The following is a 144,179-nucleotide window of genomic DNA, read 5'->3' as shown; positions in this document are numbered from 1 at the left end:
AACAGGTGTTAAATATATGTTCTGAGATTCTGTAACTTGTCTTTTGCGGCTGTATGACCCAGTGTGGTTTAATTAAATGTAGCTTTCTTTGGAGTCCGACAGGAATTTGTCCCAGAAACTTAGAACCTAACAATTGGCGTTGTCGGTAGGATTCACCACAATTTACAGTTGGACTAACGAGTCTGAATCAGTGGAACAGGAGACGGCACACAAAAACGAGGTAGGCAAAGTTCCTAGAACCATTCCACTCATTCTGACATCTTGGGGGGGGGGGGGGGGGGTGTAGGCAGAATATGAATTTTGGGAAATTGACTTCGAAAGCCTGGATTTATTCATTAGTCACACTGTCTTGACGTGGATGATTGTCATTTTTTTCGGTTTGTGGCCTAGATTACTATTTTCATTTGAGCGTCCCCTACTGGATCACTATGTCATTTGAAGTCTGAGGCTTAGATCAGGGGTTCCCAAACTTTTTCACTCGGGGCCCCGCTTCCAGCATTGGGGAACACCCCCTCCCCGCAAGCCACATCTATTTCTATTGAGACAAGCTCTGTTCATGATACACAACTGTTCACACCCTTCTTGTTGGTGGAGAGAATTTTGCATGTTTAAAGCTCATTTCCTGCAATTCTACACATTTTGTCATGAGGGGGTAAAGAGTGTTTTACAGTTTTAAAGCAAATTTTATTGCAATTCTATACATTTTGCCATGTCTAATGTGTATTCATGTGAATACATTACAACAATAACTATGGTCTAAAAAAAAACGAAGTAAAAAATGTTAGCTGACTAGATGATCTGGACATTTCTGACAAGTTATAAATAGCTCTGTAAGGTATGCCAGGAACTGATGAAGCACTACTCAATTTCAAAATTGCACCTTGTGCGTTCTACTATTACAGCTTTCAAGAGTACGTTTAAAACCGGACTGAGTCCCCCCTGCCGACCCCCCCCCGGCCTAGATTACTATTTATATGTTTTCCCTAGTGGATGATTGGCATTTTTGCAGTTTGTGGCCGAGATGACAATTTAAAAAATTTGCCCTACTGGATGATTGGCATTTTTGAGGTTTGTGGCCTAGATGAACATCTTTTTTTTTTGTTCCTTGCCCAGATGACTATATTAATGTTTGTCTTACTGTGTGTCATTGTCTGTTCGTTGTATGGATAAATTGTCATTTTTATACCAGTATGTTTGATTGTAAGAGAAGGAGTTAATGTTGAAAGAATCTTCTTGGGTACCATGAATTCATTGAACATGGACGGCTCCTGTTAGTAGCATCCAATCAAGGAGGAGGCGTTGTCAGTAAGTAGTAATGTGTATAGTGTTAGAAGGTTGCATTCAAGTTCTGGAGGAAGTCCACCTCCGTGTATAGCAGTATGAAGACGTTATTTGTACCCCATAAATAGTGGGTGAGAACATCTAAACACCGTAGATCTCGTCGGGAGAGGCAGAGAAATAATAACCATTGAAAATGGCATCTGTGGGTTCTGACACTTCTGTAAAAGGGGGAATAGAAGAGGAAACATTTTGTAACGCCATGGGTGTGCTGAAAGAGGCGCGCAAAGAATCTACCAATTCGGTATGGGGAAAATTGTGCAAATTGGAATCAATTGGTCAGCATTTCCCTGCTGACTGAACATTCCAATCAAACAGAGATGTGGTGGTATGGCACGGCACAATGACGTCAAGGACAAATCGCAAGCTCAATATACACGCGTTTTGATGGCGTTGTTTCATCATCAGCAAGGTAGAACCAATACATCTCATATTAAAGATATAGAGAGTCAGCTTGTGCAGGCGAGTAGTATGAGGCGACTAGAGAAACATTTTGAAATCAACAGAACCAGGACCTCGAAGGCTCTGGAAAATAATACAAATCAAATCCAAAATGGTAGTCCTGGAAACCATAGAGAGGTGAGCCCGGTTCGTACCAGCTGCCAAATATTGAGGAAATGCATTGCATAATGAAAGAAGTTATATAGGGTCAGGAATTCGTCAGCTTCATTAGAAAAGAGGGTTGAATTTTTGGTTTCCATGCGGGCGCTTATGATCCCGTTGTCTGCGCTCTCCTGCCTAGAGCAATTTTGGCACAACTCCTAGCAGCTCATCAAAAACCCTGCTTGGTCTTACAGCCGCGAGGCATGTGATCCAACAACCTCACATGTAGCGGGGAAAGGATTCTTAACCACTGCAGGGAAGGTTCTGTTCAGACTAGCTGTGAACAAAACCAGTAAATCTTTTCAGGGTCCAAAAGAGCCATAGGATGGAAAAAACATAGGGCACAAAAATGTGGCTCTGGCTGGCAATTTTGATGCTAGAGAAGGAATGTGACAGGTTTGAAACCCACTATTAAGTCCACCACGCTATGGCCAGCGGGGTGGATCAACACACCAGCTGGGAACAGATAGTGCAAGCTGCATTGAGAGCGGAATCAAATTCAGCTCACGGTGCAGCAGTGCGTGTTGTCGCTCCTACCCATATCCCAAGCACTGGTAAAGGATTTGAGAGTAGGGAGAATAAAAGCACACTGATGCCGCACACTTGGCCATTGGGTGAGAATGTACGGTGGTGCCTGGGCTCTCTGCGCCGACTCACTTTCTTTACTGACTAGAGTGAGCAGTAGCAAACTCATGAAAATGTCCAGAGCAGAGGGATATTTGGCCTCTGTGAGGTCGCTCAAAATGGCTACATTTACGACGAGAAAAATCATTACGTTCAATGGAGTCAAGAGCAATGTAACTACTACCCATGCAGTTTACAATAGGTCCAGTAACAATACCGGGCTTGATCGTTATTGTAGCTGGGTTAGAACCGATTTTGTGTTTGGATAATCTGTTGGCATGGCAAAACACTCCTCACATGCTCAATCTTGTGAGACTTTATTCATTCTTATTCTGAAATAGTTTAACTTCTGTCAGAATGGGGTAAATTAGCCTTCAACATTTTTGTTTTTGTGCGGTATCTGGCTCAAAAAAACACTACGTTTTAATTTGGTGAACATTGGTATCTGGCTGATGTATTTTATAATTTGGGTATAAAACCGATTCATCTCAAAATAATACTCAAGGAGTGTGAAGCAAATAGTGAATATCCAACAGAGATTGGTGATAGTACATACAGTAAAACTGGGGGGGGTAGATTAAAACAATACCTTCCAGTAAGGTGAAAGTAAATGGGGAGAGTGGCCTCCCTGTGAACAGAAGTTGTGTTTTGTGTAGTCAGTAATTAAAACCTTTTTGTTACTGATTAAGTATAGTGATTTAGTATAGTACCCATCTCTCCCTTTGAAGGCCGTTGACTTGGTAGAGCAGTTAGTTCAATTCTGCAGTTCTGAAAAGTATCAAATGTACCCGGATCTGGCCGTTAAGGGAGCTTCCAATTACACTGAACAAAAATATAAACGGAACATGAAAAGTGTTGATCCCATGTTTCATGAGCTGAAATAAAAGAGCTCAGAAATGTTCCATATGCACAAAAAGCTTATTTCTCTCAAATTCTGTGTACAAATTTGTTTACATCCCTGTTAGTGAGTATTTCTCATTTGCCAAGATAACCCATCCACCTGACAGGTGTGTCATGTCAAGAAGTTGATAAAAACAGAATGATCATTACACAGGTGTACCTTGTGCTGGGGACAATAGAAGGTCACTCTAAAATGTGCAGTTTTGTCACACTTGATGTCTCAAGTTTTGAGGGAGTGTGCAATTGGCATGCTGACTGCAGGAATGTCCAGAGCAGTTGCCAGAGTAGGTAAAGCTAATTTCTTTACTATAAGCCACCTCCAATGTAATTTCAGAGAATTTGGCAACCGACGTCACAACCGCAGACCACGTGCATGGCATTGTGTGGTCGAGCGGTTTGCTGATGTCAACGTTTTGAACAGAGTGCCCCATCGTGGTAGTGGGGTTATGGTATGGGCAGGCATAAGCTATGGACAACAAACACAACTGCATTTTATCGATGGCAATTTAAATGTAGAGATACCATGCCAAGATCCTGAGGCCCATTGTGGTGCCATGCATCCGCTGCCATGCACCTCATGCTGCATGACACAGGCCAAATTCAAAGGGTGTTGAGCGTTAGTAAATTTGTCAGTTATTCTGCGCTCTGGCACACTCAGACAAGAGTGCTCTGAAATCGGAGTAGATAGCCAGAGCAAATTTACCAGCTACGTCTATCAACAGTTGTTGTGGTCATTAACATTCTACTGAAATGGTTACTTGCATAGTGGAGTCTTTTGTTTAGACATGTAGCTAGCTAGCTAAACAATGAACCATAATATAAACTCATAATGTATGAATCTTCAGGTAGCTAACCAACAAGGTTCAATGTTAGCAAGCTAAAAGATACAAATATTACTACACAGATCAAACACGTAACGTTAGCTAGGGAGCAAGCCAGCTAATGTTAGCTAGCTAGCTAACAGTACACTGACTTAAAAAGAAAATGACTGACAAAATTAGAAACATGTCATATCTGAAAAATTTTGCTAGCTAAACTATCTTACCCTTATACATGGATGGACGCTTCTCCCCCTCTGTCACAGATGCCATGTTTGCTCTTAGTTTGAAGATGTATAAAACACCTGCCTCCGGATTACAACAGCCTTCTGTGTGATCTCTTTTCGACTGTCTGCATATTTGCAATCAAAACGGCAGAATGTTCTCCATCTCCTTAACTATCATACTCTAATTCCACAGATTTCAAAACTCGGTCCTCCAGAAAGTGGAGAGCAGCACTTCTGCAGTTCTACTACATGATATCTTTCAGAAAAGCTGCGTTAGAAAGGATCACCTACACATTATAGGAAATAACGGTAAATGTACTACTGGTGATACAGTGGGGCAAAAAAGTATTTAGTCAGCCACCAATTGTGCAAGTTCTCCCACTTAAAAAGATGAGAGGCCTGTAATTTTCATCATTGGTACACCTCAACTATGACAGACAAAATGAGGGAAAATAAATCCAGAAAATCACATTGTAGGATTTTTTATGAATTTATTTGCAAATTATGGTGGAAAATAAGTATTTGGTCAATAACAAAAGTTTATCTAAATACTTTGTTATATACCCTTTGTTGGCAATGACAGAGGTCAAACGTTTTCTGTAAGTCTTCACAAGGTTTTCACACACTGTTGCTGGTATTTTGGCCTATTCCTCCATGCAGATCTCCTCTAGAGCAGTGATGATTTGGAGTTGTTGCTGGGCAACACGGACTTTCAACTCCCTCCAAAGATTTTCTGTGGGGTTGAGATCTGGAGACTGGCTAGGCCACTCCAGGACCTTGAATGCTTCTTACGAAGCCACTCCTTCGTTGCCCGGGCGGTGTGTTTGGGATCATTGTCATGCTGAAAAACCCAGCCACGTTTCATCTTCAATGCCCTTGCTGATGGAAGGAGGTTTTCACTCAAAATCTCACGCTACATGGCCCCATTCATTCTTTCCTTTACACGGATCAGTCGTCCTGGTCCCTTTGCAGAAAAACAGCCCCAAAGCATGATGTTTCCACCCCCATTCTTCACAGTAGGTATGGTGTTCTTTGGATGCAACTCAGCATTCTTTGTCCTCCAAACACAACGAGTTGAGTTTTTACCAAAAAGTTATATTTTGGTTTCATCTGACCATATGACATTCTCCCAATCTTCTTCTGAATCATTCAAATGCTCTCTAGCAAACTTCAGATGGACCTGGACATGTACTGGCTTAAGCAGGGGGACACGTCTGGCACTGCAGGATTTGATTCCCTGGCGGCGTAGTGTGTTACTGATGGTAGGCTTTGTTACTTTGGTCCCAGCTCTCTGCAGGTCATTCACTAGGTCCCCCCCGTGTGGTTCTGGGATTTTTGCTCACCGTTCTTGTGATCCTTTTGACCCCACGGGGTGAGATCTTGCGTGGAGCCCCAGACCGAGGGAGATTATCAGTGGTCTTGTATGTCTTCCATTTCCTAATAATTGCTCCCACAGTTGATTTCTTCAAACCAAGCTGCTTACCTATTGCAGATTCAGTCTTCCCAGCCTGGTGCAGGTCTACAATTTTGTTTCTGGTGTCCTTTGACAGCTCTTTGGTCTTGGCCATAGTAGAGTTTGGAGTGTGACTGTTGGAGGTTGTGGACAGGTCTTTTATACTGATAACAAGTTCAAACAGGTGCCATTAATACAGGTAACAAGTGGAGGACAGAGGAGCCTCTTAAAGAAGGTCTGTGAGAGCCAGAAATCTTGCTTGTTTGTAGGTGACCAAATACTTATTTTCCACCATAATTTGCAAATAAATTCATTAAAAATCCTACAATGTGATTTTCTAGAAAATGATGTCATGGCTTTAGAAGCTTCTGATAGCTAATTGACATCATTTAAGTCAATTTGAGGTGTACCTGTGGATCTATTTCAAGGTCTACCTTCAAACTCAGTGCAGCTTTTCTTGACATCATGGGAAGATCAAAAGAACTCAGCCAAGACCTCAGGAAAAAAATTGTAGCTATCCACAAGTCTGGTTCATTCTTGGGAGCAATTTCCAAACGCCTGAAGGTACCACGTTCATCTGTACAAACAATAGTACTCAAGTATAAACGTCATGGTACCACGCAGCCACCATACCGCTCAGGAAGGAGACGCGTTCTGTCTCCTAGAGATGAACGTACATTGCTGCGAAAAGTGCAAATCAATCCCAGAACAACAGCAAAGGACCTTGTGAAGATGCTGGAGGAAACAGGTACAAAAGTATCTATAGCCACAGTAAAATGAGTCCTATATCGACATAACCTGAAAGGCCGCTCAGCAAGGAAGAAGACCTTGCTCCAAAACCGTCATAAAAAAGCCAGACTACGGTTTGCAACTGCACATGGGGACAAAGTTCGTACTTTTTGGAGAAATGTCCTCTGGTCTGATGAAACAAAAATAGAACTGTTTGGCCATAATGACAATCATTATGTTTGGAGGAAAAAGGGGGATGCTTGCAAGCTGAAGAACACCATACCAACCGTGAAGCACTGCTGCAGGAGGGACTTGCACGCTTCACATAATAGATGTCATCATGAGGGAGGAAAATGATGTGGATATATTGAAGCAACATCTCAAGACATCAGTCAGGAAGTTAAAGCTTGGTCACAAATTGTCTTCCAAATGGACAATGACCCCCAAGCATACATCCAAAGTTGTGGCAAAATGGCTTAAGAATAACAAAGTCAAGGTACAGTGCCTTGCGAAAGTATTCAGCCCCCTTAAACTTTGCGACCTTTTGCCACATTTCAGGATTCAAACATAAAGATATAAAACTATTTTTTTGTGAAGATTCAACAACAAGTGGGACACAATCATGAAGTGGAACGACATTTATTGGATATTTCAAACTTTTTTTACAAATCAAAAACTGAAAAATTGGGCGTGCAAAATTATTCAGCCCCTTTACTTTCAGTGCAGCAAACTCTCTCCAGAAGTTCAGTGAGGATCTCTGAATGATCCAATGTTGACCTAAATGACTAATGATGATAAATACAATCCACCTGTGTGTAATCAAGTCTCCGTATAAATGTACCTGCACTGTGATAGTCTCAGAGGTCCGTTAAAAGCGCAGAGAGCATCATGAAGAACAAGGAACACACCAGGCAGGTCCGAGATACTGTTGTGAAGAAGTTTAAAGCCGGATTTGGATACAAAAAGATTTCCCAAGCTTTAAACATCCCAAGGAGCACTGTGCAAGCGATAATATTGAAATGGAAGGAGTATCAGACCACTGCAAATCTACCAAGACCTGGCCGTCCCTCTAAACTTTCAGCTCATACAAGGAGAAGACTGATCAGAGATGCAGCCAAGAGGCCCATGATCACTCTGGATGAACTGCAGAGATCTACAGCTGAGTTGGGATACTCTGTCCATAGGACAACAATCAGTCGTATATTGCACAAATCTGGCCTTTATGGAAGAGCGGCAAGAAGAAAGCCATTTCTTAAAGATATCCATAAAAAGTGTTGTTTAAAGTTTGCCACAAGCCACCTGGGAGACACACCAAACATGTGGAAGAAGGAGCTCTAGTCAAAATTGAACTTTTTGGCAACAATGCAAAACGTTATGTTTGGCGTAAAAGCAACACAGCGCATCACCCTGAACACACCATCCCCACTGTCAAACATGGTGGTGGCAGCATCATGGTTTGGGCCTGCTTTTCTTCAGCAGGGACAGGGAAGATGGTTCAAATTGATGAGAAGATGGATGGAGACAAATACAGGACCATTCTGGAAGAAAACCTGATGGAGTCTGCAAAAGACCTGAGACTGGGACGGAGATTTGTCTTCCAACAAGACAATGATCCAAAACATAAAGCAAAATCTACAATGGAATGGTTCAAAAATAAACATATCCAGGTGTTAGAATGGCCAAGTCAAAGTCCAGACCTGAATCCAATCGAGAATCTGTGGAAAGAACTGAAAACTGCTGTTCACAAATGCTCTCCATCCAACCTCACTGAGCTCGAGCTGTTTTGCAAGGAGGAATGGGAAAAAATGTCAGTCTCTCGATGTGCAAAACCGATAGAGACATACCCCAAGCGACTTACAGCTGTAATCGCAGCAAAAGGTGGCGCTACAAAGTATTAACTTAAGGGGGCTGAATAATTTTGCACGCCCAATTTTTCAGTTTTTGATTTGTTAAAAAGGTTTGAAATAACCAATAAATGTCGTTCCACTTCATGATTGTGTCCCACTTGTTGTTGATTCTTCACAAAAAAATACAGTTTTATATCTTTATGTTTGAAGCCTGAAATGTGACAAAAGGTCGCAAAGTTCAAGGGGGCCGAATACTTTCGCAAGGCACTGTATTGGAGTGGCCATCACAAAGCCCTGATCTCAATCCTATAGAAAATTTGTGGGCAGAACTGAAAAAGCGTGTGCGAGCAAGGAGGCCTACAGACCTGACTCAGTTACACCAGCTCTGTCAGGAGGAATGGGCCAAAATTCAGCCAACTTATTGTGGGAAGCTACACTAAAAGTTTGACCCAAGATTAAATTATTTAAGGCAATACTACCAAATACTAATTGAGTGTAGGTAAACTTCTGACCCACTAAGAATGTGATGAAAGAAATAAAAGCTGAAAGAAATCATTATTTCTACTATTATTCTGACATTTCACATTCTTGGTGATCCTAACTGACCCAAGACAGGGAATTTTTACTCGGATTAAATGTCAGGAATTGTGGAAAACTGAGTTTAAATGTATTTGGCTAAGGTGTATGTAAACTTCCGACTACAACTCTATATACGTGTGTGTGTGTGTACGTACGTACATATATATATATATAGAGATTGTTTTCGTCAAGTAGTAGTGTGTGTGTGTGTATATATAGAGATGGTTTTCGTCAAGCAGTAGTGTGTGTGTGTACACACACACACACACACACACACACACACACACACACACACACACACACACACACACACACACACATACATACATACATACATACATACATACATACATACATACATACATACATACATACATACATACATACATTACTGCTTGACGAAAACAATCTCGGTTGACCAACAGTCGAATCACTAAACAATCGACTAATTGGGGTCGGCCCTAATCTATATAGTGCAAACTAATGAGGTGAACTCAGTGAAGTTCAATCTCTTGCGTCTCTGCATGACATGGCACTTCTTCTGCGCAGCAGGCCTGGAGGCGCATGGCCGCATACACGCGCAGCTTAGAGGGAACATTGGTAGTAAGTACACCATCATGCTTTTGGGTGTCTTTTCAGATTCCAGAATAATTCTTTAGTTGTGGACATTACATCACTTCACTCCCTCTTGGTCCTCATCTTTGTAAGTCACCTTGATTTTGCAACTGTGTTTTACTAGTTTCTTCATGACATTTGTTAGCGAACTCCATGACAGTAGCTAAAGCAAGGGGCTATAGCAGTCGACTACAAATGCATGCTGGGCATGCCTTGAACCTGTGAAGTGAGGGCTACCTACTGGAGCGCTATTTGAGCAAAATTGGAGAGGGCGAGAAGGCTAATGCTCCAGCCTTTGGGAATCTCGCTCTGCACTCCAGTCAAATTGGGCACGCTCTGCTCCTCACTCTGCTCCTCACTCTGCTCCTCACTCTGCTCCTCACTCTGCTCCTCACTCTGCTCCTCACTCTGCTCCTCACTCTGCTCCTCACTCTGCTCCTCACTCTGCTCCTCACTCTGCTCCTCACTCTGCTCCTCACTCTGCTCCTCACTCTGCTCCTCACTCTGCTCCTCACTCTGCTCCTCACTCTGCTCCTCACTCTGCTCCTCACTCTGTTCACATACTCGGATTAGAAGTACAGACAGTCCAGTTTCACTTTCTATATTCTCTGTGGATAACATCGACTAAAACTGGAATTCGTACCAGAAACGTAGAACCTAACACTTGTCATGACGTTGGCCTGTGGGTAAGGTTTATGACCCTCCCATAAATACCTTTCTCCCTTCCCTCTCTCTCTCACTCTACTGGAGTACTCTTGAATAGCCTTTGTTAAACAGAGAGAGTCTGGGAACATCAAACAAGTGGGGGGAAGGAACCATATTTCGGTAATAGAACCAGTTGAAAATATGCGTTGGTACTTAATGAATATGATGTCAGTTCAGTTGTCATCTGAGACATTATGACTGATGACAGGACGACAAACTGTATCTGGGAAAGTCTATATATTCTAGTTATCAGATTCACATGTAATTGTTTTACAATTTAAATGTTTAAATATGACACTATTTGTGAAAGGATTTAATGTAATTTTAGCTTCCAAATGAGAGAATTGTGTTTTCAAAAAGTTAGAGCTCTGCTCAATCAGTGACCCACCCCTGTAAAGAGACATGGGCTATAAAACTATGAAAACACACCCTTCTCCCTCCTCTATATAAAGCCTTGACGAAAATGTAACCTCTTGTTCCGGGTACATTAGGATGACGATCCGACGTCAGAATGGTTCAGATAATAACTACAGATGGAAGCCAACATCAACGTGAGCTTTGGTTGCGAATGGTATGAACTTTGAACTCTTATTCACTACAGAAGTGATACCTCCTAGCCGTTGAGTTAGCAGAGGCCGCTGTAAACGTGGGCTAGGAAAGGACGGACGACATATCCAGCCTAACACACAACGACGATACTACAACGTATCCAATTTACCGCAGGAAGATCTCTGTTGGCTAACACGGCCAGCATCTAGGACCAACCTACCGAAGCGCAGATCAGAGTAAATATTTATTGCATTTTCCTTTTCCAAATGGGCGGTAATTTAGAATGCATAAGATACTGTATTTACGATAGCATGGATTCCTCCCTTTGTTCCTCAGTCTTCCCGCTCTTTCACTCAAACCCAACCTCCTTTCCTTTGTGTAACCAGCCGTCATGTCGGCTCCGTCCACCAGGGACGTTTTCTGTATGACATAATTTGCATTCTGTGTATATGTAATTCTGTGTGATTAGTTAGGTATTTAGTAAATAAATAATTAAACCCAAGTTTGTATTGCTGATTCAACTTGTTAGCCAACTTTCAGATGAGACTGAAATAAGGTGATGATTAATATTGACTGCTATTGATGATAAATATTACTAGGTCTTTAAGAGTTTATTCAGAAGATAACAGCTCTATAAACACTCTTTCGTGGTGCCCCGATTTTCAAATTAATTACATTTACATGATTAGCTCAATCAGGTAATATTAATTACAGAGAAAGGATTTTATAGAATAGCATGTCATATCACTTAATCCGGCATAGCCAAAGACACGACACACTACAGACTTAAGGGGAAATCCGCAGTTGAAAAGATAACAAAGCACATCCCTCCTCTGTTCTGGTAAAAGAAATGTCACCACTTAAATTCATAGACAGTGTAATTGATGCAAGGACTGCCTATCCAAGGTAATCAGAATGATAGTTTCAAACATATTTTGAAGCTCTGCCGTGTTTATTTAATTTGAAATCTTTACAAACATTGGGTAAAACAAGCTAATATTTTGGGTTCTGATGTATGGAAGTTTAACTAAGCTCATGAGGCATCTCTAAGTTATATTCTTCAAGAATCAATGAGTGTATATCATTTATTTATAAGTCCAAAATTGGGATGCAGCAATTGCGTATTGCCCCTTTAAATGACAGCATATTCTCTCATAGTAAAGTGAAAAGGATAAGCGTAGATAAAGTCCAAAGGATAAGATCAAAAGGGCCCTCTGGTTCACAAATCTTCACATAAACATTGTTAAAACGTGAGATAGCACATACACACAAAAACACAAAAAACCCACCACTGTGCCTCTCACCCTGCCTCCCAATATCACTTCCCCTTTCTTCAGAACCCTACCACCCTTCCACCCAATGGGTGGATTAAGCAATGATTTACACATCACAAGCTCTATAAGCCTTGCTGATAGGTGCTTTGCTTATAGAGACCATTACCCCAAATATAGCCTGTGGTCTGGTCAGAGCCCATATTTATACAGCAACCCTGAGTAGAAGAGGCGATTAATTTAAAGCTGAACCTAGATTAGCACTCCTACTCTGAGACTCTTTATGAATTTACATCTTGCTCTCTTGAATTTCACTCTACCAGACTGAAAACAAACCAGGCAAAAATAATGCCAAAATCGAGACTAACCTGAGCAAAGAGGTAGGACATGACGGTGTCGTCTAAGACAGGGCTCTCCAGCCCCTTGTTGACCCCATAGCGGTGGGCACAGGAGGCTCGGTTGTTATACCAGCCAGGGAAGTAGTACCTAGAGGGAGAGGGAGGGGAAAGAAACAGGGTGGTGGCACAAGAAAACAGAGCAACTAGTGGTTAGAGCGATAAATAAAAGCAGCCAATGGATAGCCTACCATGCAAAGGATGACTAGCCTGTACAGGTGGCAGTAATAGCTTTCCTTATATTTCTTATGCAACAAATACGTACTTACCGTATCAGCAACAAATGAGAACAACAAAACAAGAAAACTGCCAGGACACGTCCTCTGGCTGTGGTTCAATGTGGAGAAGGACTTTCATTCCAAAATAGCAGTTTGACATGTAACAGTCACATGTCCTTCATACAGGTATTTTCTGCCTGTACGAACAATTAAAACCACTGCTACTGAACTGAACTAATATTTATACCGAATGTTTTAGGGTCCACACACAGATCGGCTACACATCCATAGACGTACATGTCTTTTTTATCCGCAATGCACTTTAATGACTCAAAGAAGAGTATTCAACTATGTGCTTTTTTTTGTTGAGCTCTCCTAGCTGTGCCGTTGAGAAACTATAGCGAGCACCCTTGTAGTTGTTCTGTTTGGAACACAACCCCGCGTCCCCGCCATCAAACAAGTACGGTTATTGTTCACGCAATCCCAAAAAACGGCCCATTATAAACAGCTATCTGGGTCAGGTGGGCATCATTTGAAATCTTGACAGGACTAGTTATAAAATAGGATCTTACGGTGCTAGACATTCACAGGGCGATTCAGAGAACCAGACGGTAATGTCACTGCACATAGAATGGAGTCATGCGTGCATTCAGGTGCGAGTTCCGTGGCAAATTTTCCTCACAATAGACATAGGCTCATTCTGTTCAGAACAACCCAGGGTATGACGCCATGTCATCTTGTAACTGCACGTCAAACAGTGATCGTAAACCTTATGTCATTAACAGTCTTCATGTGAAGTGCATATTTGGACTCAAGTTTTTGGCTTGCTTGTATGACATCAAAGTGGTGTTTACTATAATCCTCATCGTCTCATCCTTTTAAAATGCATAGTCTCTTCCTAATTTTAAAGCCTTCCCTTCCCTCAGAAGAACAAAAAATGCCCAATTAGCAGGAGGGTTCGCGGAAGCTTCTTGAAGTGTGCGGTGCTCAAGTTCAGAACGGCTGTCAGTCAAAACCCACACAGCGCTGTGAAAACGCTGAACCTGAGCTCTGACATCATTTATAGCGTGTTACTGTACAGCCACTGCGTCCCAATTTAGGCACTTATCAGTGCCCAAATCTGCCATTTTCAACCCGCACAGGGGTACGAGTATAACGGGCTACCGAAAATATTCCTCTTAACAGTACATGTTTTGCATGATTCATAAAGATTGCTTCCATCCTAGTATTTTTAAATCAGCCATCTTTCCTGAAGCAACATTCGAGCCTTGGGAGTTTTGAGAACCACTCGGTAGGAGAGTAGGGTTTATCTGAATACTACGGTCACTACATGCCTCGCCCAATGCCAGAGGCTGCTAGCTAGGACACCAGTACAGTGTCCTTCGCCCCCTACCTGACGAGTACTGCTTTCCCACAGTTATTTTCATGTTATGGCGAGGGTAGTGCAACGCGAGAGTTGGATTGGCTACACAAGCTAACTACTTCCCTTGCCTTAATGTTAAAATAACTGCGGGAAAGCAGTACTCGGCAGGCGGGGGCGAAGGACACTGTGTACCGGTGTCCCCTATCTAGCTATCAGCCTCGTTCGGTAGGTTTTTGGTGCATTACCGCCACCTATTGTGCTGCAGTCTGGGACAGAAACCGCGCTAGCAGCCACAATGGCAGTGGCCGCGGCATTTAGCGAGGCATAGTAAGCGCCATGTAGTAACATCAGTCCGCAGATGGACATTATTGCCGTAGGAAGTCAGCAACTTGATTCACATTGTTTGGAGGGCCAACTAGAGGACTGAGAAGGCACTACACCTCGCTCCAAGTTGAATTGGGACACCACTCCCACGCCATACCACTTGTGGGATAGCGCAAAACGGAGGGGAAGGAGGTGGGTTATTGGAATTGAGCCAAAGAGTAAGATGACATAGAAGATAAAAGATAAAAGAACATTGTATATAATTGTGCATACGACAGTACAATGATACTTTGATTAAACTTCATTACCACTCATTTTCACACTTTAATTCCTCCATTTTTTTTATAAATCTATTCCAACTAAATATTTCCTTTTCAACAGAGAAATAAATTGTGCTAGACCCCTGATCCCATGCCACTTCCTAGTTCCTACCTCACTCTGAAGAGGAGCATCTCATTGGCTGATTCGTCCAGTTTGAGGATGTGATTGGGTGGGAACCACATGCGGTCGCTCTCCCTCATCAGGCCAAATAGGCTGCAGTACATTGGTGACAGGCCTGGGACACAGGAGAGAACAGAAAAATGTAAAAAATTGACACTAAAGATATCCATAGGCGTCGATCCCTGGTCGAGTCACACGAAAACACTAAAAAGTGGGACCGGATGCCTCTGCTTGGCACATACAGCATTAAGGAGATGGATTGGGGCTAAGGCCCTGCGATAGACTAGTGTAGGGCTGGGCGATATGGCTAAAATATTATATCACAATATATGTCTCATTTTTGATGGTATGGCGGTATGTGTTTATTAATAATACAAGATCTAAATATGCTTGGAGTAGTGTATGACCCTATGGTTTTAATGGGGCTTTCTTCTGATTGAACCGTATAAAACAAATCACCAATTTCTGCATTTCCTTAACTCAATTGTTATCATTTCCACACGTTGCTACATTTGCCTTTGTATGCCTATTTTGTCAAACAGTAACTTTCCTTTATCAGAATAATTAATATCTTCTATGACCATGTATTTGCAATGTATTTGGGCCTCCAGAGTGGCGCAGCGGTCTAAGGCCCGGCATCTCAGTGCTAGAGGCGTCACTACAGACACTGGTTCGATTAAGGGCTGTAATCACCTTGATTGGGAGTCCCATAACACGGCGCACAATTGGCCCAGCATTGTCCTGGTTAGGGTTTGGCAGTCATTGTAAATAAGAATTTGTTCTTAACTGACTTGCATAGTTAAATAAAATATTAAATAAATCAAATAAAAAGAACATGCAAATGTATCTCATGGCAGTTCTTCATTTCACCACAAGGGGCAGTGTGCATATTTTGAAGGTCCTTTTGGCAAGCTTTACACCACTCCAGCTGACGCTTGGCTAATTTGAAGGGATGTCCATATACTTGTGTACACACACACACACAGGGTCCAGAGTTTGGACACACCTATTTATTCAAGGGTTTTACTTTATTTTTTACTATTTCCTACATTGTAGAATAATAGTAACATCAAAACTATGACATAACATATATGGAATCATGTAGTAACCAACAAAGTCTTAAATCAAAATATATTTTACATTTTTGAGATTCTTCAAAGTAGCCAACCTTTGTCTTGATGACAGCTTTGCACAATCTTGGCATTCTCTCAACCAGCTTCATGAGGTAGTCACCTGGAATGCATTTCAATTAACAGGTGTGCCTTGTTTAGTTAAATTGTGGAATTTCTTTCCTTCTCAATGCATTTGAGCCTATCAGTTGTGTCGTGAGGTAGGGGTGGTATACAGAAGATAGTTCTATTTGGTAAAAGACCAAGTCCATATTATGGCAAGAACAGCTCAAATAAGCAAAGACAACCCATCATTACTTTAAGTCATGAAGGTCAGTCAATCCTGAAAATTTCAAGAACTTTGAAAGTGCAGTCGCAAAAACCATCAAGCGCTATGATTAAACTGGCTCTCATGAGGACCGTCACGGGAAAGGAAGACCCAGAGATACCTCTGCTGCAGAGGATAAGTTCATTCGAGCTAACTGCACCTCAGAGTGCAACCCAAATAAATGCTTCAGAGTTCAAGTAACAGACACACCTCAACATCAACTGTTCAGAAGAGACTGTGTGAACCAGGCCTTCATGGTCGAATTGCTGCAAAGAAACCACTACTAAAGGACACCAATAAGAAGAAGAGACTTTCTTGGGCAAAAAAACACGAGCAATGGACATTAGACCAGTGGAAATCTGTCATCTGGTCTGATGAGTCCAAATTGGAGATTTTTGGTTCCAACCGCCGTGTTTTTGTGAGAAGCGGTGTGGGTGTACGGATGATCTCCGCATGTGTGGTTCCCTCAGTGGAGCATGGAGGAGGTGGTGTAATGGTGTGGGGGTGATTTGCTGGTGACACTGTCAGTAATATATTTAGGATTCAAGGCACACTTAACCAGCATGGCTACCACAGCATTCTGCAGCGATATGCCATGCCATCTGGTTTGGACTATCATTTGTTTTTCAACAGGACAATGACCCAAAAGACACCTCCAGGCTGTCTAAGGGCTTTTTGTCAAGGAGAGTGATGGACTGCTGCATCAGATGACTTGGCCTCCACAATCTCCCAACCTCAACCCAGTTGAGATGGTTTGGGCTGAGTTGGACCGCAAAGTGAAGGAAAAGCAGCCAACAAGTGCTCAGCATATGTGGGAACTCCTTCAAGAATGTTGGAAACTTATTCCTCATGAAGCTGGTTGAGAGAACACCAAGAGTGTGCAAAGCTGTCAAGCAAAAGGTGTCTACTTTGAATAATTTCTTGGTTACTAAAGGATACCATATGTGTTATTTAATAGTTTTGATGTCTACTATTATTCTACAATGTAGAAAATAGTAAAAATACAAACTTGAATGAGTAGGTGTTCTAAAACTTTTGACCAGGAGAGAGAGAGAGAGAGAGACAGAGAGAGAGAGAGAGAGAGAAAGAGAGAGAGAGAGAGAGAGAGAGAGAGTGTGAGAGAGAGAGTGTGAGTGTGAGTGAGTGTTAAAATACAGTTGAAGTCGGAAGTTTACATACACCTTAGCCAAATACATTTAAACTCAGTTTTTCACAATGCCTGACATTTAATCCAAGTAAAAAATTCCCTGTCTGAGGTCAGTTAGGACCACTTTATTTTAAGAATGTGAAATGTCAGAATAATAGAGAGAATGACTTATTTCAGCTTTTATTTCTTTCATCAGATTCCCAGTGGGTCAGAAGTTTACATACACTCAATTAGTATTTGGTAGCATTGCCTTTAAATTGTTTGTCTTGGGTCAAACATTTAGGGTAGCCTTCCACAAGTGTCCCACAATAAATTGGGTGAATTTAGGCCAATTCCTCCTGACAGCTGGAGTAACTGAGTCAGGTTTGTAGGCCTCTTTGCTCGCACAAGCTTTTTCAGTTCTGCCCACAAATTTTCTATGGGATTGAGGTCAGGGCTTTGATGACCACTCCAATACATTTGTTGTCCAAAAGCCATTTTGCCACAACTCTAGATGTATGCTTGGGGTCATTGTCCATTTGGAAGACCAAGCTTTAACTGATGTCTTGAGATGTTGCTTCAATATATCAACATAATTTTCCTACCTCATGATTCCATCTATTTTGTGAAGCGCACAAGTCCCTCCAGCAGCAAAGCACCCCCACAACATGATGCTGACACTCCCATGTTTCATGGTTGGAATGGTGTTCTTCGGTTAACAAGTCTCCCCCTTTTTCCTCCAAACACAACAAAGGTCATTATGGCCAAACAGATCTATTTTTGTTTCATTAGACCAGAGGACATTTCTCCAAAAAGTACGATCTTTGTCCCCATGTCCAGTTGCAAACTGTAGTCTAGAATTTTTATGGCAGTTTTGGAGCAGTGGCTGCTTCCTTGCTGAGCAGCCTTTCAGGTTATGTCGATATAGGAATCGTTTAACTGTGGATATAGATACTTTTGTACCGGTTTCCTCCAGCATCTTCACAAGGTCCTTTGCTATTTTTCTGGGATTGATTTGCACTTTTAGCACCTCCTTCCTGAGCGGTATGACGTCTGCGTGGTCCCATGGTGTTTATACTTGCATACTATTGTTTGTACATATGAACGTGGTACCTTCAGACGTTTGGAAATTGCTCCCAAGGAGCAATTTTGTTTTCTGAGGTCTTGCCTGAGTTCTTGATTTTCCCAAGCAAAGAGGCACTGAGTTTGAAGGTAGGCCTTGAAAAACATCCACAGGTACACCTCCAATTGACTCAAATTATGTCAATTAGCTATCAGAAGCTTCTAAAGCCATGACATAATTTTCTGGAATTTTCCATGCTATTTAAAGGCACAGTCAACTTAGTGTATGTAAACTTCTGACCCACTGGAATTGTGAAATAGTGAATTATAAGTGAAATAATCTGTCTGTAACAATTGCTTGAAAAATTACTTCTGTCATGCACAAAGTAGATGTAATAACAGACTTGCCAAAACTATAGTTTGTTCACAAGAAATTTGTGGAGTGGTTGAAAAACGAGTTTTAAATGACTCCAACCTAAGTGTATGTAATCTTCCGAACATCAAATTGTACATACATAGTTTTCTCTGCAGTGGTTTAAAAAGACATAAAAGACCCAAGACAAATAACCATATCATCATCCACATAGTGGAGTCATAACTTTACCCGGCTTAAAAAGGTTTTATTTTGGAAAAAAAATGGGGTCCGGTTATAGGAGCCCCATGAAAAGGTTGCCATAATTGGGAGCCATGGCGCTCCCCATTGGCATGCCTCAGGGAAGTACTGATTCAGAAAGAAGGTGAGAGATTCTAGCCCTCTATGGTGGGGAATACAAGTACAGTGCACTGGAAAAGTATTCAGGCCCATTGACTATTTCCACATTATGCTAAACTTTGAACATTTCGATATTAAATAAATGATAGAGAGGCCTTGAATAGGAAGAGTGGAAGAGACTGGGTTGTAAAGTCAGAAGTTAATGGTTCTCTGTGGGAAGACCGATAGCTTTGGAATGTGTTGGGGCGATAGGAGGAGAGCAACGGTTGAGATAGGGGAGACATATGGACATCTGTGGACTAGGGGAAGGAGGGGTTGAGGTCAGGAGGTGAGGTCAGTTCCCCTTATTAAGGGAGTAATCAGGGTTTAGTATCTGGTTACCTTCTTTCTGTTGAACCATAAGATATAAGGATTGGAGAGAGAAGGAGGAGTGTCCTAAAGTGGGATGTTGAGAAACATTTTGCCGTCTGAATTACAGCTGTACAGAACCTTTGGGAAGAATTAAACTTGGTTAAAGCTTCTCTAGTGTCCGTGAGTTATTTACTCTGAAAAATAAGAACCTACCAGAATAGATCACAGGTGTAACAGGACTATCAACCTGCATGGAGGTAAAGTCCATCTTGGTTATGTCATTGGTTATGTCATCGTTATCTAAACAAACACTGTAGTCTGCCTAATGCTGTTTGTTTTTGAATACCATCGTCATGGTATTGTCAGTTTCCAATTCAATCAAAGTCTATGCGATTCTGAATCAAATGTGATATTAGCCTCAGTCAGCTCTTTTAGGATCCTGAAATGGCATTACAACAGCTTGAAACTTGTACTTGTAAATAGATATTCCTGTATGTTTTTGCACACGCATGTATATATTTGGGTTTCAATGTGTCTATGAATGGCATCCTTGTGCAGGGGACAAAGCTAAGGGCGAGGGGCCAGTGGAAAATGCAAGAAGAGGCTTGAGTCAGAGTAAAGACTAGAGGTCGGCCGATTAATCGGAATGGCGGATTTAATTAGGGCCGATTTCAAGTTTTCATAACAATCAGTAAATCGGCATTTTTGGACACCAATCATGGCCGACTACATTGCACTCCACGAGGAGACTGCGTGTTATGTGAGTGCAGCACTGTTATGCGAGTGCAGCAATGAGCTAGCTAGCATTAAACGTATCTTAGAAAAAACAATCAATCTTAACATAATCCTAGTTAAACTAGTAATATCATCAACCATGTGTAGTTATCTAGCTTGTCCTGCGTTGCATATAATCGATGTGGTACCTGTTAATTTATCATTGAATCATAGCCCACTTCGCCAAATGGGTGATTTAACAAGCGCATTCGCAAAAAAAAAAAAACACTGTCGTTGCACCAATGTGTACTAACCATAAACATCAATGCCTTTCTTAAAATCAATACACAAGTATATATTTTTAAACCTGCATATTTAGTTAATGTTGCCTGCTAACATTCATTTCTTTTAACTAGGGAAATTGTGTCACTTGCGTTCTATGCAACAGAGTCAGGGTATATGCAGCAGTTTGGGCGGCCTGGCTCGTTGCGAATTGTGAAGACTATTTCTTCCTAACAAAGACAACCAACTTCGCCAAACGGGGGATGATTTAACAAAATCGCATAATCGTTGCACGAATGTACCTAACCATAAACATCAATGCCTTTCTTAAAATCAATACACAAGTATATATTTTTAAACCTGCATATTTAGTTAAAAGAAATTCAGGTTGGCAGGCAATATTAAACTAGGGAAATTGTGTCACTTCTCTTGCGCTCATTGCACGCAGTCAGGGTATATGCAACAGTTTGGGCCGCCTGGCTCATTGCAGAATAATTTGCCAGAATTGTACATAATTATGACGTAACATGGAAGGTTGTGCAATGTAACAGCAATATTTAGACTTTGGATGCCACCCGTTAGATAAAATACAGAACGGTTCCATATTTCACTGAAAGAATAAACGTTTTTATTGTTATTTTTAAGGCTCGTAATTTCTGTGTGTTATTATGTTATAATTAAGTCTGATTTGATAGAGCAATCTGACTGAGCGGTGGTAGAAAGCAGCAGGCTCATATGCATTCATTCAAACAGAACTTTCGCGCGTTTGCCAGCAGCTCTTCGCAATGCTTCAAGCATTGCGCTGTTTATGACTTCAAGCCTATCAACTCCCGAGATCAGGCTGGTGTAACTGATGTGAAATGGCTAGCTAGTTAGCGGGGTGCGTGCTAATAGAGTTTCAAACGTCACTCGCTCTGAGACTTGGAGTAGTTGTTCCCCTTGCTCTGCAAGGGCCGCAGCTTTTGTGGAGCGATGGGCAACGATGCTTCGAGGGTGGCTGTTGTCGATGTGTTCCTGGTTCGAGCCCAGGTAGGGGCAGGGAGAGGGATGGAAGCTATACTGTTACACTGGCAATAGTAAAGTGCCTATAAGAACATCCAATAGTCAATGGTATATGAAATGCAAATGGTAGAGAGAAATAGTCCTATAATTCCTATAATAACCTCAACCTAAAACTTCTTACCTGGGAATATGGAAGACTCATGTTAAAAGGAACCACCAGCTTTCATATGTTCTCATGTTCTGAGCAAGGAACTGAAATGTTAGCTTTTTTACATGGCAAATATTGCACTTTTACTTTCTTCTCCAACACTTTGTTTTTGCATTATATAAACCAAATTGTACATTTCATTATTTATTTGAGGCTAAATTGATTTGATTGATGTATTATATTAAGTTAAAATAAAAGTGTTCATTCAGTATTTTTGTAATTGTCATTATTACAAATAAATACATAAATAATCAAATCGGCCGATTAATCGGTAGCGGCTTTTTTTGGTCCTCCAATAATCCTTGAAAAATCATAAATCGGTCGACCTCTAGTAAAGACAGAATACAACAAGCCAGAGAATGGATGAAGTTCAGATGTCCTGGGCCAGGCCTCAGCAACACTATTTCTCTGCAGCTCAACCTACAACAACAACAAACTCTATAAGACAAGTGTGTTACACACATAAGGAAGAAGAGAAAGTAGATGACAGAAACAGGAAGTGAGAGTACAGTGCCGAGTGACAACAGGAAGAGAAACCTAGCAGAGCATATTGTGTGGTGGGGGTTAGTTGGGTGATTGTCATGAAAACAGTTAACCATGGTAGTAACAAATTGAAATAGTAAGACTGAAATTATAAAACCATGATGCATCTGCAACACTCAACTATCATTCGGTAGACTAAAATGCCTAGTGTAAGGTACAGTGTCTGATTTGAATTATGTAACTTCTCAACCAAATTCTCATTACTGAAATACGTTTGGATAAAATTGGGTAAATTTGATAGAATTGTACTTTAGATTATTTTTTATTTTTTTTATTAAACTAAATATGTTGCTGTAGTTTGTCCATAAATCATAAAAATGGTATACTAGTTGAAGTTCACAATTTTGGTTTTAGTCACCTTTGATGCATCATCTAGGAGTAGTAGCCCTTAGATTAACAAATACATTTAATTCCTTCAGAATGAGGTTCTTATTCTCAAACACCCCCTTTACACCAACCTTATTACCGAAATGACTAAAAATTGGGAAAAACTTAGAAAACCATTACCTTACCAACATGGAGGCATGAATGGGTTTTAGTGATGTGTTCAATTGTTTGCCGACTCACAATAGCTGTCTAAGATTACTTGCATATTGAGCTATAATTATTGGCTACTTTATTAACAAGAACCTTAATTTCAGTCATGGTAATAAGCTAATTCTAATGTATAGTCAATGGGTGTGCTGTGCTGGTACTATTCCGGGATTCTGGCCTTCTAGGCAGAGTTCCTCTGTCCAGTGTCTGTGTTCTTTTGCCCATCTTAATCTTCTCTTCTTATTGGCCAGTCTGATATATGGCTTTTTCTTTGCAACTCTGCCTAGAAGGCCAGCATCCCGGAGTCGCTTCTTCACAGTTGACTTTGAGACTGGTGTTTTGCGGGTACCATTTAATGAAGCTGCCAGTTGGGGGCTTGTGAGGTGTCTGTTTCTCAAACTATACACTAATGTACTTGTCCTCTTGCTCAGTTGTGCACCGGGGCCTCCCACTCTTTCTATTCTGGTTAGAGCCAGTTGGCTCTGTTCTGTGAAGGGAGTAGTACACCGCGTTGTACAAGATCTTCAGTTTCTTGTCAATTTCTCACATGGAATAGCCTACATTTCTCAGAACAAGAATAGACTACCGAGTTTCAGAAGAACTTTGTTTCTAGCCATTTTGAGCCTGTAATCGAACCCACAAATGCTGATGCTCCAGATACTCAACTAGTCTAAAGGCCAGTTTCATTGCTTCTTTAACCAGAACAACAGTTTTTAGCTGTGCAAACATAATTGCAAAGGGGTTTTCTAATGATCAATTAGCATTTTAAAATTATAAACTTGGATTAGCTAACACAACGTGCCATTGGAACACAGGAATGATGGTTGCTGATAATGGGGCTCTGTACGCCTATGTTGATATTCCATTTTTTTATATTTTTATAAAATTTTAAAAATAATAATAATCTGCCGTTTCCAGCTACAATAGTCATTTACAACATTAACAATGTTTTTTAAAATGTTATTAAAATTGTATTTTTACATTTTACCCCCTTTTTCTCCCCAATTTCGTGGTATCCAATTGTTAGTAGCTACTATCTTGTCTCATCGCTCAACTCCCGTACGGGTTCGGGAGAGACGAAGGTCGAAGGTCATACGTCCTCCGATACACAACCCAACCAAGCAGCACAGCTTCTTAACACAGCGTGCATCCCAACCCGGAAGCAAGCCGCACCAATGTGTCAAAGGAAACACCGTGCACCTGGCAACCTTAGTTAGCCGGCCTGCCACAGATGTCGCTGGTGCGCGATGAGACAAGGATATCCCTACCGGCCAAACCCTCCCTATCCCGGACGACGCTAGGCCTCCTGGATCTCGGCCGGTTGCGACAGAGCCTCTGGTGGCACAGCTGGCACAGCTTAACCACTACCCCACCCGGGAGACCCATTTGATGTGATTTTAAAATGGACAAAAATGTTTGCTTTTCTTTCAAAAACAAGGACATTTCTAAGTGACCCCAAACTTTTGAACGGTAGTGTATATTATCATCGAAAACGCATTATTATTTTTGCACTAGTTGGCTGTACCTGCAGCAAAATTCCAGTATGATCCTTCATAGCTTGTTCTCCATATTTCTAAATAGTGTCAATTTGCTCTCAGCACTTATTTCCATGACTTATCAAAATGAGTTATGTCTCTCTTGTCCCTCTGCAGCAGAGAAGATGGTGACCAATATGTTTGGAACATTGAATTGCAATAAAATGTCTGTCGAATCGCAATACATATCGTATCGGCATCAAAGTGATAATATCGTATCATGAGGTCTCTTGCACACACGGGAGACTACTCACTGCCCCATGGAGGTGTTAAACGTCAGAAGGAAAAGGGGGAGTGAGAGACAGAGAGCGCGAGAGTGAGAGCAATAGAGCGAGAAAGAGAGCTGCAGGGTGCTTATCAGTGTGAGACATTCTGAGTGTGTTTGAGAGAGATAGAGCAATAGAGAACACAAAAGCAACAAGTCGACAGCCTGCCGAGGTCGGTGTAAGTGTATGAACACCCGGGACTGAGGTATAATCTACAGTGCCTTCAGAAAGAATTCACACCCATTGACTTTTTCAGCGTACATTTTAAATTGCGATTTTTGGTCACTGGCCTACACACAAATTAATTAAAGATGAAAAGCTGAAATGTATTGAGTCAATAAGTACTCAACCCCTTTGTTTATGTGAGGCCTTATTTCAGGAGTAAAATGTGCATAAATCACATAATAAGCTGCATGGACTGTGTGCAATAGAGTTTAACGATTGTTTAATGACTACCTTATCTCTGTATCGCACACATACAATCTGTAAGGTCCTTCAGCAGTGAATTTCAAACACACGTTCAACCACAAAGACCAGGGAGGTTTTCCAATGCCTTGCAAAGAAGGGCACCTATTGGTAGATGGTGTAAAATAATAAATAAAGGCACACGCCCCCTTTTCCTTCTGACGTTAAACTACTCCATACTGCAGTGTAGACAGATATGGAGCAGTGAGTAGTTTCCCGTGTGTCATAGGCAGGGGTTTGATGGCTGTCAAGCTAGCCTCTCAAGCTCTGTCAGGTTGGATGGAGAGCGTTGCTGCACAGCTATTTTCAGGTCTCTCCAGAGATGTTTGATCGGGCTCAAGTCCGGGCTCTGGCTGGGCCACTCAAGGACATTCAGAGACTTGGCCTGTACCAAAGTCACTCCTGCATTGTCTTGGCTGTGTGTTTAGGGTCGTTGTCCTGTTAAAAGGTGAACCGTCACCCGGTCTGAGGTCCTGAGCGCTCTGGAGCAGGTTTTCATCAAGGATCTCTCTGTACTGTGCTCCGTTCATCTTTGCCTCGATCCTAACTTGCTTCCCCCTGCCGCTGAAAACATCCCCACAACATGATGCTGCCACCACCATGCTTCACCGTACGGATGGTGTCAGGTTTCCTCCAGACCTGATGCTTGGCATTCAGTCCAAATAATTCAATCTTGGTTTCATCAGACCAGAGAATGTCATTTCTCATGGTCTGAGAGTCTTTAGGTGCCTTTTGCCAAACTACAAGCGGGCTGTCATGTGCCTTTTGCAGAGGAGTGGCTTCTGTCTGGCCACTACCATAAAGGCCTGCAGAGATCGTTGTCCTTCTGGAAGGTTCTCCCATCTCCACAGAGGAACTCTAGAGCTCTGTCAGAGTGACCATCAGGTACCTGGCTCACCTCCATGACCAAGGCCTTTCTCCCCCAATTGCTCAGTTTGGCCGGGAGCCAGCGCAAGGAAGAGTCTTGGTGGTTACAAACTTCTTCCATTTAAGAATGATGGAGGCCACTGTGTTCCTTGGGGACCTTCAATGCTGCAGAAATGTTTTGGTACCCTTCACCAGTTCTGTGCTTCAACACAATCCTGTCTTGGAGCCCTACAGACAATTCCTTCAACCATGGCTTTGTTTTTGCTCTGACATGCACTGTCAACTGTGGGACCTTACATTGACAGGTGTGTGCCTTTCCAATCAATTGATTTTACCACAGGTGGAATCCAATCAAGTTGTAGAAACATCTCAAATATGCTCAATGTAAACAGGATGCACAATTGAGCCCAATTTCAAGTCTCATAGCAAAGGGTCTGAATACTTAAGTGAAAAGGTACTTAAGTAAAAAAAAGAAAATTAATATTTAATCCATTTTAAAATAAGGCTGTAACTTAACAAAACGTGGAAACAGTCAATGGGCCTGAAAACTTTCAGATTTTCAAGAATTTTGCTAAGATTTCTACAAACATGTTTTCACTATGTCATTGTGGGGTATTGTGTTTGAGGAAATCTAGTTAATCCATTTTGAATTCAGGCTGTAACAAAATGTGGAATAAATCAAGGGTTAGGAATACTTTCTGAAGGCACTGTACACGAGCGGTTCCCAACCTTGTCCCTACTGTTGGGTTCTAGCTTGAAATATACTTTATGTCACAATACTAGAACTTATTGATTACTTTACATAAGGAAGGTTGGGGTAAATGAAGCGCGGATAGGAACGTGGTGTATGGAAAGTTACTGAGTGAGAAAAGGGGAGTGCAGAAAGTTAACATTTTGCCAAACATGTTATTATTGAATATGAAGGCTCCGAAGGAGGGAGGAAAAGGACAACAGTCTGGTTTCATTTGGGCGGAGCGAGGGATTCTGCCCGAGGTCACATGAAAGTGAGAAGAAACAGTCCTATTTCACACACATATACTTCCACGCCCAAAGGTTCTAGCATTAGGCAAGGGCCATGACTACACAAGTGAGAGGAGCCAATTAAGATCCTGACTAGTAACAGAGATTTATTGGCTGTCTAGATGTGCAAGGATTTGACTCCGCTTATTAGGAGGGTATAAATATATGTGCAGCTGTATGAGCTCGTCTGTTTGAGTTTACACTGTTTGGTCAGAACCTAACACTACCACACATCATTCAAAAGGGACTTCAATATCTTGCCCATTCACCTTCTGAATGGTACACAATCCATGTCTCAATCGTCTTAAATAACCTTCTTGAACCCGTCTCCTCCCCTTCATCTACAGTGATTGAAGTGGATTTAACAAGTGACATCAATAAGGGATCATACTGTAGTTTTCACCTGGATTCACCTGGTCAGTTTGTCATGGGAACAACAGGGGTACTTTCTGTTTTGTATACTCAGTGTTTTATGTACACTATATACAGTTGAAGTCGGAAGTTTACATACACTTAGGTTGGAGTCTTTAAAACTCATTTTTCAACCACTCCACAAATTTCTTGTTAACAAACTATAGTTTTGGCAAGTCAGTTAGGACATCTACTTTGTGCATGACAAGTCATTTTTCCAACAATTGTTTAAAGACAGATTATTTCACTGTATTACAATTCCAGTGGGTCAGAAGTTTACATACACTAAGTTGCCTGTGCCTTTAAATAGCTTGGAACATTCCAGAACATGATGTCATGGCTTTAGAAGCTTTTGATAGGCTAATTGACATAATTTGTGTCAATGGGATGTATTTCAAGGCCTACCTTCAAACTCAGTGCGTCTTGCTTGACATCAGGGGAAAATCAAAAGAAATCAGCCAAGACCTCAAAAATAATTGTAGCCCTCCACAAGTCTGATTCATCCTTGGGAGCAATTTTCAAATACCTGAAGGTACCACGTTCATTTGTACAAACAATAGTACGCAAGTATAAACACCATGGGACCACACAGCCGTCATACCGCTCAGGAAGGAGACACGTTCTGTCTCCTAGAGATGAATGTACTTAGGTGCGAAAAGTGCAAATCACTCCCAGAACAACAGCAAAGGATCTTGTGAAGATGCTGGAGGAAACAGGTACAAAAAGCTCTATATTCACAGTAAAAACGAGTCCTATTTCGACATAATCTGAAAGGCTGCTCAGCATGGAAGAAGCCACTGCTCCAAAACCACCATAAGAAAGCCAGATTATGGTTTGCAACTGCACATGGGGACAAAGATTGTACTTTTTGGAGAAATGTCCTCTGGTCTGATGAAACAAAAATAGAACTGTTTGGCTATAATGACCATCGTAATGTTTGGGGGGAAACATGACATTTCACATTCTTAAAATAAAGTGGTGATCCTAACTGACCTAAGACAGGGAATTTTAACTATATATATATATATATATAACTATATAACTATATATATATATATATATATATATATATATACACACACACACACACACACAAGTATGTGGACACCCCTTAAAAATGTATGGATACTGCTATTTCAGCCACACCCATTGCTGACAGGTGTATACAATCATGCACACAGCCATGCAATCTCCACAGACAAATATTGGCAATAGAATGGCCTTACTGAAGAGCTCAGAGACTTTCAACGTGGCACAGTCATAGGATAACACCTTTCCAATAAGTCAGTTGGTCAAATTTATGCACTGCTAGAGCTACCCCGGTCAACTGTAAGTGCTGTTATTAGTAGCAAGTGGAAATGTCTAAGAGCAACAGCTGCGAAGTGGTAGACCACACAAGCTCACAGAATGGGAGCACCGAGGGTTGAAGCTCGCAAAAAATGGTCAGCCTCACACAAGCATAAGATCCCCATGCGCTATGCCAAGCACTGGCTGGAGTGGTGTAAAGGTCACCGCCATTGGACCCTGGAGCATTGGATACAAGTTCTCTGGAATTATGAATCCTGCTTCACCATCTGGCAGACCGGCGGACGACTGTGTTTGGCGGACACCAGGAGAGCACTACCTGCCCGAATGCATAGTGGCAACTGTAAAGTTAGGTGGAGGAGGAATAATGATTTGGGGCCATTTTTCATGGTTCGGCCTAGTCCCCTTAGTTCCAGTGAAGATACATTTTACCGCTACAGCATAGACAATTCTCTGCTTCCAACTTTGTGGCAACAGTTTGGGGAAGGCAACTTCAGCACAACAAAGGCCCCATGCACAAAGCGAGGTCAATACAGAAACACCCCCCAGCCTTTAACCACCTCTCCCACTATCCTAGTCCCAAACATGTGCCACTTGTGATAGACCTTCTATTTGCCTTATAAAATCCCCTGTTTGGCCCTGTCCAGGGGTATCATCGGATGGGGCCACAGTGTCTCCTGACCCTTCCTGTCTCAGCCTCCAGTATTTATGCTGCAGTAGTTTATGTGTCGGGGGGTCTAAGGTCAGTTTGTTATATCTGGAGTACTTCTCCTATCTTATTTGGTGTCCTGTGTGAATTTAAGTATGCTCTCTCTAATTCTCTCTTTCTCTCTCTCTGAGGACCTGAGCCCTAGGACCATGCCTCAGGACTACCTGGCATGATGACTCCTTGCTGTCCCCATTCCACCTGGCCGTGCTGCTGCTCCAGTTTCAACTGTTCTGCCTGCAGCTATGGAATCCTGACCTGTTCACCGGTGTTACCTGTCCCAGACCTGCTGTTTTCAACTCAATATCCTTTCCTTTCATGATGCAGTTTATTTTTTGTCTCCTAGGAATTCCTGCGTCACATGACTGGATGGTTGGTGGACAAGCACTCATACACACATGCTGAATTAGCTGTATTAATAAAGTTGACCTCTTCAATCTGAGTCTTGATGCAGTGTTGTCTTCTCCCCCCATCTATATAAAAGTCTATACTGTATATAGGCCTACTGCAGGAATTACAAGTAGGTGTCATGCAGGACACATTTGAGTTTGAATCCTGTATAATTAAAATTGTGCAGTATAGCTCCTGTAGGCTAGTCCTACAAGAAAGGTGATCATACTGCAGGTAGTATGAGTAGGATTTATGTTTGGAACAGTAAAATCCCTGCAAGACCGTTCCTGCAGGAGATGTCTAAATTAAATTCTGAGCTACTTCCTGGAGGAATTATAAGAATCCTGCAGGATTGGTCCTGCAAAACCATTCCTGCAGGAATCCTGCCGGTTGTCCCACAGGAAAATGATCACAGAATAATCTTCTGTAATTTAGTGATTCTTTTATTTTAAAAAGTCAAATAACAGCATTCCGCATTTCAGGATTGATGACAACAGCCACGCGAATACAACAGGTTTGTTAGCAAATCACTTTTGTGAAATTGACACATAATATTGTTAGAAAAACAAGGCCGCTCGTTGCCGCTATAGTAATTTAAAGAGATGCCACTTCGGGTTCTAAACGGTTAATGAGCAAACTTCAAAACGAGGCCAAATCAGGAAGTCCAGCCCCCCTTTAAAAATACACCAGTGGCACTTAACAACAACTGCTTAAAATAAGAGTAATTCTAAGACTGCCAAGAATAAAGTGTGATAGGAGGAGAGATACACTAGGTCTAAGTATACTGCTCTATATTTTACGAACAGACCACACTTCCCAACTCTCATGTATACAACATGTCACCGCCAGTCACGCACATTGCACACCACGACTGGAGCACAACACTGTTGCGTCAGCATTCGCCTAACCAAATAGCCGAATGGAATAATTCTTTCATTAATTCATCTGTGTTTACATAGCCTCTCTTCAGGCACAGATATGACCCCTGTCACAATACAGCGAATAAATCATACCAAGGAGGAGATTAAGGTTATAATGATTTAATCCCATGGTGGCTAGGCTGGGTCACACGAGCTGAATCCCAAATCAACCCTTAGCTTGCCCATTGTCAGAATCCTACGCGTCGACTACTGGATTCGACAGAGTCCTATACTAAATGGAGGTGTGGAATATCAGAATCAAAACACACAACCTCAGTGCTGTTAGTGTCATATACTTAAAGTACCTAACCTTAACCAACATAACGAATACATTATCATCGTCCTCATGGTTTAATGAAGTGGGTTCCCACACAAAGTTAAGACAGACGGTCTTCCTTTAGTGATGTTTACATCTTCTTTGTCTTGCAGCAGCAGCAGGGGAAAATTCACACGGACGTTTCAGACAACGCTTTGTTCTTGTGTCCGAATTGGGTTCACCCTGGGGGTTAGTTTAAATAAAGGCCAATATACAAAAACATGACATCCTACATTGAATAAATGTTCCGCCCGATGATGTAAAATGGCTCTGTATCGTCAAATGAGAACTTGGTAAACTGCCGTTAACAATGACTGTAGTTATAGTTAGACAAAGTAAACCGGAGTCAGACTCGGTGCTAGTGAAAAATAAGGCAGAGGAGAGATGTGTGTGGATAGATATCTTTTTTTTTTACACTTCCTCCTCACAGTGAGAAAGTCTGGTTCTGTCTGTGCTGCTGTCTGCGCTGAAAGATGAAATCATCAACTGTTAGGGGTATGGGCTTGCCCTACAGGGCCTACAGTACATCTCGTTTGCTCTTATTGCCCCTAAAACAAGCATTAAGGGACACTTCGGTATTTTGGAAATGAGGACCGTTATCTACTTCCCCAGAGTCAGATGAACTCGTGGATACCATTTTCATGTCTCTGCGTGTAGTTTGAAGGAAGTTGCCAACTGGCACTAGAGCAATTGCTAACTAGCGTTAGCATAATGACTGGAAGTCTTCCATAGAAAAGTTTGTGGTCATACGTACATCCTTAAAAACATAGGTGCTGGGCTAATCAAGAATAAGGCCCGCACACTCGAAGCTCCCAATTCATCCCTTCATTGACTACGATTCAATCCGAAACGGATCTTCGTCAGGTCAAACAAATAAACTGAGTGCTCGCTTCCCAAAATATACACATTTCACCTCGCATGACCATTACCCACATGACGGGGTTTGGAAACCATTCAATTCACGTTTGTGCATAAAAATCATCATTAAAATCACAGAAATACATATGGTCAGAAAGAATTATAGGTTTAAAAAAATTTAAACCTAGGCAACCGTAAAAAAAAAGTTTGTTGGAAACTTGTGGAATACCTGCCGACATGACCATTACGCGCACTAGGCGTGGTGGTCGTAGATATAATTCCAGTTACAGAATCTAATATATGTACAAAATGACCAAGTAGGAGACCTGGAAAGCGAGGACAAATGAACGTGACACATTCGTGTAAGAAATGGTCTGATGTCAAACTCCTGGTTCAGACCTTTATGGCGACACGGTACACAAACGGTGAATTCAATACATTTCCCTTGTCAATAATAGATCTCCCCCTCCTAGGAGTCGTAACACATTCTATATCAATGTGTCCCAGGAGAGCTGATGTTGTGACGAGCCGCCATGAAATGCGCAGCCACAGGATTTCTCTCAAATATCCTGATATTACTCTGGTGTTCTGCTATCCTTGTTTGTGGAACACGTAATGATGCCCTTAATCTTAACGGCCTTGCCAGTCATTGCGCTGACGCTAAGTTAGCATTGGCTCACAAAACTACCTCCAACTTCCTTCATACTGGACACAGAGACGAGTACATCTCCCTCTGGGGAAGTAGATCAAGAGCTTGTTTTAGGGGTAATAAAAGCGGACATCAGGTACTATAGGCCCTGTAGGGCAGGCGACTGACTGTCTGTGGGTCAGACACTAGACCCGTGTTTGGAGCCCATGTAGGTTCTGATGGCAGTCTATGATATTGGTATCTCTAGTTCGGAACACTAACTCCCAGCTTCCTCCATACTGGACACAGAGACATACAAATGGTATCCACGAGTTCATCAGACTCTGAGGAAGTAGATAAAAGGAAAGCCTTGGGGAAAATCCCAAAGTATCCCTGTAAGCTTTATCAAATAATCATCCTTGGGAACAGAAAAACATTGAGCCGACATTCGCTTTTTTCTATGCACTGTCTCACTCACCGCATGCCATGGCCGCATCGATGCACAGCTCCTCAGCCACATAGTTCCCTGAAGGATAGGTGAGGTCTGGGCTATTGGTCCCGCCCCTGCCCAGGTGGTACAGGTGTACCGTCAGACAGGGAGGGGCTACTACCTGTTTGGGCTCGGAGACATGAAGTGGGTCTAGGACACAGCCATTCTGATTGGACGAGGGACATACTGGACACTCCATGTCCATGTGTGGCTCAGCAGATACATCCACCTGAAGGGAGAGATTGGAGGAGGAGGAGAAAGAGAAGAGAAGGAGAGAGGAGACAGAGTGTAGGAGATAGAAAGAAGAGCGTGAGGAAAATTAGAGATGAGGGGAGAAGACAGAAAGAGCAGAGAGAAATAGGGGGGAAAGAGCAAAAGAAAGTAAGAAAGAAAGGGGAAGATTGAGGGGGGGCAGAGGGGAGTCAGTTAGCACAGTTGACTTTATCTGCTCTGCTTAGTTTACAGTTATGCTATAGCAGGGGGGCGGCAGGTAGCCTAGTGGTTAGAGCGTTGGACTAGTAACCCGAAAGCTTGCAAGATCGAATCCCCGAGCTGACAAGGTAAAAATCTGTCGTTCTGCCCCTGAACAAGGCAGTTAACCCACTGTTCCTAGGCCGTCATTGACAATAAGAATTTGATCTTAACTGACTTGCCTAGATAAAGAAAGTTAAAATAAATAGCTGTTTCTGAGAATAGAATAACTAACCAAGCTTACCATACACTTCCAAGTGTGAATGCCTGTCAGGTAGAGCTGGGCCATATGTCCAAAATATATAACATTATTTAAAAAATAATTAATTAATTAATTAATTACAGTAAGACACTTATGTTTTTGAATAATAAAAGTTCAAAATTGACTTAATGAGTAGGCGTGACCCTAGGGTGGCAACACATACATGCCAAGTGATTTCAATGTGCCAAATGTCCCCTCACAAAATTAGAGAGATGCAAACACAGGCGAAATCGTGAGCTCAGGAAATAATGCTGCTCGTTACCTCCCGCATCCCGTTGTGTCTACAAGAGACTAGACGCTGGCAGATGCATTCCATTGGGGGAAAGGAAATGGGTTAACCACGTACAGTGTGTTTATGTACCATATTTAATTAAGGGCGTTTTCACATTTGAAATTAATTTCCCTGTTTCGGTTTCCTGGAGCGTTTGAGAATTCTATAGAATAAAGTATTCAGACCCCTTACCTTTTTTCACATTTTGTTATGTTAGCCTTTTTCTAAAATGGATAAAATCATTTTGCCTCAATCTACACACAAGACCCTATAATGACAATACGAAGACAGGTTTAGTAATTTATTCTATATATTTTTTGAAGAAGAAGTATTTAGAACCTTTGCTATGAGACTCGAAATTGATGCTCAGGTGCATCCTGTTTCCATGGATCCTCCTTGAGATGTTCCTACAACTTGATTGAAGTCCACCTTTTGTCAATTTTTCTACCTTTACTAAAATATCAAAATATATGGATATGATTTGGAAAGGCACACACCTGTCTATATAAAAGGTCTTACAGTTAACAGTGCATGTCAGAGCAAAAACCAAGCCATGAGGTTGAAGGAAACTGAGTAAATCGGGAGAAGGACCTTAGTCAGGGAGTTGACCAAGAACCTAATGGTCACTCTGACAGAGTTCCTCTGTGGAGATGGGAGAACCTTCCAGAAGGACAACCATCTCTGCAGCACTCCACCAATCAGGCCTTTATGGTAGAGGGACCAGATGGAAGCCACTCCTCAGTAAAAAGGCACATGACAGCCCGCTTGGTGTTTGCCAAAAGTTACCTAAAGACTGAGAAAGAAGATTCACTGGTCCGATGAAACCAAGTTTTAAATCTTTGGCCTGAATGCCAAGCGTCACATCTGGAGGAATCCTGGCACCATCCCCTCCAACAGGACAATGACCCTAAGCACACAGCTAAGACAACGCAGGAGTGGCTTCAGGATAAGTCTCTTAATGTCCTTGAGTGGCCCAGCCAAAGCCTGGACTTGAACACGATTGAACAACTCTGGAGAGACCTGAAAATAGCTGTGCAGCAATGCTCCCCATCCAACCTGACAGAGCTTGAGAGGGTCTGCAGGAAAGAATGGGAGACACTCCCCAAAATACAAGTGAGCCAAGCTTGCAGCATCATACCCAAGAAGACTTGAGCCTGTAATAGCTGCCAAAAGTGCTTCAAAAGTACTGAGTAAAGGATCTGAATACTTATGGAAATGTGATTTCATTTTTTTCTACCTTTACTAAAATATCAAAAACCTGTTTTTGCATTGTCATTATGGGGTATTGTGTTTAAATTGATGAGGGGAAAAAAGCAATTGAATCAATTTTAGAATAAGGCTGTAACGTAAAACATGTGGAAAAAGTCAAGGGGTCTGAATACTTTCCGAATGCTCTGTATGACTTTTCATCGCTTAAGGTTGTCGGTAGCACAACGTTACTATAAATGGTGTTTTACGTATGAAAAGGGTAATGTGTTATTACGGTATATAACTACAATGCATTACCTACTGTATACTCCGCTTTATTCCCATGTCATAACGAGTAGACCTGTGACAATAGAGTATATGTTGTGAACAAGGAGGTAACAGACGAGTAAAATGTTGCAAATCTTTTTACGGCTGCAGTGACCATTGAGATATTTCACATGATGAAACAAAGTTACAAAAACATAATTTCAGACACTGATCACCTCAACAATTATGAGAACCATAATTTACTATAACCGTAATAACAGTTTATGGTAAGATTTATTGTTAAACAATGATAAAATAGCAATCCACGTGAGTGCGGCGATGAGGCAGAGTTAATGATCCACCAACTGTATCAGAGAAAAGATACAAGCCTACCGTTTGACATGATTAGACTGTCCCACTGATTCTGTTACTCATCCTACATGGAAATCCCGTAGTAATTTTCCAACCCTCAGCTTTGGGCCGACAACTGCTTCCTGGGGCTGTGACTGTAATGGATTTCTGGGTGACTTATGTCAGTCAAATGACCATCAGCTGTTATATGTCAACTAGACTTTTACTTTGCTGCTTTTTGGGTGAAGTTTGTCGACGGTCATTTTATTTTCATGACGGACTTCACACATAATAGGCGGTTATACAATTACTGTGCCAGCCCTACAGCTTCCCTATGAATCAGGGCTGAACCTGAGGACGGTGGCTGTAGATGTCACGGACTCTGCAAAGCAGTATCTACCTACCTACCGGCAGATAATTGTTTGCATTCTACAGTACTGGCATCAAGATGATAATGAGCAAATCTGATCAAATAATGTATGAAATCAATAAAGAATATAAAACAAGTGCACCATAATTAGGCTCCATTTTTAGTAGCTAAAACATTCCCTGACCTTGGTCAGCTATTTAGATCTCTCTCGTAATGTTTTCCTTATTGACATCTCCGCCTGAGGAAGTCTTACCCCGTAATCTATGGATTTCACAGCAACATTATCTCTGCGGCCAAATGGAAGGCCTCTAAAAGTGTTGGCTGAAAAATATGGCGCCATTGGCCACGCGCACTACCCCAAGCTAACTTTGCCACCGCTGCTGAACAAAAATCCTATGGGAAGCACTAGAATTGGTGACGTGAGAATAGTCTTGTAGCTGACTTCTGAAAAGCACTCGGGCACTGCCATTATGCTAGTACATCACATGTCATCAGTAATAATGATGGAAAGTAAGTGCAAACCAAAACGTAGGCTAAACAAGGTTCATATTAACCAGCAGTTAAAACAAGCTATCATTGCGTCACACAATGGACTGCTATTGTGCTTCAGTTCTTCAATGTGTCATTTGGGGAGTCCCTGCAGACCGATACCAGGAAAAAGGAAGTGAACATAAAAGTAGGTCGACACGTAACGTATAGCTTCGGCCTAACTGTGACTATTTACACAGATTGCTAGATGTGAAACACTTCCTCTATTAGAATTCAGCATACACAGCTCCTATCACGTAGGTAGTAGCCCAGGCAGAGCTGAAAAGACAAGAGAAGCAAAAGTAGCTGTGGTCAACTGATGTAGGCTACTAACTCTACATCACATGTGGTTGCTTGGCCTCACACATGAACATTTGTCATGGGCTAAATTCATTTCTACAGCTGTTTGAACTCCAACAGGTGGGAAAAGTTAAAGTCACAGGTGCATCCCAAATGACACCCCATTCCGTTTATTGTGCACTACTTTTTGACCAGAGCACTAAGGGGAATAGGGTCAGGGAGATCGACTTTGAAATTGGAAGTTTATCCATGTACTGAGGACCTCGGGAAATGCCTTCAAAACCGGCCACTAGGTGCAAAAGTGAGCGTTATTACCATCAAGAACGCTTGGGTTTGCTAGGGTGTTGTGGACAGGAATGGTGTCCATAATATATCTGTATTAATAGTGGAATGATAGTGTTTCACAGTATTGCTTGCCCACCAGTGTTGTGACTGGCTGTGACTCGCCTATTCATTTCTCCCGCCGGAGTGGTATCCGTAGTCAAAGCTATTTATTCTGACTGATATATTGTGGAAATTGCTCTGTTATTTCCTGGTTGCAAAAATTCTACACTGTTCGCTCAATTTAAGTTTGTGAGAAAACAAGCAATGAATAGTGTGTATACGATTAAATCTCTGCAAAATATTTTCAATAAAAAAAAAAAAAATCATGTTTAATCATGTTAAAGGGAAATGGGATGATTAGTTTTGCACTAGGCTGCATTCATATCTCCCTGTGAAACACTAGCATTTCATTATTACTGCAGATACAGTGGGGCAAAGAAGTATTTAGTCAGCCACCAATTGTGCAAGTTCTCCCACTTAAAAAGATGAGGCCTGTAATTTTCATCATAGGTACACTTCAACTATGACAGACAAAATGAGAAAATAAAATCCAGAAAATCACATTGTAGGATTTTTTATGAATTTATTTGCAAATTATGGTGGAAAATAAGTATTTGGTCACCTACAAACAAGCAAGATTTCTGGCTCTCACAGACCTGTAACTTCTTTAAGAGGCTCCTCTGTCCTCCACTTGTTACCTGTATTAATGGCACCTGTTTGAACTTGTTATCAGTATAAAAGACACCTGTCCACAACCTTAAACAGTCACACTCCAAACTCCACTATGGCTAAGACCAAAGAGCTGTCAAAGGACACCAGAAACAAAATTGTAGACCTGCACCAGGCTGGGAAGACTGAATCTGCAATAGGTAAGCAGCTTGGTTTGAAGAAATCAACTGTGGGAGCAATTATTAGGAAATGGAAGACATACAAGACCACTGATAATCTCCCTCGATCTGGGGCTCCACGCAAGATCTCAACCCCATGGGGTCAAAATGATCACAAGAACGGTGAGCAAAAATCCCAGAACCACACGGGGCAACCTAGTGAATGACCTGCAGAGAGCTGGGACCAAAGTAACAAAGCCTACCATCAGTAACACACTATGCCGCCAGTGACTCAAATCCTGCAGTGCCAGACGTACTGGCTTAAGCAGGGGGACACATGTCCAGGCCCGTCTGAAGTTTGCTAGAGAGCATTTGGATGATCCAGAAGAAGATTGGGAGAATGTCATATGGTCAGATGAAACCAAAATAGAACGTTTTGGTAAAAACTTGTCGTGTTTGGAGGACAAAGAATGCTGAGTTGCATCCAAAGAACACCATACCTACTGTGAAGCATGGGGGTGGAAACATCATGCTTTGGGGCTGTTTTTCTGCAAAGGGACCAGGACGACTGATCCGTGTAAAGGAAAGAATGAATGGGGCCATGTATCGTGAGATTGAGTGAAAAACTCCTTCCATCAGCAAGGGCATTGAAAATGAAACGTGGCTGGGTTTTTCAGCATGACAATGATCCCAAACACACTGCCCGGGCAACGAAGGAGTGGCTTCGTAAGAAGCATTTCAAGGTCCTGGAGTGGCCTAGCCAGTCTCCAGATCTCAACCCCATAGAAAATCTTTGGAGGGAGATCCGTGTTGCCCAGCAACAGCCCCAAAACGTCACTGCTCTAGAGGAGATCTGCATGGAGGAATGGGCCAAAATACCAGCAACAGTGTGTGAAAACCTTGTGAAGACTTACAGAAAACGTTTGACCTCTGTCATTGCCAACAAAGGGTATATAACAAAGTATTGAGATAAACTTTTGTTATTGACCAAATACTTATTTTCCACCATAATTTGCAAATAAATTCATTAAAAATGTACCTATGATGAAAATTACAGGCCTCTCTCATCTTTTCAAGTGGGAGAACTTGCACAATTGGTGGCTGACTAAATAATTTTTTACCCCACTGTAAATTATGGATATTTATTGAAATCACAAAAATAAAAAAAAGCATCCCCTGTCTAGCACCTTTAACAATTCGGAATAAGGGCTTGAACTAAACGCTGAAATTTAGAGAAATGGAACAATACAGAGAAGCAGGAGCAACCCAGCGTATCAAAAACACTTTGAAATTTGACGTTTGGAGCAGAGTATGTGAACGGAGCTGGAGAGGAGCGTGCCCAATTTGACTGGAGTGGGGAGCGAGATTCGCAAAGGCTGGAGCTTTGGCCTTCTCGCCCACTCCAATAGCGCTCACTTCACGAGCTCAGGGAGTACCCGGCCCAGCATGAATTTGTAGTCTACTTGTGTGCTGCTTTAGCCCCTTGCTTTATAGCTACTGCCATGGAGTTCGCTAAATATTTACATAAAGAAATACTGCAAAATCAAGGTGACTTGATTGGTCCAAGAGAGATTATAATGGACACTCTTATTGGCAGTTGTGGCTGTATTGCGTGACGTATTGTCTCTACCTTCCTTCCCTTTGTGCTGTTGTCTGTGCCATATTAATGTTTCTACCATGTTGTGGTGCCACCATGTTATGTTGTGTTGTCGTCATGTGTTGCCGACTTAATACGTTGTCGTCTTAGGTCTCTATGTAGTGCTGCGTGTTTAGTTCAATATTTTTATTTGATTTTTAATCTCAGCCCGTCCCCGCAGGAGGCCTTTTGGCAGGCCGTCAATGTAAATAAGAATTTTTTCTTAACCTTTATTTAACTAGGCAAGACAGTTAAACACAAAAACAATAATATTAACAGAAAAATAATAATAATCTGTGGCTCTCCTCTCTCTGGAGAGAGGATATTATCCACTGCTGGCCTGCTCTGCAGACAATGAGCAGTCTCTGGCCAAACTCGTGTTTCTAAAATTTAATTGAAAGACACTGTAGACGGACCCTAATAATTAAAAACATGTTTTTAAGTAAGTCACAGGCTATATGTGCAATTTATAGACTACAATGATTCAATACAACAAAATGTTGTTTAAATGCTGAGCGCCAGGGCCTCCCAGGTGGCGCAGTGGTCTCTGGGTTCGCACCCAGGCTCTGTTGCGGTTGGGCGCGACTGGGAGGTCCCTGGGGCGACGCACAATTGGCCTAGCGTCGTCTGGGTTAGGGAGGGTTTGGCCGGTGGGGATATCCTTGTTTCATCGCTCACCAGCGACTCCTGTGGCGGGCCGGGCGCAGTGCGCGCTAACCAAGGGTGTTTCCTCCGACACATTGGTGCGGCTGGCTTCCAGGTTGGACGCGCGCTGTGCAGCTTGGTTGGGTTGTGTATCGGAGGAGGCATGACTTTCAACCTTGGTCTCTCCCGAGCCCGTACGGGAGTTGTAGCAAAGAGACAAGATAGTAACTACTAACAATTGAATACCATGAAATTGGCGAGAAAAAAGGGGGGTAGAAAATTCAACAAAAAAACAAACAAATGCTGAGCGCCTAATGTCCCGACTCCTTACCAACCTAGTCCGTCACCCCCGCAAACGCTTCACAATGTATTTCTTTGTACACTACAGACTTGAAATAATATTGCCTATTGCCCCTCAATCTACACTCAATACCCCATAATGATGAAGCAAAAACAGGTTTACAATTGTTTTTAAATGAAATATCACATTTACATACAGTACCAGTCAATGGCTAGGACACACCAACACTTTCAGGGGTTTTTATTTATTTTTACTATTTTCTATATATATAAATAATAGATATATAATAATAATGAAGACATCAAAACAATGAAATAACACAGAATCATGTAGTAAACTAAAAAAAGTACAAATATATTTTAGATTCTTCAAAGTAGCCAGCCAACTTTTGCCTTGACAGCTTTGCACCCTCTTGGTACTCTCAACCAGCTTCATGAGGTTGTCATCTGGAATGCATTTCAATTAACAGGCGTCCCTTGTTAAAAGTTCATTTGTGGAGTTTCCTTCCTTCTTAATGCATTTTACCCAATCAATCAGTTGTGTTGTGAGAAGGTAGGGGTGGTATACAGAAGATAGCCCTATTTGGTAAAAGACCAAGTCCATATTATGGCAAGAACAACTCAAATAAGCAAAGAGAAATGACAGTCTATCATTGCTGTAAGACATGAAGGTCAATCAATATGGAAAATTAAGAACTTTGAAAGTTTCTTCCAGTGCAATCGCAAAAATCATCAAGCATTATGATGAAACTGGCTCTCACAAGGACCACTACAGAAAAAGAAGACCCAGAGTTACCTCTGCTGCAGAGGATAAGTTCATTAGAATTACCAACCTTAGAAATTGCAGCCCAAATAAATTCTTCAGAGTTCAAGTAACAGACATTGTAAAATCAACTGTTCAGAGGAGACTGCGTGAATCAGGCATTCATGGTCGGTTTGCTGCAAAGAAACCACTACTAAAGGACATCAATAATAAATTAGAGACTTGCTTGGGCCAAGAAACACAAGCAATGGACATTAGATCGGTGGAAATCTGACCTTTGGGCTGATGAGTCCAAATGTGAGATTTTTGGTTCCAACCTCCGTGTCTTTGAGACGCATAGTAGGTGAACGGATTTACCCCGCATGTGTGGTTCCCACCGTGAAGCATGGAGGAGGAGGTGTGTGGTTCCCACCGTGAAGCATGGAGGAGGAGGTGTGTGGTTCCCACCGTGAAGCATGGAGGAGGAGGTGTGTGGTTCCCACCGTGAAGCATGGAGGAGGAGGTGTGTGGTTCCCACCGTGAAGCATGGTGGTGGTGGTGTGGTTCCCACCGTGAAGCATGGAGGTGGTGGTGTGTGGTTCCCACCGTGAAGCATGGAGGTGGTGGTGTGTGGTTCCCACCGTGAAGCATGGAGAACGAGGTGTGTGGTTCCCACCGTGAAGCATGGAGGTGGTGGTGTTTTGCTGGTGACACTGATTCATTTAGAATTCAAGGCATAGTGGGACTTGAGGGGAAAATTATGTATTCACCTTATGTGTTGGATATGTAACAATTATTTACTTAACAAAGAGTAAGATATTTCGGTCCTGCTAATGCTGAGTTTTATGGTGTCCACTCTAGCTTCCTGCAGCTAGTCTGGTTGCCGTGGACATGGGTTTTACTAGAGATAGCTGGAACTGGCAATTGATTGACCTGGTGATAAAACCTACAGATGGCATTCCAGTGACAGAATGTAGGGTGATTGTAACTGGGTTACAGAGGAGTTGAACAATGCTTCATTGTCTCATATTCCTGGCATCTGGGGAACTAAGTCAAACACCATCCTACGTAGAAAACCAAGGTGGCTTATGGGAAGGTTAGAAATGACTGACTAAGCAATCTTGGTATGAGCAATATAAAAACTGTGCATCGCCTGTAAAGGCTCTCAGCCTAACAGTCAGAACAAGAATGTTGGGCTGACGGTCTCATTACTGCAATAATTAATCGATATTAAATAGAGATGATTGTTTAAAGAACTGACCAAGTCTTTCTCAGGACTTAATTTCCACGACAGACTATCAATTGTTTTTCAAGAGGACAATGACCCAAAACACCTCCAGAGTGTGTAAGAAGTGATGGAGTGCTGCATCAGATGACCTGGCCTCCACAATCACCTGACCTCAACCCAATTGAGATAGTTTGGGATGAGTTGGACCGCAGAGAGAAAGGAAAAGCAGCCAACAAGTGCTCAGCATGTAGAAAATCCTTCAAGACTGTTGGAAAAGCATTGCAGACGAACTCTGGAGCTCTTTCAGAGTGACCATCGGGTTCTTTGTCAACTTCCTGACCAAGGCCCGTCTCCCCCGAATTGCTCAGTTTGGCCGGGTGTCCAGCTCTAGTTAGAGTCTTGGTGGTTCAAAGTTTCTTACATTTAAGAATGATGGAGGCCACTGTGTTCTTGGGACCTTCAATGCTGCAGAATTCTTTTAGTACCCTTCCCCAGATCTGTGCCTCGACACAATCCTGTCTCGGAGCGCTAGGGACAATTCCTTCAACCACATGGCTTGGTTTTTTCTCTGACATGCACTGTGAGACCTTATATAGACAGATGTGTGCACCTTCCCAAATAATGTCCAATCAATTGAATTTACCACAGGTGGACTCCAATGAAATTGTAGAAACATTTCAAGGATGATAAATGTTAAGGATTCACCTGAGCTCAATTTCAAGTCCCAATGTAAAGGGTCTGAATTAGAGTTCAACCGATTATGATTTTTTTCAACGCCGATAACGATTATTGGAGAACCAAAATAAAAAAGCCAATACCGATTAATCGGACAATTTATTTATTTATAATAATGACAATTACAACAATACTGGATGAACACGTACTTTAACTTAATATAATGCATCAATAAAATCAATTTAGCCTCAAATAAACAATGAAACATGTTCAATTTAGTTGCAATAATGCAAAAACAAAGTGTTGGAGAAGAAAGTAAAAGTGCAATATGTGCCATGTAAAAAAGCTTACGTTTAAGTTCCTTGCTCAGAACATATGAAAGCTGGTGGTTCAATATTCCCAGTTCTTCAATATTCCCAGTTAAGAAGTTTTAGGTTGTAGTTATTATAGGAAATAAGACTATTTCTCTCTATACCATTTGTATTTCATATACCTTTGACGATTGGATGTTCTTATAGGCACTTTAGTATTTCCAGTGTAACAGTATAGCTTCCTTCCATCTCCTCGCCCCTACCTGGACTTGAACCAGGAACACCTCGACAACAGCCACCCTCGAAGCATCGTTACCCATCGCTCCACAAAAGCTACGGCCCTTGCAGAGCAAGGGCAACAACTACTTCAAGGTCTCAGAGCGAATGACGTCTCCAATTGAAACACTATTAGCGCGCACCCCGTTAACTAGCTAGCCATTTCACATCGGTTACACCAGCCTAATCTCGGGAGTTGATAGGCTTAAACAGCTCAATGCTGGCCATGATTGGTGTCCAAAAATGCCGATTACCGATTGTTAAGAAAACTTGAAATTGGCCATTCCGATTAATCGGTCGGCCTCTAGTCTGAATAGTATTTTTGTTTTTTACATTTTGCTTTGTCATTATGGGGTATTGGGTGTAGATTGCGGGGGGGAAATAATTGAATAGATTTTAGAATAAGGCTGTAACGTAACAAAATGTGGAAAATGTCACGGAGTCTGAATACTTTCTGTATGCACCGTATATACTGTTTAATATGACATGTAGCCTACTTGAAATGAGCACCTCTTACATTCACCTTCTCATGTTGATTAAATACTTTCCATTCCAATCATATGGTTTGGTTTCAATACTTCAAAACCAAATGTGGAAAATGTCACGGAGTCTGAATACTTTCTGTATGCACCGTATATACTGTTTAATATGACATGTAGCCTACTTGAAATGAGCACCTCTTACATTCACCTTCTCATGTTGATTAAATACTTTCCATTCCAATCATATGGTTTGGTTTCAATACTTCAAAACCAAATGGTAGGTCCCGGTTGTCAGCCCCCCCCCCTGTGAGCGCAGAGTGGTTGGAAAGGACGTGGAGCGGTGCATAAGCAAGATTGCCGACAGCTCAAATCCACTCGCATACAGACTGTGGTTTGTAGAAAAGTGGATAAATATTTCATTCTGCAATGAGACAGAGCTTGTTGATAGGGTGCCATTTGGGACACACCCAGACTCATTCCATGCTGATATCAATTAGCCTAGCTCAGTATTCTTTCAGCGGTCTCTGTTTTGGTGAAACTCTAAAAACACTGCAGGGCTGGAGCACTCCCGAACAATCCCCTAAACCCTGCTCAGCCACCCCTCTAACTCTCTAGATTACACACACACCCTCACTGGCGCAACCACACACACACAGAACTACGTACATAACCCTGGTTTGTCCATGGTGTTACTGGCTTATCAGGGCTTTGGGGGAAGCTGGGGAGAACCACTATCACTGCAGCCAGACTGTATCCTGTAGGCTGTCCTGTAATGTCTACTCTGCCTTAATGTCACAAGGCTTGCTCCATCTACTCTACTGGGTCTGCAACTCCTAAAAACACTCCTGACCTCTGAACTGACAGTGTCAAAAGGGACATCATGCAGCTAGCATGAGGCATATTCACACTAGAGTTCTACAACAGTTCTACCAACGGACAGTGGTATTCATGAGCAGGATGTCTAAGTCGCAAAGCTACTGTGAGCATGCTGCTTACCCAACATTCAATTTTTGTGAACTCAAGTGCAGTTCGCTTACATTTTTGTGCAGTGTAAACATTCCAAAGGAACTCAGACCCCTCAAAAGGTTTTCACACCAAATTATTTTTGAGCGTTTTTTCCAAACTCTGGTGTGTTTACACAGCAAAAGAACCAGGGTCACACAGTATTATTGTTTGACCGTTCTGTGAGTATAGCGGCGAATTTAGGAGCACATGCTATGCAGATTAGGGGAGACGGGGGCTATACAGGGGATATAGGCTACTGAATAGTAGGGATGTAATGGTACTAAAGATTGTTTACCCAACTTTTTAAGAGAGCCGGTTCGTTTTATATTGGATATTTTTTCACGTCATTATCTATTGAACCAAGCATGCCATGACAATGAAAATGTTATATTCTGAATCAATGGAGGATGAGGAGAACAATCCACATCCAATATGAAACTAACTTTACCTTTGTACCTATTACCTTTGTACCTATCGGCTCTGTAAAATGTTTGGGACAAATTTTGAGCACAGAGAACCGGTAGAGTAAGTTTAAATTGAATTTTATTCAACATTCTGGCATGTAAGGAACATGATTTTGCACACACACGTCTCAGGCTGTATATACCAATTATTTGTGTATTACAGCCTGATTAAATCAGACTAGGTTCATTCTTGAATGAACTAGGGCAGGTGTTTTAAAACTGGTGTCCCGGGGTACTGCAGGGGGCCGCACTTTTTAAAATACGTTTTGGGGAAAATATTTTGGGGGAAATTTTTGTTGATTTTTTTTTTAATGAATATCATTTGCTGTAGCTAGATGTTTTATTTCTACTAAATGTCTTGGGAAATCACGGTATTTAACTAACTTTAAAGTAATGTTTTAGGAGAGAATGGTCTGCGCGCAGGCAGCAGACAAGGCTGCCCGCAGCAGCTCGACATTATTTGATTTACAGTTCTGATAGCCTTGTGATGGATTTTAGTCCCGTTTCAGAAACGGAAATCCTTTACAGACAAGTAAGATGTCCGTTCATGTCACCGGAGGTTTCGAGTCAGAAATTAAAAATTAAAACGTAGTGTAGCCTACCATAACAGACAAACAAACATTCCGTAGCAGGGGGAACATTCAATTCCATCTGAAAAACGTAATCGATACAGATTTAACCTGCCAGTAAAACGGTGCGGCAGGTAGCCTAGTGGTTAGAGCGTTGGACTAGTAACCGAGGGGTCGTTATGTCCCTGAACAAAGCAGTTAACCCACTGTTCCCCTGAAAACCGTCATTGTAAATAAGAACTTCTTAACAATCTTGGTTAAATACAAATAAAACAAATAAAAGACTGTCCCGAAGACAACTGTGCCAGCATATTCTACACGCAGAAGACTTGCAGGCAGAGACAGAGCGAGGGAGAGAGGCAGGAGCGTGCACATATATTTAGTAATCTGCATCTAACAATTTGATCTATTTTGAAGTTCGTCTCTGGTTTCGAATTATGAATTACACAACTTCCCCGGGCATTTTTAGCGTATCGGCTATAACACGGAAAACAGCAAGATGGCTAAACTGGTCTGCTAAATGATTGACAACATAAAGTAATTTACCTGGACGTTGTCCGTTCTGAATGTTGTAGCTACCGGGAAGTATTTTTTTCCGAATGACAGTTATGACTGTTGCAGAAGTTAAAACCATTAACGTTGCAGTCCGCGTGCTTCCCCATTAATTTCGTCTCCTTCGTACCTGGTTCTTGTTCCGATTCATTCTGGGTGCGAGATAACTCCGTGTAGAACGCTAGTTTGACATTTGACAGCAATCTAAATAGATTTCTAGAAAACTTTATCTTGCACAAAGTTTTCACTCTATAGCTGATAAATTAGCACGCAAACGTTGACATTTGTAGTATATTTACTCATGGCTGGACCGTGACAAAACCAAGCAAAGTGTAATTTCAAGCCACTGTAGTCTGCAATACCGTTGGGGGAGAGAGAGACACGACTTCTTCTAATATTAAGTAATGGCAGTCCTCAAACAAACGTTAAATGTGCATGCCGCCACCTACTGTACTGGAGTGTGTGGTCAATCACGGTTTACAACATTTGCTCCACATTTTTAAATGCCCCTTCAGAGAAAATTTAAAAAAGAGTCGATCTGAATTTCTGTCTGTATCCATTTTGAAAGTGCTGAACGAATAGGCCTACCTCGTTGCAGCTTGTTTGCTTGCACTTGCTTATAGATAATGATATGAGAACAAATATTATGAATTTTCTGAACATAAAATGTAATCATGTTTGTGTATGGTTCAAAAGTCAAAACTCATGTTGGCGTTCTTTATTATTGAAGCACAGTGGGGTTCTTATCGACTTACACAAATCCACATGGGGTGAGTAGAAACCACATTTGTTTAAGAAAGTCAGCCGTATCAGCTAAGGTTTTAAAAAGTCAGTAAATGGGGCTGAATGAACTGTTTCGCTGCCAGACGAGGCTCTACTGATAGCCAGGTGTAGCGGTGGTAAGGATTCACTCCATGGTGATGAAAGCTACGCTCCGCTGTTGGGACAGGTAATACAGTTTGTGTGCACCGTTTGGCACCGTTATAGTGCAATTGTTGTGTTTGCCCCACTAAGATTTACATGCTAAAATCGCCACTGATACAGTGGTTTGGTATATGAAACTATAAATGTAGGCCCTAACAGTTTGTGTGCACCGTTTGGCACCGTTATAGTGCAATTGTTGTTTGCCCCACTAAGATTTACATGCTAAAATCGCCACTGATACAGTGGTTTGGTACATGAAACTATAACCTAAAGTTAGTTATATGTAACTTTATAAATAAGAATTCAGAAAGTATTCAGACACCTTGACTTTTTCCACGTTTTGTTACATTACAGCCTAATTCTAAAATGGATTAAATCGTTTTTCTTTCTCATCCATCTACACACAATACCCTATAATGACAAAGCAAAAACAGGTTTTTCGAAATTTTACCAAATGTAAGAACATTTAAAAAAAAACACGAAATATCACATTTACATAAGTATTCAGACCCTTTACTCAGTACTTTGTTGAGGCACCTTGGGCAGAAATTAGAGCCTCAAGTATTTTTGGGTATGTATAATACTATGATGCTACAAGCTTGGCACCCCTATATTTGGGGAGTTTCTCCCATTCTTCTCTGCAGATACAGTACTCCTAGACTCTTTTAGATTGGATGGGGAGCATCGCTGCACAGCTATTTTCAGGTCTGTCAAGAGATGTTAGATCGGGTTCAAGTCCGCGATCTGGCTGGGCCACTCAAGGACATTCAGAGACTTGTCCCAAAGCCACTCCTGCGTTGTCTTGGCTGTGTGCTTAGGGTCGTTCTACTATTGGAGGGTGAAAGTGACCCCAGGTTTTCATTAAGGATGTTTCTGTACTTTGCTCCGTTCATCTTCTCCTCGTCCCTGACTAGTCTCCGTCCCTACCGCTGAAAAACATCCCCACAGCAAGATGCTGCCACCACCATGCTTCACCATAGGGATGGTGCCAGGTTTCCTCCGGACGTGACGCTTGGCATTCAGACCAGAGTTCAATCTTGGTTTCATCAGACCAGAGAATCTTGTATGATCATCCATTCACCTACTCTGCGTCTCACAAAGACACGGTGGTTGGACCCAAAAACCTCACCTTTGGACTAATCTCACAACAGGTCTAATGTCCATTGCTCGTGTTTGTTGGCCAAAGCAAGTTTCTTCTTATTATTGGTGTCCTTTAGTAGTGGTTTCTTTGCAGCAATTCGACCACAAAGGCCTGATTCATGCAGTCTCCTCTGAACTGTTGATGTTGATGTATACGCTGATTCGGTGAGCAAATTTATTAGCAAGTGTATCAGTGACTATTAAAACCTTCCCCAACCAGAAAGTGTGGATTGATGGCAGCATTCGTGCAAAACTGAAAGATCATTTTTAATCAGGGCAAGGCGACCGTAACCATGACCGAATACAAACAGTGTAGCTATTCCATTCGCAAGGCAATCAAACAAGCTAAGCGTCAGTATAGAGACAAAGTAGAGTTGCAATTCAATGGCTCAGACACAAGAGGTATGTGGCAGGGTCTACAGTCAATCACCGACTACAAAAAGAAAACCAGCCCCGTCGCGGACCAGGATGTCTTGCTCCCAGACAGACTAAACAACTTCTTCACTCGCTTTGAGGACAATACAGTGCCACCGACACGGCCCACAACCAAAACCTGCGGAATCTCCTAAATGTAAAACATTTAAATGTATTAACCCTTGCAAGGCTGCCGGCCCAGATGACATCCCTAGCCGCGTCCTCAGAGCATGCGCAGGCCAGCTGGCTGGTGTGTTTATGGACATATTCAATCAATCCCTATCCCAGTCTGCTGTTCCCTCATGCTTCAAGAGGGCCACCATTGTTCCTGTTCCAAAGAAAGCTAAGGTAACTGAGCACTCACTTCCGTCATCATGAAGTGCTTTGAGAGACTAGTCAATGATCATATCACCTCCAACATACACATCACGGACAAACTGAATTGGTCCACCCACACAGACAGCGTGGTGAAGAAGGCACAACAGCGCCTCTTCAACCTCAGGAGGCTGAAGAAATTTGTCTTGTCACCAAAAACACCCACAAACTTTTACAGATGCAGAACCGAAAGCATTCTGTCGGGCTGTATAACCGCCTGGTACGGCAACTGCTCCACCCACAACCGCAAGGCTCTCCAGAGGGTAGTGAGGTCTGGACAACGCATCACCGGGGGCAAACTACCTGCCCTCCAGGATACCTACACCACCCGATGTCACAGGAAGGCCAAAAAGATAATCACGGACAACAACCACCCGAGCCACTGCCTGTTCACCCCGCTATCATCCAGAAGGCGAGGTCAGTACAGGTCCATCAAAGCTGGGACCGAGAGACTGAAAAACAGCTTCTATCTCAAGGCCATCAGACTGTTAAACAGCCATCAGTAACATTGAGTGTCTGCTGCCAACATACTGACTCAACTCTCTGTCTCAAGGCCATCAGATTGTTAAACAGCCATCAGTAACATTGAGTGTCTGCTGCCAACATACTGACTCAACTCTCTGTCTCAAGGCCATCAGACTGTTAAACAGCCATCAGTAACATTGAGTGGCTGCTGCCAACATACTGACTCAACTCTCTGTCTCAAGGCCATCAGATTGTTAAACAGCCATCAGTAACATTGAGTGTCTGCTGCCAACATACTGACTCAACTCTCTGTCTCAAGGCCATCAGACTGTTAAACAGCCACCACTAACATTGAGTGGCTGCTGCCAACACACTGACTCAACTCCAGCCACTTCAATAATAAAAAATTGATGTAATAAATGTATCACTAGTCACTTTAAACAATGCCACTTCATATAATGTTTACATACCCTACATTACTCATCTCATATGTATATACTGTACTCTATACCATCTACTGCATCTTGCCTATGCTGTTCGGCCATCGCTCATCCATATATTTATATGTACATATTCTTATTCATTCCTTTACACTTGTGTGTATAAGGTAGTTGTTGTGAAATTGTTAAATTACTTGTTAGATATTACTGCATGGTCGGAACTAGAAGCACAAGCATTTCGCTACACTAGCATCAACATCTGCTAACCATGTGTATGTGACCAATAAGATTTGATATGATTTAATTTGATTTGTTGAGATGTGTCTGCATTTATTTGGGCAATCTGAGGCTGGTAACTCTAATGAACTTATCCTCTGCAGCAGAGGTACCTCTGGGTCTTTCTTTCCTGTGGCGGTCCTCATGAGAGCCAGTTTCATCATAGCGCTTTATGGTTTTTGCGACTGCACTTGAACAAACGTTCAAAGCTCTTGACATTTTCAGAATTGACTGACCTTCATGTCTTAAAGTAATGATGGACTGTTGTTTCTCTTTGCTTATTTGAGCTGTTCTTGCCATAATTTGGACTTGATCTTTTACTAAATTGGGATTCTGTATACCAACCCTACCTTGCCACAACTGATTGGCTGAAACACATTAAGAAGAAAATCAATTCCACCTTTTAATTTACATGCATTCCCGGTGACTACATCATGAAGCTGGTTGAGATAATGCCAAGAGTGTGCAAAGCTGTCATCAAGGCAAAGGGTGGCTACTTTGAAGAATCTCTAAACTAAAATATATTTTGATTTGTTTAACACTTTTTTGGTTACTACATGATTCCATATGTGTTATTGCATAGTTTTGATGTCTTCACTATTATTCTACAATGTAGAAAATAGTAAAAATAAAGAAAACCCCTTGAATGAGTAGGTGAGTCCAAACTTTTGACTGGTGCTGTAAGTAATTGCATGGCTTCAATGTCGAAATATATACATAGCATTCACACATAGGGGCTAGGCCTATTGTAAATTGCATTATGGCTGAGCATGGACATTCCAAACATAGTCAATAAGCAATATTCAATTCATTATTGATAAGGCCTAAAAAGAGAGTAAATGATTCTAATCAAATTCCAAACAAAACAACAACTTGTTTTAATAGGCTGTGTGTAAATACACTTACAGGCACCATAATTGCTCCCCGTGGGCATATAATATTAAAACGCAGACTATGGAAGGTTTTATACAACGGGGGGGGGTCTAATCCTGGATGCTGATTGGTTAAAACCGCATTCCAGCCTGTGTCTATTCTACAAGTTACCACCGGCTAAATATATGACGCTGAAATGCCTATTTACCACAGGAGATTGGTGGCACCTTAATTGGGGAAGACGGACTCGTGGTAATGGCTAGAGGGGAATAAATGGAATGGTATCAAATACATCTAACACATGGTTTGATGCCATTCCATTCTCGCTGTTCCAGTCACTATTATGAGCCGTCCTCCCCTCAGCAGCCTCCACTGCTATTTACTCTGTTCGATCTGACGGCTCAATCCACGAGCTCAGTCAAGCAATTTATATACTAGATCTACACTGTAAAAAGCATCTACACATTATCTCCCATTTCTTTTAGATTGGCATTTGATTTTCAAAAAAACGCTGTTATTTGTAACATGATTTCAATATTGAATTTCAATCTCCATGTGTCTTATGGTAATGAACAAGTCGAGAGTCGGGACAGGACAGATAGGCTGGCAGCTTTTGTCATCCAGTCGAAATCATGAAAGCATCATTTTTATGGAATTAGAATATACAAAGAAATGTCAATAGAAAAACAGGAAATGCAGCTAGTTTGCTGTCATTCCAGTTAGCCATCTCTTCTGAGCAGTGGACTGGGTAGAGAGCAAAGTATAGTGTAGGATATGAATTAGGCCTTTTCAAATTAGCCTACTGTCCATCTCTGCAGCTGCCGCTTCCTAGTAATGTAAGTTATGTCAATTACTTGAATATGGTTTATTGTGAGGTTAATAACTCTGATAAATAGCTTAATTATGGGCAACGAAACATATTGTTTTTATTATAGCAATAGCAAGCTTACCTCCGGGTCCTCATCTTCACACTCTCCTTCTAAAACTGGGCAGGACAGTCTGTGCGAACAGATATAGCATTTTTTTTAAACAAATAAATAAATACATTCGGAAGAAGCATTTGACTCGCCTCTTTAGGCTGCACAGAAGGATTTACATCAACAAGAGCTCAGCAGTCCAGGGCTTACGATTGGGATAGCCTGTCCATTGCAGTGTGTAATGCAGCGTAGCCTAGTTTTATATACACCATCCCAGCAGTGCAAAAACTCAGGAAGGCAGTACATTTTCTTAGAAATACAACTTTGCCCTGTACTTCTCTGAACGTGCTCTTCATATAGCCTAGGCCTATAGCCTATTGTACAGGCTATGAATCATTTGATTGAGAACACACTAGGCACACTTGATATTGCGTGTCCATTAGAGAATCAGGGATGAGGGTCAGCATTGGGCAGAAGAGGTCCGCTAAGCTAGATGCTGCAGGGCATAGGTAGTTGTCTGCATTCATCTATGACTTCAACATCAACATACAGGTCAAAGAAAACAAACATTGACGCTGATGGCCTTTCCATGTCCGGCCATGGATGATGAAGATTTTCAGAAGTGTGACGAGAGAGTGGCAAGACTGATGTCCAGGACAAAGGAGGCTCCTGATTGGGATGCGGTAACACCTGAAGTTTGGGAAGCAGCCCATCGAAGACATCACGTAAAGATCAACACACTCCTTGTCTCGGGAATAGAGGAAGACGGCGTGGATGATCATGAAGAGCCGTATGGTGCCATTTATATATTACTCTGCAGAGAAAGGCGGGGATTGTGGCATCAATGGAAGGAGATCGCTTGCTGATACGAAATGTCAATCTGTGTGGGAAGCAGAAGCTGGCAAACCGGTGGGAGCCTAAAGTTCACATTGTAGTCAGACAGGTCGGAGAAGATCTTCCTGTATATATGGTCCACCCTGAAGATGATGATAGCGGACCAGAGTTCTGTTCATCGTGAGTTTACTCATCTTACAGGGTCCAAAGATTCCACAGACATTGTCAGGAGCTGATACCATGGAAAGTCTGATGAGTGACACTGAAGAAGCTGCAATGGAAATGAACCAAAGCAACGCTGGTGAAGAGAGAGAGGTGACACCAGAAACTCCAGTATGTCGAAGGTCAACGAGAGTGAGGAGACAACCTACTCACTTGAAGGATTTCCATGTGTTCTCTCAGATGGTCTCCATAGAAGGGACAAGTACTGTAAATGCAGTTCTTATGAAGAAATAAGAACATGCATTCAGCAACTGCTTAATGCATTAACAACAAGCTGTGAATGCATTACCCTTTTTATGAGCTTATAATATAGACCACAACGTGAAAGGTGCTGTTTACTTGACTTTTAATCATGTCAGCACATGTAACAGCAGTTTACAGCACTTCTTTTTGTTCCTTTTGCTTCCTCTCCAATATTCACTTAAATGATATTGCTTTATTTCCTATGGGCTTCACCAGAGTACCCCCTAGTGGCTGGAATGCAACTGTATTAAGCCCCTTACAACACCCCCCTGCAAAAAACGAAATGTTGTCCCAAACATTTCACTGGTCTCAAAACAAACAGAGGATGTAAGTACTGGTCATGAGAACAACTGAGAAAACTGGCCTAACAGCCATATAACTATAGAGACATGTCCAGTCTACCTTTATGGGCAAAGACGCAACCCCCACTAAACGTTCTCACACTGTGATTAGTAAAGGTAAACAAGAAAATACATACACATCTGAGCATCTCTAGTTCATATCCGGATAAGAGCTTGGCAGCCCTAAAGTGTTATAGGTTAGAATGTCTCTGGGCCACCTCTGCCGGGCTGAACGGCGGGGCAAGGTCATGTGTGACCCCAATGAATCAGTGTCCACTTCATCATGAGATGACTGAGTCTCTGAGCCCTCAGCTGTTTCCATATTTAAATCCGTCCTCGCTGGGCTCTCCCTGAGGACTGCTTGGCACTCCTTCACAGTGAAGTTTCTTTCAGTCTGGCCCCGTTCCTCACTATTGTCTGATACTAGCTGTGTGCTACTCTGTTTGCTCTCTTCATCCCTACGTGGCCTATTAATGAACACTGGATAAGAATCCTCATTTCTCAGACTCAGCCTGTAGCATCACTGGTGGTACATTTAAACTCAGCAAAAAAAGAAACGTCCTCTCACTGTCAACTGCGTTTATTTTCAGCAAACTTAACATGTATAAATATTTGTATGAACATAACAAGATTCAACAACTGAGAGGAACAACATAAACTGAACAAGTTCCACAGACATGTGACTAACAGAAATTGAATAATGTTGATTTTGGTGGGGTCAAAATCAAAAGTAACAGTCAGTATCTGGTGTGGCCACCAGCTGCATTAAGTACTGCAGTGCATCTCCTCCTCATGGACTGCACCAGATTTGCCAGTTCTTGCTGTGAGAGGTTACCCCACTCTTCCACCAAGACACCTGCAAGTTCCCGGACATTTCTGGGGGGGAATGGCCCTAGCCCTCACCCTCTGATCCAACAGGTCCCAGACATGCTCAATGGGATTCAGATCCTGGCTCTTCGCTGGCCATGGCAGGACACTGACATTCCTGTCTTGCAGGAAATCATGCACAGAACGAACAGTATGGCTGGTGGCATTGTCATGCTGGAGGGTCATGTCAGGATTAGCCTGCAGGAAGGGTACCACATGAAGGAGGAAGATGTCTTCCCTGTAACGCACAGCGTTGAGATTGCTTGCAATGACAAGCTCAGTCCGATGATGCTGTGACACACCGCCCCAGACCAGGATGCACCCTCCACCTCCAAATCGATCCCGCTCCAGAGTACAGGCCTCGGTGTAACGCTCATTCCTTTGACGATAAACGCAAATCCGACCATCACCCCTGGTGAGACAAAACCGCGACTCGTATGTGAAGAGCACTTTTTGCCAGTCCTGTCTGGTCCAACGATGGTAGGTTTGTGCCCGTAGGCGACGTTGTTGCCAGTGATGTCTGGTGAGGACCTGCCTTACAACAGGCCTACAAGCCCTCAGTCCAGCGTCTCTCAGCCTATTGCGGACATCCTGAGCACTGATGGAGGGATTGTGCGTTCCTGGTGTAACTCGGGCAGTTGTTGTTGCCATCCTGTACCTGTCCCACGGGTGTGATGTTCGGATGTACTAATCCTGTGCAGGTGTTGTTACACGTGGTCTGCCACTGCGAGGACGATCAGCTGTCCGTTCTGTCTCCCTGTAGCGCCATCTTAGGCGTCTCACAGTACGGACATGCAATTTATTGCCCTGGTCACATCTGCAGTCCTCATGCCTCCTTGCAGCATGCCTAAGGCACGTTCACGCAGATGAGAAGTGACCCTGTTCATCTTTGTTTTGGTGTTCTTCAGAGTCAGTAGAAAGGCCTCTTTAGTGTCCTAAGTTTTCATAACTGTGACCTTAATTGCCTACCTGTTACCTAAGCTGTTAGTGTCTTAACGACCGTTCCACAGGTGCATGTTTATTAATTGTTCATTGAACAAGCATGGGAAACCGAGTTTAAACCCTTTACAATGAAGATCTGTGAAGTTATTTGGATTTTTATAAATTATCTCTGAAAGACAGGATCCTGAAAAAAGATTGTTTCTTTTTTAGCTGAGTTTATATGCATGAATGACCTTTTTCAGATAATTCATCTAGTGTGCGCAACATTGACAACAGTGTACGGTTAAATCTCTCCACCGGATTCCCCTGTGGATTATATGGAGAGGTTCTGGAATTGGCTATTCCCGTACAGTTCTGCAAGGCTCTGAATAACTGATTTTCAAACTCTCTTCCCTTATCATGATGGATTTTTGATACAAAGCTGAACTTTGGGAAAGAATTATCGAGAAGCTTTTTTGCTGCAGTTTTCCCAGACTTATTTCTGGTGGGGTAGGCTTGTGCAACTTTTGTTAAGCCTATCTAAAATAACTCAAATGTCCTCGTAGCCCCCTCTGCTCTTCTCCAAATGCACATAGTCAATTGAAATCATCTCGAAAAGAGCTGTAGCTCGTACATGTTGCATTGGGGCCCTAGTTATTACACTGGGTTTCATTTGTTTGATACACATACACACTTTAGTGATAAAGTGTCCAATGTCATGTTGCATGCGCGGCCAATTAAAGCGGTCTCATGCTCAACCCTCTTTCTGTTCCTATATGGGCCATTTCAAGGTGTAAGTACTTGTAAATCAGTGTTCTATACTGACTTGGAACCACAACTTGTGTCCTTTTTGCTGTTACAATCGGTCTGTAACTGTCCCCCCCCCACCCCCTACCATGACAGCCCATCTTGCACTGATGGCCTTAGTGTGACCGTGGAGATCCACGTTACACAGTCATTCTGTTGCGTCTGAACAGTATTGACGGTTGCTTTTACCATCTCAGGTGAGTGTTTCTCTGTGCTTTCTTCCACGTAATGTTCAGCATGCAAAGGAGAGCGTGACACAAAGTCTGCGTCAGTGTTAACCTTTCCAGGACGATACTTCAGTGTGAGATTAAAGTCAGATGGCTCCGCCACCCAGCGATGACCGGTTGCAATTCAGCCTTGCCGTAGTTAGTACATTTGTCAAGGGTTTATTATCACTGTACACTGTCACAGAGGGAGCATAAAATAGGTACTTGACACCGCTCAGTCACTGCCCGTTTGAGGGCCAATAGTTACAGTTTCCCTGAGTGACGGTCATAGTTTCTCTCTGCTTGTGTCAGGGTGAGGGAGCCGTATCCAATGACCCCACTTTGTCGTTGGTATAACATACCCCCCAATCCCTCTTCGGAGGCATCAACATGCAGGATAAAATGGTCCTTGAAATCTGGGTAAGCATGCACAGGTGGATTAGTCAACACACTCACCAAGTGTTCTAATGCTCTCTGGTGAGCATCCCTCCCATTTAACTTTCTGGTGGGGCAGAGCCTGTCCTGACTGCATAGCTACCTTGGTCCTTCGTTTCCCGGATGCTGGGGTCTCCGACTCCACTGCTAGTAAGTCATAAAGACATTTTGCATGTTGTGAAAAGTTCTAACCCCTATAGTACCCTAGAAACCCCAGTAGTTTCCTCAGCTCTCTCACATTTGTTGGTGGCCTGTTTACCAGTTCTTGCACTGCTATAATTTCTTTAACATACATTCTGTAACCCTCAGCAGAAATTATTTTTCCTAAATAACGGACCTCATTTCCCGGATGCTGGGGTCTCCGACTCCACTGCTAGTAAGTCATAAAGACATTTTGCATGTTGTGAAAAGTTCTAACCCCTATAGTACCCTAGAAACCCCAGTAGTTTCCTCAGCTCTCTCACATTTGTTGGTGGCCTGTTTACCAGTTCTTGCACTGCTATAATTTCTTTAACATACATTCTGTAACCCTCAGCAGAAGTGACCTGAATAGGTCACACTTATCAGCCCCGAGTTTAATACCCCGTTTATTTTGCTGCCTGAGTACCCGACGGACATCTTCCACATGTTGTTCAAATGACTGACTAAAAATAAGAACGTCATCCAAACATGGTATACAGATTCTACCTCTTATATCCCCTCTAAACTTTCCTCCATGCTTCGTTGGAAGGCAGAGGGACTGTTTGATAAGCCAAAGGGAATTCTATTCCATTCACATAAGGCCTAAGGGGTGCTGAAGGCAGTGTGTTGTCTGGACACCTCTCCCACAAAGCCTTGGTGGTCTGCCTTTCCTTGATATAAATCTGTAAACCATGAGTTTCCTCCCAAACCATCAAGTATTTCCTGTATACGGGGTATGGGATGCCTTCTTGTTCAATCCCCTGTAATCAACACAGTCTTAAACACACATCTTTTTTCCGTACACAGACCAGAGGCGATGCGTATGATGACGTTGACTTCCTGATGAATTGGGGTGGCAGGGTAGCCTAGTGGTTAGCGTGTTGGATTAGTAACCAAAAGGTTGCAAGATCAAATCCCTGAGCTGACAAGGTACAAATCTATCGTTCTGCCCCTGAACAGGCAGTTAACCCACTGTTCCTAGGCCGTCATTGTAAATAAGAATTTGTTCTTAACTGACTTGCCTAGTTAAATAAATCTCCCTGTTCGGGCGGTGCTCTGCGGTTGACGTCGCCGGTCTACTAGCCATCACCGATCTCCTTTTCTGTTTGTTTTGTCTTTGGTTCATTTTCACACCTGGTTTCATTTGCGTTAATTTCTGTGTGTATAATTGTCACCTGTTGCCTGCCTAAATTTGTGCGGGATTAGTATTTTATGGTGATGTGCTCGGTTAGATTATGCCGTTATTTGTTTTCACGGATTCTTAAATGTATGAGTGACGGAACGTTGTTTGTTCCTCCGTGCGTTTGTACGGGTTCTCTGTGGTCGAGAGCGTTGTACCTTTTCGATTGTGCCATTCCCATGTTGGTGGACTTTCTTATTAAAACACGCTTCTCAGACATCCCTGCTCTCCTGCGCCTGACTCCTACACCTAACACCTAGACGCACATTATCACATTGTTAGATTACTTGTTATATATTGCTGCACTGTCGGAAATAGAAGCACAAGCTTTTCGCTACACTTGCAATAACACCTGCTTACCATGTGTATGTGACCAATAAAATTTGATTTGATAAAAGACAGAAATGCCAGTGGTGGATGTATTGCTGTTTATATTCAGAACCACATTCCTGTAAAGATTAGAGCATCTCATGTTAAATACTGTTGAAGTCTTAAGAAAATAAAAGAGAGCCACACACTCTAGGAGCTCAGATGCAAAAATGTAATTACCAACGTTTTCGACAGCCAAGCTGTCTTCATCAGACCTTAAACGTAGACTTTGATCTGAAGCCATTCTTGTGATTATTGTGACTTTGCCATTGTAATTGTTTGTAAGTTGTGTAGTCAAATTAATCTATGATCGTATGCTATCCATTTGTTGTTTTTATGCTGTTCTTTGTATGACATTTTAATATTTGATTATTAACCAATGATATTAGGCCACTCTTGGCCATGATTACAGACACCTGTGTCTTTTGACGCTATATAAACGAGTCATCCCGCAGTGTTTGTGATTATACCCTGATGAAGACAAACGTTGGTAATTACATTTTTATTATTATTATTTTTTATTTTATTTTTGCATCTGAGCTCCTAGAGTGTGCGGCTCCCCTTCAATTTTCAAGTTTTCTACTCCGCTAGCCAGCACCTCGTCTTAATAGGTGTTCTACTCCGCTAGCCAGCACCTCGTCTTAATAGGTGTTCTACTCCGCTAGCCAGCACCTCGTCTTAATAGGTGTTCTACTCCGCTAGCCAGCACCTCGTCTTAATAGGTGTGCGTTTCTTTTTCTTCTAAAACACTGTTGAAGTAACATGGCTACAGGTTCATCTGCCTCACCTAAAGCTCATTCTTGTGGGAAGCTGCTATAGACCACCAAATGCTTACAGTCAACATAGTTATATTTTCTGGGTAATTTAAATATTTGACTGGCTTTCATCAGGCTGCCCACTCAAGAAAAAGCTTCAAACTGTAACCAGTGCCTGCAACCTGGTTCAGGTTATCAGACAACCTACCAGGGTAGTTACAAACAACACAGGAGGGAAATCAACATGTATTGATCACATCTTTACTAATACTGTAGAAAACTGCTTGAAAGCTGTATCCAGATCCATTGGATGTAGTGATCACAATAGAGTAGCCATATCTAGGAAAACAAAAGTTCCAAGAGCTGGGCCTAATATAGTGTCATACAATACTTTTTGTAGTGATTCCTAAATTGTTGATGTAAAGAATAATTTGTTGGTGTGTGGTACGTAACGAGGAAAAAACAGACGTTGCACACATTTATGAAATTGCTTATCCCAATTACCAATAAGCTTGCACCTATTAAGAAAATGACTATAAAAACTTAAATCCCTGTGGATTGATGAGGAATTGAAACATTGTATGGTTGAGGGGGATGAGGCAAAAGGAATGGCAAATAAGTCTGGCTGCACAACTGATTGGCAAATGTACGGCAAATTGAGAAATCACGTGACTAAAATGAAGACAAAACTACACAGTCAAAGTTTGGACACACTTACTCATTCAATGGTTTTTCTTTATTTTGACTATTTTCTACATTGTAGAATAATAGTGAAGACATCAAAACTATGAAATAACACATATGGAATCATGTAGTAACCAAAACAGTGTTAAACAAATCTAAATATATTTTAGATTCTTCAAAGTAGCCACCCTTTGCCTTGATGACATATTTGCACACTCTTGGAATTCTCTCAACCAGCTTCACCTGGAATGCTTTTCCAACAGTCTTGAAGGAGTTCCCACATATACTGAGCACTCGTTGGCTGCTTTTCCTTCACTCTGCAATCCAACTCATCCCAAACCAAACCGTGACTGTAAATAAGAATGTTCTTAACTGACTTGCCTAGTTTAAAAAAATGTATTATTTAACCTTTGAGTGCAAACCAGATGGGATGGTGTATTGCTGCAGAATGCTGTGGTAGCCATGCTGGTTAAGTGTGCCTTCTAAATAAATCAGACAGTGTCACTTCCTCCTCCGTGCTTCATGGTGGGAACCACACATGCAGAGATCATCTGTTCACCTACTCTGCGTCTCATAAAGACAGCGGTTGGAACCAAACATCTCAAATTTGTACTCATCAGACCAAAGGACATATTTCCACCAGTCTAATGTCCATTGCTTGTGTTTCTTGGCCCAAGCAAGTCTCTTCTTATTATTGGTGTCCTTTAGTAGTGGTTTCTTTGCAGCAATTTGACCATGAAGGTCTGATTCACACAGACTCCTCTGAACAGTTGATGTTGAAATGTGTCTCTTACTAGAACTCTATGAAGCAATTATTTGGCCTGCAATTTCTCAGGCTCGTAACTGTAATGAACTTATCCTCTGCAGCAGAGGTAACTTTGGGTCTTCCTTTCCTTTGGGGGTCTTCATGAGGCAGTTTCATCATAGCGCTTGATGGTTTTTGCGACTGCACTTAAAAAAACTTTTAAAGAAACATTCCGTATTGACTGACCATGTCATACAGCAACGATGGACTGTCGTTTCTCTTTGCTTATTTGACTTGTTCTTGCCATAGTATGGACTTGGTCTTATACCAAATAAGGCAATCTTCTACCACCCCTACCTTGTCACAGCACAACTGGTCGAATCATGACGTGTGATCTTCAGGTCAGAGCTCTAGAAAGGAGCTCGAGTCCCCGACTTGGAATTCCGAGGTGGATGACCGTTCAAAACGTATTTTCCCAATCTGAGCAATTTCTTTTTCCAGAGTTGCCAGTTGTCTTGAACTCACTGGAAGTCTGAGATTTCCCACTTCCCGAGATTCCAGTTGTTTTGAATGCCGGAGAAGTCATGGTGGATTGACAGCATGGTCAATGTATTCAACCTGTTCTGGCCCATGGTTTTGCGTGTGAATGTTTATGCTTTTAAGCTTGAAGAAGAGACCCTTAAACCCAGACTTGGACCACACACCCTCTGCACTGAATAACAGGCAGGGGAAGCAAAATAGGGATTTCTTTGCAGCACTTGCAGTTAGCCACTGATTCCTTCCCAACCACTCATTGTTGAATTTGATTGTTGTGTAATGTTTATGTCCAATGGCCGATTAGCACCGATACATTATATCTATAATTTCTCTTCATATGACAAGGATTGAAAAGGATTTGCCAGTAGATTGTCGACATGATTCAGAAGGATGACTGCTTGTCTAGCTTGCTAGCAAACATGTCGAAAGTATGATGTTGACATGATCAGTCCAATCAAAGCTACGGTAGATATAACGCTCTGCTCCACCTGCCCTGAATGACGGGCCGCCACTGAGAACATAGTAAAAAAGGTTATGAGTTGTTTATTGTTTGTAAGCTATGTGCATGTTCATTGAGTGAGTCTGGTAGTGAGAAACCAGGCCTGTGTATCAGATATAGGCCCCTTTTACACAACGCAATGAGTCATCACAGTGGGTACATGCACCAAATGTACAGTTGAGTTCGTGGGAACCTGTGGACAAACTGAAACTGCTTTACTTTGAAAAGACATGGTGGTTCGAGTATCACTGACAGATCGGTTAGTGAAGCAATACTGGTGTGGTTTCCACGCCAGAGTCGCGTGAGAGGAGCAAGAACACCACACAGAATTGCATCCGTTCGGTTCCCACGGTACCTATGCTGCTGCGGAACTGCAGCAAAAAGGAAGTCGCACAGGCTTTTGTTATTTGTTAAGTTCCATTGCTTCTTGTCACTTTAAAACAACTGGAATATCCACGTTGCTATTTAGACGGCTCATTCACGCATCTCTTGGCTTTATTTTATGGAGGGAGGTTAGAGATAAGACTTGTGCTCCGGTCTCATTTGCTTTATAGAAGTGGCCATTTGTTCTCTCTGTCCAATTTGAAGCTTGTTATTGCCAATAAATAAGGCCATGTGTCTATGTCCTAAAGTAGGCCTGTGCCTTAATTCCACAAATTAACTTAACAAGACACACCTGTTATTTGAAATGCATTCCAGGTGAATACCTCATGAAGCTGGTTGAGAGAATACCAAGTGTGCAAAGCTGTCGTCAAGGCAAAGGGTGGCTATGTGTTATTTCATGGTTTTGATGTCTTCACTTTTACTCTACAATATAGAAAAACCCTTGAATAAGCAGGTGTCCTAACTTTGACTGCTACTATATATATACCCAAAAATATATGGGGTATTGTAAATGATGCAGACAATTACATTAATGGAAGAATCAATCTTTCTTATAGAGTCTGTGTCTCGACGAATTGAGGCTGTTTGGAGGGCAAACGGGGGAGGTGCAACTCAAAATTAAGGTGTTCTTAATGTTTTGTGCTCTCTGATGTCATTATTTGGCAACAGTTAGAAGACATTAAAATGATTTGTCAATGATGCACATTTGTTCAACATGGTATATGTGGTGTAGATTTAAAGAAAGACGGATAGAGTTCTATTTGAGATGCTCAGCTATATAGAATGAATACTGAATTTATGAACACTGTGGAAATGTGGTCATAATTCATGCTCAGAGGAAATCCTACAGATTTCCGTATTTCAATTAGATCCCTTGCAACCATACAAAAACACACAGTTACACATCATACATGGTTTTGTTTATATTGCACTGTTTATCAATGATCAACATAACGCTTATGTATTGTTTAAATATACTACTTTGAGTATGCAAATTGTCTTGTTCCAGTAGTGATGAGTAATGTTGTAGTGACATGTTTTGGGGATTTTGAGGTATCTATTATTTTGAAAGAAAGTGAACAAATGTATTTAATATATTGTCTTGAACAATAAGACTATTAAAATACTTATTGTACAATGTCTGTCCCTTAGTAATATGTAATTGGGGTTACTGCCTTGAAATTCTAAGATAAGTTCCTTGAGTATTCCCACCAGTTGCAAATTTCTCAGGGGAGGAGCCTATTAAAGAAACCCTTTTATTACATCATCAATTTGAGGATACCATTTGATAATTTGGTGAGTTTAAATCCAAAAACTCACTTGGTGTTAGTCAATTTAAATGATGGGAAATAACATTGTGAGCAACATTATTGATCGCATCATTTAAGGGTTAATCGTGACCTTGGATTTGAGCATTTACAAATATCCTCAACATAACATGTCTTATTGGTGTTACTACTACTACTGCACAATGTTATCCAAATGGCAAAAATGATTTAAAATCATTAAGCTGACAGTTGATTTACAACGTGCCCAAATACATTTAAATAACAATCTAGAAAAAAATAAATTTATCCAAACAGCACCGCAATTCAAGAACGACACAGGTAGAAAAATACTGTACAGTCTTTATTTGATTGATTTGCTGATGTTGGTATAGCCGGCTCCAACACAGGTCATCAGTACTTTGTCTCCTCCTTTCCTCTCATCCTCCGCTGGTTTTTGAGTCTCGATCTTGAACATCATCTGGAAGAAGTCTCTCATGTGTCTGAGGAACTCAATCCTGAGAGGGGAGCGAGAGTTTAGGTGGGTTGGGCTACTCAAATACAGCAATACAACACAAGACAGGCTAACCTCAGGGAGATTATTTGTTATTTTTACAACAGAGTCAAATACAAAACACCAGAGCATCCTAGAAAAAGGCTGTAAAGGCCAGAGGGAACATCAAACACTGGAATACTGAGAAGCACTGTGACCCCTGACAAGGGTGGCAGAATTCCAGGAACTTTTAATAAATTCCCTTCTTTTCCTGAAATCCCTGTTGGAGGATTCCAGATTATTCCCTCCTAATTTTGGGAATCCTCCAACCAGGATTTCTGGAATTCTGGAACAAAACATTCCCGAAATGTTGCAACCCTACCCCTGACCCGGTGTGTGATGTCAGAGTAAATGACCAGGGACAAGCACTGACCGAGGACAGTGTGTGCTTTGGAATGCCTTCAAAAACACCAAACAGCAGCTCAAAGGTCTTTATGATCACCCATACACAACAACATATACACACACAAAACAGGAAATGGATGGACCGTCCAAACATACTGTAGAACATCAATACTGAGAACTCAGAATCCAAAATTGGACGATCCACACTCAGAAAAAGAAAGCACAGAGCTGTAGTCCTGCCTAGCTGCCTCAGAAGGTGATCAGAGAACCATTGAGATGGCACTGCCAATCTTCAGTTATCATAGTACTGTACTTGACAGGGACACAGCACCGGTACCATGATAACTGAAAATGGACAGTTCATAGTTCATACTCTGAGAGGACTGGAACCCATTCATATTGACAATAGCATCTTCTGTTCGGGGGAGTTTTACATTTAAAAAAATAAAAAAGATCCCTGATGCTCGTTCTGAATGTTAAAATGCATCGCTTGCGATACGGTTTTGGAAACATAACGCATCTTTCATTTTTTATTGAACCTTTATTTAACTATGCAAGTCAGTTAAGAACAAATCATATTTACAATGACAGCCTACCCCGGACGACACTGGGCCAATTGTGCACCCCGCCCTATAGGACTCCCAATCACGGACGGATGTGATACAGCCTGGATTCGAACCAGGGACTGTAGTGACGCCTCTTGCACTGAGATGCAGTGCCTAAGACTGCTGCGGCACTCATATCAGAGAGAAATCATTTTACTACACACCTTTTTAGGGTTAGGGCCGAGACCAGTATTGCGGCAATGAAACAAAACACAAAGCTTCTTTAGGAAAACAGCCCTAAAATGTTGGAAGCAAACATCATTATGCTGTCAATATTTTCCAAGCTATAGCACACTGTTTTACATACAGCAGGTTTTTAAAGGACCAAAGAATTTAGTCTGCTTCACATTTTCATTTTTGCCATAGATTTTTTTGGGGATTTGCTATCGAGCTTGCTCTGAACACGTGTGTGTGTACGCGTAACTGGGGAGGAAGTGTATTTCGTCAAATGAAGGTGCAAAACTGTATCTTTTTTTATTTGAATGATTCCTTCTTGCTGATAGGGAAGGGTAGTGCGTACGGCCCAGGGGCCAAGCTTCCTGCCATCCAGAACCTCTATACCAGGCAGTGTCAGAGGAAAGCCCTAAAAATGGTCAAAGACTCCAGCCACCCTAGTCATAGTCTGTTCTCTCTGCTACCGCACGCCAAGCGGTACCGGAGCGACAAATCTAGGTCCAAGAGGCTTCTACCCCCAAGCCATAAGACTCCTGAACATCTAATCAAATGGCTACCCAGACTATTTGCATTGTCCCCCCCCCCCTCCTATGCTGATGCTACTCTGTTATTATCTATGCAAAGTCACTTTAATAACTACCTAAATGTACATATTACCTCAACACCGGTGGCCCCGCACATTGACTCTGTACCAGCACCCCGTGTATAGCCTTGCTATTGTTATTTACTGCTGCTCTTTAATCATTTGTTATTCTTATCTCATACTTTTTAAGGTATTTTCTTAAAACTGCATTGTTGGTTAAGGGCTTGTAAGTAAGCATTTCACTGTAAAGTCCACACCTGTTGTATTCGGCGCATGTGACATAACATTTGATTTGATTTTGATCACGTGCATATCAGCATATGTTTCGAAAACCGGTTTGAAAGCGATGATTGACATTTCTAAACGGAAAAATATTGTCTGAATTGTAGTTGACATGGAGCCAACCGTGGGCGAATGTGCCCGGTAAAAACCCTGCGTGAGAAGGAGTGATGAACCCGTTGTCCCCGACAGCCACATTATCACTGCCATGCTATCAGGGGATCGAAACACACAATAACAAACATGTACAAATGTCAACACACATGTACCAATGTTAGACAGAAGGATACCAGTTATTTACCTTTATGGCTTAGTCTTAACTTTCTCTATTACAGATGCAGTCAAATAAAGTCACCCTCGTACGATTCACTATTTCTTCTAAAATATATTGAAATGTAAAACTGTGTTCACGTGCATTTGGTTTATATATATATATTTAGATCCAAACAAACTCATTCTAACACTAATTAATTTGGTTGGAGGAAATTTCTTGTTTACTGTGTAATTTCTCACCTGTGGTAAGTTGCAGGTGCCTACAGGGTAAAAAAAATAGCCATTCAACCAGTTTTGAAAAGAGAAATCAGAAAATGTTGCTCCATTCTAAAGTGCAAGGGTGCCAATATTCTCGACCGCATCTGTAGGATATTAATGGACTGGATTTCATTTCTCAAAATGTTCTCATAAAATAATTAAATACAACATTAAAACAGATGTATCAATAAAACATTATTTTGAAGTTCGTAGAAGAACATTCACCCTAAATGTTTTGCACAAATCGTCAAACAAAAGAATCGTCAACAAAAATGTGGCCAAAAGTTTACCGTAAATGACAACAACTATTGTAAATAACTTGTTTGCTTTCCACTGTCAGGTTAGTCCCTTTTTGTTTGACCACAGCCAGTTAAATTCCAGCTATAGGAGAGAACTGTGGATCGCAGGTCCTGCCAAACAGCTTACTGTAAAAAAATGTACTTACGTGTATGGAGAGAGGTGGCCGAGCAGCACTTTAGATACATCTTGTTGACCCAAGGTCATGTACACGAGAGCCAGGCTTTGATTGGCTGAGTCGATGCAGCCGCCCTGAAAGAGAGAGCGCAGAGTGGGGGGGGTGTCAGTGCGTCAGAAACAACAACATAACACACCGAAGTCACAAGGGGAGAGGTCCCAAAAAGCTCAATGTGGCATCACGGCCTTACTTAGAAGATAACAAAAAAAAAAGCAGATTAGACGGATCATTCTATTATTCAAAAAGAATTGACATAACCCAACTTGGAACATGAACAATCTTAACATGGTAGAGACAACAAATACACAAACTCTAATACTGAAGTGTACTCAGTACTCAGACAAGGTTACAGTCCAATCATCTCTGTCAATCCCCTTGTAGCTTCTCGACATATGACATTTTAGTACGGTTGGGCGATAGCATTGTCTATCGACGATAATTGACAGCCATCGTCGATGGTGACGACATGAGGTGACAGAGGGTTTGAACTTGATTGGTGCCGCACGGTAAAAGTCTTGCAGGGCACACAGCAGAGCTGCCCAACCCTAGAAAAAATAAAAGAGTTGCCCAACCCAACATCTTAGATTTACTGAAGAGCACAGAGGTTAGACAGAGACTAGTCTGGCTGTGAATCCCGTGCTATGTTGAGCATGCAGTGTCAGTGGCCTTCTTTATGCCCAACATCTGATCATCAGCATGAATATGATTCAATCACTTAAATCGGTTTTTCAAATAACTAAGGCAACATTGTCTCCAGTCATTATGTGTTCCATGATACTACTGGGAATCCAAACAATTCACTGTTTGTAATCTCCAGACAGTCAGTCTGACCCGATGATCCGTCTAGGAAAGATATGTCCTGACCCCTGATGAAAAATGTAGCAGAATAAGGACATAAAATAAAATGTTTAAATCATATAAGGCTGGACCTACCATTTAAAACAGTAACATTGCATCATGGGTAGGGCTGTGGTGGTCATTACATTTTGTCAGCCGGTGATTGTCAAGCAAATAACTGCCGGTCTCGCGGTAATTGAATGTTAATTAACCTAAACACGTTTAGCATCTCCTGGCTTCCACATTCTAAAACGTCTAATAAATCCATTTAATATAGCCTACACAATCACAATAAATCCATAATTTATCTTAGACAAGTCTAAAAGAAACACAACGTGAAGAAAATGTATATTTCAGAAGAACAGAATAGCATACTCTGTTCTTCTGTTAGGCCCTGATCTGGCTACGCCATATGGCTGTGGGCTACACTAGTTCATTTAGAAGACACGATTTTCTTACAATTCCATGTCATTATTATTTTTTTTGCGCTCTATCGACTACTTGTGGCGGGCCCAGGCGCCTGCAGGCTGACTTTGGTCGTCAGTTGAACGGTGTTTCCTCCGACACATTGGTGCGGCTGACTTCCGGGTTAAGCGAGTGGGTGTTAAAGAGCGCGGTTTGGCGAGTCATGTTTCGGAGGACGCATGACTCAACCTTCAAATCTCCCGAGCCCGTTGGAGTCGCAGCGATGAGACAAGATTGTAATTGGGAAGAAAAGGCCTCATTATCTTCGCGAGGTGATTGAAAACAGCCATGTCAATTTTTGTCCATACCTTTGAGGTTTTTTAAATTACTTGAACAACATTTCTCAGAGCAATTGTATAAAATATATATTTCCCTTTTTTTAAAGCATACAATATAATTCGGGCATTTGTATTATTTATTTTTGTCATTTTGCTCGTCTTTATCAACGATGTCAATAATTTCAGACCCCAGTGTATTTGGCATCTCATCAACTGATGGAAAAGAAATGGTCAAATTGAATTATAGTAACCTAGGTCCAGAAAAATACCTTGAATGATTTTGCCTAATATTTTGAAGAAGGGAAAGGGAGTGCTACAATCCACTGTCTAAGATGCGTAGGCGTAGCCTGCCTCTGAACCACACAGAAAGGCTGAAGACATTCTGACATTAAGGTAACATATGGGTGAGTTACTGGACGAATACTATCAAATTATCTAAAAACAAGAGGTTCAAGTTTACTTCATTTCATATTTAACAATTTGCCAAATGCATTGTATTGATTTCAACTCTAAAAGGGAGGAATAACTATTCAAATATTAAAAGACCACTACTTACAGCCGCTCTCCTTGTCCCTCATCTCACCAGGCGCTCCAAAACATATCTCCCGTTTACTACGACCACTACGCTGCCTGCCAGCCAGCCTGCCTGCCTGCCAGCACTACTGATTAGCCACTGAACAAACACAGGTGTGCATCGCATGTCCTCCAAAAGAAACTCAACCACCCTTATATGCTTCAAACAACCATTCCCAGGAGACACCAGTGACTCGTCTATCTCCTAGTCTTACCCTTCCCTCCTCTTGGCCAATGAGGAGATTGAAGCAGTCGCTCTCCACGGGCCTAGCTTAGTAGAGAAGTGAGCAACAATATTCACCATTCAAAACAAATCAAATTCTTCTGGCTAACTGGATTCACATGCTCTTATGAAAGGGGGTGACCAGTGTGAGTCAGGAGGAGAAAAGTGAAGTCAGACTCCGCTGCTTGTTCTTGATAAAGTGTATTTTTCTTTGGGGGAGTTGTACATTCTCAAAGACGTGAGGAGAGTTTTGAATCACATCGTTATCATATTACCACTTATAGATAACATTCACAATGACATAGCGTTAACCTCAATTTATAATCCATCGCCTTAACCACTTACCCAACATTAACACTTCTAGAATTGCGCTGGTTAAAGACGTGGAACATATTTATTCATGAAACTATCAACTATAAAATCACTCTCGCTACATAAAGCACTGCAGTAGAATGTTGTCTAGATTGGTACAGTCACTTTATAGACAGACCGACATAACAGACAACAGATTTTTTGTGTCTCTGACTCGTGCGTGAAAACTGACCAGGCACGGGTAATCTCATACAAGTCAAGGCTCATTTTCACAAAGCGTCTTGAAGGAGTGTTGCTCTAGGATCAGTTTAGTCTTTTAAATCATAATGATTTAGAGGGGGAACCTGATCCAAGATGAGCACTGCTACTCTGAGACGCTTCGCAAATACGGGCCCAGATGTCCACAGCACATTAGGGTCTGTCAGACACATACGTCTCTGTAACACAGTTGAGGGCTTGACTCAATCACAACATGTAAACAAACAGTGTCCTGCCTGTTTACCCACATTCCCTGTAACGATGAGCTGAGTCTGAACTCTATCTGAGAGACAGATGTCTCACTCGCTCTGTGAGAGTAAACGTGTCTGGTATGTCTGGTATGTACTCAGCAGCTGTAATGACCGTTAGTCTGTTTGCGTCACTGAGGGTAAATACCGCACACTGAGAATAGCAAACATTTAGCCTTAAAACAGATGGTGATTTGAATGTGTGAATTAACAAGTCCAGACACTTAATGTCCGGTATGTACTCAACCGCTGTAATGACAGTTAGACATGATAGTCCAGGTGTCCCTTGGGGAAAAAGGTCTTCTGATCTCCATGGGACCTTATGGTTAAATAAAAGGTTAAATAGTACATCTAAAGTCAACAAGAGCTTCAACTTGACTTGAGGGCTACAAGTCGATTTAAAACGTTTGACAGGAGTCCTGAGTGGCTCAGCTGGTAGAGCATGGCGCTTGCAACACCAGGGTTGCGGGTTCGATTCCCGGGTGGGACCAGTACAAAAAAAAAGGGTGTATTCACTACTCTAAGTAGCTCAGGATAAGAGCGTCGGCTAAATTACTAAAACATGTCTTTAAAAAATAAAAACATTTTATTTTAAAGTGCACCACACCTTTTGGCTTGGGTTTCGATTGATGGTGTGTGTGTGTGTGTCACCCACCCTGTAGATCTCCTCCAGCAGTAGCTTGGCACAGTTTCTTCCCAGGTCCTCAGGCAGCACAGGGTCTCCCTGCCCCTGGGGGGTGGACACCTGCTCTGCACTAAGGAACGTCCCGTTCAGGGTCTCAGCCACCAAGGTCAGGCCGAAGCCCGGAGACCTGAGGGAGAGAAATTGGCCGTGATTGAACGGTTTTCTGGGGAAAACAACCTTATCAATGCGTGTATGCGTCACTAAGTCAAACGCTAGCTACTATTTGCTACTCGAAACAGTACCCTTGAACCTTGAAGTGGACTAGAACCACTTTTGTTAGTGCGACCATTAGCGCTGAGCGATTAACCAACATTTCTGTGATTTTTCCATTTTTAAAACGAACTGACCCGACATCTGTTCCATTATCGTAATTCCATTTCGTTCCATCTTTTTCTGCGCGCCATGCGCAGTTTCTCTAGATTAATCAGATCCTACAATTTTCTACCTAGTTTAGCGCAGAAAATGTGGTAATTAACTACAATGACCATAATCCATAATATATGACCATAATCCGAACCTGCTGGTCTGAGAGAAGGGCCAGAAAAATGCACAATCGCGAGGGAGAGAGCAGTTGTTTCGTGAGGTGCCTCTACCCGAAAATACATGATCTCAGATCGATAGTTGGTATTCAGCAGTCATAAACGTATGCCTTATTTACGCTAAGAACTACTAAAATAGTGGTTGTCAGACAGCATAGTCAGCAGCTCTATAGAGATGAGGACTTTGCTATTTTGTTCCAAGACATCAAATAGGCCTAAAACAAATGAAATATACACAACAAAAACATTTCAGTAAAGTAATGTGAATAAATGGTTAATAAGTGATAAGCAGTACTGGGCAGTCACTACCATCATGGGACTTTAATCATTTTATTATGTATTGTTACAGCATTCAATGGAAACACATTCTCTGGAGTGATTAATCGCGCTTCAACATCTGACGGATGAATCTGGGTTTGATGTATGCCAGGAGAACGCTGCCTTGCACCAATGCATACTGCCAACTGTAAAGTTTGGTGGATGAGGAATAAATGGTCTGGGGCTGATTTGACATGGTTCGGGCTAGGACCCTTAGTTCCAGTGAAGGGAAATCTTAACGCTACAGCATACAATGACATTGTCTTCACCTCAACCCCCTCGAACACCTTTGGGATAAATTGGAATGCCGACTGCGAGCCAGGAATAGTTGCCCAACATCAGTGCCCAACCTCGCCTATGCTGAATGAAAGCAAGTCCCTGCAGCAATCTTTCAACATCGAGTGGAAGACTTCCCAGAAGAGTGGAGGCTGTTAAAGCAGCAAGGGGGGGGGGGGACCAACTCAATATTAATGCCCATGATTTTGGAATGAGCAGGTGTCCACATACTTTTGGTCATGTAGTGTATATTATTTAACAACTACTAATGATGCAGGCAATGTAAAACATTTGCCAAAATGCAATTCACTGGAAAACACAGTTCTAAACAGCACACCTGATGCGAGTGGTTCCACATGTGAGAGATGAAAAGCTCCGTTAGGAACATAGAGGGTGAATCGAACGATGCGGTGGATGGGTTGATAATATTACTAGGATTGTGCCTTCGGCTTCTGGACAGCGAAAGAAAGTTGATATTGAAACCAATAGAACGGGAGAGAAATCCTGTTTTCAATGGCATATGGAGGAAGTCCTTATAAAATAATTGCCTCCATGTTTCTATGGTCGGATTTTGGCTAGGCTACTTTGAAGCGGGTAAGACATCGTCTCATAATTTGAAGTAAAACTTCCAGGTTTCAAACAGTGAAGTATATGTTTTGAAAATGCACACGGCCTCTAATTGCACGGTGGCAGATAACATGCCGATAGCCAAACGTATTGCCTAGGCATTCGAATGCAGGACGGGCTTCAATTAGGAGTTGAGAAATAAAATAAAAGGTATCAATAGAAAGCTGGGATCCTCCTTTTCATCAACGCCATCAAAACTACTTTTAACATGCATTTTGAATTGTTGCGCAATGACTGGGCTTATAAGAACACGTCTCACGCCAGCAGCAATCGGCTGCCTCTCGCTGTTCGACAGGTGATATTATTCCACTGAATTTCCACCGTCTGGTGTGCATGTGATAAATAAGATACTAGACGAACTAACAAAAATACACACGGTTCAATTTCATTCCACTAAACTATGCAAATTAACCTATAGACCAATAAGCATGACCGGTCAAATGTATTTTTGGCAGCTAGCCGATTAACATCCCTAGTTGAGTAGTTTGCCGCCTCCTTTCTTGAAAAGTAAATCTTCCAGCGTTTCTTAACTATAGCCCCATCTAGTGGCCAAAGTCACAGCACCAGAGAAAGACCACGGTTGACTGAAACGGAGAGGGTTTACCTTTCTTTTCCTACGCTATGGACGAATGAATATGACACAGGCTGGGAGATTACTTACTTTCCAGACTTGTCCCCCTTCATGTGGTCTGTGTAGATGTAGATATCAGGAATGAATTTATTCAGTATGCTTCTGGCAGAGTCCACTATTCTGTTGGCCATCTGTGGAGAGACTCTAACAGAGTATCTGTACGATCAATGTCAAGGTGTGTAACAATTTCTGTTGTCTCCATATAACGGATCAATAAAGTTGTGTTATATGAGCCAGGTAAAGCAAGGTGGCAATGACAGAAAAATACAAGTACGTAAACAAAGACAAAAAGACCTAACTTCCATACATTTTGCTGGTGTCAAGACTCTCGACAACACCATAAGAGAAAGGACAAAAGATTCAAAACATTTAATTAAGAGACTGAAAAAGATACGCTATTCCTCTGATCCGCTTGATCTTGCCAGGCTCTGACAGTTGGATGGGACGGAGAGTCTTGCGAACGGGACACGTAAACAGTACCTCACCTCCCCCACCTGGAGCCATCCCCCTTTTCACTACCTGGACACAGGAAACACAATCGTCTTTATTTATTTAACCAGGTAAAATCATTCAGAATCAATTCTTCCAAAAGCCTGGCAAGTTGCAAAAAAAGTCACACACAAAAAAAATGCTATAAAACATACCAATAACACATTCCACCACATACCAACGAAGAGTCCCAGACAAAGATAGCAGTTATACTGTATGTCATATGAAGACAGGTAAACCCATACACAGTAATGCTAGGAATGTGCTCTAAAAGCCTTTACCTTCAGTTCCAGCCCCTCTCCATCAATCCCAAACCTCTTCATCACAGGAATGGACGTATACTTGAGTTGGTCAACCTGGAAGGGCGAGAGAAGAGGTTTGGTTTTCCACTGATACAATGTTTACGAGCACGTCTCCATTCAGCATGTGTGACCGAGTGGAAATCACAACCCCCTGCATTATAACAATTTAAAGGACAATTCCGCCACTTTTCCAACTCTGTTTTACAAACAAAAACAATGCCTCCCCCCATTGAATTAACTTGTGGCACAGTCAAAAAGGTTGAAGGATCGCCGACCACCACGGACAAGCTCACTCTCCCTAACTGTTGCATTATTTTACGACCAAAGCTGGCTGCAGACAATGATCAGCTAGGGGAAATCCTATTTTTTACATTTTGATGCATCTTGTGGTGCTTTTCATGACAACTGGGAACTCTGAAAAATACTAGGTCAAATCATGAAGTCAGTGATCTTCAGGTCAAAAAGTCAGACCTCTAGAAAGAGGCCTGAGTTGGATGACGGTTCAAAGCGATTCGTCCCCAGTCGGAGCTCGTTTCCCCCTCCCCAGTTGTCTTGAACTCTGAACTCTCCGACTTCGGTGTATTCTTTTGAACGCTGCATCAAACGGACGTGGAAGGAAGGCTTCATCAGCGCGTCACACACCACTTTGCAATGAACTGGAAAACATATACTTAGTGGTTTGAAACCTGAATGTTTTAATACATTAGACGCATGTCTTACTTGCATCAAAGTAGCTCTCCTCTTTCTAAATGTCAAACCGGATATTTTCATCTCTGTCACATGAAACCGCTCACATGCGTAGTTTGACAACAGTGTTTCCCCGCTAATTGCATTATGGAACATTCACGCATAGCCTACTGCCTTGTGCGCATTGCTGCCCTTATGTGAAGAAATAATAGTTTATCAACATTTTATGCTAAACGTTCTGATCCGTTGTATCAGACGTTCTGATCCGTTGCATTTTTATGTAACCTACGCCTGCCTACTGGTTATATGAATTTGGGATCCATTGTCCCACGACTGTCCGTCTGTTGGGAATAGGCTATTACTTCAGCGACAAGCTGACCAATATCACAGGTAGCTTAAAGTTTGACTATAGCAGATTGACAGGCTAGTGATTTCGCTGTTCGTTACTCGTCTTGTTGGCAGAGGAAAAGTCAACGTGGACAGTTATTCTAACATGTTCAAAGTGCACGGCAGAAACTCGCTAAGTTCTTTGTTTCTGGTCATTTTGAGCCTGTTATCGAACCCACAAATGCCGATACTCCTGATACTCAACTAGTCTAAAGAAAGCCAGTTTCATTGCTTCTTTAACTAGCACAACAGTTTTCAGCTGTGCTAACATAATTGCAAAAGGGTTTTCTAATGATCAATTAGCCTTCTAAAACGATAAACTTGGATTAGCTAACACAACGTGCCATTGGAACATAGGAGTGATGGTTGCTGATAAATGGGCCTCTGTACACCTATGTAGATATTCCATTAAAAAAATGTAAAAGCTGTCTCCAGCTACAATAGTCATTTAAGTACACTGTATTCCTGATCCATTTGATAATGTTATAATGGACAAAAATGGTTTTTGTTTCAAAACAAGGGCATTTCTAAGAGACCCCAAACTTTTGAACGGTAGTATAAAATGGAAACAGCAGATGAGACATTTTCTAAAGATTGACAACATTTGAATTCGTTCGACAGGGGCGGATCTTTCTTTTGGCTAACATTATAGCGACAAGGTGTTTCGAATAAATGATGATTTCAGAATAAGTTTGAAGGTACGCAGGGCACGCGATGTCATCGTGTAACTATTAGCTCCACCAGTAATTCTAAATGCCTACTGCTTGCAAAATCATTCCCCCCCCCCCTTCCCAACTATAAAAACCAGGCTTCTTTACAGGACATGGATTGTCCCAACCTGACTTTTAAGATGCCCAAAACGCCGGCAAGTTTCACCATCCAATCATTTCAGATCTAAAGGAGTGCAAGTTTCACCATGGCATGGACCGTGGCGATACATTGGCACATGAGAATTATTTGAATATTAGTCAATTATTGCATTCTATCCATGCTGGCTTTCACAGGCTACTCGAGGTATGAAACAAGATAGGCGTTTAGGGCAACTGTGCATTAAGAAATTGGCGGCAGCCTATATGCCCAAACAGGTCATGGAAACACTTCAAGCCCTACATTTTGACTCGACATTAAGTTTAAAGTGCGACGTCATTATGTCCAGCGGTTTTTCAAGATAGTTAAATGGAAATGCAACCTAGCAGGCAATTGTTGCATCTATTTTCTATGCGAACTTTCTAAATGTCTACAACAACAAAAAAAACTCTACTGGACAAGTAAATGGAAACGTAGCAGTATGGCGATACTCATTAATATCGTGGCAAGGAAACAAAACACATAGCGGATTTAACTTCTTTAGGAAAACTACCCTAATGTTGGAAACAAACATTATCTTGTCATCCAGTCTCACATGTATTATTTCCCAAACTATAGAACACAATATTTTACATAAAGTAGGTTTTTAGAGACCAAAGCATTTGATCTGCTTCATGTTTTCATTTTTTTGTCATGAAAAACATATTGCGATACTGGTATTGTCACAGCCCTAAAACCATAGCTACTTAAAACCTTGACAAACAGAAAATTCATCCCTCCCCATCTTGTACCCAGTTTAGAAGGCTTGACAATCTCTGCAAGTCATTCAACTTTTTGGTGCTTTGTAACAAAATGTCTCTTTCCATTCCTCAAAATGACCAGTGCACAGATGCTGGAATTAAATGTTGGACAACCTACAGGAGACTTTTGAAGTAGCCTAATCAGATTAAAACATTGTCACTGGTTGTGTTTATGCCAAACATAAAGTAATACACTTTAAATGTTAAATATTTTGTCTATATTGAAAGTGCGAGGAATAGAAGTGCGAGGAATAGATGCTCGGATGGTAGAGGCCACATTTAAAGTGTGGCCACATTATTATATATTTTACCAGATACGTTGACTGAGAAAACACTTGTTTACAGCAATGACCAAGGGAATAGTTACAGGGGAGAGAAGGGGGGGGGGGGGGGGGGTGGATGAACCAATTGGAAGCTGGGCATGATTAGGTGGCCATGAAGGTATCAAATCCAATCAAATGTTATTTGTCACATGCGCCGAATACAACAGATGTAGACCTTACCGTGAAATGCTGACTTACGAGCCCCTAACCAACAGGTGTAGACCATACCGTGAAATGCTGACTTACGAGCCCCTAACCAACAGATGTAGACCTTACCGTGAAATGCTGACTTACGAGCCCCTAACCAACAGGTGTAGACCATACAGTGAAATGCTGACTTACGAGCCCCTAACCAACAGGTGTAGACCATACAGTGAAATGCTGACTTACAAGCCCTTAACCAACAGGTGTAGACCATACAGTGAAATGCTGACTTACGAGCCCCTAACCAACAGGTGTTGACTGTACAGTGAAATGCTGACTTACGAGCCCCTAACCAACAGGTGTTGACTGTACAGTGAAATGCTGACTTACGAGCCCCTAACCAACAGGTGTTGACTGTACAGTGAAATGCTGACTTACGAGCTCCTAACCAACAGGTGTTGACTGTACAGTGAAATGCTGACTTACGAGCCCCTAACCAACAGGTGTTGACTGTACAGTGAAATGCTGACTTACGAGCCCCTAACCAACAGGTGTTGACTGTACAGTGAAATGCTGACTTACGAGCCCCTAACCAACAGGTGTTGACTGTACAGTGAAATGCTGACTTACGAGCCCCTAACCAACAGGTGTTGACTGTACAGTGAAATGCTGACTTACGAGCTCCTAACCAACAGGTGTTGACTGTACAGTGAAATGCTGACTTACGAGCCCCTAACCAACAGGTGTTGACTGTACAGTGAAATGCTGACTTACGAGCCCCTAACCAACAGGTGTTGACTGTACAGTGAAATGCTGACTTACGAGCCCCTAACCAACAGGTGTTGACAGTACAGTGAAATGCTGACTTACGAGCCCCTAACCAACAGGTGTAGACCATACAGTGAAATGCTGACTTACGAGCCCCTAACCAACAGGTGTAGACCATACAGTGAAATGCTGACTTACGAGCCCCTAACCAACAGGTGTTGACTGTACAGTGAAATGCTGACTTACGAGCCCTTAACCAACAGGTGTTGACCATACAGTGAAATGCTGACTTACGAGCCCTTAACCAACAGGTGTTGACCATACAGTGAAATGCTGACTTACGAGCCCCTAACCAACAGGTGTAGACCATACAGTGAAATGCTGACTTACGAGCCCCTAACCAACAGGTGTAGACCATACAGTGAAATGCTGACTTACGAGCCCCTAACCAACAGGTGTAGACCATACAGTGAAATGCTGACTTACGAGCCCCTAACCAACAGGTGTAGACCTTACAGTGAAATGCTGACTTACGAGCCCCTAACCAACAGGTGTTGACTGTACAGTGAAATGCTGACTTACGAGCCCCTAACCAACAGGTGTTGACTGTACAGTGAAATGCTGACTTACGAGCCCCTAACCAACAGGTGTTGACTGTACAGTGAAATGCTGACTTACGAGCCCCTAACCAACAACGAAGTTAAAGAAATATTTACAAAATACACTAGAGTTTTTTTTTAAATGCAATAAAAGTAACAATAACGAGGCTGAGTCAATGTGGAGGCTATATACAGGGGGTACCGGTACAGAGTCAATGTGGAGGCTATATACAGGGGGTACTGGTACAGAGTCAATGTGGAGGCTATATACAGGGGGTACCGGTACAGAGTCAATGTGGAGGCTATATACAGGGGGTACTGGTACAGAGTCAATGTGGAGGCTATATACAGGGGGTACCGGTACAGAGTCAATGTGGAGGCTATATACAGGGGGTACTGGTACTGAGTCAATGTGGAGGCTATATACAGGGGGTACTGGTACAGAGTCAATGTGGAGGCTATATACAGGGGGTACTGGTACAGAGTCAATGTGGAGGCTATATACAGGGGGTACTGGTACAGAGTCAATGTGGAGGCTATATACAGGGGGTACTGGTACAGAGTCAATGTGGAGGCTATATACAGGGGGTACTGGTACAGAGTCAATGTGGAGGCTATATACAGGGGGTACTGGTACAGAGTCAATGTGGAGGCTATATAGAGGGGGTACTGGTACAGAGTCAGTGTGGAGGCTATATACAGGGGGTACTGGTACAGAGTCAGTGTGGAGGCTATATACAGGGGGTACTGGTACTGAGTCAATGTGGAGGCTATATACAGGGGGTACTGGTACAGAGTCAATGTGGAGGCTATATACAGGGGGTACTGGTACAGAGTCAATGTGGAGGCTATATACAGGGGGTACTGGTACTGAGTCAATGTGGAGGCTATATACAGGGGGTACTGGTACAGAGTCAATGTGGAGGCTATATACAGGGGGTACTGGTACTGAGTCAATGTGGAGGCTATATAGAGGGGGTACCGGTACAGAGTCAATGTGGAGGCTATATACAGGGGGTACCGGTACAGAGTCAATGTGGAGGCTATATACAGGGGGTACCGGTACAGAGTCAATGTGGAGGCTATATACAGGGGGTACCGGTACAGAGTCAATGTGGAGGCTATATACAGGGGGTACCGGTACAGAGTCAATGTGGAGGCTATATACAGGGGGTACTGGTACAGAGTCAATGTGGAGGCTATATACAGGGTATTACGGTACAGAGTCAATGTGGAGGCTATATACAGGGGGTACCGGTACAGAGTCAATGTGGAGGCTATATACAGGGGGTACTGGTACAGAGTCAATGTGGAGGCTATATACAGGGGGTACTGGTACTGAGTCAATGTGGAGGCTATATACAGGGGGTACTGGTACAGAGTCAATGTGGAGGCTATATACAGGGGGTACTGGTACAGAGTCAATGTGGAGGCTATATACAGGGGGTACTGGTACAGAGTCAGTGTGGAGGCTATATACAGGGGGTACTGGTACAGAGTCAATGTGGAGGCTATATACAGGGGGTATTGGTACAGAGTCAATGTGGAGGCTATATACAGGGGGTACCGGTACAGAGTCAATGTGGAGGCTATATACAGGGGGTACTGGTACAGAGTCAGTGTGGAGGCTATATACAGGGGGTACTGGTACAGAGTCAATGTGGAGGCTATATACAGGGGGTACTGGTACAGAGTCAATGTGGAGGCTATATACAGGGGGTACTGGTACAGAGTCAATGTGGAGGCTATATACAGGGGGTACTGGTACAGAGTCAATGTGGAGGCTATATACAGGGGGTACTGGTACAGAGTCAATGTGGAGGCTATATACAGAGGGTACTGGTACAGAGTCAATGTGGAGGCTATATACAGGGGGTACTGGTACTGAGTCAATGTGGAGGCTATATACAGGGGGTACTGGTACTGAGTCAATGTGGAGGCTATATAGAGGGGGTACTGGTACAGAGTCAATGTGGAGGCTATATACAGGGGGTACTGGTACTGAGTCAATGTGGAGGCTATATAGAGGGGGTACTGGTACAGAGTCAATGTGGAGGCTATATAGAGGGGGTACTGGTACAGAGTCAGTGTGGAGGCTATATACAGGGGGTACTGGTACAGAGTCAGTGTGGAGGCTATATACAGGGGGTACTGGTACTGAGTCAATGTGGAGGCTATATACAGGGGGTACTGGTACAGAGTCAATGTGGAGGCTATATACAGGGGGTACTGGTACAGAGTCAGTGTGGAGGCTATATACAGGGGGTACTGGTACAGAGTCAGTGTGGAGGCTATATACAGGGGGTACCGGTACAGAGTCAGTGTGGAGGCTATATACAGGGGGTACCGGTACAGAGTCAATGTGGAGGCTATATACAGGGGGTACCGGTACAGAGTCAGTGTGGAGGCTATATACAGGGGGTACCGGTACAGAGTCAATGTGGAGGCTATATACAGGGGGTACCGGTACAGAGTCAATGTGGAGGCTATATACAGGGGGTACCGGTACTGAGTCAATGTGGACGCTATATACAGGGGGTACTGGTACAGAGTCAATGTGCAGGCTATATACAGGGGGTACCGGTACTGAGTCAATGTGGAGGCTATATACAGGGGGTACCGGTACTGAGTCAATGTGGAGGCTATATACAGGGGGTACCGGTACTGAGTCAATGTGCGGGGGTACAGGTTAGTCAAGGTCATTTGTACATGTACTGTGGGTAGGGGTAAAGGGACTATTCGTAGATAATAAACAGCGAGTAGTAGTAGTGAAAAGAAAATGAAAAAAAAAGTATTAGGGAAAGATTGGGAATTTAGACAGGACACTGAGGTTAACACCCTTAATCTTACGATAAGTGCCACGCGATATTTAGTGACCACATATTAAGTAAACACCCCATCCGTAAGACGGCACCCTACACAGGGTAATGTCCCCAATCACTGCCCTGGGGCATTTGGGATATGTTTTTTTTTTTGACCCGAAGGAAGGGTGCCTCCTACTGGCCCTCCAACACTACTTCCAGTAGCATCTGGTCTTCCATCCAGGGACTGACCAGGACCAACCCTACTGAGAACCAGAAACAATCCAGCAGTGGGATCCAAGGGGGCTGCTGGAAAGGACGACTTGAGAGAATGATGACCCGCCATAAGCTAATTAGCCTATTGCACTTCTGGACAAATTATCCACCTACCACTGTTGTCACCATGAATGGTGGATAGAGAGCAGGATAGACAGTCAGAAGATATTGACAGGTGGTATTGTTAGCGCGAGGGAAAAGCCTAGTGCATAAGGGAAGTACCAAAACACCTTGATCTGCAAGCAGATGAGGAAATGTGGCTAGAGGGGAGGAAATAATATGGTAAAACTTACAAAAAGGTGAATGTAAATCAGGGAAAACACACATTACCTTCCCCTGTGCCCAATGAATACATTTAAAAAACACCCACACAAAGCCAAAATAAATACGTTTGTCAATCCTCTGCTATTTTGGACCACTCCCCCACCCCACAAATCTTTTTAACTGTCCCCTTAGCCAGCCGCTACACATGTATATATAAGAAAGGGAACATGGGTCTAACCGAGGGGTCAGTAGGGTCATTGGTGACCCCCTTCAGCACAGCCTTCAGAGGGTTCTTCATGAAGGGAGCCAGCATGAGTAGAGCTTCCAGGTAGTAACCCACAGACCGCTGGGTGTTACACTCATGTTCCACCACACCACCGTAGAGCAGGCCCGGCTGGTAGAACAGTACCGTACCTACAGGGCAGAGAGGAGAGGGTTGTTTTCAGTGTGGAAAGAATGTTTTCAAACTGGATGGTAGTACATACAGTTGTCCAATGGAAGCACAGATTGTTGTTTTCTGTTACAGTGTGCCCTGCTACGATGTGCCATTATGAACATGGCCCAGGACAGGGATATCAGTTTGGCCTGCCTGGTCTCTGGGTCTAAGGAGTTGAAAAATGGAGGCAGAAACGCCTAGGAACAACATCAAAAGCAGACATTTGGAGCATGTAAACATATGCAGCTACACCCACGCTAGCATGTGCATATCACGCCTCGCAAATGCTGCATTCCAACATCAATGACACGGTCTCCAAAACATATGGAAACATTAAAAAACATTCAAGAGCTGAACTGCAACATTCATGTTACAACCAGAAAAGAAAATCAGGCTCAGGATTTTACAAAATATGACCTGTTTTCGGCCCCTTCAAACATGTGCAGACCTGTGTGTGTGTGACGACGACGACTGAAGTGTGTGTAAAACTGAGGTCCTGCCAAGGACAGATTGGTGTATATGCATGCATCATGCATTCAAAAGTTAGGTGGCTGCAGAGTACAAACAAACCCAATGACATTGGAATTCAGTAGTGAGCACGACAGACACTGGGGTCTGTGTATCCATCTGCCCATGGTTTACCTGTTTGGTTGATTTCTATTCTGGTCCCATTGGTTATCTTGTCCAGAAGCCGGATGAAGCTGGCTTCAAAATCTAGAACATACACAAAATAATGTCAATAAAAGTGTGCTCAACCCCAATAACAACCTTATCTATTTATTAGGCACATGCAGCACTTACTCGACTGTCTACAAACAGCTATGGGATATTTTGCAGAATTAAGGGTGTGTGTTTATAGAAGCATGATTTTCTATAGAGCTCAACCAAAGGACTGTTAGTCTTTGGTTGAACACAAATGCTAGCTGGGTAGTGACTGCTGCCTAGCTAATGTTAACTAACAAAACCCTCAAAAAAGGATCACATGAATATTCATTGTTATGTAGCTATGGTCCTACTGTTATCATGCATTAGATGTTGTCCAATAACTTAGCTGGTTGATTAAGTTATATGGCATTTGTGACAAAAAGCAACAATTTAGTCTACTCTTGGGCGTGCTGGAATGGATGAACTTTAACTGCGTAGTAACAGCTAGCTAGGTAATGCTAGCCATATGTAATAATGCGAAGCCACATTGGTGTTTTGCAGGCCACTTACCTCTAAGTCCTGGGTTATCGTCTTTAGATCGTATGTTTCTGATTTTGACTCTTTTGCCACTTAGAGTTGACAACACTAGTCGTTGTCTGAAAAAATTACAACCATCGTAAGTGAGTCCCTGGCTTGCCATGCTGTTGTTGTTTCCACACGTGTGTTCAATATGGGGAGTCGAGAGAGTAAAGGGTTAACTACGGGACGCCACGAGGGACATAAAGGGCATTTTAAACGTGGTATTCGTGTTAACCACTAGATGGCGCCCTAGCATTGCTTTAAACCCGTTATCTCGAGCTTTATCAAACACCACAGGACACAAAGTTCAGTCAGAGAGGGTTAATGGCTCACACTGTGACAGAAATACATCACACCGTGATGAGAAACATTTTGACCGTGGGTAAATATCAGTAATTATTCAATAATGTATTTATTCTCTGTCCAAATGGTCTTTGGTTAAAATAAAAGCCTATGTAAAAAACACATACCCTTATGGCACATTTCCATACAGGATATTCAATTGTTCTCGAGAACCCAAGACAGTAAACAAGGCATTCTGCCTTATCCCAAGGATTCTCAGCTTTAAGCACTGGTTTTACATTTAGAAACTTCAATAATCATCGGTTGCGATCTGTTTTTTGAAACATATGGAACTTATCTTTCATATCAACAAAAAATCTGTAAAAATTAAACATATACACTTACTGTAGCAGGTTTGCACAGATCCATCAGGTTGTGTGCCTCCAGCCGACAACCTACACTTCAAGCACGTTAGATAGGTAATTAGCACAGGTAATTAGCAATTTCCGTAAACGCTGTAAAATGGAGATATCGCCGTTCGGGAACACTACACCCTATAAAGGTGTGTTGTAATTTAACTTTTGACATTTTTTTGTTATTATTTCTCACTGATATGAAAGATGTTTCCAAAACCGTACCGCAAGCGTTGCGTGTTAGTGTTCAGAACAAAACTCCCCCGGCCAGAAGATACCATCAGGAATAGATGCCAAAGGTAGTTAGTGTCTATGAATGGGCTAGATTTACCCCAGTGTTTTTACTCAAAAGGCTCAGACTTTTCTGTTTCCATCTATGCGGGTCGAGCTCCCTGGTGTCAGAGAGAGGCCCCCCCAAAAATGTAAAAGATCCCATCCACCCAAGCCATAGACTGTTCTCTTTGCTACCGCACAGCAAGCGGTACCAGTGCACTAAGTCTGGAACCAACAGGACCCTGAACATTTTCTACCCCCCCAGGACATAAGACTGCTGAATAAGACTTCTAAATAGCTAATGAAATGGTTACCCGGACTACCTGCACTGACCCTTTTTTTGCACTAACTTGCATGTACTGACTATGCACACACACACTGAACTCAACCCACACACTCCCACATACTTACACTGACACCCCAAAACACACATACACATACTACATACACCCACACACACATAAGTGCACAAATGCATACTGATGCTACACACACATTCACACACACAGACACACACACACACACACACACACACACACACGCACACACACACCACATACGCTGCTGCTACTGTCTATTATCTATCATGTTGTCTAGTCACTGTTGTCTACCCTTACCTATATGTACATAGCTACCTCAATTACCTCGTACCCCTGCACATCGACTCTGTACTGGTACTCCCTGTATATAGCCATGTTATTACCTCGTACCCCTGCACATCGGCTCGGTACTGGTACTCCCTGCATATAGCCATGTTATTACCTCGTACCCCTGCACATCGGCTCGGTACTGGTACTCCCTGTATATAGCCATGTTATTACCTCGTACCCCTGCACATCGACTCTGTACTGGTACTCCCTGTATATTATTATTATTATTGTTCATCGCCATTCATTGTGTATTTAGGCCTATTCCTCATTTCTATTATATATTTTCTTTATCTTTAACTGCACTGCTGCATAACATTTTTGTCTGATGAGTATTTGTCTCTGCTAAAACAGGAGTAATAAAGGCCTAGTGCACTAATTTGGTAGGTTTCTGTCTGAGTATTTGTCTCTGCTAAAACAGGAGTAATAAAGGCCTAGTGCACTAATTTGGTAGGTTTCTGTCTGAGTATTTGTCTCTGCTAAAACAGGAGTAATAAAGGCCTAGTGCACTAATTTGGTAGGTTTTTGTCTTTATTTTTTTTAATTAAAATGTCTTTATATATAATATATAAATATATACTTGATCTATCAGTGGGTGCTGCAGTACCCTCAACACCCTTACTTCTGCGGCTATGAATCCAGGGTTTATTTCACGGTCATTGGTTTATATTGTTCATCATTGGTCTTGATGGATGTGATGTGTGGATTGAAGCGTCCTCACGTGCCCTCGGTACAGCGCAGCCAGCCGTGCAGCGCAGCCAGCCATGCAGCCAGTCGAAGCTGTTTTCTCATTATGAACTACCTCCTCCTCTATCCGCGTAAAGGTTTTCAGGGAGAAAAAAGGCTAATTTGAAGGGACAAGCTAAAACTACTACAGGAGACGCCCACAGTAGGCGATTGCACGATTGCGCTCAGTGGAAAGATTTAGACATCCAAGCTCGCTTGAGCGGAAGTTTCCTTGTGTAAATGCACAAATAACAGTTTCATGGGAAGGACAATACTTGTCATTATATGGTGGTTACAACATTAACACAACATTGGAAAATGCTTCTACAAAGGATATTCCGGGCGGTTATCATGGGACCTCCGGGCTCGGGGAAAGGCACTGTGTCGGGGCGCATAGTAAAAAGTTTCGGATTAATGCACCTTTCAAGTGGGGACCTTTTGAGGGCCAACATTAAAGCCAAAACAGGTAAGATTAGATCAGGGTGCAGTTCTAAACCAACCCACCTACGCAGATAACGGAAATGGCTGCTGTGGCTGATTTTGAAGTAATGCATAATGCATTAGTCAGTTTCCTCGACGTCGTCAGAATGTTCTAACTTGCTTGTGTCGTTCTCATGCATGACCGAAGCAGTTGTCACATTAGATAGGATATATGTTGCTATCATGTTCTTACGTTTGTGTGATTGGCTATTAATAGGGTTACTTTCAATAACCAAAATCATAAATCTAAATCAATATGAATGTATGGTTTAAAGCCGCAATCAACAGTAGAAACAATAACAACGCGTTTTATCGCCCGTTTCAGTAAAAAACTGAGGGATTGGGGCTGGAGAAATGTAACCAAGAGCTATCGATGCAGGGCCGGCACTAGGCTTTTGGAGGCCCTAAGGCGAATATATATATATATATATATATATATATATATATATTTATTTATTTATTTATTTGTTTAAAGTAGATTTCCTTCAGTTCTACACATTTTGACATGGGAGTTGAGAAAATGTTGGAGTTTTTGCATTTTAGCATGGGGTGGAGATACATTTGAGCAGTTTAAAGCTATTTTTCTGAAATTCTACACATTTTGCCATGATTTATGCCATGTTAATATGATATCTGAGTGGAGACAATCAATGGGGGCCCCCTGGAGGTCAGGCCCTGGGCAAGTGCCCTTTTTTTTGTCACTGGCAATACCCCATAATATACAGATACACTATATACCCCACAATATATTCAATATAATGTAAATAATAATGTGAAAGTGAATTATGTCTTTTGACATTTTAATGAATTAAAAATGAAAAGCTGAAATGTCTTGAGTCAATAAGTATTCAATCCTTTGTTATGGCAAGCCTAATTAAGTTCAGGAGTACAAATTTGCTTAACAAGTCACATAAGTTGCTCTCTGTGCAATAATAGTGTTTAACATGATTTTTTGAATGACTGCCTCATCTCTGTACCCCACACATACAATTTATCTGTAAGGTCCCTCAGTCGAGCATTGAACACAGATTCAACCACAAAGACCAGGGAAGTTTTCCAATGCCTTGCAAAGAAGGGCACCTATTGGTAGATGCGTAGGAGAAAAAAAAGCTGACATGGTATGGTTGCATCATGTTATGGGTATGCTTGTCACTAGGGTGGTATTTATAATAAAAAGAAACGGAATAGAGCTAATCACAGGCAAAATCCTGTAGGAAAAAGTGGTTCAGTCTGCTTTCCAACAGACACTGGAAGACAAATTAACCTTTCAGCAGGACAATAACCTAAAACACAAGGCCAAATGACCAGGATAAAGGTAAGACCAGGAAGTAGATTGTGTCGAAGTAACAATGTTTATTACAGCAACAGGAGCAAAGGTACAGTACGGCAGGCAGGCTCAGGGCCAGGTCAGGCAGAGGTCGGTAATCCAGAGACTGGGCAAAGGTACAGGACTGCAGGCAGGGGTACAGGGTCAAAACCAGGAGGACGAGAAAAGAGAGACTTGGAGAAAACAGGAGCTGATACAAAAACCGCTGGTTGACTTGATAAACAAGACGACCTGGCAACAGACAAACAGAGAACACCAGTATAAATACACATGGGATAATGGGGAAGATGGGCGTACTTGGAGGGGGGTGGAGACAATCACAACGACATGTGAAACAGATGAGGGTGTGACACAAATATACACTGGAGTTGCTTACCAAGACGTCATTGAATGTTCCTGAGTGGCCTAGATACAGTTGTGACTTAAATCAGCTTGAAAATCTATGGCAGAACCTGAAAATATTTGTCTAGAAATGATCAACAACCAATTTGACAGAGATTGAATCATTTTGGAATGAATAATGGGCAAATGTTGCACAATTCAGGTGTGGAAAGCTCTTAGAGACTTACCCAGAAAGACTCACTGTCATGGTTCCACCAGAGGGTGGCAGAGACCGTCCTAGAGACATTAACGACACTCAGTTGTGTCCTATATACGCATGATGATTTCCCTGTTAAAAGAGGTGTGTTTTCTGTTGTCCTTGGCAGAAGCGTTAATTGTTTACCATGTGCGGCGGTTGTTTCCTGAGTGAGTTTTTGAGAGTTAGTGTTTGTTTTTCAAGTGTACTGTGATCCTGCGGTGACTGTTTCTCAGTAAAGTATTATGTTTATCATTAACCACTGATTCCTTGTCTGGTCTCTTCTCTGCACCTGGGTCCCTCCTCACAACTTCCAGACAAATTAAACAACTTCTTTGAGCGCTTTGAAGACAATATAGTGCTACTGACGCGGCCCACTACCAAAGACTGAGCTCTCCTTTGTGGCCGATGTGAGTAAAACATTTAAGTGTGTTAACCCTCGCAAGGCTGCCGGCCCAGACAGCATCCCTAGCCGCGTTCTCAGAGCATGCGCTGACAGGCTGGTGTGTTTACGGACATATTCAATCCATCCCTATCCCAGTCTGCTGTCCCCCCATGCTTCAAGATGGCCACCATTGTTCCCATTCCCAAGAAAGCCAAGGTAACTGAACTAAATGACTAGTGCACTCACATCCGTCATCATGAAGTGCTTTGAGAGACTAGTCAAGGATCATAACACCTCCACCCTACCTGTCACCCTAGACCTACTTTAATTGACTTACAATAGGTCCACAGACGATGCCATCGCACTGCCCTATCACATCTGGACAAGAGGAATACCTATGTGAGAATGTTGTTCATCGACTACAGCTCAGCATTCAACACCATAGTACCCTCAACTCCTCATCCAATAGGGCGGCACACAATTGTCCCAGTGTTGTAAGTAAGAATTTGTTCTTAGCTGACTTTCCTAGTTAAATAAAATACACATTTAAGCTTGAGTCCCTGGGTCTTGACCCTGCCCTGTGCAACTGGGTCCTGGACTTCCTGGTGTGCCGCCCCCCAGGTGGTGAAGATAGTTAACAACATCTCCACTCCGCTGATCCTCAACACTGGGACCCCACAAGGGTGCGTTCTCAGCCCCCTCCTGTACTCCCTGTTCACCCATGACAGCAAAGGGAGCACCCCCCCATCCACATCGACGGGACAGCAGTGGAGAAGGTGGAAAGTAGAAATAAAATAAAATGTTTTTCATTTCCTCGGAATACATACCACCGACAAACTGAAATTGTCCATGCACAGACAGTGTGGTGAAGAAGTCGTGACAGCGCCTTCAATTTGGCTTGTCACAGAAAACCCTCACTATCCTGTCGGGCTGTATCAGCGCCTGGTATGGCAACTGCACTGCCCACAACTGCAGGGCTCTCCAGAGGGTGGTGCGGTCTGCACAACACATCACAGGGGGCAAATTACCTGCCCTCCAGGACACCTACAACACCCAACGTCACAGGAAGGCAAAAAATATCAAGGACAATAACCACCACTGCCTGTTCACCCCGCTTCCATCCAGAAGGCGAGGTCAGTACAGGTGTATCAGAAGCTGTTTTTCATTCTGTCCCAGCTTTATCTCAAGGCCATCAATGTTAAACAGACATCATTAGAACAGAGGCTGCTGCCTACTTAGACTTGATATCATTGGCCACTTTAGTGACGACACTTACATGGGTCTTCCATAAATAATTGGGCCAATGTGTGACATTGGGATCAACATTTAAAAATGGTTTGAAACACAAGATTTTCATGCAGTTTCACATGTGAGAATAAATTGGACGTTGTTTTACCTGACTAAATAGATTGTATGCATGCCGATTATGTATTTTTCTGTAGCCTTTGGCCGACTCAGGCGCACACAAACCATGAATAGTGATAGCATTAATCTCACCGTTTGAATCTCCCCATTGCTGTTTTGATGATGAGAAAGTGGCTAAAAAACTGTTTTTTTTAATGGAATGATTAAAAGAAGCCAACATTAAATGTTGTCCTCCTCATAATAACCACACGCGGTTTTACCGTGACAGAGTAGCTCAACACCCTTCAAACGAAAGTGGACAAATCTCTTACAAAAACGGATCAAAAATGAAATCACATTTTATGGGAGCAGGAGAATTTATACATTGGCTACAATTACAAGAACCTTTCAAGCACCAGATTGAGGAAATGTCTGATTTTCAATGTACGCCTATTCCAGTACTTGTATTTCTGATCTCCAAGTTCATGTAGGTTACTTGAAGCCCCTTGTATTGTTTACAATTGCAGGTGTAACATGGACAACCAAAATGTGTTTGTCATGTTATTTCATTACCAAATCATATTGCGAAGAAGCCCACTAGGCTATGTAATTTGTTATAATATCCAGAATAATTCATAGGAATAGCATTGGGTGTTGCACAATAGTCTTTCCTACACAATTGCGCCTGGTAGACGGTGTCCAATCCGAGGCACGAAAACATGAACGGTAGACGGTGTCCAATCCGAGGCACGAAAACATGAACGGTAGACGGTGTCCAATCCGAGGCACGAAAACATGAACGGTAGACGGTGTCCAATCCGAGGCACGAAAACATGAACGGTAGACGGTGTCCAATCCGAGGCACGAAAACATGAATGGTAGACGGTGTCCAATCCGAGGCACGAAAACATGAACGGTAGACGGTGTCCAATCCGAGGCACGAAAACATGAACGCATTACCTTGATGCTTTCTCTGTTAAATATAATAGGACCCTGCTGTAAATCAAGCAGACAATACCAGATGCTCAACATCAATTCGCTAGGGATATTGGATCCAACGTGGATCCAGGCACAACTGTCTTCACCAATCCTCGCAAACACCTTTCTTCCAGCACTTGGGCTGTTTTTGCATTGCATTAGCAATCACCAAAGATGTTCATCACTTGACTGTCATTTTGCAAATTTCTTCCTGGATCAGATGTGTGAAAATATCATGGCGTAGCTAATCAGCTGGACACCAAATGCGCAAGTATTATGCATTATTATGGAAGAACCATGTTCATTACAGTATCGAATTAGGTTTTAAGTATCAATGTAAGGGGACTCAATTAGAAGCATTAGATTTTGCAATGCATAAATTATTATGGATTTGTGTGCCCATGAAAACTGTTTTCACCCCGTAACATAAGAAAATAAATGTTAAATAGTTACACTGCATTTCTGAGATCTCTATACAAAAAACTGTCTGACAGCTTGATCCAGGGTTCTTACAGGGTTCAAGTTCAATGTATAATTTAACCGCCGGTGTAAGTGCTAAACTGCTTACTGACTGTACACTGTAACGTTACTGCATGATTGTAGCAGGTTTACTAACGAGTTAGTTCTATTAGCTCTGTTGACTATGATGTTATTTTAGCTAATATGGTGACAACGATGTTTAGGCTGTGTGTAGCGGTTATGATATGTTTTGGCTTGGAAAGTTTTGTTTTGCCTGGTCACATACGGCTGATGTGTTTTGCATTGAAGTCAACAAGTGAAGGGAACAGGTGAGAGGAGGAGAGTGCATAGCTGCGAGAAGGAATACAACTTGGCTGCTATGAAAGTGAACTTTTCTTTAATGGAAGCATACAGAACTAAACATGATAAACATACGTGAATTTGTCCAATAGAAACTCTTGTTTGCAACAGACTAATGATTACACCCTATATCAGCTAGATACAGGCAAGAGTGTGGAAGATGGTATTGAATGTGTCACTGTCTGTCCATGTGTCTGTCGCCTCAAATGTTTATTTTGAACTGTGTCACCTATGTTGTAAACTTTCATTTATAGGCTAGGTTGTAGCAAGCTCATGGGTATAAGGGAAGTATAATTTAGTAGCCTAAACCTATCACTGTTCCATTGAACTAGGTGAATGGATTGTGAATGACAGTCATGCAATATGCTGTAATAGAAATAAGGCCATGCTCATGGAATTTTAAACGGCACTGACCCCATTGGCTATTATAACCACTATATCTTAATGTAATGACATGAAACAAAATGGCTGATTATAATTAATGACTTATCAACAGTTGTAACAAGTTGTCCAATGTAGAAAATCCTCACTGGTACCCTCTTTTATAGAAAGACCCAAAAATAGATACATGATCAGGGGCACCCTAGTGGCCGGGGGCCCTAAGCAACCGCTTATCAATCAATCAAATGTATTTATAAAGCCCTTTTTACATCAGCAGATGTCACAAAGTGCTGTACAGAAACCCAGCCTAAAACCATAAACAGCTAGCAATGCAGCTGTAGAAGCACGGTGGCTAGGAAAAGCTCCTTAGAAAGGCAGGAACCTAGGAAGAAACTTAGAGAGGAACCAGGATTGGAGGGGTAGCCAGTCCTCTTCTGGCTGTGCCAGGTGGAGATTATAACAGTACATGGCCAAGATGTTCAAACGTTCATAGATGACCAGCAGGGTCAAATAATAATAATCATAGTGGTTGTAGAGGGTGCAACAGGTCAACACCTCAGGAGTAAATGTCAATTGGCTTTTCATAGCCGAGCATTCAGAGTTAGAGACAGCAGGTGCGGTAGAGAGTTGAAAACAGCAGGTCCGGGACAAGGTAGCACGTCCGGTGAACAGGTCAGGGTTCCATAGCCGCAGGCAGAACAGTTGAAACTGGAGCAGCGGCACGACCAGGTGGACTGGGGACTGCAAGGAGTCATCAGGACAGGTAGTCCTAAGGCATGGTCCCGGGAGTCAGGTCCTCCGGGAGGGGAGAGAGAGAGAATTAGAGGGAGCATATTTAAATTCACACAGGACACCGGATAAGACAGGAGAAGTACTCCAGATATAACAGACTGACCCTAGCCCCCCGACACAAACTATTGCAGCATAAATACTGGAGGTTGAGACAGGAGGGATTAGGAGACACTTGTGTCACATGGCTAGGGGCCAGCCCTGTATGGATGCAAGGGCTGAACATTCATTATATCAAAATGATAGTTTAAACCATGTTTTGAGGCTATAATGTTTACATTTACTTTGTTTACAAACAATGCAGTAAAACAATCCCATATTTTGCGTTCTGATGGGGTACGACCAGGACTCTAAAGTTCGACCATATGCTCCTAGATATTTTGCTGTGTGACCTGACATTTTATTTTGGGATCAGCAGTGCGACCAGAGAAAAACATCACCCAGATGATAATTATGAAAATACTGTTGTGAAATAATGTTATGTTGTGCTCCTATGCAGTTGTGCCTAGAGAAAAAAAGTGAGCGCAGATTCGTTCAATTAAAAGACTACCTGTAAAGAATGATCAGTGGTATGTATTACTTCCAACTTTCAGAATACTTAATGGTATGGGAATGCCTGTGTCTACCACTTTGTGTCGCCAGTTAGCGATGCCAAAACAGTCATTTCTAAAGGCTTTCCCAGAAAACTTTCCAAATGAAATGTTAACTGCAAAGTAGGCTTACCTGACAGAATAATATCGACCATCATGATGATTTCTATTAAACAGGTGGTCTTTTGTTTTGTAATCTCTGCTATTGCGCATGTAGTTCAGAAACACTGGCAGCCAAACACCAGTCTATTGAGGTGTGCAAGCCAAAATATGTATATATTTTTTTTCCAGACCTCAGAAGTGGTCTCCTGATGTGGTTTAAGCATGGCTGTGGACTTAGAACAACAACTACATTTGTTGTTCTATTAGAAAAAGTGAGATTTTGAGTGTGAAAACCTGAAAAACGGGAAAATCAGGAACCTGGAACAACTAAAATAAATGTATTGGCTGGTAAGAATTGTGAGTGGCTGGCAAATTGTTTCATCTACCTGCCACAGTGGCATTCTGACTACTACATTTGTCGTCACACAGGACCACGTGCTGACACAGACCAATCACAGGCCAGCAGGCTAGGAGGAGGCTCCCGATTGACTCTCTCAGGCAGGATGAAAATGACTACATCGACCATGATCCTTTGCTAGTTACGGCCACTTTCACCATGATCTTCGGCATATTTTTTTTGTGTCACTCAGCCCCATTCGTCTTCAAAATCAAATACATAGGAATAGGTGGATGACATCTGCTCTATCACTATCTACTGGTTCTAATATCTATGAGCACAACATGTGCTTCAATAATACCTAGAATTTATATAGGCCCAATATGCTATATCTCAATCAATGAAAAAAAAAAAAAATATTCTGGTGCTCCTAGATTTTATGTTGTGCTCCTAACTTTTTTAGGTTGGGAGCGCCAGTGCTACCAATTGTTATTTTATTTATTTAGAGCCCTTGGTACGGCAGTTGAACTAAGCTATTGAAGCATTTCTACGTTATATTCTTCAAGAATATTGGGTATATATCATACATTTACAAGTCCAAAAATGAATGTGGCATCTGCCACTTTAATAGTGATGCAATCAGATTGTTTTGTAATGTAAGCACAAAATGCAACATACAGAGAGAGAGAAGGAGAGAGAGAAAAAAAAAGAAAGTGTCACCCACAAGATGATGCAATGAAGCGTGTAATGAAAGTCCTGGGAAAAAGCTCTGAGTTCGCACACTCCTACTATTATGGTGGGGTGGTTGCTGATCAACCGACCGCTGGGGGGAAAGATGCAGATCAACAGTTCAAAAAAGTTCAAAGTTTTTCTAATGACCCCTGGCCTAAACCCCTGGAATTTCCTGTCTAACTATTACAGAGATAACAATAGACCAACACCTTGGAAATAAAATGCTCCTCCCTACAGTAGCCAATAGTGCGTTTCTGGTCGGACTATGATAAGAGAAACAGTTCAGTCCAGTTCCACAATCATCCTGGTATCTTACTGCAGTTAGGTCGAGCCTGAAGAGGAGTGACGAGACCCCCATCACATATCATTAAGTGGAAAGAACAGTCATTGTGACAAAGAACCGCTTTAGTTTGAAACAATTCACACACCTGTATTTCACATAGACCTACAGCTAACGTAAACCTGTGCCACAGGTAACCTGATACATAGCTGCCACCTGAGCTTTTTACAGTGACGTTCAAGGTAGTTCTGTATGTAACTGCAACATGTTATCACACTGCTCCAGCTCTTACCTTGGCTGAAGTCCCATCAGATGTGAGGACATCATAAACTGAAGAGTAGCCTATAGTGGACAACTGACTTCAAGGACTTCACGCCCACTCTCCCGCACCTTTGGATTACACTGGAATGATAAGAGGGGCATAAAAGGCAATAGAGTTTTATTTCAGAACACCCAAGTGAAAACAGGACGAAAATACTCAGTTTTACTGCCCGTAACATCTTCCACAAATCTGTGATCTAGTTAGTATTGTACATTTTGTAAGTACACACAAGCACAGCAAGCCATGTGCCAAGTCCTCAAAGAAGGCCAATAATTCACATAATGCAAGCCTGTATATCCAAAGCACATATTTTCAGTGTGGAGTGTGCAGCCTCTCTGCTCTAGACTGAGATGAGATCCACCGTAGGCTATATTAGCATGCATATGGGTCATGCTGCACCATCTATGGCTCTGCACAACCCCCTGCCCTGACTGTCAGGCAATTCCTTTCTGCTGTTGGACAAAGACCAATTAAGTGAAAGGCTGAGGGGGAAATGTATTCCGGCCTAAATAGGAAATGATCTACTGAAGTTTTTCTAAACCTATTAGAAATATATAGGTAACTGCCAAAATAAAGGAAACACTTGAGTAAATGAGGGATACTAGAAGATTTCAGTGACTTTGAAAAAGGGGTCTCAAAGGAGCATAGGGGGTTTAAAGTGTGTGTCTCAGTCACCAGAACCCAACCCAATTGAACACTTATTGGGAGATTCTGGAGCGGGGCCTGAGACAAGGTTTACTACCGCCATCAACAAAACACCCAATTATGGAATTTCTCATGGAAGAATAGTGTCGCATTCCTTCAATAGAGTTCCAGACACTTGTAGAGTCTATGCCAAGGCGCATTGAAGCTGTTCTGGCGCGCCCTATTAAGACACTTTATGTTGGTGTTTCCTTTATTTGGGTAGTTACCTGTAGTTTCTTTGAGTACAGTACATACCGTAATCAAGGCGGCAGGGTAGCCTAGTGGTTAGAGCATTGGACTAGTTACCGGAAGGTTGCGAGTTCAAACCCCCGAGCTGACAATCTGTCGTTCTGCTCCTGAACAGGCAATTAACCCACTGTTCCTAGGCCGTCATTGAAAATAAGAATTTGTTCTTAACTGGCTTTTCTGGTTAAATAAAGGTAAAATTGGGGAGATTTTGTCTTTTCTCAACTTGGTAAAGATACAGGATGTTTTTGTCCTTAGTGTATAGGTTATGTAAGCTATATAACTCTGTTCTGGACAAGATAGGATTTGGTAGAATATGTTGTTAGTAGAGAATACACGGTAAAGTTAATCCTGGTTTCAACTGTACAGGGCAGAGGGCAGATGGCAGACAGTGTGTATGGCATCGTGTGGGCGAGAGGTTTGCTGATGTCAATGTTATGAACAAGTGCACCATGGTGGCGGTGGGATTATGGTATAGACAGGCATAAGCTACGGACCACGAACACAATTGCATTTAATCTATGGCAATTTGAATGCACCATAACGAGATCCTGAGGCCCATTGTCGTGCCATTGTTGCAAAGATCCGTACACAATTTCTGGAACCTAAAAATGTCCATGGCCTGCATACTCACCAGACAAGTCACCCATGGAGCATGTTTGGGATGCTCTGGATCGACGTGTATGACAGAATAATATCCAGCCACTACAGTTATTGAAGAGGAGTGGGACAACCTTCCACAGGACACAATCAACAGCCTGATCAACTCTTTGTGAAGGAAGTGAGTCGCGTTCCATGAGGAAAATGGTGGTCACACCAGATACCGACTGGTTTTCTGATCCATGCCCCTATCATTTTTTAAGGTATCTGTGACCATCAGATGAACGTCTATATTTCGCAAATGTATATAAAAGAAACTGATATAACATTTACATAAGTATTCAGACTCTTTACTCAGTACATTTACATAAGTATTCAGACTCTTTACTCAGTACATTTACATAAGTATTCAGACTCTTTACTCAGTACATTTACATAAGTATTCAGACTCTTTACTCAGTACATTTACATAAGTATTCAGACTCTTTACTCATTGATGAAGCACCTTTGGCAGCGATTACAACCTCGAGTCTTCTTGGATATGACGTTACAAGCTTGGATTTATATCTATCTATCTATCTATCTATCTATCTATCTATCTATCTATCTATCTATCTATCTATCTATCTATCTATCTATCTATCTATCTATCTATCTATCTATCTATCTATCTATCTATCTATCTATCTATCTATCTATCTATCTATCTATCTATATATATATATATATATATATATATATATATATATATATAAATACACACCTGTATTTGGGGAGTTTCTCCTATTCTTCTGTGCAGATCCTCTCAAGCTCTGTCGGGTTGGATGGGGAGGGTCGCTGCACAGCTATTTTCAGGTCTCTCCAGAGATGTTTAATTGGGTTCAAGTCCGGGCTCTGGCTGGGCCACTCAAGGACATTTATAGACTTGTCCTGAAGCCACTCCTGTGTTGTCTCGACTGTGTGCTTAGGGTCGTTGTCCTGTTGGAAGGTGAACCTTCGCTCTGGAGCAGTAAGCACCTACACAATTATAAAATGTTGTCTTGTTTGGTGGCAGAACTCATTAAAATATTAACCATTGTGTAGAATTATACCCAAATATATTCAAATATATATTTCTACTTTTGTGTACCTATTTAGGATACATCTCCATGAAGAGAATGACATTCATATCCATAATGCACAGTTCTTCAAGAAATGTATTTTTGTCAAATGTAAATTGTTAAAAGTAGTCCTTGTGTTAGACCATGGTTTGTTAAACTTTGAAATCAATGGTTTTTGTTTGGCATATATTTTAAGTGAAATATCTTGAGTCTCATCGCAATTCTGTTATCGTGGAATTGCCCATGACAGCTTTCTGTTTTATCCTTGCAGAATTGGGTCTTCTGAGATAATAAATAGTAAAGATGACAGCTCTGATCCTTGTGTTTTTCTGTCTCTTCTCCGGACTACTGCAGAGCTGGGTCTTCTGATGAAGTGCATAATGTGTATATGTGTAAATAGTGAAGATCACAGCTCTGAGCTTTAACTTCCTCCGTGTCTCCTCTCCCTGCAGAGCTGGGTCTTAGCTTTGTGTTGCTCTGTGTGTCTGTGTCTCCTCTCCTGGCAGAGCTGAGTCTTCTGATGAAGTGCATAATGTGTACATGTTTTAAATAGTAAAGATCACAGCTCTGAGCTTTATTTCCCCACTGTGTCTCCTCTCCTTGCAGAGCTGGGTCTTCTGATGAAGTCATGCATTGACCAGGGTCAGCTGGTACCTGATGACGTCATCTCCCGTCTCATCCTGACAGAGATGAGGAACATAGACCAGAGCAGCTGGCTGCTGGATGGTAAGCAATAAGCACCTGCACCACACTCATTACTGCAACCGATAGAGGGGATAAAAATGGGGAAATATAGAAAAAGGTTATAATAACAAATATAGCTCTGAGCACCGAATGAACAGGGTTCACGGGATGACAGAAAGGACACGAGATCAGGTGGATAACAAAGCACGCACTCTATCGTGTGAAAGCATTACCATGTTTATCTCTCAACACCACAAGGTTGACACAGGTGACGTTTGACTAGTACAGTAGGTTGGTTATCTTTGAATGCAGCATCTAATCATTGTCCATTTCCTTAAGAGGCTAATTCATTGAGTCTATATACCAAATCTGGAGTCAATCTGATTTATGGTTCACGAGAAGATTTTTAAGGAGTAGCATATGTGCTAACATGCATCTCTAGATAGAATGCAGCCATATTGAATGCAGGTATGTAAACCATTAAAGACTTATGTAATGAGTCTAAATGCAAAAGCTGGAGTGAATCTGATGTATGGTTCATGAGGAGAAGATTATTGCAGATGATTTTGAGCATTAGCATTCAATGTCTGCTTTTGTTTTACCCATCTACTAATAGGTGCCCTTTGTGAGGCATTGGAAAACCTCCCTGGTCTTTGGGGTTGAATCTATGTTTGAAATGCACTGCTCGACTGAGGGACCTTACAATTGTATGTGTGGAGACATTTGTATTTTATTATTTAGACTTATTTAGAGGTTGAATACTTATTGACTCAAGACATTTCAGCTTTTCATTTGGAATTAATGTGTAAAAATTTCGAAAAACAATTCCACTTTGACATTATGGGCTATTGTGTGTGTCAGCCAGTGACAAAAATGTCCATTTAAAATTTGGGCTGTAATGTGGAAAAGGGGGTGTGAATATTTGATGAACAGTAAGTTGCACCTGCATTCATCAGACTACTGGTCTTTAGACACACAGACAGACACACACACACACACACCACGCTTATTATGCTCATCTTTAGGCACAGTATCACCAGTATCACCAGCTCTCTAGAAATTATCCTGGGAACTAGGTTACACCAACACAGGCTTGGGTAAAAAGGCATACACTCCAAAAACCTTCAGATTGATGTCACGCCCTAACCATAGAGAGCTTTTATTCTCTATGTTGGTTAGGTCGGGGTGTGATTTAAGGGTGAGTTATCTAGGTGAATTATATGTCTATATTGGCCTAGTATGGTTCCCAATTAGAGGCAGCTGTTTATCGTTGTCTCTGATTGGGGATCATATTTAGGTAGCCATTTTCCCATTGTGCTTTGTGGGATCTTGTCTATGTATTGTTGCCTGTGAGCATTATTCTAGCTTCACGTTTAGTTTGTTTTGTTGTTTTTGTTCTTTGAAGTTTTCTATTCCGAAATAAAGGATGAAAACATACCACGCTGCATCTTGGTCTACTCCTGATGATGAATGTGACAGAAGATCCCACCACAACCGGACCAAGCAGCGTGGCCAGCGCAGGAGAAGACATCCTGGACTTGGGAGGAGATAATGGCAGCAGACGAAAGCCTTCCATGGAAGCAGACGCAGGAGGATCAATGGCGACATCAAAGTTCACGACCAAGACGGAAGCCCGAGAGGCACACGGGTTGGTTGGCGAAGCCGAGGGGCGAGTCTGAGAGCCAAGAGGAATATTGGGATAGACTGAGCGAGGAGTGTTGAGGGGAGTGATGAGTTAGAGTGGATGTTTTGGTGTCTGGAGCAAGACAATCGCGTGGGGAGCGTGGGACCACCATGTTTTCCGGAGATCCGCAATGTGTTTCCAGTGCACAACCTGGTACGTTCTTTGGCAGCTCCTCGCACTTGCTGTGCGAAAGTGAGCATCCAGCCAGTATGCCGGCTCAGCGCTCCTGGTCTCCAGTACGACTCCTCGGTCCAGGATATCCTGCGCAGGCTCTATGCACTGTGTCGCCAGTGCGCCTTCACAGCCCAGTGCGTCCTGTGCCAGCGCCCCACACTTGCCGGGCTAAAGTGAGCATCCAATCAGGACGCGTTGTGCCAGCTCTACGCTCCAGGCCTCCAGTGCGCCTCCATGGCCCAGTATATCCTGTGCCGGCCATACGTACTGTGTCTCCAGTGCGCCTTCACAGCTCAGTGCGTCCTGTGCCTCCTCCCCGCACTCGCCCTGAGGTGCGTGTCATCAGCCCGGTGCCAACTGTACCGGTCCCACGCATCAGGCCTCCAGTGCGCCTCCAAAGTCCAGAGCTTCCGGCGACAGTTCCCAGTCCAGAGCTTCCGGCGACAGTTCCCAGTCCAGAGCTTCCGGCGACAGTTCCCAGTCCAGAGCTTCCGGCGACAGTTCCCAGTCCAAAGCTTCCGGCGACAGTTCCCAGTCCAGAGCCTCCAATGACGGTCCACGGTCCAGAACCTCCAACGACGGTCCACGATTTATGACAACTTCGTGATGTTTTTATAGATGAATAGATGTACTGTATGCTTTTTGTGGGAAAAAGCCACTATGAATAAAAATGTCTCTCAATGGGTTAAAAACCTTAGGCCACTAATATGACAACTGATATTGTATGTGATGAAGGGGAATGGACTATCTGATCAATTTATGTTCAGCCTGGCCCAAGGCGGTTTTCCATTTCAAAATGGCTGTCCAAGTGGAAGATAATGACAAATTGTACAGTCATACATGTATCACGTTTAGGGTACTATAAAGAGTTAGAATGATTTGACCTTTTACAAAGCATCTCACCAACGGAACTCTAAGCCTGGTTGTGTGGTACATGTAAATGCATTATCCTTAGCAGTTAGGCTTGGCGAGCTAGGCTCCTGGTAGGGTAGTCTGTTATAAGGTGACCTATCTTCTCTCAATGAATCTTTCCATGATTCCTCACCTCCTTTCTTCTCGGATTCCCTGTCATCTCCTTCTCTTAGGCATTGGAGGAAAAGGTCAGAGGGAAGGAACTTTGGGGCTTCTCACCGTATATGGTTAAGAAGGAGGCAAGGAGAGATGATGCAAAGAATCGTGGAAAAATGTATTGGAAAAGAGCCTGGCTCTCCTCCTTTCCTGTCAGGGTTTTCGAACTATGAAGATCTATAACATCAGCCACACTAGTGTATTATACACTGAGTGTACAAAACATTAAGGACACCTTCCTAATATTGAGTTGCATCCCCCCCCTTTTGCCCTCAGAACAGCCTCCATTCGTCGGAAGAATGGACTCTACAAGGTGTCAAAAGCGTTCCACAGGGATGCTGGCCAATGTTGACTCCAATGCTTACCACAGTTGTGTCAAGTTGGCTGGATGTCTTTGGGTGGTGGACCATTATGGACACACAGGGGGAACTGTTGAGTGTGAAAAACCCAGCAGCATTACAGTTCTTGACACAAACCTACTACCATACCCCATTCAAAGGCACTTGACTCTTGTCTTGCCCATTCACCCTCTGAATGGCACACATACACAATCCATGTCTCAATTGTCTCAAGGCTTAAAAATCCTCCTTTAACCTGTCTCCTCCCCTTCATCTACACTGATTGAAGTGGATTTAACAAGTGACATCAATAAGGGCTTATAGCTTTCACCTGGATTCACCTGGTTAGTCTATCATGGATAAAGCAGGTGTCCTTAATGCTTTGTACACTAGGCGTATATCTCTAAGGTTATGACTGGGTCTCTCCTGTCTGGCAGGGTTCCCCCGTACCGTGTCTCAGGCAGAGTCTCTGGACAACGTGTGCAGTGTGAACACAGTCATCAACCTGGACGTGCCTTACCAGACCATCAAACAGAGACTGACTTCTCGCTGGCTCCATCTGCCCAGCGGACGTGTCTACAACATAGACTTCAACCCACCCAAGATCGCTGTAAGTTGGGTCAATGAGCCACAGATGTATTTGACAGCTAGATAAAGGGTGACAGCTAGCCTAGCCGTTAGAGCATTGGGCCAGCAACTGAAAGGGCGCTGGTTCGAATCCCTGAGCCAACAAGGTGGTGAATCTGTCGTTATGGCCTTGAGCAAGGCATAAGAGCATCTGCTAAATGACTGAAATGTAGATACTACTGAGTTATAGTGAAGCTTCTGCTCTAAAATGTGTATGGCCACGTTTTACACAGGTCTTAGAATGTGTAATTACACTGTAATTAGAATGTCATTAAACATGTAATAACCATGTAACAGGATAGTAAAAACTCTGATATGGCAGCTATGTCTTGTTCCATCTCTCCCAACACAGTTGCTCTTGTCGTTAGCTAGCTTTATATGAATATACAGCTGCTCTTTAAAAACACTTAATTGTCCTAATCCACCATGCAACCATCTAACACTCATGTTATCAAAATTTGGGTATTCATATAAAAATGTCCTTGAACGTTATTGTACTCATTTCAGACAGAAGATGTGGAATATGATAAGAATGGCGCCAGAGGGGTGTTTTTTCGCATTGTTTGTAACTTATTTTGTACGTAATGTTGATGCTACTGTCTCTTATGACATAAAAATAGTTTCTGGATATCAGAACAGCGATTACTCACCTCGAACTGGACAAAGATTTCTTCTTTAATGAGTCTGACGCAAAAGATATACATTTGAAGTCGGAAGTTAACATACACCTTAGCCAAATACATTTAAACTCAGTTTTTCACAATTCCTGACATTTAATCCTAGTAAAATTTCCCTGGTTAAGGTCAGTTAGGATCACCACTTTATTTTAAGAATGTGAAATGTCATGTAATTTATTTCAGCTTTTATTTCTTTCATCACATTCCCAGTGGGTCAGAAGTTTACCTACACTCAATTAGTATTTGGTAGCATTGCCTTTAAATTGTTTAACTTGGGTCAAACATTTCAGGTAGACTTCCACAAGCTTCCCACAATAAGTTGGGGTAATTTTGGCCCATTCCTCCTGACAGAGCTCGTGTAACTGAGTCAGGTTAGTAGGCCTCCTTGCTTTTTCAGTTCTGCCTACACATTTTCTATAGGTTTGAGGTCAGGGCTTTGTGATGGCCACTCCAATACCTTGACTTTGTTGTCCATAAGCCATTTTGCAACAACTTTGTAAGTATGCTTGGTGTCATTGTCCATTTGGAAGAGCCATTTGCGACCAAGCTTTAACTTCCTGACTGATGTCTTGAGATGTTGCTTCAATATATGCACATAATTGTCCTCCCCCATGATGCCATCTATTTTGTGAAGTGCAACAGCCTCTCCTGCAGCAAAGCAACCCCACAACATAATGCTGCCATCCCCGTGCTTCACGGTTGGGATGGTGTTCTTCGGCTTGCAAGCCTCCAACTTTTCCTCCAACCGGAACAATGGTCATTATGGCCAAACAGTTCTATTTTTGTTTCATCAGACCAGAGGATATTTCTCCAAAAAGTACGATCTTCGTCCCCATGTGCAGTTGCAAACCGTAGTCTGGATTTTTTTAATGGTGGTTTTGGAGCAGTGGCTTCTTCCTTGCTGAGCGGCCTTTCAGGTTATGTCAATATAGGACTCGTTTTACTGTGGATATAGATACTTTTGTACCTGTTTCCCTCAGCATCTTCACAAGGTCCTTTGCTGTTGTTCTGAGATTGATTAGCACTTTTCACAGCGAAGTACATTCATCTCTAGGAGACAGAATGTGTCTCCTTCCTGAGCTGCGTGGTCCCATGGTGTTTATACTTGCATACTATTGTTTGTAAAGATGAACGTGGTACCTTCTGGCATTTGGAAATTGCTCCCAAGGATGAACCAGACTTGAGGAGCTCTACACATTTTTTTCTGAGGTATTGGCTGATTTCTTTAGATTTTCCCATGATGTCAAGCAAAGAGGCACTGAATTTGAAGGTAAGCCTTGAAATACATCCACAGGTACACCTCCAATTGCCTCATTATGTTTATTAGCCTATCAGAAGCTTCTAAAGCCATGACATAATTTTCTGGAATTTTCCAAGCTGTTTAAAGGTACAGTCAACTTAGTGTATGTAAACTTCTGACCCACTGGAATTGTGATACAGTGAGTTATATGTGAAATAATCTGTCTGTAAACAATTGTTGGAAAAATTACTTGTGTCATGCACAAAGTGGATGTCCTAACCGACTTGCCAAAACTATAGTTTGTTAACAATAAATGTGTGGAGTGGTTGTAAAATGAGCTTTAATGACTCCAACCTAAGTGTATGTAAACCTTCGACTTCAACTGTAATGTTGCTCCCAGACAAAGTCCAAATCCGTCATTCATATGAAGAAAATAAGGAAATACAAGAGGCGGATATCAGGGTGCCTTGTGAGAATTCGTCAGCGAGTGTGTAACCTGCCTTTACTATCCGTTCTATTGGCCAATGTGCAATCACTGTAGAATTAACTGGATGAGCTCTTACCAACGGGACATTAAAAACTATAATATCTAATGTTTCACTGAGTCGTGGCTGAACAACGACATGGATATGTTTGAATCATCCTACACAGGCTCTGATGCTTGTGGATGTGGCAGGGCTTGCAAACTATTACGGACTACAAAGGGAAACCCACCCGCGAGCTGCCCAGTGACGCAAGCCTACCAGACGGGCTAAATGCCTTTTATGCTCACTTCGAGGCAAGCAAAACTGAAGCATGCATGAGAGCACCAGCTGTTCCGGACGACTGTGATTACGCTCTCTGTAGCCGATGTGAGCAAGGCCGCGGGGCCAGACGGATTTCCAGGACATGTACTCAAAGCATGCGCGGACCAACTGGCGACTGTCTTCACTGACATTTTCAAACTCTCCCTTACTGAGTCTGTAATATCTACACTACCGGTCAAAAGTTTAAGAACACAGTTTTGGACACACCTACTCATTCAAGAGTTTCCTTTATTTTACTATTTTATACACTGTAGAATAATAGTGAAGACATCAAAATGAGGAAATATCACATGGAAACATGTAGTAACCAAAAAAGTGTTAAACTAAATATATTGAATATCTGAAGATATTTGCCCTTTGCCTTGATGACAGCTTTGCACACTCTTGGCATTTTCTCAACCAGCTTCACCTGGAATGATTTTCCAACAGTCTTGAAGGAGTTCCCACATATGCTGAGCATATGTTGGCTGCTTTTCCTTCACTCTGAGGTCAGTTGATTGTGGAAGCCAGGTCATCTGATGCAGCACTCCATCACTCTCCTTCTCGGTAAAATAGTCATTACACAGCCTGGAGGAGTGTTGGGTCATTGTCCTGTTGAAAAAGAAATGATAGTCCCAGTAATCGCAAACCAGATGGGATGGCGTATCGCTGCAGAATGCTGTGGTAGCCATGCTGGTTAAGTGTGCTTTGAATTCTAAATAAATCACAGACAGTGTCACCAGCAAAGCAACCCCACACCATAACACTCCCTCCTCCATGCTTTATGGTGGGAAATACACATGAGGAGATCCACACGACGGTTGGAACCAAAAATCTCCAATTTGGACTCCACATTTCCACTGGTCGAATGTCCATTGCTTGTCTTTCTTGGCCCAAGCAAGTCTCTTCTTATTATTGGTGTCCTTTAGTAGTGGTTTCTTTGCAGAAATTCGGCCATGAAGGCCTGATTCACTCAGTTTCCTCTGAGTTGTTGATGTTTAAAAATATATATATATATATTTCACTTTTATTTAACCAGGTAGGCCAGTTGAGAACAAGTTATCATTTACAACTGCGACCTGGCCAAGATAAAGCCAAGCAGAGCGACACAAACAACAACACAGAGTTACACATGAAATAAACAAATGTATAGTCAGTAACACAATAGAAAAAATATATATACAGTGTGTGCAAATGAGGTATGATTAGGGAGGTAAGGCAATAAATAGGCCGTAGTGGCGAAGTAATTACAATTTAGCAATTAAACACTGGAGTGATAGATGTGTAGAAAATGAATGTGCAAAATTTAAATAAATAAAAAATACCAATATGGGGATGAGGTAGTTGGATGGGCTATTTACAGATGGGCTATTTACAGATGGGCTATTTCTAGATGGGCTATGTACAGGTGCGGTGATCTGTGAGCTGCTGTGACAGCTGATGCTTAAACTTAGTGAGGGAGATATGAGTCTCCAGCTTCAGTGATTTTTGCAATTCGTTCCAGTCATTGGCAGCAGAGAACTGGAAGTTAAGGCAGCCAAAGGAGGAATAGACTTTGGGCGGTGACCAGTAAAATATACCTGCTGGAGCGAGTGCTACGTTTGGGTGCTGCTATGGTGACCAGTGAGCTGAGGTAAGGCGGGGCTTTTTCAAGCAAAGACTTATAGATTACCTGGAGCCAGTGGGTTTGGCGACGAATTTGAAGCGAGGGCCAGCCAACAAGACAACAGGTTGCAGTGGTGGGTAGTATATGGGGCTTTGGTGTACAAAATGGACTGCACTGTGATAGACTGCATCCAATTTCCTGAGTAGAGTATTGGAGGCTATTTTAGAAATGACATCGCCGAAGTCAAGGATCGGTAGGATGGTCAGTTTTACAAATGTATGTTTGGCAGCATGAGCAAAGGATGCTTTGTTGCGAAATAGGAAGCTGATTCTAGATTTCATTTTGGATTGGAGATGCTTAATGTGAGTCTGGAAGGAGAGTTTACAGTCTAACCAGACATCTAGGTATTTGTAATTGTCCACATATTCCAGAGTAGTGATGCTAGACTGGCGGGCAGGTGCGGGCAGCGATCGGTTGAAGAGCATGCATTTAGTTTTACTTGCATTTAAGAGCAGTTGGAGGCCACGGAAGGAGAGTTGTATGGCATTGAAGCTCGTCTGGAGGTTTGTTAACACAGTGTTCAAAGAAGGGCCAGAAGTATACAGAATGGCGTCGTCTGCGTAGAGGTGGATCAGAGAATCACCAGCAGCAAGAGCGACATAATCGATGTACACAGAGAAAAGAGTCGGCCTGAGAATTTAACCCTGTGGCACCCCCATAGAGGCTGCCAGAGGTCCGGTCAACAGGCCCTTCGATTTGACACACTGAACTCTGTCTGAGAAGTAGTTGGTGAACCAGGCAAGGCAGTCATTTGAGAAACCAAGGCTGTTGAGTCTGCCGATAAGAATATGGTGATTGACAGAGTCGGAAGCCTTGGCCAGGTCGATAAAGACGGCTGCACAGTATTGTCTTTTATTGATGGCGATTATGACCAGCTCCCATGACCAGCTCCGAAACCAGATTGCATAGCAAAGAAGGTACGGTGGGTTTCGAAATGATCGGTGATCTGTTTGTTAACTTGACTTTCGAAGACCTTAGAAAGGCAGGGTAGGATAGATATAGGTCTGTAACAGTTTGGGTCTAGAGTGTCTCCCCCTTTGAAGAGGGGGATGACCGCGATAGCTTTCCAATCTTTGGGGATCTCAGACGATACAAAAGAGAGGTTGAACAGGCTGGTAATAGGGGTTGTAACGATTGTGTCGGTAAATTTTAGAGAGTGTCCAGATTGTCTAGCTGATTTGTAGGGGTCCAGATTTTTCAACTCTTTCAGAACATCAGCTATCTGGATTTGGGTGAAGAAGAAATGGGGAGGCTTGGGCAAGTAGCTGTGGGGGGTGCAGGGCTGTTGACCGGGGTAGGGGTAGCCAGGTGGAAAGCATGGCCAACCGTAGAAAAATGCTTATTGAAATTCTCAATTATGAAATAAACAAATGTATAGTCAGTAACACAATAGAAAAAATATATATACAGTGTGTGCAAATGAGGTATGATTAGGGAGGTAAGGCAATAAATAGGCCGTAGTGGCGAAGTAATTACAATTTAGCAATTAAACACTGGAGTGATAGATGTGTAGAAAATGAATGTGCAAAATTTAAATAAATAAAAAATACCAATATGGGGATGAGGTAGTTGGATGGGCTATTTACAGATGGGCTATTTACAGATGGGCTATTTCTAGATGGGCTATGTACAGGTGCGGTGATCTGTGAGCTGCTGTGACAGCTGATGCTTAAACTTAGTGAGGGAGATATGAGTCTCCAGCTTCAGTGATTTTTGCAATTCGTTCCAGTCATTGGCAGCAGAGAACTGGAAGTTAAGGCAGCCAAAGGAGGAATAGACTTTGGGCGGTGACCAGTAAAATATACCTGCTGGAGCGAGTGCTACGTTTGGGTGCTGCTATGGTGACCAGTGAGCTGAGGTAAGGCGGGGCTTTTTCAAGCAAAGACTTATAGATTACCTGGAGCCAGTGGGTTTGGCGACGAATTTGAAGCGAGGGCCAGCCAACAAGACAACAGGTTGCAGTGGTGGGTAGTATATGGGGCTTTGGTGTACAAAATGGACTGCACTGTGATAGACTGCATCCAATTTCCTGAGTAGAGTATTGGAGGCTATTTTAGAAATGACATCGCCGAAGTCAAGGATCGGTAGGATGGTCAGTTTTACAAATGTATGTTTGGCAGCATGAGCAAAGGATGCTTTGTTGCGAAATAGGAAGCTGATTCTAGATTTCATTTTGGATTGGAGATGCTTAATGTGAGTCTGGAAGGAGAGTTTACAGTCTAACCAGACATCTAGGTATTTGTAATTGTCCACATATTCCAGAGTAGTGATGCTAGACTGGCGGGCAGGTGCGGGCAGCGATCGGTTGAAGAGCATGCATTTAGTTTTACTTGCATTTAAGAGCAGTTGGAGGCCACGGAAGGAGAGTTGTATGGCATTGAAGCTCGTCTGGAGGTTTGTTAACACAGTGTTCAAAGAAGGGCCAGAAGTATACAGAATGGCGTCGTCTGCGTAGAGGTGGATCAGAGAATCACCAGCAGCAAGAGCGACATAATCGATGTACACAGAGAAAAGAGTCGGCCTGAGAATTTAACCCTGTGGCACCCCCATAGAGGCTGCCAGAGGTCCGGTCAACAGGCCCTTCGATTTGACACACTGAACTCTGTCTGAGAAGTAGTTGGTGAACCAGGCAAGGCAGTCATTTGAGAAACCAAGGCTGTTGAGTCTGCCGATAAGAATATGGTGATTGACAGAGTCGGAAGCCTTGGCCAGGTCGATAAAGACGGCTGCACAGTATTGTCTTTTATTGATGGCGATTATGACCAGCTCCCATGACCAGCTCCGAAACCAGATTGCATAGCAAAGAAGGTACGGTGGGTTTCGAAATGATCGGTGATCTGTTTGTTAACTTGACTTTCGAAGACCTTAGAAAGGCAGGGTAGGATAGATATAGGTCTGTAACAGTTTGGGTCTAGAGTGTCTCCCCCTTTGAAGAGGGGGATGACCGCGATAGCTTTCCAATCTTTGGGGATCTCAGACGATACAAAAGAGAGGTTGAACAGGCTGGTAATAGGGGTTGTAACGATTGTGTCGGTAAATTTTAGAGAGTGTCCAGATTGTCTAGCTGATTTGTAGGGGTCCAGATTTTTCAACTCTTTCAGAACATCAGCTATCTGGATTTGGGTGAAGAAGAAATGGGGAGGCTTGGGCAAGTAGCTGTGGGGGGTGCAGGGCTGTTGACCGGGGTAGGGGTAGCCAGGTGGAAAGCATGGCCAACCGTAGAAAAATGCTTATTGAAATTCTCAATTATCGTGGATTTATCGGTGGTGACAGTGTTTCGTAGCCTCAGTGCAGTGGGCAGCTGGGAGGAGGTGCTCTTATTCTCCATAGACTTTACAGTGTCCCAGAACGTTTTGGAGTTTGTGCTACTGGATGCAAATTTCTGCTTGAAAAAGCTAGCCTTAGCTTTCCTAGCTGCCTGTGGATATTGGTTCCTAACTTCCATGAAATGTTGCATATCGCGGGGGCTATTCGATGCTAATGCAGTATGCCACAGGATGTTTTTGAGCTGGTCAAGGGCAGTCAGGTCTGGAGTGAACCAAGGGCTATATCTGTTCCTGGTTCAATTTTTTTTGAATGGGGCATGCTTATTTAAGATGGTGAGGAAAGCACTTTTAAAGAATAACCAGGTATCCTCTACTGACGGAATGAGGTCAGTATCCTTCCAGGATACCTGGGCCAGGTTGATTAGAAAGGCCTGCTCGCTGAAGTGTTTTAGGGAGCGTTTGACAGTGATGAGGGGTAGTCATTTGACCGCAGACCAATTAGGGACGCAGGCAATGAGGCAGTGGTCGCTGAGATCCTGGTTGAAGACAGCAGAGGTGTATTTAGAGGGCAGGTTGGTCAGGATGGTGCCCGTGTTTACAGATTTGGGGTTGTACCTCGTAGGTTCATTGATCATTTGTGTGAGATTGAGGGCATCTAGCTTAGATTGTAGGACGACCGGGGTGTTAAGCATGTCCCAGTTTAGATCACCTAACAGTACGAGCTCTGTAGATGGGGGGGCAATCAATTCACATATGGTGTCCAGGGTACAGCTGGGGGCAGAAGGTGGTCTATAACAAGCGACAACGGTGAGAGACTTGTTTCTGGAAAGGTGGATTTTTAGAAGTAGAACCTTTGAATTGTTTGGGCACAGACCTGGATAGTAATGACAGAACTCTGCAGGCTGTCTCTGCAGTAGATTGCAACTCCGCCCCCTTTGGCAGTTCTATCTTGTCGGAAAATGTTATAGTTAGGGATGGAAATCTCAGGATTTTTGGTGGCCTTCCTAAGCCAGGATTCAGACACGGCTAGGACATCCGGGTTGGCAGAGTGTGTTAAAGCAGTGAGTAAAACAAACTTAGGGAGGAGGCTTCTAATGTTAACATGCATGAAACCAAGGTTTTTACGGTTACAGAAGTCAACAAATGAGAGTGCCTGGGGAATGGGAGTGGAGCTCGACGCTGCAGGGTCTGGACTAACCTCTACATCACCAGAGGAACAGAGGAGGAGTAGGATAAGGGTACGGCTAAAGGCTATAAGAACTGGTCGTTTTGTGCGTTCGGAACAGATAGTAAAAGGAACAGGTTTCTGGGCGCGGAAGAATAGATTCAAGGCATAATGGACCGACAAGGGTATGGTAGGATGTGAATACAGTGGAGATAAGCCTAGGCACTGAGTGACGATGAGAGAGGTTTTGTCTCTAGAGACATCATTTAGACCAGGTGAGGTCACTGCATGTGTGGGAGGTAAAACAAACAGGCTAGCTATGGCATATTGAGCAGGGCTGGAGTCTCTTCAGTGAAATAAGACAATCACTAACCAAACAGCAATGGACAAGACATATTGACATTAGGGAGAGGCATACGTAGGCATAGGTAGATCATAGGGACCAGTGGGAGGCTAGGCGAGCTGGAGACACGGCGATTCAGACAGCTAGCGGGCCGGGGATAGCAGGCTTGCAGAAGGGCCTTAGAGGGGACGTCGCGACGGAAGAAGTCTTTTGTGGCCCCCTCAGACGGTTACGTCGGCAGACCAGTCGTGTTGGATTGGCAGGGCTCCGTGTAGGCCTTAAAAGGGTCCAGGCCAATTGGAAAAATAGGTATTGTGGCCTAAGAAATTGTCTGATGGTCCCCTAAGCTAACAGTACGATATGCTCTAGACAGCTAGCGGGCCGCGGATAGCAGGCTAGCGGATGGGACTTCAGGGGACGTCGCGACGGAGGAGCCTATTGAAACCACTTGGGCGGATTTCGTTGTTGATGTGTTGAGATGTGTCTGTTACTTGAACTCTGTGAAGCATTTTTTGGGCTGCAATCTGAGGCTGGTAACTCTAATGAACTTATCCTCTGCAGCAGAGGTAACTCTGGATCTTCCATTCCTGTGGCGGTCCTCATGAGAGTCAGTTTCTTCATAGCGCTTGATGGTTTTTACAACTGCACTTGAAGAAACTTTCAAGATTCTTGAAGTGTTCTGTATTGACTGACCTTCATGTCTTAAAGTAATGATGGACTGTTGTTTCTCTTTGCTTATATGAGCTGTTCTTGCCATAATATGGACTTGGTCTTTTACCAAATAGGGCTATCTTCTGTATATCCCCCTACATTGTCAAAGCACGACATGAAGCTGGTTGAGAGAATGCCAAGTGTGTGCAAATATGTCATCAAGGCAAGGGTGGCTATTTGAAGAATCTCAAATCTAAAATATATTTTGATTTGTTTAATACTTTTTTTGTTACTACATGATTCCGTATGCGTTATTTCTACATGTATGAAATAGTAAAAATAAAGAAAAACTCTTGAATGAGTAGGTGTTCTAAAACTTTTGACCGGTAGTGTACATGTATCAAGCAGACCACCATAGTCCCTATGCCTAAGAAAGCGAATGTATCCTGTCTAAATGTCTAGCGCCCGGTAGCACTCACGTCGGTAGCCATAAAGTGCTTTGAAGGGCTGGTCATGGCTCTTTAGCGTTCAACATCATAGTGCCCACAAAGCTCATCACTTAGCTAAGGACCCTGGGATTAAACACCTCCCTCTGAAATTGGATCCGGTACTTCCTGACAGGCCACCCCCAGGTGGTAAGGGTTGGCAACAACACGTCTGCCATGCTGATCCTCAACAAGGGGGCCCCTCAGGGGTACGTGATTAGTCCCCTCCTGTACTCCCTTTTCACCCACAACTGCACGACTCCAACACCATCATTAAGTTTGCTGACGACAACCGCCGAAGATGAGACAGCCTATAGGGAGGAGATCAGAGACCTGGCAGTGTAGTGCCAGGACAACAACCTCTTCCTCAACGTGAGCAAGTCAAAGGTAATGATCATGGACTACAGGAAAAGGAAGGCCGACCATGCCCCCATTCACATAGATGGGGCTGTAGTGGAGCGGGTCGAGAGTTTCAAGTTCCTTGGTGTCCACATCACCAACAAACTATCATGGTCCAAACATACCAAGAAAGTTGTGAAGAGGGCACGACAATTCCTTTTCCCCCTCAGGAGACTGAACATATTTGGCAAAGGTCCCCAGATCCTCAAAACGTTCTACATCTTCACCATCGAGAGCATCCAAACGCTCGGCATCCAACCGTAAGGCACTACAGAGGGTAGTGCGTACAGCCCAGTACATCGCTGGGGCCAAGCTTCCTGCCACCCAGGACCTATATACTAGGCGGTGTCAGAGGACTGTTCTCTCTGCTACCACACGGCGAGCGGTACCGGATCGCCAAGTCTAGACTGCTGCTACTCAGTTGTGGAAAAAGTAACAAATCTCACACTTGAGTAAAAGTGAAGATACCTTAATAGAACATGACTAAGGTAAAAGTGAAAGTCACCCAGTAAAATACTACTTGAGTAAAAGTGAAGATACCTTAATAGAAAAGGTAAAAGTGAAAGTCACCCAGTAAAATACTACTTGAGTAAAAGTGAAGATACCTTAATAGAAAAGGTAAAAGTGAAAGTCACCCAGTAAAATGCTACTTGAGTAAAAGTGAAGATACCTTAATAGAAAAGGTAAAAGTGAAAGTCACCCAGTAAAATACTACTTGAGTAAAAGTGAAGATACCTTAATAGAAAAGGTAAAAGTGAAAGTCACCCAGTAAAATACTACTTGAGTAAAAGTGAAGATACCTTAATAGAAAAGGTAAAAGTGAAAGTCACCCAGTAAAATACTACTTGAGTAAAAGTGAAGATACCTTAATAGAAAAAGGTAAAAGTGAAAGTCACCCAGTAAAATACTACTTGAGTAAAAGTGAAGATACCTTAATAGAAAAGGTCAAAGTGAAAGTCACCCAGTAAAATACTACTTGAGTAAAAGTGAAGATACCTTAATAGAAAAGGTCAAAGTGAAAGTCACCCAGTAAAATACTACTTGAGTAAAAGTGAAGATGCCTTAATAGAACATGACTCAGGTAAAAGTGAAAGTCACCCAGTAAAATACTACTTGAGTAAAAGTCTAAACGTGTTTGGTTCCAAATTCCTTATATTAAGCAAACCAGATGGGACAATTTGCTTGTTTAAAAAAAAAAATGCATGGATAGCCAGGGGCACACTCCAACACTCAGATTTACAAACGAAGCATTTGTGTTTAGTGAGTCTGACAGAAAAGAGACAGTGGGAAAAGAGACAGTGGGATGACCAGGGATGTTCTCTTGATAAATGTGTGAATTAGATCATTTTCCTGTCCTGCTAAGCATTCAAGTACTTTTGGTTGTTAAGGAAAATGTATGGAGTAAAATGTAAATTATTTTCTTTAGGAATGTAAGTTAAGGAAAATGTATGGAGTAAAATGTAAATTATTTTCTTTAGGAATGTAGTGAATTAAAAGTTGTCAAAAATATAAATACAAAAGTACAGATACCCCCCAAAACAACTTAAGTAGTACTTTAAAGTATTTTTTACTTATGCATTGTCTCTTTACCCCTATCTACATGTACAAATTGTCTCTTTACCCCTATCTACATGTACAAATTGTCTCTTTACCCCTATCTACATGTACAAATTGTCTCTTTACCCCTATCTACATGTACAAATTGTCTCTTTACCCCTATCTACATGTACAAATTGTCTCTTTACCCCTATCTACATGTACAAATTGTCTCTTTACCCCTATCTACATGTACAAATTGCCTCAACTAACCTGTACCCCCACACATGGACTCGGTACCGGTACCCTCTGTATATTTCCTCGTTATTGTTATTTTATTGGTTTACTTTTTCCTTGTTTAGTTTATTTAGTAAATATTTTCTTAACACTATTTATTGAAATAGTTGTTGGTTAAGGGCTTGTAAGTAAGAATTTCACATAAAGGTCTATTCGGCACAGGTGACTAATAAAATTGTATTTGATTTGATTTGATTTAACATGACAGCTGCATGTTCTAAATTCCTCAATTTAAATTGAGACCTTCCACTGATTTAATTTCTTCACATTCACAACAGTAAGTAAGAAGCTTAACATAGCCTACTTGTAAATCATTTGTAAATTACCTTGTATTTTCCTGTTACGGTGAATTAAAGTTGGCTACTCAAAACCTTGTCAGATAGGTCTATCAGAACATTTTGCTAGCATGTTAGCTACACTACATGAATGAAAGTATATGGACACCCACTCGTTGAACATCTCATTACAAAATCATGGGCATTAATATGGAGTTTGTCCCCATTTTCTGCAATAACAGCCTCCACTCTTCTGGGAAGGCTTTCCACTATGTTGGAACATTGCTGTGGGAACATTAGTGAGGTTGGACACTGATGGTGGGCGATTAGGCCTGGCTCGCAGCGCAGTCTGTGTTCCAATTCATCCTGAAGATGTTTGATGAGGTTGAGGTCAGGGCTCTGTGCAGGCCAGTCAAGTTCTTCCTCACTGATCTCAACCAACCATTTCTGTATGGACCTCGCTTTGTTCACGGGGGCATTGTCATGCTAAAACAGCCAACTTTAATTCACCATAACAGGAAAATACAAGGTAATTATTTACAAATGATTTACAAGTAGGCTATGGCAAGCTTCTTACTTACTGTTGTGAATGTGAAGAAATGAAAACAGAGGTCTCAATTTAAATGGAGGGATTTAGAACATGTTAAATGCCGAATAGACCTTACCGTGAAGTGCTTACTTACAGTTGAAGTCGAAAGTTTACATACACTTAGGTTGGAGTCATTAAAACTCGTTTTTCAACCACTCCACAAATTCCTTGTTAACAAACTATAGTTTTAGCAAGTCGGTTAGGACATTTACTTTGTGCATGACACAATATTTTTTTCCAACAATTGTTTACAGACAGATTATTTCACTTATAATTCACTGTATCACAATTCCAGTGGGTCAAAAGTTTACATACACTAAATTGACTGTGCCTTTAATCAGCTTGGAAAATTCCAGAAAATTATGTCATGACTTTAAAAGCTTCTGAAAGGCTAATTGACATCATTTGAGTCAATTTGATGTATTTCAAGGCCTACCTTCAAACTCAGTGCCTCTTTGCTTGACATCATGGGAAAATCTAAAGAAATCAGCCAAGACCTCCACAAGTCTGGTTCATCCTTGGGAGCAATTTCCAAACGCCTGAAGGTACGACGTTCATCTGTACAAACAATAGTATGGAGATGATGCAGCCATCATCTCTGTCTCCAAGAGATGAACAGATTTTGGTGTGAAAAGTGCAAATCAATCCCAGAACAACAGCAAAGGACCTTGTAAAGATGCTGGAGGAAACGGGTACAAAAGTATCTATATCCACAGTAAAATGAGTCCTATAATGACATAACCTGAAAGGCCACTCAGCAAGGAGGAAGCCACTGCTCCAAAACTGCCATAAAAAAGCCAGACTACGGTTTGCAACTGCATATGGGAACAAAGATCGTACTTTTTGCAGAAATGTCCTCTGGTCTGATGAAACAAAAATAGAACTGTTTGGCCATAATGACCATCGTTATGTTTGGAGGATAAAGGGGGAGGCTTGGAGGATAAAGGGGGATGCTTGCAAGCTGAAGAACACCATCCCAACCGTGAAGCACAAGGGTGGCAGCATCATGTTGTGGGGTTGCTTTGCTGCAGGAGGGACTGTTGCACTTCACAAAATAGATGGCATCATGGGGCAGGACAATTATGTGCATATATTGAAGAAACATCTCAAGACATCAGTTAAGTTAAAGTTTGGTCGCAAATGGCTCTTCCAAATGGACAATGACCCCAAGCATACTTCCAAAGTTGTGGCAAAATGGCTTAAGGACAACAAAGTCAAGGTATAGAAGTGGCCATCACAAAGCCCTGACCTCAATCCTATAGAAAATGTGTGGGCAGAACTGAAAAAGCATGTGTGAGCAAGGAGGCCTACAATCCTGACTCAGTTACACCAGCTCTGTCAGGAGGAATGGGCAAAAATTCACCCAACTTATTGTGGGAAACTTGTGGAAGGCTACCCTAAACGTTTGACCCAAGTTAAACCATTTAAAGGCAATTTTACCAAATACTAATTGAGTGTATGTAAACTTCTGACCCACTGGGAATGTGATGAAATAAATAAAAGCTGAAATAAATCACTCTCTACTATTATTCTGACATTTCACATTCTTAAAATAAAGTGGTGATCCTAACTGCCCTAAAACGGGGATTAAATGTCAGGATTTATAAAAAACTGATTTTAAATGTATTTGCCGAAGGTGTATGTAAAGTCCCGACTTCAACTGTACAAGCCTTTAACCAACAATACAGATCAAGAAATAGAGCAAAAAAAATGTGCTGAACAAACTAAAAGTAAGAAAAGGGGCTTTCCCTAAACTGTTGCCACAAAGTTGGAAGCATAACATCGTCTAGAATGTCATTGTATGCTGTAGCGTTAAGATATCCCTTCTCTAGATCTAAGGGGCCTAGCCCGAACTGCGTCAAGACCAACTGTTTCACGTGAGTTTTGCAAACAGGATGGAACTTTAGTAGATAACAGCCTCTTAACTTTGCACTTTGAGGCTGCTTGGTCTAGGAGGTCTACACTGTAAACATAGTAAGACTCAAAACACCATGATTGTGTAATGAAACCATGAAACGTAGTGCATCTAACCTGATATCTGGTTTGAATGTAAACCCAATGTACAGTGCATTCAGAAAGTATTCAGACCCCTTGACTTTTCCCACATTTTGTTACGTTTACAACCTCATTCTAAAATGTATAATTTTTTTGTTGTCATCAATCTATATACATTACCCCATATTGACAAAGCTAATGAAACTGAGATATGACATTTACATAAGTATTCAGCACTTTGTTGAAGCCCCGTTAGCAGCGATTACAGCAGCGATTACAGCAGCGATTACAGCAGCGATTACAGCCTTTGTCTTCTTGGCTACAAGCTTGGCACACCTGTATTTGGGGAGTTTCTCCCATTCTTCTCTGCAGATCCTCTCAAGCTCTGTCAGGTTGGACAGGGAGCGTCGCTACACAGCTATTTTCTGGTTTCTCCAGAGATGTTTGATCAGGTTCAAGTCCAGGCTCAGGCTGGGCCACTCAAGGACATTCAGAGACTTGTCCCGTAGCCACTCCTGCGTTGTTTTGGCTGTGTGCTTAGGGTCGTTGTCCTGTTGGAAGATGAACCTTTGCCACAGTCTGCAGTCCTGAGCGCTCTGGAGTAGGTTTCCATCAAGGATCTCTCCGTTCATCTTTCCCTTGATCCTGACTAGTCCCCCAGTCCCTGCCGCTGAAAAACATCTCCACAACAAGATGCTGCCCACACCATGCTTCACCGTAGGGATGGTGCCAGGTTTCCTTCAGACTTGATGCTTGGCATTCAGGCTAAAGAGTTCAATCTTGGTTTCATCAGACTATAGAATCTTGTTTCTCATGGTCTGCGAGTCCTTTAGGTACTTTTTGGCAAACTCCAAGCTGGCTGTCATGTGCCTTTTACCGAGGAGTGGCTTCCATTTGGCCACTCTACCATAAAGGCCTGATTGGTGGAGTGCTGTAGAGATGGTTGTCCTTCTGGAAGGTTCTCCCATCTCCACAGAGGAACTGGAGCTCTGTCAGAGTGACCATCGGGTTCTTGGTAACCTCCCTGACCAAGGCCCTTCTCCCACAATTGCTCAGTTTGTTCTCGTGGCCAACTCTAGGAAGAGTCTTGGTGGTTCTAAACTTCTTCCATTTAAGAATGATGGAGGTCACTGTGTTCTTGGGGACCTTCAATGCTGCAGACATTTATTCGCACTCTTCCCTAGATCCGTGCCTCGACATAATCCTGTCTCACAGCTCTACGGACAATTCCTTCAGCATCGTGACTTGTTTTTAGTGAGGTCTGCACAACGCATTACAGGGGGCAAACTACCTGCCCTCCAGGACACCTAGACCACCCGATGTCACAGAAAGGCCATAAAGATCATCAAGGACAACAACCACCCGAGCCACTGCCTGTTCACCCCGCTATCATCCAGAAGGCGAGGTCAGTACAGGTGCATCAAAGCAGGGACCGAGAGACTGAAAAACAGCTTCTATCTCAAGGCCATCAGACTGTTAAACAGCCACCACTAACATTGAGTGGCTGCTGCCAACATACTGACTCAACTCCAGTCACTTTAATAATGGAAGTTGATGTAAAAATATATCACTAGCCTCTTTAAACAATGCTATTTAATATAATGTTTACATACCCTACATTATTCATTTCATATGTATATGCATATACTGTACTCTATATCATCTACTGCATCTTGATGTAATACATGTATCACTAGCCACTTTAAACTATGCCACTTTGTTTACATACTCATCTCATATGCATATACTGTACTCTATACCATCTACTGCATCTTGATGTAATACATGTATCACTAACCACTTTAAACTATGCCACTTTGTTTACATACTCATCTCATATGTATATACTGTACTCTATACCATCTACTGCATCTTGCCTATGCCGTTCTGTACCATCACACATTCATATATCTTTATGTACATATTCTTTATCCCTTTACACTTGTGTGTATAAGGTAGTAGTTTTGGAATTGTTAGGTTAGATTACTCGTTGGTTATTACTGCATTGTCGGAACTAGAAGCACAAGCATTTCGCTACACTCGCATTAACATCTGCTAACCATGTGTATGTGACAGATTTGATTTGGTAGATTTTTTCTCTGACATGCACTGTCAATTGTGCAACCTTATATAGGCAGGTGTGTCTTTCCAAATCATGTCCATTCAATTGAATTTACCACAGGTCGACTCCAATCAACTTGTAGGAAAATCTCAAGGATGGTCAATGGAAACAGGATGCACCTGAGCTCAATTTTGAGTCTCATAGCAAAGGATCTGAATAGTTATGTAAATAAGATTTCAGTTTTTTATTTTGCATATATTTGCAAACATTTCTAAAAACCTGTTTTCGCTTCATCGTTATGTGGTATTGTATGTAGATTGATGAGGAAAAAATTTATTTAATCCATTTTAGAACATGGTTGTAATGGAACAAAATGTGGAAAAAGGGAAGGGGTCTGAATACTTTCAGAATGCACTATAAGTATTATGAAATTGGGATTGTACACACTCAACCACAAAGAAAAAACAAATTCTGTGATGAATTGAAATTGACAACAAAAAACAAAACAACATGTACTTAATATAAATAATGAAATTGATTTAATGATTTATTAATTTAACCAAAAATGTTACGAATAAATCAAACTTAATGTTTCTCAAATTGTACTGAAAGTATATTTTATATGATAACCAAAGAGAGAACATTTTGTGATTGAATTAATTAGGTCTGGTTTTAATTTCCTTGCACTTCCTATATGTTTTTAGAGGATGGTGGGAAGTACATTAAAAAATATATATATTTTACACAATGTTATATGTGTAGCACATGGGGATGTGTGAAACATACCCTTCAGCATGAAGCGTATAGCTAGCTTTTTGTGTGGCGTGTGACTGCTAAGAAGATTCATTAGGGCGGTCAGGTGCTAGCAAAGCAGAGGTCCCGAGTTCGCGCCAGGTATGGGCCAAATCGGGAGGAAGGGGTACTCGCTGTATGAAATCAAAAAAGTATACTTCTATATTAGCAGCTTGTGCCATGATGTGTAATGGATCATGATGAATGGATATCAAAACTGTCCGGCAAAATGAAGTTCAATAAGATGACCCACTCCCACATTTCCAACTTTTAATGGTAGAGGAAAATACAGTATCCTGCAATGCTTGCTGCTAAACATCCAGTTACTGCTGGCGGATTGAGCACTGTGCTCAACAGATCCTGACAGAATTGGTTCAACTGGCAAATGATCAGATACATAATCAATGAAAATACCCCAGAAGAAGGTATCTAATTGGGCATTAAACAGAACTTGAAACACCAACTTAGTGTTTTCAACATTTTCTGGTAGTGCTCCCAGTCCCTGGCAAGGTGTTGCACAACACGTGATTAAAGTGGTGTACCAACACACTGCTCAAGGTAAAGCAAGGTCATCATAGGTCATGTTTTGTACCAACACACTGCATCATGTTTCAAAACATCTCAGGATGATGTCTTTCAATACTCCAGCCAAGGTAAGGTTTTGTCTCCTTCAAGTTGGTGGCAGCTCAGTTGCCACTAGTTTTGGTGTTTCAAAGCACTGTATTTTAACAGTGTGCTCTCTCAAGGGTCTATTCACGTCTTCGAGGAGTGGGAAAAATCTTGTTCAATGTGATCACTTGTTTTGAGTGTTTTTTGTCATCATAGTCACACGAGGAGTTGAAAGTTTGTGGTCATTTTTTTGAGAGCTCAAGGTAAAGCAAGGTCATCATAGGTCATGTTTTGCTACTACAGGTTTTCCCTGCATGTCTCATAATAGGCAACACAGGCTTGGGCTGTGGTGTTTACAATTTACATACTATGGCAGTATGTTGGACACATTGACAATGGCTTAACAGCTGAATCGTTTGTCCTGCACTTGTCGCCTCTAAAGTTAATAATTGAAAAGTTTTTTTAAATACAGACCTTCACTGCATTATGTTGTGCTACTAAATCGTCCAATATACCTCTTCTATACACACTCATGGACTGTTTTGGTTTGCCTACAGGGCCTTGATGACGTCACCGGAGAGCCTCTGATTCAGAGAGATGATGACACACCAGAGACCGTCACCAGGAGGCTAAAGGCATACGAGAACCAGACACGACCTGTGCTGGAGTACTACAGGTGGCGTCGAAAACCTGAGCCATATAAACTCAGCAAAAAAAAGAAACGTCCTCTCATTGTCAACTGCGTTTATTTTCAGCAAACTTAACGTGTAAATATTTGTTTGAACATAACAAGATTCAGCAACAGGCCTAAACTGAACAAGTTCCACAGACTTGACTAACAGAAATTGAATAATGTGTTCCTGAAAAAAAAAGGTGGGGGGGGGGGGGGGGTCAAAATCAGCAGTAACAGTCAATACCAGGTGTATCAGCTGCATTAAGTACTGCAGTGAATCTCCTCCTCATGGACTGCACCAGATTTGTCAGTTCTTTCTTTCTACCCCACTCTTCCACCAAGGCACCTGCAAGTTCCCGGACATTTCTGGGGGGAATGGCCCTAGCCCTCACCCTCCGATCCAACAGGTCCCAGACGTGCTCAATGGGATTGAGATACGGGCTCATCGCTGGCCATGGCAGAACACTGACATTCCTGTCTTGCAGGAAATCACGCACAGAACAAGCAGTATGGCTGGTGGCATTGTCATGCTGGAGGGTCATGTCAAGATGAGCCTACAGGAAGGGTACCCCATGAGGGAGGAGGATGTCTTCCCTGTAACACACAGCGTTGAGATTTCCTGCAATGACACCAAGCTCAGTCCGATGATGCTGTGACACACCACCCCAGACCATGAAGGAACCTCCACCTCCAAAGTAAAGGCCTCGGTGTAACTCTCATTCCTTCAACGATAAACGCGAATCCGACCATCACCCCTGGGGAGACAAAACCACAACTCCTCGGGGAAGAGCACTTTTTGCCAGTCCGGTCTGGTCCAGTGACGGTGGGTTTGCCTACAAGCGACGTTGCCGGTGAGGACCTGCCTTACAGCAGTCCTACAAGCCCTCAGTCCAGCCTCTCTCAACCTATTGTGGACAGTTTGAGCACTGATGGATGGATTGTGCTTTCCTGGTGTAACTCGGGCAGTTGTTGTTGCATTCCTGTACCAGTCCCGCAGGTGTGATATACCGATCCTGTGCAGGTGTTGTTTCACGTGGTCTGCCACTGAGAGGACGATCAGCTGTTCGTCCTGTCTCCCTGTAGCACTGTCTTAGGCGTCTCAGTACAGTCATTGAAATGTATTGCCCTGGCCACATCTGCAGTCTTCATGCCTCCTTGCAGCATGCCTAAGGCACGTTCTCGCAGATGAGCAGGGACCCTGGCCATCTTTCTTTTGGTGTTTTTCAGAGTCAGTAGAAAGGCCTCTTTGGTGTCATAACTGTGACCTTAATTGCCAACCATCTGTAAGCTGTTAGTGTCTTAGCGACCGTTCCAGAGGTGCATGTTCATTAATTGTTTATGGTTCACTGAACAAGCATGGGAAACTGTGTTTAAATCCTGTACAATGAAGATCTGTGAAGTTTGGATTTTTACAAAATATCTTTGAAAGACAGGGTCCTGAAAAGGGGACGTTTCTTTTTTTGCTGAGAATATATATATATATACACACATTTGATTTCTGTCCCAAACATATCAGTCTAGTACAACACATTTGATACCGTTATATTAGTTAAATGATATAAGGTGTAACTGTATAATAACGTTGTAGTGGCCCTTCTCGGGTCATTATAGTATATATCTGCCCTTTCCCTTTCAAAGCTGGGACATAAGGTGGCATAACAAACTGACATTCATCTCAATTAGATAGAAATTAGAATTTAAATGCATAGCTAAGTGCATTGTGTGGCAGTCAAGATGAAAATCACATCTACATATTTCACTGGCCAATTAAAAAAGCAAAAACAGTAGGCAGCGCTCCCTGTGTACATAGGATGTTATAGCGTCCAAGTTATTGATAATAGATGTTGGGGCTCTTCGTCACTGGTAAATTGATAAAGATGAATAAACCCTACTACAGAGGCCAGTCTGAGAAGTGAAATATCTTGGGACTGTAACAAAGGATTCAGGTTCAGAAATGAGACCAGACCGTGCATGCATTACACTGTACAGTACTGCCTGTCCCTTTGTTAAACTACAGAGGCCAGTCTGAGAAGTGAAATATCTTGGGACTGTAACAAAGGATTCAGGTTCAGAAATGAGACCAGACCGTGCATGCATTACACTGTACAGTACTGCCTGTCCCTTTGTTAAACTACAGAGGCCAGTCTGAGAAGTGAAATATCTTGGGACTGTAACAAAGGATTCAGGTTCAGAAATGAGACCAGACCGTGCATGCATTACACTGTACAGTACTGCCTGTCCCTTTGTTAAACTGTGAATGATCTATGTTGGCAACCTTGAAAGTATTATGTAGTTAAGAACTGGGTTACATTCAGTAGAGCATACGGCAGCAAAACATTTAGCGGAAATGTGTTCTCATTGGAGAAAAATGTAGTAGTACCTCCCCATTTCAAAACGTTTTTTAAATGTTTTACCTACTGAACATGACCTGGTTCACTGCTTATGTTTATTGTGATAACTTTCATGTCTGTCATGAGGTACTAATGACTGTTTCTGACAACAGGAGTAAAGGGGTGTTGGAGACATTCTCAGGAACGGAAACCAACAAGATCTGGCCTCACATTCAGGCCCTCCTGTCCAAAAAACTCTCCCTACAAAATTAAAAAGGTTGTTGGGAAAGCAAAGAATGGATCAGTTTACCACAACTTTAATGGGACTCAACTCTTTGGTCCAAAATGTAACAGTATCTCAGTGCCTATATAAGACCATGTTATTTACTACTACTACAATGTGGATGAGAACCACACATTCAACTAATGTCACATTCTATCTCTGTTCATTCCATATGTAGCCTGGTCCCAGATCTGTTTGTGCTCTGGCCAACTTCTATAGTCATGCCAAACAATGACCATAGAAGTCTGTATTGTAGCTTGTTGCCAGGTGATGTGGTTTTGTATCCAATTCATACCCGTCCTTGGTCTGTCGGTGTACAGGACAACTATAATGGGGTAAATGGAAAAGTGCCGTTATATTAGCTGAAGTTGCCTTGAATTCATCTTTAGGGCCAAGTGCCTATTGTTGACATGACAATATAGTGTCTCTTAAATGATAAAAACAAAAAAGTGAATCACCATGCAATTAATGAATGTTAAAAAGACAGTGCCAATGATTTCAGTGAAACACGTGTCACCAGAAACGCAGTAGTTTAGAGTAGCTGTCATTTGAAGTTGTTAGCCTGGTTAAAACGTTGCACTCCCGTGAAGTGAAACGTCATACAATCGATTTGGATGCCAGGCTCATAAGTTATCATGGGAGTGATAACATACTCTCAAAAAAAGCTGCAATTAGCCTGATGCATAGTTTTAATTACGATATTTGTATATTTTCTCTGACTGTGGCCATGCCTTGGGAGTTTAGATTTGTAATCTGATTAATGTATGCTGAATGTCTTACCAGCATATTACATGCAGTATTTTTGTAGCACATTACCTGTTCTTTGATGATCAGTCAAAGGAATAATTACATTAGTAAATGTGTATACTTTTATGAACCTTAAACTTCTATTTCATAACAAGTGTATTATTTATTATCAAGTCTCACTTGCTGGAAGAGACTGTATTCAGGCGATCTGTTTCAAAATGTAAAATAAACTAATAGAATAAAAAATTTATTGTGATAAGCAACTAACAGCTTTCCATTTAATGTTGACCTCGGACGCTCTGCAAAAGTCTAAGTACCCAATCTGGCTGGTAGGCCTGAAGTATGAAAAGCATTTCCCCTGAACAACATTGTTTTAAAGATGCTCTATTCCAAACAGAGCATCGAAGCAGAACCTAACACAGGATGTTAATCACGCTACGTCAGCCAGAAAGTTACCATCTCTTTCTATTCCACAATCAAGTCTGTGAGCAGGTTTAGCAGCCAAACACATATGTTTGACAAGCTTATTCTTCTGTGATGGACATAAAGACAGACACATTTCTTTTGAGGGTTGGTTGATGTGGAGTGACGAGCAGTAACAAAAACAAGAATTTGGCACAGCAGTCAACTGATCACTTTGCATCGTTATGTCATCATAGCTACACCGTGGTAGTATCAATGTTTGGCCTAATGATGACAAACTGGACACACGGGAGTTAAGGAAAGTTTCTAGGAGAGCTTGGACCACATACGCTAGGTGTACATACGTCCACTGCAGAACCACGAGTCCAGGAACAGGCCTTTTGTTTCTTCAATTAAAAAAACGTGTACTTTTATTTACAACGAGCGTGTTTTATTCTAATGCTCAGGTTTTCCCCCTCCTGCTAGGGAAGGACTGTGCCGGGTCCAGTCAAGCCTACTGTAGATGAAAACCGTTTTACACTCCCTTCAAGATATGACATACTTTAGCGATATAAGCAAAGATACAGTAAGCGCTTCAAAATACCTACCAATCGTCTTCCCTTAAATATTTTTGTATGTTTGTTGTTTTGAACAAAATATAAAGTGCAAGGACACATTCCAGCGCAGATTCTGCGGCATACAAAAATTAGTCTGTGGGAGCTCAGCCCTTCTCCCCTCCATTTTGTAATATTTCTATTGAGTGTCATGAACTGATGGGGAAATGACGGGGAGGTGGAGACATTTGTTATGTCTCCATCATGCGCAGATCGTCTGTTTCTAAAGTAGCGTCCTCCTTGGACCATCTCCCTTCTCGGTTGGTCCACAAGCCAGCCTCCAGACAGCGCTTCACATGGTACTCTGCCACCTGGAGGTACAGACAGAGACCGAACGTAAAGGGCAACTTCCAACTCCCCAGAGAATTCTAAAATAAATAATGCAAAATGTTGCAGTACAGGTAGGCATAACTCGTCTAAAGAAGAAAGCAGACACACTTATACAATATGACGAGTTCATTTCTATGGGTTGGTGCTAAAAGTTGACTGTTCCAAAAGCCTTGCTCCCTGGGAAGTGTAGTTTGCGACCCTAATCCACCTGCTCTGTGGGGCATCTGATAGCGAACACTGATAACTCCCTATCGCCAAGTTCCCTGTAGTAACACCTTTCAGCAGCACTCAATCTAAAAAAGGAGTCTGCCATGTCCAGCTCCAGGGAACAACTCTCCAGGGCCCGTATTTAACAAGCATCTCAGAATAGAAGTGCTGCTCTAGTACCAGGTCCAACCCTCTGCCCATATAATCTCATGCATTATGATCTAAGAGGCTAAACTGATCCTATATCAGCAGCACTACTACTCTGAGACTGAATACAGGCCCAGTGTTTAGTGAGCATGTGGGGGGAGGCTTGGAGAGTAGACCTGTCTGCTCTGAGTGAATGTACAAGTAACACCCTATTCCCCTATAGTGCACTACATAGGGAAAAGGGTGCCATTTAGGATGCATCCAGGGGTTAACACACTGATGCTCAAGTGTCTGCTCTGAGTGAATGTACAAGTAACACCCTATTCCCCTATAGTGCACTACATAGGGAAAAGGGTACCATTTAGGATGCATACAGGGGTTAACACACTGATGCTCAAGTGTCTGCTCTGAGTGAATGTACAAGTAACACCCTATTCCCCTATAGTGCACTACATAGGGAAAAGGGTACCATTTAGGATGCATCCAGGGGTTAACACACTGATGCTCAAGCAGATTATAATGCTTATGTAACAGGAGTGGAATTGGCCCACATCTAGACTTCCAACTAAGCCCTTGCTGCTAACCAAGTATAATTTGTGGAGGAGAGGACATTTGTTGATTTCCCCTCCGTCTGTTAGGATTTGGCAGGAAGTCAGACTTTAGGTGGCCAGTTGCGGGTGATCTCATTCTTTAACTCGCACTCCCTCCCCCGCGCTCTCTCTCACTCTCCAGAAAGTAATTCTGTTCTAAAGCAACACACTGACTGTTAATTTACCTTCGGTTTCACACAGCTTGAACTTGAGCATGAATTTGAGTTACGGTCTCTTGGGATATTTCCATCGGTTATCTCAATCAATGTTTACATAAGATATATATTTTTTAAATCAACAAATAGTGTGGCTGAATAAACAGATCTGACAGGCCTAAGGTACGTGTCTGACTCTGTGGAAACTGTAGTGAGAAGTGTAGCCAATACCTGTGGATTCATGGTGCTGAGAACATTCTGGAGAATCTGCATGTCTTGCAGCTGGAACCCTGACTTCAGTTCCTGTTCCAGAATGATAGGAATAGAATCATTCATATAAGTACCATATATATATCAAACTTGCCACACGTGTAAATGATGTCATTCGGAATACTTACAGGGGGTAAGGATTCTAGAACTTCTCTGGGGTCCGGGCGACAGCGTGCTGTGCTGCTCTGGTTCTCTGTAAAGTTAGGGAGTGTCTCTCCTTTGCACTTGACAGTGTACTCTTTTACTCTCTGCTTAAAGGCCTCTAGCTCAGTATGGAATACATCCAAGTACCCCTCTTGTCCTGCCTTACATAGAAAGAAATGGCAACAGCATTACAGTATATTCACTTGATCATCCTCTGTTGACAAGAGGAACTTGGAATCATAACGGATGCAACAAATGTCTTCTAAAATGGCATATATTAAAAGTGTCAGTTATAGATAAATGTTTAAATGCAACATATTTTGGCATGAAACCACTGTTTACAGAAGGAACTTACAATCACATCAACATGTCAGACTGGAAATCATACAGAAATGCTTACAATGTTTTCACATGAATGCAATAGTGTGTTGGCTTGAAATCATGTAGCTGTATATCATTGCCTTGTTGTGTTGTAGGAATCTTTGTCTTGACTCCTGTCACTCTAGTGGTCATCTGACCACATTACATCACTGTCCTTACACCTTCCTTCGTCCAGCATTTTAAAAATATATATTTTTACATGTGAGTTACTTAATAACAAAAAACAATGAAAAACAAGTTTGGTCATTAAATTACAATACAAAAAGTTGAATAATTCCTTAACCTAGCTTATCAATAACAACTGGTTAGACGGTGGGTAAACCATTTTTCTTCAAATTACTTTGTGGTATAATGACTCGACAGTGACTCAGCAGACATACCAAGGCTGCTTTACAAGCCGTTTCCCCAAAACCGTCTCCTCCTCTTCATCTACACTGATTTTTAGTCGATTTAACAGGTGACAACAATAAGGAATCATAGCTGTCACCTGGTCGGTCTGTCATGGAAAGAGCAGGTGTTCCTAAGCTAAATATTTTAGCTGGGTTGTGACAGCGAAGAGAACAGTCTTGTGCTTTAAAAGTTAATTTCCTGCAATTCTGCACGTTTTGCCATAGGGTGGAGGCAAATTACACACCTCCAGGCTGTGTAAGGGCTATTTGACCAAGAAGGAGAGTGATGGAGGCCTGCATCAGATGACCTGGCCTCCACAATCACCTGACCTCAACCCAATTGAGATGGTTTGGGATGAGTTGAACTGCAGAATGAAAGAAACGCAGTCAACACGTGCTCAGCATATGTGGCAACTCCTTCAAGACTGTTGGAAAAGCATTCCAGGTGAAGCTGGTTGAGAGAATGCCAAGCGTGTGCAAAGCAGTCATTAATGCAAAGGCTGGCTACTTTGAAGAATCTAAAATATATTCTGAATTTGTTGGGTTACTATATGATTCCATGTGTTATTTAATAGTTTGGATGTCTTCACTTTTATTTTACAATGTAGATTATAGTAATAAAGTAAAACCCTTGAATGAGTAGTTGTCCAAACTTATGACTGGTACTGTATGCGCAATCGATATACCTACCTAGTATTAAGCCATTAGGCTACATTCAATATTCGTATAACTAGTGTAATTATTATTATTATTATTTTTATTTTTACATTTAAAGATGACTTTGAATAGCCATTTAATAGCTACAGCAAACTCTTACGCTGATATTCTATAATAATTTTCAGCACAGAAAAGCGACACAGTTGGGTTTCACGTCGTAACGAGCGTACTGTGCAGTCTTTTGGGAAACCAAGACTTCTTTGGCCGTTGTTTTTTACGGTGCATTGTTAAAAAACACCCGTGTGCCTACGTTCCAATCACGATCAAAAAACTGTGCCCGGGATAGATAGACGCTTACTTTGGCTTTGTGGAAGAAGTGGCGGAAGCAGCCTCTGGGGTCCTGCTGGGAGGTGCTGGCCATCTCCAGGATAAACTGCATAGCAACAGCCTGGTGAGCGACCTGCTCCATCAACGCCTCTTTCTGTGGTTGAATAAAAACAACAAGGGAAAAAAGTGAATTCATCTGTATATCATAAATACAGTCTGTGTAGGATATGCTATAAAGTAAATGTTTGTAAACCTGAACTGTAAAAATTCAGGTTTATATATATATATTTTTAGAGGCCTCTTTCTGGCAGGGGAAAGTGGACAGGATGGAACCTTTCACTGTTACAACGACCTCTAATATTGGGCGGCAGGGTAGTCTAGCTTGTTAACAGTGTTAGGCCAGAAACCGAAAGGTCACGGGTTCAAATCCACGAGTTGACTAGGTGAAAAATCTGTTGATATGCCCTTGAGCACAAGGGGTGAGGGTAGGGGGAGATGAGGCCTTTCGCCAGACTCTTGACACCCTATTCCCTTAAAACAGTGCACTACTTTTGACCGAGGCCCATAGCACTATGGGGAGTGGAGTGAAAGGCACATGCCCCAGCGACCGACTGAAACACTGGTTGATATTAAAATATGGAGTTCTTATCCAGATACTCTGCGTGTGAGCTTGAGGATAAAAGAAGGGAATGGTTATTAGACATTAGGAACAACTGACCGTATGCAGACAGTGAGTTCAACCTAGTTTCCTGACATGTTGCCCCCCCCATTATTACAGCGAGTAGCTGTCGAGGTGGGGTGAAAACACCTCGATAATGGCGCTAGACATTCCTACTTAGACTCAGCAATTAAGATGGCAGAACGAATAGAGGGCAGCCGGAACTCCGGGCCTGATCCACTCCACTGATGGGGGCGTTTGAGGCAGGACTTCCTGCTTAACTCACTGTGAATACATACAGAATAGCACCCTCTGGTGGGCCTTATTGATAAACCCTCATACAATTTCAAGGCATTTATACAAATCTTACGCTGAAAATAAATGCGAATTGTAAAACAAACAAAAAAATGTTTATGCATCAACTCTGAACAGGAAACACAAGGGTGATATTGGCTGTTAGATACCATATATTGTATCAACTATTGTACACAGAACAGGACAGTGTGCGTGTGTGATTGTTCTGACCTCTTCAGCCTGTAGTCTGAAGCACCAGAGGATCAGGTAGTTGGCAGTCTCCTCACAGACGAGGTGAGGCAGGTCAGACAGGAACCGCTGGCTGTCATCCCACCTCCGCAACATGCCTGACCAATCACAATAGACCATTGGACCAATACCACTTCCTCCCCCAGCCCTACTAGAGGGACAACACCAGCAATGCACGGGATCTGCATAACTCAATTCTGAACTATGACAAGCTGTAGATGAAACATTTCACTCACCGAAATATCTAAATTCCTGTTCATACTTCTGAACAAAGGTTTTGCTCTGGTCATGATCCTCCAATTCAACGTTTTTACTTCTTGAATTAATAATACTCTATAGGGGGGAATTTAAAAAAGAGAAACACTTGAGTCTGTAACACTCTATTCCTCACATCCTATTCAGAACCTAAGGTGTCAAGAAGAGAGCACACAAGAAATCATGGAGATACAATTGAGATTCCCCTCGCAGTACGTGGAGAAAGATTACATGTGTACTGATCAGGTAGGTCGCTTTATCATGGATGCAAACCTGCGAGGGTCCAAAAGAGTTTAAAAAATAATTGTTGCATATTTTCAGAGAATAACAAGTACATAAATGAATATTTTGACAAATTCATTAGTCTGGAAATGTGTTTGGTGTCGGCTGGCATTGGTTAGTTGATTAAGTCAGTCGAGTGTAGTGGGCCCTATCACAACGTGTTGCTGTACTCATGGTTCTCCATGTTTGAAGCGAGCCTATAGGCCTATTTGTTTGGCGAGACAGCATCTCACTGTAGTAGGCTGTGTTTGTTATTTGGATCTCCATTTGCCTTTTTGTTTACTGTTAATGTAACCATCTTAAATATAGATTGTGTCGTGCCTTCATCGATCTGATATTTTGTTTACTAGGCCTACTTTCTACCACTGTTCTGTTTTGTTTGCATTCGCAGTTGTGTCAGTATTCTAAGCCAAACGGCTATTTAGTATTTTTGGGCTTAAGGGTAGGCCTTGTCAAAGGCTTAAGGGTAGGCCTTGACAAAGAGGTGAGGCTTTAGGAGGGACTGAAAGATAGTGATGGACTCAGTCACAGATGGCTGGAGGGAGGGAGTTCCAGAGCAACCCTGGAGAAGGCCCTGTCGCCTAAGCTCTAACTTCGACTGGGGATGACAAGGTGGCCTGCTGTGGTGGAACGGAGTGCGCGTGTGGGTTGGTAGGGGAGAAGGTCTGAGGTAAGGGTGGGGTGGTGAAGGGCTTTGTAGGTCAGAAGGAGGATCTTGTAATCAATGCACTGGGAGACAGGGAGCCAGTGGAGTTCAGAGGACAGGGGTGATGTGCTGCCAGAACTTAATGTGGGTGAGGAGAGGCTTCAGAGTTTTGAACCACTTGGAGCTTATGGAGGGAGCTTGAGTTGATGCCGAAGAGGAGCGTAGTCAAGATGGGAGGAGATTAATTCATGTATGAGGGTTTCCACGGCCGGACGGGATAGGGAAGACCTGACTTTGTCAATGTTGCGGCGGTGGAAGAATGAGGATTTGACAGTGTCTTATGTGGTGGTCAAAGGACAAGGAGGAGTCCAGGATGATGCCAAGGTTGCGTGCATGGAGGGAGGGAGAGACATACAGTGGTGTTGTCAATGGTGAGGTTGCCAGCTTTGGTGAGGGTGGATTTGGTGCCTATGAGGAGGAGTTACGTTTTATCATTGTTTTGTTTTGTAGCATCCATGTTTGTATTGCAGGGAGGCAGGATTCAGTTTGTCAAATTTCTTCCCTGCGAAATCTTCCCCGGTCAACTGTAAGTGCTGTTATTGTGAAGTGGAAACGTCTAGGAGCGACAACGGCTCAGCCGCGTAGTGGTAGGCCACACAAGCTCACAGAACGGGACTGCAGAATGCTGAAGCACATAAACATCATCTGTCCTCGGTTGCAACAGTTCCAAACTGCCTCTGGAAGCAACGTCTGCACATTAACTTTTTCTCTGGAGCTTCATGAAATGGGTTTCCATGGCCAAGCAGCTGTACACATGCCTAAGATCACCATGTGCAATGCCAAGCATCGTCTGGAGAGGTGGAAACACGTTCTTTGGAGTGATGAATCACATTTCACCATCTGGCAGTCCGACGGACAAATGTAGGTTTGGCGGATGCCAGGAGAACACTACCTGCCCGAATGCATAGTAAACATAGTTTACAGTGCCAACTGTAAAGTTTGGTGGAGGATAAATAATGTTCTGGGGCTGTTTTTCATGGTTAAAGCTAGTCCCCTTAGTTCCAGTGAAGGGAAATCTTAATGCTACAGCATACAATAATATTCCAGATGATTCTGTGCTTCCAACTTTGTGACAATAGTTTGGAGAAAGCCCTTTCCTGTTTCAGCATGACTACCTAAAGCAAGGTCCATACAAAAATGATTTGTCGAGATTGGTGTGGAAGAACTTGACTGGTCTGCACAGAGCCCTGACCTCAATCCCATCGAACATCTTTGGGATGAATTGGAACGCCGATTGCGAGCCAGGCCTAATCGCTCAACATCCGTGCCTGACCTCACTAATGCTCATGGCTGAGTGGAAGCAAGTCCCCACATCAATGTTCCAACATCTAGTAGAAAGCCTTCCCAGAAGAGTGGAGACTGTTATAGCAGCAAAGAGGGAACCAACTCTATATTAATGCCCATGATTTTGGAATGAGATGGTCAACAAACATATTTCCACATGCTTTTGGTCATGTAGTGTATGACTGTAGCCAGAAAAGTGTGGTGCCCTCAACACTCAGACCTTCAAGCCGGATCTACATGATTCACACGGATTACCTATTTTGAGATCAAAACAGAGAATGTCGCCGAGAAGTAGCAAGTTCGCATCCCTTTTATTATTGTCAGGAACATCTAACTTGGTATTTTTATCTTGTGAAAGCGCGAACCACTGCTTTTAATCAGGGCAAGGTGACCGGAAACATGACCGAATACAAACAGTGTAGCTATTCCCTCCACAAGGCAATCAAACAAGCTAAGTGTCAGTATAGAGACAAAGTAGTCGCAATTCAACGGCTCAGACACACGAGGTATGTGGCAGGGTCTACAGTCAATCACGGACTACAAAAAGAAAACCAGCCCTGTCGCGGACCAGGATGTCTTGCTCCCAGACAGACTAAACAATTTCTTTGCTCGCTTTGAGGACAATACTGTGCCACTGACACGGCCCGCTACCAAAACTTGAGGACTCTCCTTCACTATAGCCGACGTGAGTAAAACATTTAAACGTGTTAACCCTTGCAAGGCTGTAGGCCCAGACGGCATCCCCAGCCACGTCCTCAGAGCATGCGCAGACCAGCTGGCTAGTGTGTTTACGGACATATTCAATCAATCCTTATCCCAGTCTGCTGTTCCCACATGCTTCAAGAGGGCCACCATTGTTCCTGTTCCCAAGAAAGCTAAGTTAACTGAGCTAAATGACTCACTTCCGTCATCATGAAGTGCTTTGAGAGACTAGTCAAGGACCATATCACCTCCACCCTACCGGACACCCTAGACCCACTCCAATTTGCTTACCGCCCCAACAGGTCCACAGACGACGCAATCGCAACCACACTACACTACACTACACTACACTACACTACACTGCCCGAACCAATCTGGACAAGAGGAATACCTATGGGAGAATGCTGTTCATTGACTACAGCTCAGCATTTAACACCATAGTACCCTCCAAACTCGTCATCAAGCTCGAGACCTGGGTCTCAACCCCGCCCTGTGCAACTAGGTACTGGACTTCCTGACGGGCCGCCCCCAGGGGGTGAGGGTAGGTAACAACATCTCCACCCCGCTGATCCTCAACAATGGGGCCCCACAAGGGTGCGTTCTGAGCCCTCTCCTCTACTCCCTGTTCACCTACGACTGCGTGGCCATGCACGCCTCCAACTCAATCATCAAGTTTGCAGACGACACTACAGTCGTAGGCTTGATTACCAACAACGGACGAGACGGCCTACAGGGAGGTGGTGAGGGCCCTCGGAGTGTGGTGTCAGGAAAATAACCTCACACTCAATGTCAACAAAACAAAGGAGATGATCGTGGTCTTCAGGAAACAGCAGAGGGAGCAGCCGCCTATCCACATCAACGGGACAGTAGTGGATAGGGTGGAAAGTTTTAAGTTCCTCAGCGTACACCACGGACAAACTGAAATGGTCCAACCACACAGACAGCGTGGTGAAGAAGGTGCAGCAGCTCCTCTTCAACCACAGGAGGCTGAAGAAATTCGGCTTGTCACCAAAAACACTCAAACTTTTATAGATGCACAATCGAGAGCATCCTGTCGGGCTGTATAACCTCCTGGTACAGCAACTGCTCCATCCATAACCATAAGGCTCTCCAGAGGGTAGTGAGGTCTGCACAACGCATCACAGGGGGCAAACTACCTGCCCTCCAGGACACCTACACCACCCGATGTCACAGGAAGGCCAAAAAGATCATCAAGGACAACAACCACCCGAGCCACTGCCTGTTCACCCCGCTATCATCCAGAAGGCGAGGTCAGTACTGGTGCATCAAAGCGGGGACCGAGAGACTGAAAAACAGCTTCTATCTCAAGGCCATCAGACTGTTAAACAGCCATCACTAACATTGAGTGGCTGCTGCCAACATATTTACTCATCTCTAGCCACTTTAATAATGGAAAAATTTATGTCAAAAATGTATCACTAGCCACTTTAAACAATGCCAATTAATATAATGTTTACATACCCTACATTACTCATCTCATATGTATATACTGTACTCTATACCATCTACTGCATCTTGCCTATGCCGTTCGGCCATCGCTCATTCATATATTTGTATGTACATATTCTTATTCATTCCTTTACACTTGTGTGTATAAGGTAGTTGTTGTGAAATTGTTAGGTTAGATTACTCGTTGGTTATTACTGCATTGTCGGAACTAGAAGCACAAGCATTTCGCTACACTCGCATTAACATCTGCTAACCATGTGTATGTGACAAACAAAATTGGATTTGATTTGTGTTTCAATTTGTGTGTGTAGGTTTCCATAGTTACCTTGTCAAACACATCCTGGCTGCTGTCAGCACTGAGCACAGGGCTCCTGCTGCCTCCCAGCATGTTCTCCTTCCGGCGCCACTCTTGTTCCGTCTGGGAGAGCTCTGATTGGCTGGCAATGGCGCGGGCATGCTCCTGCTCAACACTTTCGGAGCCGTGCAGCTCCAGCCCACACAGCTGGTCCTGAGCCTCCACCAGCTGCCAGCTGGACACGATGGAGGCCTTCACACACTGCTGCTGACTCTGGCACAGGGACACCATACGGTCTTCTGATGCAGAGGCCATGCACTCTTTAACGAAAACACCCTGGTCACAGAGAGGAAAAAGAGTTGTTTGTTATGAACAACTGATGGAGGCCTTAACCCACTGCTGCTGGCTCTGGCAGAGATGCCATGGACATGCAGCTGCACCCTGGGGTCACAGAGGGGAGAAGACTGATATCTTGACTAGAACCCCCAAAAATATGATCATATTACTCTGGTGCTAGCCTCTATACACTGGCTTCCTGTTAAGGCTAGGGTTGATTTCAGGGTTTTACTGCTAATCTACAAAGCACTACATGCTTGCTCCTACCTATCTCTCCGATTTGATCTTGTCATATATACCTACACGTACGCTACGGTCACAAGACGCAGGCCTCCTTATTGTCCCTAGAATTTCTAAGCAAACAGCTGGAGGCAGGGCTTTCTCCTATAGAGCTCCATTTTTATGGAATGGTCTGCCTATCCATGTCAGAGACACAGACTCCGTCTCGACCTTTAAGTCTTTACTGAAGACTCATCTTTTCAGTAGGCCCTATGATGGAGTGTAGTCTGGCCCAGGAGTGTAAAGGTGAACGGAAAGGCACTGGAACGACAAACCACCCTTGCTGCCTGGCCGGTTCCTCTCTCTCCACTGGGATTCTCTGCCTCTGACCCTACTAGGAGGGTTGAGTCACTGATGTGATCTTCCTGTCCGGGTTGGCGCCGCCCTTGGATTCGTACAGTGGAAGAGATCTTCATGGGCTATACTCAACCTTGTCTCAGGGTAGTAATTTGGTGGTCAGATGATATTCCTCTAGTGGTGTGGGGGCTGTGCATTGGCAAAGTGGGTGGGGTTATATCCTGCCTGGTTGGCCGTGTTTGGGGGTATCGTTGGACAGGGCCACAGTGTCTCCCGACACTTCCTGTATCAGCCTCCAGTATTTATGCTGCAATAGTTTGTGTCGGGGGGCTAGGATCAGTCTGTTATATCTGGAGTATTTCTCCTGTCTTATCCGGTGTCCTGTGTGAATTTAAGTACGCTCCCTCTAATTCTCTCTCTCCCCCTCCCCTACTGGAGGACCTGAGCCCATGCCTTAGGACTACGTGGCCTGATGACTCCTTGCTGTCCCCAGTCCAAGTGGTAGTGCTGCTGCTCCAGTTGCAATTGTACTGCCTGCAGCTATGGAACCTGTTCACAGGACGTGCTACCTTGTCCCGGACCTGCTGTTTTCGACTCTCTCTACCTCACCCGCTGTCTAACTCTGAATGCTCGGCTATGAAAAGCCAACTGACATTTACTCCTGAGGTGTTGACCTGTTGCACCCTCTACAACCACTGTGATTATTATTATTTGACCCTGCAGGTAATTTATGAACGTTTGAACATCTTGGCCATGTTCTGTTATAATCTCCACCCGACACAGCCAGAAGAGGACTGGCTACCCCTCAGAGCCTGGTTCCTCTCTACGTTTCTTCCTAGGTTCCTGTTTTTCCTAGCCACCGTGCTTCTACATCTGCACTGTTTGGGGTTTTCGGCTAGGTTTCTGCACTTGGTGACATCAGCTGATGTAAGAAGGGATTTAGAACTAAATGTGATTGGATATCAATCAATTATCTTTATATTATATTCTGCTGCTGGCTCTGGGACAGAGATGGCATGAACTCTACACCACCATGGTCACAGAGGAGAAAAACAAAATAGCTTATTATGACTGATATCAGAAAATCTGTTACATTACATTCTGCAGCAGAATATTAAAGCTACAATCATCAGGGCCTGTATTCAAAAAGTGTCTCAGAGTAAGAGTGCGTATATGAGATATGGTCCTCCCTGTAATCTTATTCGTTGTGATTTTAAAGGCAAAACTGAACCTTGAGCAGCAGTCCTAGTCAGAGATGCTTTATGAAAACGGGCTCTGGTCGGACTGAAAAGTGGGTCCGGGCTCCCAATACTGCCTGTCCTCCATTGCCGCTGAAATCTCATCCTCCTTGATGATGCAATGCAGTAACTCTGTTCGGGTGATGTGTGTACAATGGATGTGCAAACGGACATGTAAAAGCACAGCTGGTGTAGCTTTGCATAACACGCTAACAATAACAACAATATGTACCACCCACTAGCTACAGCTGTCAAGACAATACTGTATGGATACTTCCGGCAAGAGGTGACACACATACTAGTTATGGGTGCTTCTATCATTCATGGTACCTGAGATAGCTAAGTAGCTAGTTACTGCTTGACTGGCTAAAGCAACAATACAGCAAGTACTACTAACATCTGCTAAACGTGTATGTGACCAATAAAATTAGATTTGAGAAGTATATGGTGTAACGATAACTAGTGTTCTATGCACCAATTCGCCGTGCAATATTGGTAAGCATCTACACTACAGTGGCGAAAACTGGCTGTGTGTCGTTTTGCTGAGCTAGCAGACTCAGCTAGAGCTAGCTAGTGGCCTCTTTCGAATCCCAGAATGGAAATCTACAGTTAGCTATCACACACAGTCTGATTTACTAGGCAAGCTAGGTAGCTAACGTTAGTTGCACTGGTCCAAAGCGAAAGAGCTTTGTACTGTAAGATCAGTCATTACAGATGGACTCAATACCAACTCAGACTCGTTTCCATTGTTGACTTTGTGTAATGAAATGGAATTGTTAACTAGCCAACAGCATACTGCAGCTAGTATTATCAGAGATCATTCGGCAAGGGTGTCGAATAGCTCGCAGCTATTGAGAAGCGGGGTGCCTAAACTAGCGTGCTGAGGTTTTTTTTTTCTCCCCTGGATGACTGACCGTTAGCTCCGTTGCTACCCGTCTAGTACGAATCAATTGGTAAAGTGTATTGGCCTTTAGCCCCACAATACCTGCAGTGGAGTGCTGTAAAAGCTACCGTTACTTGGTACAGCAGAGGCACTGCAGCTCTCTTCTTCGTCTGCTAACATGGGGAAGGTTATAGTCCCGAACCCCTCCATCGCTGCTGCTGCTCCTCCTCGAGCCGCTCCAAAACACCGCCACTGAGTTCTAGAACCTGTCACACTGGAGAAAATATACGGCCTAAATTCTTCCCAAGACACGCAATGATCTAGCCAAACTAACAGCTGTGATATTTGAGTAAATCAGAACACAAAAATACAGCAGCCTCCTCAATCAACTTCATCCTCCATGTTTTTTTATTGAAGTACCACGTGTTGTGGAACTTTGATCACGTGGTAAATCTGTTTTTGGTGTTTTTAAAATGTGTATTTGATGACCACGATTACTATACATTGTGTAAGGGATAATCAACGAGGGGGCTATGCGTTCCATGGGAAACAATGAACAACGTGGAAGGTTTGTTCCATGACGTGCTACTGGAGTGGAACTGACCTTCCACGGAATTGCATTATTTTTCGGTGAATGCATAGAGCCCCGAGTTGATTATCCATTTTATACCATGGCTATACATTAACACATTTGCTGCTATAAAATGTGTTAAACATCCACCGAAGTAGCTGGCAAGTTTACTAGATAGCTACAGTAGTTGCCGTGGTAACCAAACAAACAGACTTGCTAGTTAAGCGAACTAAACCATAATCAGTCCTCGCTTGCCGTTATGAAAATCGAATTCAACAATGCCAATAATGTTTTCAATTTGACTTTTGCGTTCAAAAGCAGCTCCAACATAGAACATGTAAGAATGAACTATAGCCATTGAATGCTACAGTGCAAAAATACTGTGCGTTATAGGGAAACAATGCACGATCTATAGTATGTTATGAACAGTGTGGACTAAGTTTTGTAGACTTTTCCCTTTGCAAAAATGTTTTTAAAATGTCGCGTCGTTTATAAGGAGCGCAAAGGAGATGCGTTTAAACCACGCCCAGCCTCTACTGTGATAGGCCAACAGACGGGTTGGAACTGTCTATCACAGTATAAAGAATACTGTTTACATACATCTTGTCAGTTCTCTGTTTTGCCCTGCGAGGTGGGACAGAGAGCCCGTATATACGAAAATTGCATTTACCACTTATTGCTTAGCTAATAAAAAATACATAGTATACAATCGGTGACTCATTGTCATATTTATCCTGATACCAGATTCGAATTTACGCGACCCTAACACCATGTAAAAACATGGCAGATCTAACATTCACACATGAAATAAAGGCTATAAACGCTACCTAGTAGCTAGTTAGCAGCAGGCTGGGCTATCTATCTAGACATGTTCGGGGATAGCTCTCAAACTCTAAGTGGCATTCTACCTTCTTACAGTTTCAGCCATTAGCTTTGCCCATGACTACTTCATGTGAACCACAATCCCAACGCTGTGTTTTAACATTGAGAAACGTCAATAATCATTGCTTTCGAAACATTCATCAGCGAGAAAAAATCATTAAAATAAAAAAAGACACTGTAGCAGTTTTGCACAGATCCATACAGCTAAGGGGGGCTCCATCCGACGAAACTACACTTCCTGAGTTACCAAAGATTATGAATATACTGACAAGATACATGTCTCTCCATAACATTTTTTGTTGACCAAATTCGAGACACTCATCGACCTCCATAAAACCTGCTTGGTGGGCAAAACGAAAAAATGTCACCTGCTGGAGGGAGACAGATTTTCCCAGAGTCGGGCCTCTCTCTTCCTCTCTGGGGTTAGGTTTACACACAAGTGTTTGGAGTACGCTTAGATAGTTAATTAGCACATGTCGCCTCTTGTATTCCGCAAACAAGCGCTGTAACTATGGCGACATGGCGTGTGGGGACACGAAACCCGAACGAGGTGTGTGTCAATTTAACCTTTTTTTAAAAATGTATTATTATTTCTCGCTGATATCCGATGTATGTTAACTTTCAGACCGAGTGCCAGAGCTCTTAACCAAAAGCTCACCGCAAAGAACATACTTTCGTCAATAGGCGCTAAAGCAGTTAGCGTCAATAAATAGGGTTGGTCGGGGACAGAGGGAACAATGAATGGAGCCAAATACAGGCAAATCCTCGACGAGATCCTGCTTCTGAGTTCAAAAGACCGTAGACTTGGACATACATTTAAGTTCCAACAGGACAATGACCCCAAGCATACAGCCAAAAGCAACGCTGGAATGGCTTCAGAACAAGAATGTGAAAGTCATTGAGTGGCCCAGACTTGAATTCCATTGAAAATCTGTGTAAAGACTTGAAGATTGCGTTCACCACCGCTCCCTATCTAATTTAACATAGTTTGAAAAAAATCTGCAAGGAAGAATGGGAGAAAATCCCCAAATCCAGATGTGCAAAGTGCAAAGACATACCCAAGATGACTCAATGCTGTAATCACCGCCAAAGGTGGTATAAAGTATTTACTCAGGGGTGTGAAAACGTATGTAAATGAGATTTTCTGTATTTCATTTGGTATAATTGGTAAAATGTAAATGTTTTCACTTTTTAATTATGGGGTATTGTGTGTAGATGAGTGAGAATTTTTTTTGTAATACATTTTGAATTCAGGCTGTAACACAAGAACATGTGGACTAAGTCAAGGGGTATGAATACTTTCTGAAGGCACTGCATTATTATACACTTTATTAACTCACCTAGGAGGACCTCACCATGCTGTACTGCTCAATAGTTGCCAATAGGTGGTAGCAGAGTACAGCAGAGCGCCCTGCAGAATCCCCCACTGCTGTAGAAGTGAGCAGTGAGAGCCAAGAACCTCCCACAGGGACCAGGGAGGGAAAGGGAGAGAAACAGTCCAGACTCCAGACCTAAAAAAAACATCCTCAGCCTCAAAAGCATGTCTCATAGCCAGCTGGCAGCCTGCCCTTTCTTGGGCTGCTGTTCCCACAGGGAGGGTGTGTGCGTGTGTGTGTGTGTATGCGTGAGAGAGAGAGAGTTAGACCTTCAGGCTTAAGCGCCGGTTAATAACTTGCTCAAGAGTGAAATGATGAAATATGTAAGATGAGAGTTAAGTTAATAAATAAAAGTTTGGGGTTTTATGAGTCTGTCAGTATTTTAGTTTTATACAGAGCCATGTACAGTGCTTTCGAAAAGTATTCAGATCCCTTCACTTTTTCCACATTTTGTTACTTTACAGACTTTTTTCCTCATCAATCTACACACAATACCCCATAATGACAAAGCAAAAACAGGTTGTTCGAAATTTTTGAACAATATATTAAAAATTAAAAACAGAAATACCTTGTTTATATAGGTACAGTGCCTTGCGATAGTATTCGGCCCCCTTGAACTTTGCGACCTTTTGCCACATTTCAGGCTTCAAACATAAAGATATAAAACTGTATTTTTTTGTGAAGAATCAACAACAAGTGGGACACAATCATGAAGTGGAACGACATTTATTCGATATTTCAAACTTTTTTAACAAATCAAAAACTGAAAAATTGGGCGTGCAAAATTATTCAGCCCCCTTAAGTTAATATTTTGTAGCGCCACCTTTTGCTGCGATTACAGCTGTAAGTCGCTTGGGGTATGTCTCTATCAGTTTCGCACATCGAGAGACTGAAATTTTTTCCCATTCCTCCTTGCAAAACAGCTCGAGCTCAGTGAGGTTGGATGGAGAGCATTTGTGAACAGCAGTTTTCAGTTCTTTCCACAGATTCTCGATTGGATTCAGGTCTGGACTTTGACTTGGCCATTCTAACACCTGGATATGT

At 42.5% G+C, this 144,179-nt stretch overlaps 4 protein-coding genes across 6 annotated transcripts in view; 1 reads left to right on the top strand and 3 right to left on the bottom strand.

Moving 5' to 3' along the window:
- Positions 1 to 47,562, bottom strand: part of LOC109877853 (tyrosine-protein kinase JAK2) — an 80,823-nt gene extending 33,261 nt beyond the window's left edge. The window contains exons 1-4 of one of the 2 annotated variants that reach the window (XM_020470082.2): positions 47,186 to 47,562; positions 33,136 to 33,376; positions 14,991 to 15,114; positions 12,627 to 12,744 (exon numbers count right to left, since the gene is read on the bottom strand). In XM_020470082.2, coding sequence (XP_020325671.1) covers positions 12,627 to 12,744; positions 14,991 to 15,114; positions 33,136 to 33,352 — 459 coding nt within the window. In that variant the 5' untranslated portion in view covers positions 33,353 to 33,376; positions 47,186 to 47,562. The remainder of the gene's footprint in view (positions 1 to 12,626; positions 12,745 to 14,990; positions 15,115 to 33,135; positions 33,377 to 47,185) is intronic. The other variant, XM_020470083.2, reaches the window with a different exon arrangement.
- A 17,272-nt stretch (positions 47,563 to 64,834) lies between these two features.
- Positions 64,835 to 84,789, bottom strand: rcl1 (RNA terminal phosphate cyclase-like 1). The gene is made up of 9 exons (XM_020470080.2): positions 84,603 to 84,789; positions 84,030 to 84,101; positions 83,190 to 83,365; positions 75,075 to 75,149; positions 74,699 to 74,823; positions 74,335 to 74,460; positions 71,884 to 72,040; positions 68,005 to 68,108; positions 64,835 to 65,007 (listed from the first exon to the last, which is right to left on the bottom strand). The coding sequence occupies exons 1-9, from the start codon at positions 84,730 to 84,732 to the stop codon at positions 64,854 to 64,856; spliced, it is 1,119 nt and encodes a 372-aa protein (XP_020325669.1). The 5' UTR covers positions 84,733 to 84,789; the 3' UTR covers positions 64,835 to 64,853.
- Positions 84,790 to 86,892: 2,103 nt separating this feature from the next.
- LOC109877842 (GTP:AMP phosphotransferase AK3, mitochondrial-like) lies at positions 86,893 to 126,713 on the top strand. Its single transcript, XM_020470071.2, has 5 exons — positions 86,893 to 87,418; positions 99,632 to 99,751; positions 103,411 to 103,583; positions 122,990 to 123,108; positions 125,609 to 126,713. Exons 1-5 carry the CDS (start codon positions 87,238 to 87,240, stop codon positions 125,706 to 125,708), a joined length of 693 nt encoding a protein of 230 aa, XP_020325660.1. The 5' UTR covers positions 86,893 to 87,237; the 3' UTR covers positions 125,709 to 126,713.
- LOC109877841 (hsp90 co-chaperone Cdc37-like 1) lies at positions 124,807 to 140,733 on the bottom strand. 2 transcript variants are annotated; one of them, XM_020470069.2, is made up of 8 exons: positions 140,409 to 140,733; positions 137,304 to 137,609; positions 132,516 to 132,612; positions 132,262 to 132,377; positions 131,110 to 131,232; positions 129,309 to 129,485; positions 129,142 to 129,213; positions 124,807 to 127,792 (listed from the first exon to the last, which is right to left on the bottom strand). In XM_020470069.2, exons 1-8 carry the CDS (start codon positions 140,514 to 140,516, stop codon positions 127,673 to 127,675), a joined length of 1,119 nt encoding a protein of 372 aa, XP_020325658.1. In that variant the 5' UTR covers positions 140,517 to 140,733; the 3' UTR covers positions 124,807 to 127,672. The 2 variants fall into 2 exon arrangements, with proteins under 2 accessions (XP_020325658.1, XP_020325659.1); XM_020470070.2 differs by lacking the exons at positions 132,262 to 132,377; positions 132,516 to 132,612.
- Positions 140,734 to 144,179: the final 3,446 nt, after the last annotated feature.

This window comes from Oncorhynchus kisutch, linkage group LG23, assembly GCF_002021735.2.
Source record: "Oncorhynchus kisutch isolate 150728-3 linkage group LG23, Okis_V2, whole genome shotgun sequence".
NCBI classification, from domain to species: domain Eukaryota; kingdom Metazoa; phylum Chordata; class Actinopteri; order Salmoniformes; family Salmonidae; genus Oncorhynchus; species Oncorhynchus kisutch.
The sequence above is the reverse complement of the archived record's forward strand: the minus strand, read 5'-3'. Positions and strand labels throughout refer to the sequence as shown.

Bases quoted from the DNA above. Each gene is read 5' to 3' on its own strand.
- rcl1 (XM_020470080.2), bottom strand. From the start codon at position 84,732: ATGGCAAGCCAGGGACTCACTTACGATGGTTGTAATTTTTTCAGACAA. The intron at 74,461-74,698 runs GTATCTTTTTCA...TTGATCGTACAG, and splicing joins AAGCGGATCAGAGGAATAGC to ATACTCTGTTAGAGTCTCTC. The intron at 68,109-71,883 runs GTGGGTGACACA...TCTCTCTTTCAG, and splicing joins TGCTGGAGGAGATCTACAGG to GGCGGCTGCATCGACTCAGC.
- LOC109877842 (XM_020470071.2), top strand. From the start codon at position 87,238: ATGGTGGTTACAACATTAACACAACATTGGAAAATGCTTCTACAAAGG. The intron at 87,419-99,631 runs GTAAGATTAGAT...CTCTCCTTGCAG, and splicing joins CAACATTAAAGCCAAAACAG to AGCTGGGTCTTCTGATGAAG. The intron at 103,584-122,989 runs GTAAGTTGGGTC...GTTTGCCTACAG, and splicing joins TCAACCCACCCAAGATCGCT to GGCCTTGATGACGTCACCGG.
- LOC109877841 (XM_020470069.2), bottom strand. From the start codon at position 140,516: ATGGAGGGGTTCGGGACTATAACCTTCCCCATGTTAGCAGACGAAGAA. The intron at 132,613-137,303 runs GTAACTATGGAA...TCCCCCCTATAG, and splicing joins GCCAGGATGTGTTTGACAAG to AGTATTATTAATTCAAGAAG. The intron at 129,486-131,109 runs GTAAGCGTCTAT...TTTCTATGTAAG, and splicing joins ACTTCTTCCACAAAGCCAAA to GCAGGACAAGAGGGGTACTT.